Source organism: Amblyomma americanum, chromosome 9 (genome assembly GCF_052857255.1).
Source record: "Amblyomma americanum isolate KBUSLIRL-KWMA chromosome 9, ASM5285725v1, whole genome shotgun sequence".
NCBI lineage: Eukaryota > Metazoa > Arthropoda > Arachnida > Ixodida > Ixodidae > Amblyomma > Amblyomma americanum.
In genome coordinates, this window is record NC_135505.1 from 136,394,912 (window position 1) to 136,537,533 (window position 142,622).

Sequence of the window (142,622 nt, forward strand, 5' to 3'; positions counted from 1 at the left end):
ATCCTAAGTAGAATGATTAGTGTACGTGAGGATGTGGTCAGTGAAAAACAAAGTATAATATGTATGTATCCCCTCATCTGGTTGGCCACAAGTATTTCCTCAACTTTATCGAAACAGTGTAGTAACAGAGGAAGCTGCAGGTGCAAAGCAACAAGTGATGTCAAGGATAAAAAAACACGCACAGTAAGGCAAGTTAGAGAAACAGTAAATGCAGCAGGTTATAGAAATTTTTACAGATGCTGTACAGAAGGGATTGTTGTGAACAAAGGTCAATGCACTGCATTGTATGAGCCAGAAGTTGTATGTAATATAGCTTGGGCACTGGCTGCTGAAACAGTGCATTTTCTACATTGTTACCTGGCTGAACCTAGCCTCATTGTGCTGGCGGTTCTGTCTACAGTATTGCCCTTGCACAGTGATGTTGCTACTGCTTGTTTTGAACGGCAACTGCAGATTTCCTTTTTAAGTTTTGAATGAGCCGGTGCCTATCATCAGTTGATGGCAATCTCAGAGTTTGCAGTCGCCATTGGTGGTACTATGTAATTGCAATTTAATTTGTTAAAACTTAATTTCCCCACTCAGCACTTGTTGGCGTGGGGTGCTTAGCTTGTCACTAAGCATGATTCTTGCTTTGTGCATTGTAAGATGGCATTTGCCTTCCTGTCTGATAATTTGTCCACTCGGGCATTACAATCTAAACAAATCGCTCTGTTGTGGCACGTTTTTTATGACAATGCAGCGGTGCCAATGGCTTTGGTTTCTTAGAAGAATGAGTGCTAGCTGTTCTCAGTATTGAACACCTGCCGGTCTTAATGTGCATCTCTTGTAAATTTCAGGCCGAAGGGGATCTCAACGACCTGAAGCCTCTCCTTGAGATGACCCAGTCAATCGTGGTGAGGGCGTTCATTATTATTGCGCGTTCGCAGCGCGTGAGCAGAGCCAGTCTCGCGTTTGTTGCGCTGAGTAGCCTGGCATGGATCCGAAGGGGAGGGAGGAGAGACAGCTGGGGGGAGGCTGATTGTCTGGTGGCAATAATTGTGGCCTGGGCTGGCAAAGGAGAGGGCTAAGTGGAGATGAGTGGCAGAACATCATTGTCATTGTCAGTCTGAAACCATTCTTATGATATTTAGTGAAATGTCATCATTAGTGTGATGACATGATCACAATGAAGTGGTAGTGATGAGGACAGCTCGTGATTTTCTGTCAGTAATACCAAGACAGCGCATGTTGCGGAGGCTAAATATAGCTGCCACATTGTGCAGATACACTGTTGGGTTCACTGACGTGAAATGCTGGCACTTCTGATTGTTCATTTTGCTTTGCGTCAATCTCCTTCACATATTTTTGCCAAAAAGTTGCCCGGCAACCGCTTTTAACTGGCGCATTACCTGTAAGCCTGCTCCCACCAGGAGATAAAAAGAGGAAAAATCTTGAAAGTTTGATTTGTAGCTGCAGTCGTTCTATGTCAGTGTAGAAGCTCGGGTGAGCGCCGAATTAAGTCTGTGTCAGGGCTGCGTCTTGAACCTGGAAAAATGTACGCCCACCATCGGAAGTTCACCAAACACGAAGCGCAACTGGGTGGGGAAAAACGTTTTCTTTGCATGCAGTGCACAATGCTTGAAATTTGATGCATGCAGCGTAATGCACACACTTAAAATCAGGCCACATGTATTGATTCCGGGCTGTGTACAAAGGCAGTGATGACGTTCTTTACCGTGGCTGTTTCGGTCTATATGCTTTTGACTGCAGGCATAGCACGGTGTAATTTGGCCTCAGCACTACTTGCAGGAAAGGCCCTGTTAAAGATTTTCAGAACAACTCTGGAAATTAATGTGTTTGTGTAATTTCACGCGCGTTGGTTTTTGCACGAGTGTTTTGTGTCCTCTTTATCATCGTCATCAGGGGTAGCCTGCTGGGTCGATTAACCTGGCTAACATTTCCGGTGATTATTGATTGGCGCCTTCTATCCCTCTCCCATCTTCCACCACCACCAGGAGATGCAGTTCCTGCTGCAGGAACAGAAGTACCTCGAGCACCTGGAGGAAGGCCGGCTACTGGAGGCACTCCAGTGCCTCAGGCATGGGCTCACGCCCCTGCGGCACAAGACGGAGCGCGTCCACGAGCTCTCCAGGTCAGCAGCTCTGATGGGGACAGTGCCCATTTTCATTTGATAATCAAGAGGAGAATCATTCGCACGTACCTGTCATGTTTTTTTAAAAAAGGCTGAGGTTTTAAAAACGCTGTAATCACTGCTGTTGAGTACAGTTAAACCTGGATATAACGAAATTTAAAAAGTCCAGGATTTACTCATTACATCCAAGATTTCGTTACAAAAGGACAGTGCAGAACGGAAACCAAAATGTGAAATAAATGTAGGTGGAATCATCTTGAAAATGTTTACTGTAAACCCCCTTACTTGAAGTCATAAACACAGAGAAACATTTCACGTTTGTGTTGGTAGCGTGAATGCGGCAGCAGCTGCCACCACCTCCGCTGTGGCCCTAGCAACGCGGCTGCGAGTGGGGTGGGGACAGTGGGGGAAGGGGGGGCACTGCAGCTGAGCAAGAACTGCGCCCCGCCAGTGTTGCTAGACCGATCACAGAGGCACCTGCCTTTTTTTTTTTCCACATGTTTCCTCTCTCGGTCTGACTGCTGCTGTTGCCCCGCGAAACTGACTCTTTGCCTTGTGTCGCCCGCACTCTCCGCCATCCCTGCTTCCGATGCACGAGAGCCATTGGCTCTGGAACCACGCGAGCAACTGTGTGGCGGTGATGGGCACTCACACTGCTCGTGCCGTGTCTTTTTTTTGACATGTCCTGTTATTCTTCGCTGCTTTTCAGCGTGAACTGTTGTAATGCCATGTGTTATCACGTGCTGAACTGAAAGCTGGTGAGGGAGGGTCCAGATGCATTTTATGTCCATACTTGACGAGTCTGTTCTTGTTGGAGCTGCCAAAGTGCACAAGGCTTATAAAAGTAACGGGATATTATGCATGATGCAGTTGACCACAAAAGGTCGCACGAAGCAGGCTACAGATTTCATTTGCAGGAGCAGCCTTTTAATGACTGCCTCTTTAAATGGCTTCTCCTGAAGTGAACTTTTCAGTGTTTCAATGAATTCTTCTGCAGTGTAATTGACATGCAGTGCATTTTCCTGGTTGCTAGTTTGTGCAAACAAGAAGATGTGCGGAGAAAATGCTTTTGGCGGCACATTTTGTTTTGCTTTCTGTTCACGCCAGCTCGGGAGTAACATCTGCATGATGTGTGTGACGTGTGGTGCTAATGTATAGTACAGAGAAACGGCATCATGAGAGTTTCAGTGCACTAACTCGTTGAAAAAGACTTAGCGCAATAGCCTAAGCCCTGTTACACAGGACAAGTATTTTGGCAGAGGGGAAAAGCAAACTCAAGCCCTATGATGTTGGGCCATTCCCTTCATTTGTCATTGTCTGAGTTCATTTCGCGGTGACATGTCCATATAGAGCACTCGGATCCAGCCATATTTGTTTAGCCGTGAATCGCCCTTTGGAGTATAGTTTGTGGGCAGCCCATCTGGTTGAAGATAGGCATGCAGACTGGGAAACGAGAATACCAAGCATAAGTGTACTAAATAAAATCTTGATGACGTTGTGAACTAGATCGTTTATTGTGAGCAAGTCCTCTGTGTGGGAACTGAAACATCGTTATGCTTGCTTAATTGGCGGATTGATTGATTTATGGTTGGTTCTCGTATTTTTCATCTGTGGGATTCAGTTCTCTCTCTACCTCATCTTGAGTAATCGGCTTATGGCATTTTTTCTCTTTTCGGTTGCCCTGCCTGCCCTGCAGCTACATCATGTGTGGCAGCGCGGAAGAGCTGCGGTCCATGTCCCATTGGGATGGCAAGGGCCCCGCATCTCGGCTCAAGCTCATGGAGAAACTCCATGGTGAGTTGAAACAGCAGTGGCGCGATCGATGTCTGCTCCGGCTGGAGTCCGTCTAAAAACTAGTAGTCCATCAATGCATGCACAGTCAAGAGCAATTTGTATGATGATGATGGTAGTGATCGAGGCCCTTTTCTGCTTCATTTGTTGACTGGGGTTTGCCAGGCATTGTGTGCAGTTAGTAACATTCGAACATTTGGGCTGTGTAATTCGAACATGTAGGTGGAAATGTTTGAGGCAACTTTTGCTTAAAATAGATTGAGTTTGAGTGCTCTTCATTTGAGTGAGATGAATGAATTGAGGGAGTTTGAGTTGCTTGATTGGAGCATGGAGTTGGTTAGAAAATTGTTTTTGGCCACTGTCGCCCTGTGGCACCTTCGCTGGCACTGAATGAAGTGGGCTTGCATAATTGAAGCAAAGCACAGGCTGTGGTTTATCGCTTTCTCTCAAGAAACATACCGTGTAGGCAGGTTTCCAGTAATGAGACCTGTATAGAGTGAGGAAATAGCATTGCCTGGTAAGTGGACGGGGGTGGGTTTTCAAGTGCAGTGCTCTGTTTTGTTCTTGTTCACTTTCAGGTTTTGTTCTTTCAGCTACATATTTTTGTTGAGCGTTGCTGAGGAGGCCATTGTAGAGCCTAGAAGGTGGCAGAAAGTAAGAGCTGCCCGAGTTTATTGACGAGGAAGGCTAGTTTGTGGCTGAATTGCATGATTTTTATTTAATTTTAAATGCAGGGAACGAGGTCTGAGTGGTGGCTTTAGCTAGCTGGTATTATGACTGCATGATTTGAGGAGAGGATGAGGCCATCGTTGTCAGATATACTTTGGGGGGCGTTTTAATGAACAACACACATTTCACATTTGACTGTGTCAAAGAAAATAGTAGTTGTGCGGCGTTGCCAACTCTAATTTTTGTTCCTAGTAAAAACTGATTGATTGGCTCTTTGCAGTTGCGTTGATGTTTTTTTCGGCTGAGAAATTTGGTTTTTAAAATTGGGACATTTTTTTTCCCTGCTACTCAATTTGAACACGGGACATAAAATGTAGTGTAGCCGAACATCGGAGATCTGCGTGAAAAAAATAAAAGGGTCTTGACATCACTGCAGTTTGCTCGTGAAATCTACCGCTAATGGGGAACACCTGCGTTTCATTTTTTTTTCTTTTATAGCTTGTGAAACAACCTTTTCTGGTGAGAGTGGGCTCTCTGTCGTTAGAAAACCATAGCCTGTTGATGCAGCGTGTGTGGTGTCCTCCTCCTGTTGTTGTCCCATTTAGTTTGTGCCTTTTTTTTTTTTTTTTTCACCGTGAATATTTACCAACTAGCCCAAACTTCTGCTTTGCTGCTCATACAGGCCAACTTCAATTTTATCTCGGTGTCCCTTCAGGACTTGCCAGGTGGTGCACACAGACTTGCCAGGTGGTGTGCACAGATTTTGTTGTGAACTTTTTATCAGTTGCCAGCAAAGTAACTGAGCCCTAAGGATGCTCAGGAGTACAACAGTACCAGGAGCTGCCGTTTGTGGACGGGTTTTCTTCTACTTTCTGTTAAATTACTTGGCATCCAAATAATGATTAAGTTGCTGATTTTGCACTCTGTTCAACATCACTAATAATAAAAAAAAGACTTTCCCATATGCCATCCTTGGCTTTAGTCACTGTTGGCTTCTTTCATGCGTGCATTGTGAGGAGCTCCTCCATTTCTCTGCCCATAAATTCTCAAGCCCTAAGGAGTAGTACCTAGTTTGCTCCTTCAGCTATCCCTTTGCCTCCTGAACCCGAGATGTATATGTACCTAGTTTGCTCCTTCAGGTATCCCTTTGCCACCTGAACCCGAGTAGTATATGGGCTGGTATTCTTGCATGTGTGCTTTGTATTTTGCAGTTTTCTTTTTGCATTGTTTCCACATGTAGGCTTCCTGCCAGCCAATGTGATGCTTCCCCCTCGGCGGCTGCGGGTGCTGCTGGCGCAGGCGGTGGAGTTTCAGCACGACCGCTGCGCCTACCACAATGTCCCCCTGCGTCTGCGCGGCGACCCGCCTTTAACGCTGGATGACAGCATCACCCTCCTCTCCGACCATGTCTGCCCCCGAGAGCGCTTCCCCACCCGCACCATTCAGGTACGCTCTCTGGGATTCGTAGGAATCTGCGTTGATGTTGCGCCAGGGTGATGGTGTGGAATGCAGCTGGCTGGAGCTTTCTTTTTTCGGAAGTTTCAACCCATACGGGGTGGACAGCTGAGCAAGAGTGCTGTGCCCCAGCTCCCAATTGTGTTTTCTTACTGTGACCTTGTACTAACTTAATTGGTCAACTCTGAATCGCCGTCAAGATTCAGCATGGAATGCTTATCTCCCAGTGTTGCTGTGCCATCGCATTTTCTCATAAGCATGAACTGCGTTTAAGCGTCTTGAGCTGATTTGCAAACCAAGATCTCAAAGTGATGTGACCAGAAATGATTGGGCTTGTGCAAATAGCAGTTTTTTGGTTTGCAGTGAGTAATAATTTCCTTCGAATAAATTCAATTCAAAGTGAATAAATAGTTCAATTATTTCTGGTGCACACTCACTGATGTTATGTGGACCTTTTTCAGAAATAGCCATCCAAAATAGAGAGTCAACCTACAAACAGAGCCGACCCATTTGCGGGGTCTGGGTATGCTCAGCCGAGCTGCGAGTATTGCGCGCCTTGTGCCGGTGCCTATTCTTGCCATGATTTGTGGATTTTTCATGGGTGAAAAAAAATGGTCAATTCCTATACAAATGAGTGCCTGTAACGAAGACTCTCGCTGCGTGCCATATACCCAGATTGGCTGTGTTGACAGTTGCTTTCTCTGATGAGCAGTAGCTAGCACGAGAGCAAACTTTCGGTTCTTCCAGTAATCTATGGAGCGTGCGTCGCACCAGGATTCAAGAAATGCAGGACGGTTGGCAGTTTGGTTTGCCACTCTGATAGTCATCTTGGCTGCGCTCGAGTGCAAGGCATTGACGTTGTGCTGTCTTGTTGCCTTTGATCGCCACTTTCTTCCTACTGCTAGTCTTAATTTGCGATTGTGTTACCCAGCTGCTACATTTAGTTCTGTGTGTCATAATATCATCCTGCATGAAGCACACTGTAGTGAAAGCACACGAAGCGAGTGTTCCAAATACGTTTCTCACTTGTCGCGAATACTTCAGTATTTCAAATACAAAACACTTGGATTAAAGCTGCCGTAGTGGCTCAGTGCTTATGGCACTCGGCTGCTGACCCGAAAGACGCGGGTTCGATCCCGGCCGCGTCAGTCAAATTTCGATGGAGGCGAAATTTTAGAGGCCCGTGTTACTGTGCGATGTCAGTGCACGTTAGAAAACACCAGGTGGTTGAAATTTCTGGAACCCTTTCCTACGGCGTCCCTCATAGCCTGAGTCACTTTGGGACGTTAAACCTCCATAAACCAATCTAAACAGGTGCAGTTGTCACTTGGTGAGACAGCACTCTTAGGCATTGTGCAAGGGCACAGCTTCTGTGCACTTGCTATGATTCAGCGGTGTACTATATATCAAAGCAATGCCGGTTACTGCCCTTCGCAAAGCTGAAACCCTCCCCGGCAGAATACTGAAAGCACTGTTAAGGCAAACGTGCCAGTGCAGATTAGGCATTGGTAATGAGGGATCATGGGAAGGAAGTCGTGAATTGCTTTGCAGGGACTTTGCCGCGGTGTGTGGTAATGCTACCGTAAGTTTTGCAGTCTTCTGTTCATAAATGCACTGCTGAATGAAGTTTTTGGTCGCCTCACGAGTTCTACTGGGCCTACATTAGTTTGTTGGTTCTCGTGATTGACTCATGTTTGTGGTCTAGAATTCGTGCCACTGAGCATAGTTTTTATCTTCTTCCCTTCCTTTTGCTGGCAAAGTCTGAGCCACCGTGTGTTACTCAACTTGTTTTCTAGCAACTTACTGCCCACCTGCTGTTATAAGACGCTGCGTGGCCTTTTTTTTTGGCAGTCATGTTGGGAACATGAGCTGGGATAAAATGTTGGAACAGAGGAAAAGGAAATGAAAGAAATGTGAGACGAGCTGTATGCATTCAAAGCCACGCTCTCGTTTTTGGTTTTTGCAGATTCTCAATGATCACTGTGATGAGGTATGGTACTGTCGGTTCTCCAATAATGGTGAAATGCTTGCCACGGGCTCCAAGGACTCCACAGTCAAGATCTTTGAGGTGAACCCGGTGAGTTCATTTTATTCGCTTATTTCTTTTTTGAATGTGCTCACTGCACCAAACCATGAACAAGACGAAACACCGTGGCGCCCATGGCGGCCGAATTTCGATGGAGGCGAAATTCTAGACCTGCTTACTGCGTGATGTCAGTGCACGTTAAAGAACCCCAGGTGATCGAAATTTCCGGAGCCCTGATCACCTGAGTCGCTTTGGTACGTTAAACCTCCCCCCCCCCCCCATAAACCAAACCAAACAGTTGCATTCTTTATTTACTATTGAGGGGTATTGGTAACCTGCCATTCAGGATTCGAGAGTGCCTGCCAAATTCGTTCCACGTCATTTTTATTCTAGTTATTTCGCTCTCTATTAGGCCTAGCTAACCAGAGGGAGTGCAAGAGTTGAACATGTGCTTATCCTTGCCACTAGTGTGTAAATTTATTTGCCCACGTGCTGTACGGTGTCAGTGTGCGTTGAAAGAACCCCAGGTGGTCGGATTAATCATGATCCCTCCACTGCAGTATCCCTCATAGCTCTCATGCAGCTGTGGCACGTTCAACACTGTGCACGCACTACAGTCTGATCTTGCCTTTGTGTGCTGTGCATTGAAATTTTGCTGTGCTTTTCCATTGGCTGGTGCAGCCTGATAGTGGAGGTGAAGGCTTTGTTGGCACCAGACAGTGAAGGCGACACCGGGTGTTCATAGGCAAAGCTGGCTGCGTTAGAGACGCTGAACGCAAATGCATTGCTTGAGCCACCAATGCTGTTGCATTTATTGCCTCTTAGGCAGTAGCCAGAGAGCTTGGTAAGCTTGCAGCACCAATGCTGCGGTCTGGACAAGTTGGTTCGTGGATCAGTAATCATCGAAGTGGGGCTAAAACATAAAGACGAGGTTGCATAAGCCACAAACACAACATGCGTCTGACTGCATCTTATGTAACTGGCCCTTATTTTCCTTGCACTGCTTTCATACTTATAAAGGGCCACCCACAAGGAGCGTTTTTCGTGCAGAAAACTGGCAAACGGCCGCGGCCGGCGGCCGTTCGCTGCCAATCAAGCTGGGCTAGATATGTTCGCCCAGCGGTCAGCAGCTGGCCGGAAGCGGCCAACGTGGGCTTCCAGTGCGGACCAATCAGGGCGCGACCGCATCTGACTTCCGCCCGCTTCTACCACATGGCAGTGCCTGTCGAAGCGGGGAGCAGGGCCTCTCGCTTCACTGCAAACTCGTCGTTGCCGCTACACTGTGCCTCACGTTTACGGCAAACAAAAAGTCGCACAAAGCTTTCGCTTTGTCCGAAAATGTCCGCACCACAAAATTTTAGCGATGAAACGCTCCATATTTTCGGAATGCTTCTGGATTTTCAAGGCTGCTAGGCTTAGCCACTACGCGTCGGTTGACGTCAGGAAGTGCGGAAGGCTCGAACAGGCTGTTTTGGTTCGGAAAGGGGTCACAAAGAATAATTCGTCCTCTTTGTCGTCACTGAATAAATAATAGCTTCATTCTAAACGCAAAGCTGTTCTTTTCAGCATTTTGCTAAGCATATAGAATCCTGGCTGTGGCGGTCTGGCCACAGCCTGTTTCCTGAGCCAACATTGTTCATCCAGGTGCAATGTGTAGAGAAGTGGGATGTGGTTAATGCATCATACAGAGAGAGTGCCTGAAACTGCGCTAACATATCCAATAAAGGCAGTCTCTGTCGACACATGTTGGGCGACAACTCACCCTGTTATCAAGGTCTGTCGGCTGGCGTCCTTAATAAATGGTCTTGAAGGGAATTGCTTTCTCTTTTGCTGGACTGTAGTTGTGCTGTGCAAGTGAATTTTGTATGTTCTAGAGAAACATCCGCAGCGCCCTTCTGCATGGGCAACGAATAGTGCAAGTCTATACGTGAGCTGCACCTAGTCCGGTACGTGGATGAGAGTGGAAAGATCTCTCGCAGGAAAGCCAGTCTGACTTTATTTAAGGCGATAGCCTTTAATGGCTGATACTCGCGTCCGCCCGTTACATTTCAGATCACGTGATGTCATGTGATCTCTCTGCCACGCTCATGCCAGCTGCTCTTCTGCTTTGTCGTGAGATGGAATTCAAGCGCGGCAAATTCAAATCAGTGCGATGAGTCGCAAACGGCTTTCGTCTTCCCGCAGTCAAGAGATATCTGAGTGCCTCCAACGAATTTTTTCTCTGGTCTTCTGTGGCTCGATGGCGGAGGGATGGCTTCTTATCTGTGCCCCTGTGCAGGCAACCCTGACGTTGTCCCTGAAGCGAACTTTGGAGGGACATCCGTACGGCGCCTCGTACATTGCGTGGAGTCCCGACGACACGCAGATACTTGTCTGTGGGCCTGAGGACAGTGCTGATGTCTGGGTCTGGAACGTGCAGGTACGTGTGTCGTTAAGGTCATGTACTCTCTGTGTAAAAAGGTAGGAGATGAAAACGAGAGGAATGAACAAGGTAAAAGTGCTACTGCGATCCCAACTAAATTTTTTTTTTTTTTACAGAGACTGCTGTAAACGGCATGTTTTCTGAGTTCTGAGGCGTTGCAGGTGTAACACAAAAAACAAATGCAATTGGTCGCGGCGCTGCACAAGCGAATGATGGTGCCGCTCATGCATCTGTGTGCCGAGGGCGTTAAGTGAAGGCGCATGCGCTGTTTCAAGGTTTTTTTTTATTTTGTTTCTTTCAAAATACAAAACAGTCGCTGGACTCGTAGCCATTGGCTAGTAAAGGGTTCGGTGATGCGAATGTTTGTCTTTGAATCACACTACACTGGCGTGCTAATCGATGGCCAGTTATATTTTTTGAGAATTAACTGCTTACTAGATCTACAAAATCTTTGAATGTGAAAATAATCTTGTGTATGCAACCTACAGTGCTGCATTGCGCTCAAGATGTACCATGCTGTTGTTGACAGACTTGGATTCTGGAGCACCAAAGAAGAAATGCCATGTTGTTTCCGTGTGGCTTTCAGCTGAGGGACCCGGCACACTTGCATGAGCGTACTGAGCAAATTTTTCTTCGTTTATTTTTTTCCAACTGAAAACTAAGTTGTCAGATGTCATTAAAAGCCAGGTTTTGCTGTGGGCTTATTTCTATTTCATGGCATTGCAACAGCAGAAACTGTGGTTGTCACTCGGGCAGAAATTTTCTTTCTACTACACTGCGTTGTAGACACAGAAACTACAGGTAATTCACATAGTGGTTATACAGTTCAGTCATGCCGAATTATTGTTTTTCTTTGAGAAAGTGCAGGGCGAGCTGTTTGGTGCAGTATATTACGGATGCTTGTACACAAGGCATATAATCTGAGATGGTACAGTACTGTCAGCACTTACTCATCCGTTGTTCTACTTGCAACTTTTGCGGGCTATAGGGGTCGTCACTGGAAATCCAATATGGCTGCGTGAGAGATGATCGGGCAGTGTTTGTGTTGTGTGGTGCTACACTGCCTGAGATGGTGCATTAATATATATCCGTGCAGTTTACTCGTCTTCCAGCATTTGGTGCCTTGCTAAAGGTGAGGCAGCTCTCGATGCAGGCTACATAGTGTGCTGAGGTGTGAAGGCATGCACAACATCTATGAGCCCTCTGTGCGCTGACGCTGAACATATGATAGAAACCGCGTGACTTAGGTGCGGGCACGTCTGTTGTGCAAGACACTCTGCTGCCGAGAGTGTGATGCAGCAGGTGTGACACGTATACCGAGGCAGTGGAGACATGCGCAGAGAGCAACACAGGTGGCGAGAAAATTTTCAGCTCTTGTCCAGTTCTCTGGTACTCGCGGACGACAGCATTTCAAGACGTTCCAAAGTGCACTTTCATGCATATGGTATGGTGAGCTCGCAGCCAGTAGTCTTGTTCGGACGTCACATTTGGCTTCTTGGACAAGTGGCAATGCAAAGAATTGTCATCTGGGCACACCAACATAGCATGGATACAAAGTTGCAGCGACGGCATGTGCTCTGCATTTAGCATCACCTCTGGGCAGCGATTTTGATTGACGTAAATTGGGAACAAGCCATGATGAAAATATTTTTGAGCAGTGATCGCTTGAAACGCAAAGTACCCGTGGCTTCTCTGTGAAGCCGTAACTACTGCTGCCTCGGCGTCACGTATGCTAGCTTACTGGCGGTGCCTGCGGAGGTAGCTCCACGTCTCTCCAAAGTTCTGTGTGGCATTTCAGGTGTTGGATTTCAAATGTTTCATGCATTGGATTGCATTGGAAACAAAGCCTTTCTCTATTATGTATTTCTCTACTTGTATGGTCAAAATGTTTCCCTTGAGGCTGATTCACAGTTCACATCAGCTAAAATGATTGCTTACCAGCGGTGCTGCAGAAGAAAGCGTTGAGGCCAAAATGCGTACTGCAAAGCATAGTAGCCTTACTCACAGGCTTTTCAATGCGAGCCTTGGTTATCCTGAAAATTTGGAGCAGTGCGAAAAAATGAAGGTGGCAAAGAACACAGAAATGACAGGACAGCTACTGTGCTATTCTTGTTATTTTCATATTTCGTCGTTGCCCTCGTTGTGTCATGCTGCTTGGAGGTTACTTGATGAGTAACCGACTAGGTCACACCAAGGTTTTAACTTGATTATCCGCTCCTTCTTAAGCTTAGAATCTAGAGGGAATGTGTGCAGGTAGTGCCGGTGCAGATAGAAAATGTGATCGCTTTTACGTTTTTTGCCCGTACATATTGTGTTCTTTATGTGCACACATGGATATTAATGTATTACCGTGGCTGTGCGTGGGAAAACAACCCAAAATGCAAGAATGCGCCGAGTGCGCTACGGGACTGAACGGACAAAACAGAAGTTGGGCTTCCGGGCAGACGATGAAGCAAGCTGGACATCGCTCGCGGGTATCACCTCTTGGGTAGTACAGGGGGTGGCCGCGTGGTGGCAGCACCATCTGTGAAAGTTGTGAATCCTGAAGCAGGTCTGTTCTGAAAAGCGCCCGCAGTAGTGACTGTGAAGTAATGTCACTGTGCTGCTTGTCCTGAGACAGATGCACCTTGATGAAGGCGAAATGCGAAAGCGGTTGGAAACTGCTGTTTCAGTGCATGTTGAAGAATGTCCGGCCGTTGAAGGGGATTCAGAGCCCCCTGGTATGGTCTCCTTCATGGGACAGGCATATACATTTTACCTGAAAAACTGTTCAGTTTCGGTTCCCTCAAGTGGAACCATGGCTTGTCTTTTTGCAGACGGGAGAGCTGCGAGTGAAGATGACCAACACACCTGAAGACAGCATCACGTCCTGTGCATGGCATCGCGATGGGAAGAAGTTTGTCTCGGGTGGCATTCGCGGACAGTTTTACCAGTGTGTGAGTGCTCCCCCCACATCTGGATATAATCGCACGACAAACTTGAGAGAAATTGCTGTTTGTCGGGTGCTTTCTTTTTGCGCTGAAGGTAGTGCCGAGCCATTGAGAAAGGGCATGGCGAGTGAAACGACCAAATTCATCAAAATATTTGAAATTTTACTTTCTTTTTCTTGATGATTTTTTAGCTCCTGTCATGGTATTATAGCAAGTCATTTCTGTGTAAACTGAACGTAGCATGACAGGTTATTGATGAACAGGGGTTAACTGAAGGACGCAGTGGAATTGCATTGCTTGACTTCTTTACTCAGGTGGTATATTGGGGTAAGAGAGGCTGTGCAGTAGAAACTTGAAAAATTTCTCAGTCCAATTGGATGCCGGAACACATGGTACAGGCCGCAACTCAACAATTCGCCAATCTTCAGTCACCTGTGAACATTAGCTCGGCCAGTTGAGGTAATTGCATTTGTAGTTGAAGTTGTGGGTTTTGTCTCTTCGCGAAAAGGGCACTGCCGTTTTTCCAGCTTTGTGCAGATTCATCTTGTGTGCCCCTCTTTGCCTGTGTGTGCTGGTACGGGCTAGGATTGCGTGCGCCAGTTCGAAAACACAGTAAATTCGAATATTTTTTTGTGGTCCTGTGACTTCAAATTGACAATTATGAGCTGTGCTGCGTTTGGCACGTGTTAGGCAGCTTCTTCTTTTGTGGCATTAAACCCAGCGTAATGACAACAGCAGTGTTGCATTTACACGAGAAAGTTCGAATCTAACAACTGACAGAACTAGAATTCTCATTCAGGCCCAAGATTGCAAAAGTTGAAATGAACTTTCATGTTCACAATGCTGCATCTTTGCAGCAAAAACATGTTGAAAATGTGTAAAATATTCTCTTTCATTAGATTTATATACTTATGCACGAAATTGAAATCTTCAGTTGACCATATGCACTAGAATCTCTTTGATACGAATCTCACGGGGTATCGATTATTCGTATTAATCTAAAATCTTGTATAATTCAATATGAAATTCGTATGCAGGAGTGTGGATAATGCATTCACGCAGATCTGTTTGCAGCTGACAAGATTTACTATATTCAGCTGTGTGGACACAGTTCACTACTTCCGGTGCATACAGTGTGACTGGCAATTGCAACTTGAGTGATATGCGGGCCACGCTCCGCCCCTCACTGCTCGCGGTGCGTATCGCACAACTAGCGATTGCGGTGTTGGCGATGTGCAAGCAGCGCTTAGTGCTCGAGGGTGCGGTCGTGGATTTGCGCATTTGTATGTTGTCAGTGAGCAAAATTCATAGAATATGGCTGTTGGGGAAGAAATGAGTAGTTGCAGTTTTTTTTTTTACAGAAGCAGGAAAAAAAGAAATGAAAGTAAGGAAAATGCATTACTTTCTGTACTTTTGGCATGTGCTGTGAAAATTGTTAAGGTCCAGGCAATCTTATTCTCTCGGTTTTATTTGTTTACTTCTGAACCAACGTGTGCTTTCTCAAACTTTAAAAAACTTGTGAAGATATTGAGACGTTGCGGAAAAATTTGAGGATATTAAGACCGAATCAGATACAGCAGAATGGATGCTTTAATCATGTCAATAGCAAGTGTTATATAAAAAGGTATTTCTCAAAATTAAAAAAAAAATTTCGGTTCTGTCCCGTCTGCTGTATAGCATTGTTTGGTGGCTCGAAAAGCGTCAGTTCCACATCTCCTCTCTTCTCTGAGTCTGATCGACACACTTGTGGTTGTATGGTGCAGGATTTGGAGGGCAACGTGCTAGACTCGTGGGAAGGTGTACGAGTGCAAGGTCTGCACTGCCGAAAAGACGGCCGTACCGTGCTGGCTGCAGATTCCCACCACCGGGTCCGGGGATATGTCTTCGATGATCTCACAGATTTCAACGTGTATGCATTCCTCTCCCTCTTTCCTCGCCTCTCTCTTTCTTCCTGTGTGGAGAGGACTGGTGGCACTGTAGTCAGATACAACTCAAGAACACAGCGGCTTTTCCCTGTCAAAGGGCTCCCTCCAGCCAGTGGTGTCTGCCAGCTCTCATGACCTTGCTAGTGGGACGAACCGGGGAGTCGTAGATAAAAGGGGTTACCATGCAAACACATGTAAGGGCTGCACCCGTGTATGGGCCGCACCCTGTTTTCCCCCAAGAAAATATATAAAAAATAATATCCATGCAAGCGTAGCACCCAAACGTTCCACGACCCACGCGGGAATAGCCTTCGAACTGCACGCGCCGTGGCCTCTGCGATCAGCTCCGGCTGCGAGCAACGGCGTGCTTGATGGCGGACGCCACGCACGTGCACTGGAGCTTCCAGGTATGGCCCATGGATGGCGGCCAGAGGCCGCGGCTCATCATCGTCAACTTGTTCCTCAACCGCGAGCTCCCGCTATCCAATTGGCATCAGTATCACCAATCACCAGCTCCAGCTTTTTGTGGCTGTCAAAGGAACGGGAGTTGTGGTAGCTTGTTAGACCACCGTAGTTGTGACTTTCGCGGGCTGCCTCCGAGCGTTTCAGTTTTAGCACGATAGGCAAGCACCTTAATAGCTACACGACTGGGAGTTTGCTCTTGGAACACGGCAAGCATGTGGCAGGCAGGAAATTCGACGTGGCCGAGAAGTGCATCCAACGATGGTGAAACCAAAGAGGTGCATTGAGGAGCACAAGCCGCAAACAACGTGCTTTCCGAGGCAAGCTGTGGAAGTTTCCTGAACTGGGAGATGGGCTGCTCTGCTAAGTGATGGAAGTGCGGAACAACGGCTACGTGTTGACAGCGGACATGCTGTGCGACTCTTGTGGGATGAGTGACCACCAGAGCACAGCACCAGCTCGGAGTCGGAATACTCCGCAAGTGACGACTGAACGTAGAATGAATGCTGCACATTCCCTGATTGTTGTGCTTTTACTTAAAAACAATTTTTTTTTTACACGTCGCGTGTATGGGCCACACACCAAAAATTGGCCCTCAAATCTGGAAAAAAAAAAAGTGCGACCCTTACACGTGTTTATACGGTAATCTCTTCTTTTTATGGTTGGGGATAGACCCCACTCTTCATTGTGGCGCTGCTCCCTGCATTGTCATGCTATCAGGGTCATGAGAATCTGCCGACACCATTGGCTGGAAGGGGGAAAAGCCACTGCGTTCTTGAGTTGTATCTGATTATTACGGCACTTGAGCTTTTAACCCTCTAACAGACACACTTTTTTTTTTTAAACGGTACCATAATGGCCATTTAGTACCAGTGCTGCTATTTGTTGGCAAGCCATAAAAATGCTGTGGACGATCCCTACCTGCTTTAAAGTGAACTCAAGAGTGCCAGAAAACTTGCAACCAGCTGGGCTCATCAAGAGCCGAAAATGGCATTCGGCATGCTCAGCCAAGTCCTATAGGCGGTTAAACTAGGGGGTGTCTCCGGGGTTTTTTTGAGGCTGCCGTACTTTAATGGAACTTCTACAAAAAGGCTTTTCTGTCGTTCTTCATTACATTCATCAAGTGTGGCAGCCATGAGGCATTCCATTCCGGCCCAAATCTACTTTAAAGTTAGCCATTTTTGTGGCCTCAGTTCAGATGATTTCTACGGGCAGTGCTCGATTTTTGACAGCAACCATTCCATCCCACTTCTGTTAAGAAAAAAAAAAATGTATTAGGTCATCTCTGGTATTTTATGAAAGGATTAATAATTTTCAATCACTGCTTCAGCCATTCAGCATGCGTGCGAGTGTTTTCCTAGTTACGTTTGTGACTGCGTCGCTGCTTCACATGAAACATGGTCCCTGGCTATGGACCGAGTTTCGGTTTCGCTTTGCCGTTCTCGCAGTTAAAAAATGTTTCCACTCGGCATTTTGAAAAATAGTTTGTCATCGTGGAGAGAGGAGCTCTAAAGAATCTGAAGTGACTGTCTCTTCAGTGTTAAACTCCCGGAGTTGCCCTTCAAGTCCCTCATTTTAACGGAGGACTAACAACAACACAGTTTGAAAACTTGCCTTCTGAAATATGGTTTGTTTAAATTTTTGCAGCATCAAAATTTTGAGTCTTTTTGAATTTTTTTCCTTCCCTTCTGCAATGTTTTTTTTTAAAAAGAAAGCTGGTGGAATGTGTGTTTTTATATTTTGAATTTAAAGTAAAACAGTCTGCTCACTTTTATCGGCCATATTTTCCTCTGTGGCAATCGAAAGCTCCTTGCCCAAATAAGTGCATGCCTGGTGGCAGGGCTGAGAAGCATGGCAGAATTCAAAACAGAATCTCGATTTGGGAGTGTTCCGTATTTATCTATCCGGGTTGTAAAAAATTCTCTTGAACAGATCACAGCGTAGTGCTTTTCGATAAACAATTTAAACCTCAGAACTTGCCTAAATTGTCGGGAATCGGCGAAAAACTGCAGTCGTCTACGCGGAGAATTTTCGTCTAGTTGACCGGAGCAGTAAATTTGATAGGCTGCGCCATCTGGGGTACTGCAAGACCTACTCCAGCTCCAAGTAGGGATATTGCTTGCCTCACGGTTTGCTAGATGGCGCAGCCTCTCAAATCTGCTATCCCGCTCGCCTCGATGAAAATTCTCCGCGCAGACTACTGCAGTTTTTCACTGGTTCCGGGCAGTCCAGGGAAGTTCTGATGTTAAAATTATTTATCGAAAAACGCAGACTATCATAAGCTACCCCGTGGTCTGTGCTTGAGCAGAAATAGACGAGTGGTTAGCGCAGGAGAATTTTTTACAACCCGGACAGATAAATAAGAAACGCCCTGTAGACGTGACTATCCTACCGTCTAGGCGGTGGGCAGTGGCAGTCCGTGGTGGCTATAGTGAGCGTGACATTAACTGAAATGTGTAGTTTTAGTAAAACTACAGTTTAGAGCGCTAAGGTGGTTTTAAAAAAACTTTCAGGTAAGTTTTTTTTTTTTTTTTTGCTGGCAGTGCAACTGTCAGCATATAGTGGCTGTCCACGTTTTCAAAACAACTGAACATAAAATGGAAAAGCAAGGAACCTCGTAAGAAGCAGTAAATAGTTCGAAAAAAAAAATTTATCTTTCTGCATTAAATATAAATAAATAACCCTCCATGGGGCACAGAGCCCTATTCATAGAATGTAGCATGGAATCCACCCAATTCACAATCCACTCCATCTAACCGCATAGAGAGCTGCGAAGTCTGAACGCAGCATGGTCCAGCTTTATTTAGCAGTTTAAAATCTCACTGCAGCAGTGGCCTAGTGGTTCATCATCCGCCTCGCATGCGGGAGATGCGGGGTTCGATCCCCAGTGCCCCCGGGTACCCACCGGTGATACAATGGGTACAAACTTCCCCTGGGCTGGTGCTCGGCTTATTCAGGGTGAAATGCTTGGAAAATGGGTCTTTGATCTCACCTTGAGCAAATGAAAATACCTTGTGCCATGGCGCTCTTTGGCCACAGATGCCCTTGGGCCATAAAAGTCCACCGTCTTCATCATGAGTTTAAAATCTAAGTTCCTGCAAAAAAACGGGAGCTCTGTGTACATTACTGTCACCACAGGGAAAAATTTGCAAGAATATGCAATTATCATCGTACTCTGTTCCTGCAGTTGACTGTTTCTATTAAGTTCCAGAGCTCCACAACTTTTCCTTTACAGTTTTTGAATTTTTTGTTTTTGAGATTTTGAATGGCCACATGAGTGTGCTTGTGCAGATGTTGTGTCTGTTGCCTTTCTTTTAGGGAATTTGTTGCAAGGAGAGGTAGTATGTGACAAGCAGTCGCGCACTGAGGGACTTTGATTCAGCAGTGACTCACAGTGGCGTATTCCCTTATCGGTTTCTCTTTTTTTTTCTTCCCTGTGCGTGCAGGCTCCAGGAGGAATATTCCATTATTGCATTCACGGTGGACGACACAGGGCGGCTCGCCCTTCTTAACATTGCCCATCAGGTAGGCATTGCCCACCAGCGTCGACATTTTTCAGCGCTTTTAGAATTCTGCCCTGGACATGGTTCGGGAACTCTGCTCACAGGGATCTCGCTGTGATTCTAACTGCCATAACTGAAGAGCGATGTTGGTGTGCTTGTCGATGATTGCAGGCATGTGACTTGGTATTATCTGCGCTTTTGACTTAACCAGACTGCGAGATCATGTGAGGCTAGCCGACTGTGTTCGTGCTGCAGTGGAACCCCGATTATTCATCTGTCGTTTATGCGACGACCTGCATTTCACAACGAATTGGCATGGGTGCGGCGAACCCTGCATAGAGGTAATGCATTAAAGGCCTCGGTCATACGATGCAAAGCAATGACCGACGTGAACTGTCCAAAATGACAGAGGCTGGCGCAGCACTCTATTGGCAGATGTTGCGGCACACCAAGGTATTCCAAGCAGGAGTTAACGCGGAGATGTGCGCATAATAGTGCAGTCCGGTGCTTGACTACCCGCAATGACGGCTATGCTGGTGGCTCAAATTTTGCGCATGTGACCAGTGGCCGTCAGTGTGAGACGCTCTCACCTGGCCTGCTCTTTTGCTCCCTTTGCACGTGAAGGTATTAGAAAAATCAATTGTACATTCATTCCAGCCTTAAGTTATTGTGCTGGCAGCAACCGGTAATAAGATTAGGCCTTGTGTGATCAGTTGTGGCAAGTTGGAAAGCTGTGGCTTGGTGTAGCGGCTGCACTTCTGTGCTCTTTGAAGAACCTTGCATCTTGGTCGGAGTTAATTTGAGCCCTCCACTGTGGTGTCCCTGTAGTCAGGGCCGTAGCTTTGGAATCTCAATCTCTAGCTTTTGTTCAGTCTTTCCCAGTGCTGGGGTCTGTGCAGTGATCGACGTTTAGTTTAACACGAATGTATACTCTCCTTCTGTGTGAGTGTTCACGTCTTCCCAGTTTTTCTTGTTTTGTCTTTCGTGATCTTCAGTATGAGGTAAAGACCATTGGTGCATCTGTAACCATTGTTGCCAACTTCTGGCAATTAATGGGGAGGTTATGGGGGCAAGACCACTGGTGAATTTGAACTGGACTCCCCCACCCCACGTTCTTTGATTCAGTGAATGGAGAGGCAAACAGCATGTTGTTACGCTTACTCTGTTACTCTTACTGGAAAGCAGTGCCTTCATTGCGGAGGATTTGTTAGACCCTTTTTTAGCTACAGGAAATCGGTGTCCTTGGCTTTGTCTCATGCTTTACCTGTGGCCGATTGCAGCGTGATGACGCGGTCACGTTTAGATGCTCTCTTCCCCCCCTCCCGCTTCAAACCGTTTTCGGTGTGTGTTCGCAGGGTGTCCACTTGTGGGACCTGGACGACAAGGTGCTCATACGGAAATTCCAGGGTGTTGTGCAGGGCTACTACACTATTCGCTCTTGCTTTGGCGGCGTCAACAATGTTTACATTGCCAGCGGCAGTGAGGGTAGGTGCCGCCCTGCTGCAGCTGCAGAAGCTGTCTCTCTGTCCCTCTCTGTCTTTATTTGCGTGCGTGTCGACCAAATTTCACTTCTACGCAATAGCGTATACAGCTCGTTCGGTCGAAAAGCCATCGGTGTAGTAGTAGTCAGCACCGCGTGTCTGGAAATAATCGGGGGCTGGAAAAAAATCGTATCATGGTAATTTGTGATTGATGATTGATTGGTGTGTGATGGGCGATGACGAGTTAATAAAATTCTTGTAATTACTCGACTACTTAAAGAAATGAAAAATTGGAACAAAGGGGGTTCAAAGGTGTCTAAATGTTCTGAATGAAAAGCCAATGCTTGCTGTTGCTGATTAACAAGATTGCAAGTGTGTAATTGATCAATTAATTGAAACAATGGGGGAAAAAAAAAGAAAAAATGTGTTCAAAGGTATCGGACTGCTCATGGTGGAAAGCAGGTGATGACGAGTTAATGAAATGATTGTACTTAATCGATTACCGTATATACTCGCGTAATGAACCCACTTGCGTAATAACCCACTCCCCCACTTTTTTCGGCCAGAATTTATGTTTTTTTTTTTTCAGCCTTTAGCTTTTTGTAGCTGGTTCCTCAGTTTTTGCTCCCAGAATTTACGTATTTTTTTTTCAGCCTTTAGCTTTCTGTAGCTGGTTCCTCAGTTTTCGCTCCCAGAATTTACGTTTTTTTTTTTCAGCCTTTAGTTTTTTGTAGCTGGTTCCTCAGTTTTCGCTCCCAGAATTTACATATTTTTTTTTTCAGCCTTTAGCTTTTTGTAGCTGGTTCCTCAGTTTTCGCTCCCAGGGCAAACCTTGGCAGCATGCCAAGATGTGACTGGTTTATCTTTTGAGGAGAGCTTCTGCCAGAAGGGAGGAGGAGGAAGGTGGGAGCAGGCATGTGTGTGCACACCTTGGCAGTGGGCCAAGACGGCCAAGATGCTGCCGGCCTTCCATAACACCACCTCTTGTTTACCTTTTGAGGAGAGCTCCTGAGAGTGCGGCGCCCTCTGCGAACGTGGCAGAGTGCCAAGGCGTTATGTGCTGTGAGCTAAGGCATTGTGATTCGCATTACGCACTTGTCACTGTCCTGTGTGTGTTTTTTTAACCTCTCGTAAAAAAGGCGTTCCCTGACCTTCAGGGCCGGTGTTCAACATGTTCGCGTTATCTGATGCGGCCACTACCACGAAATTGCTGGACATTGACGATGCTCAACACCAGGGGCACTTACATTTTGTTGATGATCGAAAGGACTGATGGAGGTCTGATATGAAATATCATCCCTTCAAAAAAAATTTGTAGAATTTTTTTCCTGCGTAATGAACCCTGCCCCAAACGGATGTCGACTTTTCTGGGAAAAAAGTGGGTTCATTATGAGAGTATATATGGTAATTAAAGAAATGAAAGCAGATGACGAGTCAAAGAACCTAAACGGGCGCATCAGCATCAGATGATGCACCAAACGGCGTATGCTATCGCGTCAACTGATGAGTGCAACATAGGAGTCCCCCAACGTTTTTTCTTATGTTTGTGGATAGAGAAAAGTCTTCATTGTGCGGAAGAATGGAGAGGTTGGTTGGAGTAATACTCTCTAGCCTGCCACTGCACACTGGTGGGGGTTTGGGGGTAGAGAGGAATACAGTCAAACCCACGTATGTCGAACTCTATAACATTCTACAGTTAAACCTCGATGTAACGAACTTCAGTGTAACGAAATCCTCGATGTAACAAAGTATTTCAGTTTCTATAACTTCGCTTCCATAGAACACAATGTATTTTCAACCTCTGTATAACGAAGTAGTTCTGGCGCACTTTCAACGTAACGAAATTTTGTTGCTGGCTCGAGATGAACCAAAATAATTTAATAAAAGTATACTGCGAAGTTTAGTGGTTGAAAAGTGTGCGCGCACTAACCTGCGCCCCTAAAAACGGCTGCGGTGCAGCTGTACATGGCTGCAATCGCGATGATGATGACAAGGTGCCGTTTGCCGCGCCATCTGGGGTAGCACGGGTGACACTGCCGAACGTTGTGTCGAGTAAGTCCGCTAGAGGACACTAGCATCGACACATTCAGTCGCGCAGTTTTCTCGCCCACGCAGTCTAGGCCTTGCCACCGAAGCGTGCACGGCAAGTTTTCCGATGGTTTTGTGCTGCTCAAGTGTACGCTACGTTGTGTCTCGCGCTGTGTTTTTGTGCGCGCGCCTGACATCTCGGAAAGAATGAGTGGGAAACGCAAAGTCCTAGCTCTTGAAGAGAAGGCGAATGTGCTCAAAGCCGTGGAAAATGGTGAAAAGAAGAAGGATGTCGCCGTCCGGTTCGGCATACCGCAGAGCACCCTTTCGACGATTTTGAAAGCGAAAGACTCTATCCTCGAATCCCTGAAGAACGGAACAAACGCTCAACGAAAAAGGTTGAAGGTTCCCACTTTCGAAGATGTGGATAAGGCGGTCTTTGCATGGTTTGTGTCGGTTAGGGAACAGAACATTCCCATATGCGGCGCATTACTGCAAGAAAAGGCGAGGAATTTTGCCTGTCTGTTCGGCCACGACGATTTTCAGGCCAGCAGCGGGTGGCTGCACCGCTTCAAAGCCCGTCATGCTATCGTGGGCAAAATCTTAAGTGGTGAATCAACATCAGCTGACACGACAGGATCGGCTTCTTGGGTCGACACAGAAGTGCCGAAGATCTTGGCGCACTATGATCCAGCCGACGTCTACAACGTCGACGAAACGGCGTTGTTCTATCAGATGCTGCCGTGTCGTACGTTGGCATTAAAAGGTGAAAAGTGTCACGGTGGGAAACATCTCGGTCTTGCTTTGTGCCAACAGCAGCGACAAGCGTGTGCCGCTCGTGATAGGGCGCAGCAAGAAGCCGCGGTGCTTCAGCAATTCGCGCCAGCTGGAAATACAGTACGCATCCAACCAAAAAGCATGGATGACGCGTGATATTTTCCGTGGCTGGCTGCAAGCCTTCGACGCGGACATGAAAACCGCTGGACGCAAAGTGTGCGTCATCTTGGATAACTGCTCCGCACACCATATTGAAGATTTAGAACTGTCGCAAGTTGAGGTGAAGTTTCTGCCGCCGAACTGCACGTCACTAATTCAGCCCCTGGACCAGGGCATAATAAACAGCGTAAAGTGTGCATATCGCCGGCGGCTAATTGACAAGCTGCTGCTTGACCTCCGACTAGAACGCCCCACTAAAGTGGACTTGTTTCAGGCCCTTGAGATGTTGTCCGCGTCCTGGAACTCCACCTCAAAGGAGATTTTTGAGAATTGCTTCCGCAAAGCGGGCTTCAAGACAGCTGAAGCAGCTAGTTCTGAAGCGGACTTGCCCGCGCTGGAAGAAGAGGCGCTTGATTAGAGGTGGCAGCGTCTTCGCAGCGACGGTGCCATCCCGGAAGGAGTCGAGCTGGATGACTATCTTATTGGAGACTCCTGTGTCCTCGCGACGGAGGAGGTGACGGTGGAAACGATCGTGAACGACGTGTTGGGAAACTCTCAAGATGACAGCGAAGGCGAAGCCGACGATGAGTGCGACATCCCAACCACTCGCGAAGTGGCCGACGCGATCGACGTGCTCGGGCGGTTTGCTAGCTCAGAAGAAGACCAAGATGCCATCTAGTCACTCTGGGCCTACGAATGACGTGTGACGTCTTTGTTGACGAAGAAAAAAGCGCAGAAAAAGATAACAGTCTATTTTCACCATTAATAAAGCGTTTTGCCGTGCGTGCACCGCACTCACAACACGTTTTGGAAGTTCCTTTGCATGCTGGGAGGCGAATTTCGGCGTAACGAAATTTCAATTTAACGAAGTAAAGTGCCGATTTTTCCGACTTCGTTATATCGAGGTTTAACTGTATTTCGATATAAAAGTAACAACAAAATTTAACAATATACAAACACTGAGATGGAAAAAAAAATGTATTTCTATGGTGGTTACTTGCTGCATGCCAGTTGCCAAGCAAAATAATCGAAAATTTTTTGTTTCTTCACCTTCGTTGCCTCAGAGAGAACACATCTGTGTTTGTTAAAATCTGTTCTCGTTAAAATCTCGTTAAATCACGTTAAAATCTATGTTAAAACCAAGGCCGCAGCCTTCTATTGACGGGCAATAGCAATGAACCATGATGAGCACACGGAGCACCTCTGCACAGGTTCTGTCAAGTCCTCGACACAAGTCATCAGAGGTGTCCTGGTTATTCATGATGTCTGCAATGATGTCTTCATCCACAAGCACTCCCGTGGGCTCAATGTAGTCGTCCGCAGAAACAAAGTTGCCGATGGCTACCCCATCACAAATAGCACCAGGAAATTCGGACATCTGGTTTCACAAATCATCATGACCCGTGACTGCTTCATTGAGCTCACCCGACAAAGCGGTTGTTCCGTCTTCTCTGGCAAAATAGAACCCAGAATGACGGATGCAGTTCTGTTTAGTTTCGTTTTTATCATTCCACGACTTAATCGGCATAAACCTATTCTGAGTAGGTCATGGAACCTGTGAGGTCGATTTTTTTGTCTCTTCCGGTCCTCGGGCTCTACAGGAAGCGAAGTGCAATGTTCCTGGCCTACCAGGTTGTTGTTCCAAGACTTCAGCCACTTGGCAAAAAGTTTGCAGGTCATCCACACTTTTTCATTGTACCTGTAGGTCACTTTAACCAAAAACATGTTCTACAAGCATCTCAGAGTCTTGGTTTTTCTGCTGGGTTTCTTCTCCCCTTTGGCCCGAACATCAGGCTTGTTCTTCAAAATGGTGCTCAGCATGCTTCTCGGAATTTTGTATGCTGTGGCAACTTTGGATTTCTTCTCGCCTTGTTCAGTTGGATAAAGGGAGTGGAAAAGGAGACGTTCTGCTGTTTCGTGGCTGCCATCGTGTGCACACAGAGACAAAGGAAATCGTGCGAAATTGTCGATGGCAGCACAACGCACCATACGTGCGAACTGCATGACAGCGCGGGCACCACTGGCATCTGGCACAGCGTGCTAAAAATGCATATTCTGGCTGGCTGGGTGCACGCCGCCACCAATGTCATGGAAAATACGAGTTATTGTTGTGCTCATAGCACCGTAGCACCCGCATGTCTATGCAGGAAAGCTAACCTTCGGGGATGTGCTGAGGAAAAGCCAGCTTCTTGAGTTACCTGGTGCTGGCTGAAGTTCAATCTATCAGATATGACTGCTAATTGTTTTGTACGATTTAGGCGTAAATCTTCCTATATATTCACATTGTAGCTTTACAGTGCTCATAAATTATTTCATATAAAGGATAATTTGATCTAACAGGGTTCGATACAATCTGGTTCGACTGTAGGGACAAAGTGGATACGGGAGGTTATACAGTCAGCTGTACTGTGGGCCGCAAAAGTTTGCGGGATCTGCGATGCGTGGCGGAGTAAAGCAAAACTGCATTTAATCCAGGGTATGACGGAACGCCGTCTGGTCAGGTCTTGGGCCACTTACCAATTGTCTTGGGTCACTGACCAATAGTAAAAAAAACAGTTCGTTGACGTTTCGGAACTCCTACGGGTTCCTTGTTCACAGTGAAGAACCGGCCGAGTAAGAAGCAGCTTAAGAAACTTTGAAATGTTGACGTAATGATTTTTTGTAAGCCGTGTGAAGATTCCCCTTAGTCCTTTTGATAATGTTCGGCATTAACTGTATGATCAGTGATTTCAGGTGCAGCCGTGCTGGGAGGCTTCTTTCGGTAGCAACGGTTCCTACGTCATCCCAAGCGATGTCATGCCCTTCTTTTAGCCGCCTTGGCAAATTCCCACGTCTCACCGATGTAGACGAAGTCGCAGTCATCGCAAGGTATCTTATACACGATACCCGGAAACTTTGAACGGGGCAAAGCATCTTTCACATTAAAAAGAGCCCCGCGCAATTTGCTGATAGGCACGTGGGCAATACGCACATTGTGCTTCTTGAAGACACGTGCCAAGGCTTCGCTTATGCCTGGGATGTACAGAATGGCCGCGCGTTTTGGACGAGATGATGACGTTGCATTTTGTGCCGAATTGACGTATGCTTGTCGAACTGACGTCTGGACACCCTTTCAATAAACTTTTCCAGATATCCGTTCTTTTGCAAGTCCTTTCTTATTATTTCAAGTTCCTGATTGAGGGTGTGCTCATCGGAACACGTGTGGACTGCCTGGTTCACAAGTGACGCCACGACCGAGCTTTTGTGAGCTAATGGGTGCACCGATTTAAAATCAAGGCATCTTCCTGAGTGGGTGGGTTTCCTGTACACGCTAAACTTTAGGCCGGAGGGCGAACGTGTTACAAGGGCATCCAGAAACGGAATGCTTCCATTCTCTTCTTTCTCTACTGTAAATCTAATGGAGGCCTCTATACTGTTCAGGTGATCTAGGAAGCGTTGCACTTGACGTACCTCAAGAACACTTTCAGTCGAGACACGTGCCTTTGCACGTGTCTTCAAGAAGCACAATGTGCATATTGCCCACGTGCCTACCAGCAAATTGCGCGGGGCTCTTGTTAATGTGAAAGATGCTTTGCCCCGGTCAAAGTTTCCGGATATCGTGTATAGGATACTTTGTGATGACAATCAACTCCGCCTACATCAGTGAGACGGGGAATTTGCCAAGGCATCGCAGTGATGTTGCCAGAAACTGGACCGCGTGAAATGCTGTGGCAGAAAACTCGCAAAAAGAAGGGCATGAAATCGCTTGGGATGACATAGAAATCGTTGCTACCGAAAGAAGCCTCCCAGCACGACTGCACATGGAATCACTGATCATACAGTTAATGTTGGACACTATCAACAGGACTAAGGGGAATCTTCGCCCGGCTTAAGCAAAATCAATACGTTGACTTTTCAAAGCTTCTTAAGCTGCTTCTTACTTGGCCGGTTCATTATGAACAAGGAACCCGCACGGGTTTCGAAACGTCAACTGTTTTTTTGACAATTGGTCAGTGACCCAAGACTTGTTCAACCAAAACTGCATTGCTGTGCCATCTGCCGTCGCAGAGCATGGCGTCAAGGCTCACTCACAATACTGCCGCAGCAGGCGTGCCGTGAACCTCGACACCGCGCTTGTTGCCAGCAGATGGGGCAGCGGTGTAGTTTCATTTCGCGTCAGTACACGTCGTAAATCCCGCAAACTTTTGCAGCCGACCATTGTTGACGGTGTAATGTCAAGCTCCCTGCACAAGTCCGCTTGTTTTTTTCCAGCAGCTGCGACAGAATGTCCGCTTTTTCTTTAAGTGAAAACTGGCGTTGCTTCTTTTTAACGCGGGGGCCAGGAGAACTCATTGTCAGCAAAGCTAATGCACAACACAATCACAGCGCCGATAACTTTGCAGATCCTAACGTTCGCTGTCGACGTGGTGACACTGCGCTGAATAGGCTTAAGACTACTGCGCAGTATGTGACTACACGCTGGATGGATGAATGGCCTTACCCTTTGTATCGGGCGGCAGCTTGCGCCGCCTAGCCTATATTCATTCAACGCGACACTCGCGTGATGGCGATACCGCTGGGGCTGTATCCGTTGCAACGAGTTCCCCAGCGCATAGCTGATGCTTCGGATGATGATGACAGGCGTCAGCTTCAGGGATTTGGTACAGAACTTCGACGGAACTTCGTAATAACGAAGCGTCTTGCGACGAATGCGAGATTAAATTACATACGTTATTCTGAAATATTCGGTAATTTGAAATTCGTAGTACTGAAAGTTTTTTACATTGAAAGTATAGGCATTTTGGCGGGGATTTAAAAAAAATTCGTAAATCTGAAAATTTCGTTAATCTGATGTTCGTAGTAACGAGATTTTACTGTAGAAAGAGAGGATAGCAGACACTCTTTGCCCAAGTGACGACAGTGGTCCTTCTCTGTTCCCCCCCCCCCCCCCCCTTTTTTTGGTACAGACAACAAGGTGTACATCTGGCATGTCAAGTGGGAAAAGCCTATCGCTGTGCTGCAGGGCCACTCGCGATCTGTAAATTGTGTCTCTTGGAACCCGGCCTGCCCGGCAATGCTGGTGAGCGTGTCGGACGACTCCACCATCCGCGTCTGGGGCCCCGCCGCAGGTGCCGCTTCTTCCGCTCTTGGCAGTGCCTCGCCCAACTCCCAGCCTGGTGGGCCACCCCGTTTTCTTGTCTCTTTTACAGCGACGGCTGTTAACGGCAGGTTCCCACTTTTGCTGTGTCAGCGGCGTAACACAAAAAACAAACAAGGTGCAAATGGGGAATCTCACCCTCTGTGCACGGTGACACTAACTGATGTTTGCACCGCTCGCGCCTCTGCACGTAGAGGGCGCTATTAACTCATGATGTCACGAAGGGCACATTCACCACTGCAAACTGCTGTTGCTGAATCCTGCATTACATGGGCGTGGTATAAACTGGGCCATTTTTTCTTCTTTTACGGCATCAGCTGTGACATGACATGTCCGTACTTTCAGCGACCTCGTTACCACACCGTGTTTGAGGTTTTGCATAACAGCTTTGCAGGTCCCTGTAGGAGCTACCAGTGACAGCTGTCGGTACAGAAAGTGACATGAATGAACAAAAGGTGGCTAGCTTGTACATTGTGTGTGTGGGGCATATGTAACTGTTCTTTGTCTTTGCTTGTGGGTTTATCTTGCTCATTTCGAATAGTGTGTGCTCCATTGACGGCTGCGCCGGAGAGGCAGAATCATAAAATGCACATGCCATGTCAGGCCGCAAACAGGTGTTAGTATGCAGGGGTTATTGGTTTTGGGTTCTGTTGGTCACAGTCGTCCTTTTCCTAGTTCAGTGAGCAAATGCAAGGATCGTGCTTCTATGTGACACGAGCAATAACTACCTCAGTGGCCGCCGCGGTGGCTGAGTGGTTATGGCGCTCGGCTGCTGGCCCGAAAGACGCGGGTTTGATCCCAGCCGCGGCGGTCGAGTTTCGATGGAGGTGAAATTCTAGAGGCCCGTGTGCTGTGCGATGTCAGTGCACGTTAAAGAACCCCAGGTGGTCGAAATTTCCGGAGCCCTCCACTACGGCGTCCCTCATAGCCTGAGTCGCTTTGGGACTTTAAACCACCATAAACCAAACCAATAACTCCCTCATAATGGATGTTTAGGTGCAGTGCTGATGCAGTTTTGTCGGTTCTTCCATTTATTGCAACACACATCTACTTTAAGGGGGAACACTGCTTTCAGCAAAAACTGTTTGTTTCATGACATATTTACATGGTTTTTTTTACCACATTAGAAGTAATATGAATGACTACTGTCACGAAATTTCACTGTTTTGTCTCCAGAAAATTGTTCCCTAATGTATATATTTTTTCTGAACCTTTTAGTTAAATAAAAGTGGTAGAAGGCTGTCTCAACATTCATCGCATTTCTACTGGCATGCCACAAGTCAAGACATTCTTCCATTTTTATTTTTTTACAAAGCACAAATTTTTGTTTTGAATTTTTGCAATGCAGTGTTCATTGACATATGCAGAGTGAAGAAAATATCATAAATTTGAAAAAAAAAAAACAATGTCTTGACCTGCAGTATGGTCCTAGGAGTGCAATAAAACAAACGGTGTCAAAATAAAAAAAGTCTTGAAGAATTCTTTTCCGCAAGGTAAGCACCTAGTTGGAAAAACCGAAACGGAGACAAACGCCGATTGTTTGAGCATTTTCCCTCGATGCACAGCTGCTGTGGTTCATGAAACAATTTTTTTCACAGTACTTCCGTTCAATTAGCAGTGAAACAGCTTTAGTTTGGAGGAACGCCTTAGTGAAGGGCTCCGGAAATTTTGACCACCTGGGGCTCTTTATCTTTAATGTGCACTGACATCGCACAGTACACGGGCCTCTGGAATTTCACCTCCATTGAAATTCGACAGCCGCGGGCGGGATTAAACCCGCATCTTTCAGCTCGCTATTTATAGGCAACCTGCGCTTAAGCTTGCCACGTTGGTCGCAGCTTCCTATTACACAGCCTAGCAAGAGGAGCGGTGTGAAACAGGCGGATTATCATGGAAAATAAAGGACTATAGACACCAAATTTTTTCTCGTGTGTTTTCTTTCAAATGATTCGTTACACATTAATATACACATATCACTGCATGATATTTGTCTGCTGCCACTAAATAATTTATAATTGAATTTCTTTGTTTCAGCTTCATGAACTGAACGATGGCTGTGACGTGTAGTTGGCCTTTAGGTCGCGTGAAGCACAAAAAAAAATTGCAGTGTAACTGCTGATAGTGTTATGTCATTCCAGCTCTTAACACAAGCTGGTTTAAGTGTTGGAGCAAATTAAAATTTATATTACAGGTTTTTTTTTTTTTGCCTCAATGTGACCAAAAGGTCAACTACACGTCACAGCCATCACTCCGTTGATGAAACAGCGTCAAGAAGAAATTTAATTATAAATTACTTGACAGTCGTAAACGAATACCACACAATGATCCATCCATTCTAATGTCTAATGCTTCATTTGAAAGAAGAAAACACAAAACTAGAATTTGGAGTTTATAGTCTTCTAAGACCTTCAGCTTTTTTTTCTGCCGTTTTTTTTGTATGTTGTTGGAATCATTTGTGGCCTTTTATGCGACACAGTCCTGCATTGTACTTGCTGTGCTTTGGGGCAATGTGCCAATTATGCCGCCTTTGTATTTTCCTTCTGTTGCACAGCCGAGATGGGTGAAGGATCCCCTTACTCCAACGGCAGCAGCAACGGGGTGTGTGACGGTGACGGCAATTCAGTCGTCTAGCCCATGCAGCCTATCCCTATCTTCTTCAAAGGGACTGTAATACATGTTTCATCGAGTGTGCTCGGGATTGTGTGGAGAAAGGAAAGCTACAGAGAGAGAGAAATGACTGGCTGAAAAAAAAAAAATGCGGTGCTTTTGCACGTCATCAGTTTCGCGACTGTCAGCTGGGAAGGAGTGCATTGTGGGACGCTGAAGACATCCAGCCTGTGGATTTCAGAGACAAGCTTTTGGATATGGCACGCGTGAAGTATTTCAAGTTCGTCTGGGCTGCGGAAGTTGCCTAGGCAGCGAAACGCGTGTGATGGGCTTGAAGAAGTGACATGCTTGTGACATGCGTGTGACAGGCTTGTGATGTGCATGTGACAGGCTTGTGACAGTTTCGCGATGCAGATTCTTAGGCTTGGGCTGACAGAAGACGCTAGCGTGACTGTCCAGGCTATGGAATACATTTGATGGGCTTGAAGATGTGACATGCATGTGACAAGCTTGTGGCATGCATGTGACAGGCCTGTGACGGTCTTGCATTGCACTTTTACAGCCTTGGCCTGGCTAAACACGCACGGTTAATTGTGTATCGGTTGCCTGATGGCATGCTTGTGATCTTGTAAGGTTGGGAGACGGTATCCAGGCATTGGATTGCAAAGGGTGGCTGAGAAATGGTGTGTCAGCGACTTGGCTTTCCTTCAGTGTGAGTTTGGCATGCGAAGGGAGAATTTTCATCGCGTTTAGTAGGATCGATCTTTAATTGCTTCATCTATGATCATTGGATCTTATTGGAAGTGAAAAGCGGTTTGTTTCTTGGTGGTGCATGTTTTTTTTTTTTTGAGGCTGTCAGTCTAGACACTCACATTGGGCGCCAAAAATTTAATTTCATTGTTTTCATTTTTTTTTTTCCTCTCTGGCAGGCGGTGCGGTTTCTGGTAGTGTTGTTTGTTCTTGGTGTGCTAGGCAGCCATGTTTTGCTGCAGAGTTTAGATGTGTGGTCATATCTCGCAGATGATGTACGTTGTTGGTGTCGCGATATCATGTTGTGAAACCTGCACTGCCACCAGTTTTACTTGTGCTGCAACATTATGTTTTGTTGCTCAAGGCTTTAGCATCATTGACAGGCTGAGAACAACCGTGCTTATAATTGGCGCACTCGGTCTTCAAGTATTCGAAGGTGACGACACCCAGATAATTTTTACGTTAGGCGAATATGTTTGGCAGATTTGGAAGCTTGCAGATCTTCCGCAAACGTTGACAATTTGACAACGCAGACAGTTGACGCTAATGGTCATTCCTGGACTTAGTGCACGTAGCATGTATACACGAATGTTTAAGTTTGACGTTTGTTTCTTAGCTACTGATGAAAATTATGATCCAGCGAGTGATGTTATTACGACAATGAGGATGCCCAAAAAGTTTCGACACATTTCAAGCAAATAAAGTGCTTTGAAACAAGACTTGCATGCAGTTTGAGATATTTTGTTTTTGTGTTGGTGAGACAGATTGAGGCTGTTTCTGTCGGGAAGCAAGAGCTCAGAGTCTGCAATTATGAAGTGACCTGCTTGTCGCGTACAACACTTGTAAATACAGACTGCATGTGTGTTTTGAGAGCATGAATGCCTCGATTACTTAGAGAATGAAATGAAAGTGAAAACAGCAGCATTCGCGATCCAGACATGGGTCTGGAGAAAACGGGGGCCCTCTTAAGACATTGTATGCGTGACTTAGACACTAATACAGGAAAATGTAACAAATTAGGACATTCTTGTGTGTGTAAGTGTGTATGACGTGAGCATGCCAATAATACTTCCGACATTAATGTTTTTTTTTTCTCTTCTCATTGTTGCCAACATGGTAGAAGATGCGCATATTTGTTAGAACATAGTGACGGGCAGTTTTTTTTCCTTTTACTTCAGCCGTTTTTGTTGTTGTTGAAGTGTTTGCATTTCAGCTATCGCAGTTGTGCAGTTTCCAGCATGAAAGCCTTGAAAGTTTTTAGTTTCTTTTCGCTGTGTTATGGTTATGTTGAAAATGGCCCGAACCAGTTTCTTTTTATGTGTGCGCGTGTGTGTGTGCCGTTTCAGCTGCTTCGGTTGAGAAGTGTCATGCTTGCTACTAGCTGCCATTAACAAAATAAAAAGACGAATGCACCACCTTCAAGCTTGGGCTGCAAACCATCTTTGAGCTGGACTTGCAAACATGCTGACTTGCAAACCATCTGTGCGCTGGTCCGGCAAACAATTTTATGCTACGTTCAGGCTGCGGTGTTCAGCATCTAGAGTGCTTGTACTTCCCATGGTCAAAATGCTGTGGCGGTCACACTGATGTGCTGACGCCTCCTACAGAACCACTGGTTTGCACGAGATGCTGACTGGTCAAAAAAAAAAAGAACCTGTTTCTCTAATTTGCTTAACCACTTGCTTCAGCATGTACTGTGAAAGCTATATGCAAGGTTAACTACATCTCTTCACAGTCGTGTCAGGTTGGCTGGTGAGAAGCTACCGGTCTCTTTGCCGACGGAAATAAGTTTCATACCAGTCGTGCTTTCCACTGAAATACGAACCGTGGTGGCGAACTTGCTTGTTCTCGATGCTGAATGCCCTAGTGTTAATGTACCCTCAAAGCTTAACTTGCAAACCACGCCTGCATGCACGAGGCACGGGCACTATGTCGTTTTGGTGACCGGTTTTCAAAAAGCACAGGTTCTTCGTCTGAGATTTGTGTATTTTCTTCAGCTGTTCGATTGCAATAGCCTGCAACTATGTGCCTATCAGCTTATACTTGTCGACCAGTCCCGTTACAAATTTGTTCTCTCTTGCTTGCTTGGTCATTGTCGGCTCTCTGTGAGAGCAGTATGAATTTGACAGCTGGTTTTCTTGTTTGTGCAAATATATTTTAATGCTTTTAGAAAAGAAAAAAAACACGTGTCTCGTGTGCTTGGCTTCCTTGTGCTGCTGTGTTTCCGTGCACTGCACTCGGTGGGGGCGTGGATAGAAGTCGAGCATGCTCATGCAATGAGGAAAAGCGAGAGCGAGGAAGAACTTGCCATTTGATTCGCTCCTGCCAATTGTGTATGCTACAGAATGTATTTCACTTAGGCAAGGAAGGCACCAGTGGCTGTGGCGAGAGGTGATAATGGGCGAGGTGGTTGTGACAAATAGTCTAGTGGGACTTAAGTGCTCATTTTAATGCGATCGCGTTGAAGGCCTTATTGCCCAGAAAATCCGGCGTCGGCGTTACAAACGAAAATTCACGCGCATGGCTCTGGCAGGTGGGAGTAACCTAGGAGGCAGGTGGGCCACTTAGGTCATACGACCTTGCGACATCATCACAACCGGCCCACAGGATAATGAGCAAACTGCCCGCCGTGGCAGTTAAATTTATGATTGGTCACGCAGGAATAGCAACCTGTATCGCTGGAAGTATCTTCCACTGCAGGGCAGTGGCGCATCACAACTGCTGCACCACTGCACCAAGAGGGGTGTGAGGGCTTCCAGGGATCTATGAATGTTAAGTAGAGAGTGACCTTCTGCATATATGGGAATTAACCCATTACGCTCTCATGTCATACCCTTCAGGCGGAGCTTAAGCGTCCCCTCTTTCATATCTTGATTTGACTCTTCCACTTGTACAATCGTCCACGGCCCTTTCTAGAGTGCTCGGAACTCCGTGCCGTCTGTGCTTCGCAGCGTGCAGAGCGCTATCTAGTGGCAGCGCCTGGTTCGACATTGCCCATTTTTGAGTGTCGTCTGCGCATCAGACATGCGCTGTATCGAACCAGGCGCTGCCTCTAGACGTCGCGCTGCGAAGCACAGACGGCACGGAGTTCCGAGCACTCTAGAAAGGGCTGTGGACGACACTACATGGATTGCACAGGACAGGGCAAAGGAGTAAGAAAAGGATGCACATTCACAAGTGCAGGTAGCGACGGCTTTGTATCTGCATTCAACCAATGGTTAACGTATATGCACGGTTGAGGAGTACAGTACTCACGGATTGAAATAGGACATTCGGAGCGCTAGCCTTGCAGTGCCACGCAGGCATGTGGTAAACCACAGGCCGGCTCATTGGCTACTGGAAGGAACAATTCTGCTTTGTAGATGTTCTCCCTCTCGCGCCATACCACAATGCACCACCTTGGTTCCATGAGCGTCTACGGGCGGCGCTCCATGAAGCGACGGCCACGCGCTCCGAATGTCCTATTTCAATCCGTGAGTACTGTACATTTTTTCTTTTGCCCTAAATGTCGTATGCATGGATATATAATATCCATGAAAAATTATTTTCGACTCCACTGTAGAAATAACAGGATTCTTGTGTATGAACTGGCTGTTGCCACTGTTGTAACTAATAATAATAATAATAATTGGTTTTTGGGGAAAGGAAATGGGGCACTTTAAACACCTGAACCGTGCCATAAGGGAAGGGATAAAGGAGGGAGTGAAAGAAAGGAAGAATAGGTGCCGTAGTGGAGGGCTCCGGAATAATTTCGACCACCTGGGGATGTTTAATGTGCACTGACATCACATAGCACACGGGCGCCTTAGCGTTTTTCCTCCATAAAATTGTAACTGCCAGTATGCATTTTCTTGTGCTCTTCAGCGTAATTTGTACAATTGCAAGAATCTAGAGATGAGACCTACTAGCTTACACCCAGGCTCAACTTGGTGCATTTTTGCCATCACCCCCGTGCCCTAATTAGCCAATTGGAGTAGATTATGATGCGATTTAACTTTATGAAGGTGCCAATTTTGGCAGCCTATATGCATTCGCTATCATCATGAGGGCTTAGAAGTGTGGACACTGAGAATTATTTTGCTCAAAAATTTTAGTATAATTTTTCCAAACTCATTTAGTGCAATTATTCGCCTACTAACTACATCTTCAGCTAGTGATGAGACTGAGCTTTATAGATGTAATTTTGACCCTTTTATGGTGAATACAAATATCAGATTCAAAGCACTTTCAGATCAACTTTAACTGCTCTTTTCATAGCAAGGCCGTTTCAATGGCAGATTGGGAACAGTCACCGAGCCATGATGGCAGCTCCGTGCAGCAGTCCAGAATGCTCTGCCGAAATTGGCGGACTTGAGCGGAAGTCTGCTATTTTATAGCAAGCTTGAGCTATGAAGCTCAAGGCTGCTATTTCATAGCAGGCTTGAGCGGAAGTCTGCTATGAAATAGCTCAAATAGTGGACTTCCGCTCACTGTCCACCAATTTCAGCAGAGCATACTGGACTGCTCCACGGAGAATGACGCACATGAGAAATTGAAAAGAACACTGAGTATTTTTCTTTGTCATCGGTGCATAAGCACCCACGGCTTGCTCCGACAAGAGCACGAGTGTTCCAAACGCAGTTTTGGGGCAGATGCTCTCTGCCGGATTCAAGCACTCCGTCATGGAGCGGGTGGGCTGCTCCAGATCTGCGTTTGGAATTTACCATAAGTTTACCATAAGTTTGGAATTGGTAATTAGGACAGAGTTAATTGGGGATCATGGGAGATGTCTTTGTCCTGCAGTGGACGTAGTCAGGCTGCTGCTGCTGCTGCTGATGATTGTGGTGAAGTCAATTTATAAGTGCTTAAAGTTTTGTTTGGAATGTTTATTTTAAAGCTGCACATCGGAATTGCCCGCAGTGTTGCTCTGGGGGTGTAAAATTCTTTGCATTGTTCTTGCATTGCTTGTTACACTAGCTATTCGACAGCAAAACATGCACTTGTTTTTGTTCAAGAGCACACTCTCAAGTTGTTACTTAACACCCAGACTGAGCAGTCCTCCTGAAGCAACGCAAGGGCTATCGGGGACACTGTAGTGGAGGGCTCAGAATTATTTACACTATTAGAGATTCCTTAACATGCACGGATATCTCGCAGCATCCAGGCATTTTTGCATTTCACCCACAACAGAATAAGGCCACCATGGCCGGGATCAGACCCACGGCCTTGGGATCAGTAGTCAAATGCCAAAGCTACTGAGTGACTGTGGCAGTTCGTCTGCATAATGCCCCATGCACATTAACATGTTACTGTAATCACTCACATAATGAATGCATCTGTTACCTGGTTTGTAAAAGAAAATTTTCTGTTACTATATTCCTCTGCATAATGCATGCGGCATCCAAACTTCATTAATTTTTTGTGTAAAAAAAAAAGGGTTCGCTGCGCAAGTCAATATGGTACTTGTTTTTGTGCATCGGATCATGAGAGGGAAATAACTATACATAGAAGGATAAGAATGGGGTGGAGCACATATGGCAGGTTCTCTAAGATCATGAATGGCAGTTTACCAATGTTCCTCAAGAGAAAAGTGTACAACAGCATAATCTTACCGGTACTCACCTACGGGGCAGAAACGTGGAGGCTAACGAAAAGGGTTCAACTTCAGGACAACGCAGCGAGCCATAGAAAGAAAAATGATAGGTGTAACGTGAAGAGACCGGAAGCGGGCAGGGTGGGTGAGGGAACAAACGCGGGTTAATGACATCCTAGTCGAAATCAAGAGAAAGAAATGGGCTTGGGCAGGGCGTGTAATGCGAAGGCAAGATAACCGCTGGTCCTTAAGGGTAACGGAGTGGATTCCAAGAGAAGGAAAGCGTAGCAGGAGATGGCGGAAAGTTAGGTGTGCGGATGAGATTAAGAAGTTCGGGGGCATAAGTTTGGTGCAGCTGGCAAAGGACAGGGTTAATTGGAGAGACATGGGAGAGGCCTTTGCCCTGCAGTGGGCGTAGTCAGGCTGGCTGATGATGATGATGATCATCATCATCTGCTTTGAAATAAAACGACTGCAATTAAGGGGCAACAACATTTATTAAAGGTGTGACATTAGGCTAAAACATTCAAAACTTAACAACAAAGACTTTCGTCCGGTTAACAGGCAGGCACTCATCTAAACTGTTTGCAATATAGTGGGCTACATTTCATGCCCAGCACAAATTTATTGCTACTTAGCGTGCTTGACGCATATAATTCAATCATTTAATCCCCCCCCATTTTTTCCCTCCTGTATCTGCTGCAACGTAAGGTGGCCCTCTTTTTTTACAATTTTGTACATCGCGCTCTCATGTACAAGAAAGGTGTGAGATCGCAGGGGTTGTGTGGAATGCGTGCGGCACGTGTCCATCGTCACTCGAGCGTTCGCGGAACCGTTGAGAACGGCAGTATCGGCGTCGTCATCTCAAGTTGAATGGCCGTGTTGAGGCAGTCGGTGGCAGAGTCAAAGTCCCCAGTTTCCTGAAGCACCTTGCCCATGTTGAACCTGCAGGCACCCAGAACGCGATAAAAGGGAAGCTAATTAGAAGAATTCAGACCGTCACCGTATCATTATAAAATGTGCCGATGAGGCTGCATCAAAACAGCTGTACAGTTTAATAAAATTTTCATAAGTTTCCAATTTAATAAATTTAATAAACGAAGCAAGTGAAGACATAAAAAAAAAACCAAAGAAACTAGAGCAACTAACCAGGACTGGTGGCACATGGGATCTATGGCCACGGCGTCTCGCAGCGTCTTCTCGGCGAGCTGACTACTGCCCAAGTAGTGGTACACCAGACCCTGAAGGAGGTGCACAATGGCAATTCGTCACATGCAGTTACAAAACTGAAGTCGACATTTTTGTACTAGTATCAGCTACAAAAGGTTTAAGGAAGCTCAATCCCTGAAAATTGTGGATAGCTGTGCACCCTGGGCAAACATCCCGTATCTAATGAAGGGTGCACTGCGCAAGCCGCAAGAACACGCACGAACAGCACCATTCAATGCCAGGCTGCTTGCTCGGGATGCAAAAAGCTCAGAGTTTCGTAGATGCGAAATTAGAAAACTTTTGACATTTTTACTACTGCATTGGTGGGTCAGTGCCTAATGGGGCAGGATGAAATAAAGGGCTACCAGATCCGATAAATCTTCACCTTATACATAGCATAAAAACCTTTCATTTAGACTGTCTTCTGCTTTAGCCTGTTATAAATGCATCTAGATGAAGAGATTTGTCAATCCCATTGAGCACAGCCATTTGGGCAGGATTCCGAAAGGGCACGCAACACACTTACCTAACTGATCTGCGTTTTTTAATCGCGGAACAAATGCTCCAGAAACAGTGCCTGGAGCCTTCCCACAGTTCTGGTCATTCTACTGCAACTGCGCATGCAGTCTGTGCATTGGCATATGCCTTTACTTTCAAAGATGGCCCTCATTACCTCTGCAGAAATGGTTACTCATGTTCTGAAGCAACCCAGCAAGACAAGTAGAAACTACTTCCATTTTTCAGCCTCTTACATGCATTTACAACATTGCTTGCAAGCTTGCGGTTTGTAAGTATAATGCTTACTCGTAATCCGCGGCGAAAACAGCCTGCATCGAGCGTATCCCAAGTTGCACTACTTGCGTGCCTAGAGCTACGCTTCATCTGCTGCACTGCCTGTGCCGGTGATTCATTCATTAGCTGCATTGTCGCACACCAGTCAGTTAGCAAACTGCCTGCGAAGATGTAGCCGCCTCACCAGGTGCTGAAGGGCCGTGACATGGAGCGGGTTGATGGAGACCGCATTCTGGAAGCACGTCTTCGCATCGTAGTACTCCTTGCGGATTTCATGCAGGAGGCCCTTCTGCAGTGCGAGAGAGCAACACACAGCGCGACCTGTTCATTGTTTGCCAGAGCTTAGCCTCGCCAATGCCAATCAGTAGTCTGGTAGTGTCAGCAGACTCAAACGCATCAACGCATATGTCCACTGTAAGCTGTGATAGCCTTTCGAATTTCACTTTCCCTGCAGGCACACCTAAATGGTGAAGATTCGCTAAGTATGATCACAAAGATTGTAAGCACAGTTAAAGTACTAAATACCCATGTTCCCAGAAGACGAAGACTGCACTGCTAAATGAACTTCATCACACTGAGAAAGCATCTGCCTATTAGCTGATCTTTTGGGAGAACTGCAATCGTTCAATTGGGTAATTCAGTGAACACTGACGACAGGGATGCTGATGATGAAAGGTAGAGCTATGTACAGTTGATATTAGATGCTTGTACTGCACACAAATGTTTCCCACAGCCATAAAATGTCACTTTAAATTGGAGACTTGCAGTCTTTGATTTGACATGAAAACATGCAGTGCGCCTGTCGATTTCATGCTCAGCATGCCGAGGCCGAGATAATGTTTCAAATCTTTCGAGCTTACCATGACCATGAGCTGGTGGGAGAGTGGGTAGATGTTGGACGCCTCGAGGATGCAGGCCTCGGCTTCGGAAAGCTGCTCCATCTTGAGGTACAGCTCAGCTATCAGGAGCCACACCTGCAGCTGCAACAGCCAGAGGGTCTGCGAGCCGCGCTTTTCGCGGATGCCCGCTGAGCCCGCCGGCATGGCGTGGCTGGCCGTCGCCACGGGGCCCCCCGCGCTCGTCTGCAGGGCATCGGACAGTGCCTGCTCCACTCGGGCGGCCGCCGCGATCGACTGACCTGCGCACACGTTGTTCGATCCATCGATTTTCACAGTGCCAGCTCCCAAAATAAAGGGCTGTTGTATAGAGGTGCCGTTGTTCATACATGACTGAATCACGTGATGACGTCACTCTATCACGTGACCTGCGTCACATGATAAATGGGTCATGTAACCACACTCGCATTGGTCATGTGACCAATGCGTCATGGGCACGTCACGTGATCCACTGCTCATGTAACCAATGAGTCAAACGGCCCACTGAACCTCCTTACACAAAGACCCTCTTAAGATATGGCATCGCAACTCATGTCACATTACACAAATGCCCCTTCAACATTTTACATGCCAAAGCAACACTGGGCTATGTAGCACGCTGTAATCGATAGCTGCACTGATTATGACCACCTACTGCATACCCCAGTACCCAGGTGTTTTCGCATTTCTTGCCTCCACCAAAATGCAGTTCCTGTGGTCAGAAATTGAAGCCTCATTTTTGGGTTCAACAGCCGAGCGCCATAGGCAACCCGCAGTGTCCAGGTGGTGCAGCAATTGTTCCACTGCATGCCTAAGAACTGCTCCTGTCGGCTACTTGGGCCGCTGCAAACGAGAGACCACATTCTGAATGATCAGAGGTGCGCATTCACCTGATGACATTCCTCGTCGAGGTGCTCTCGACATAGCCCAGTGTGAAAGCTCATGCTGAAAAGCGCAGGCAGATAGAGTGAAAAAGCAATACGAGCGTGCTAAAAAAATGTTTCCTCTCCTCACTACAGTGTGTGTTTCAGGACTGCGATCCGCACAGCAAATTTCAGTGCAGGTTGCCTGTAGCCTCAGGGGCAATTAGTTACTTTCTCTCTAAGCCTGAATGTGTGAAAAGAAAGAACATCAGGTCTAAACTTACCAGACTCTCGGTCTGAGAAGTCACCTGACCGCACGTGGAACGAGCCACGATTGCAGCTAGTCACCCGCTGCAGGCCGGTCTGGGCATAGTCGCTGGAATGTACATAACACACCACTCAGTCATTCTGCACTTCATGTTGGCAATCTGCACTACACCGTATGACACACATTTATCGCATAACATGCAGAAAAAATCTTATTCATGTGCGTTCCGTTCAGGATTGTAAACAGCAATTTTCGATCCCAGACTCAATCCTGCTGGCTAACACAGTGCCGATTCACCAAAGGCAGCTAGCACCGAGGGTTCTAGCTTCATACTATAGTAGTATGTTCAAAAGGAAAAAAAAATGAGAGCAAAGACTCCAAGAAAGATGCTATCTGACGCAATATTTTTGTGTCCTAGAATCACTGACTTTGTTTAGGCTCACCTTTTAAGCTCGGACTCATAGAACGTCTTCCACTGCAGCAGCATCTGCTTGCTTGTGAGCAAAGCCTCTTCAGGCCCCAAGCAGTAGTCCTCGAGATGTGCCTTGGTGTACATCAGGCTGTTGAGGTCCCATGAACCAAGACAAAAATGAACATTAGTGAGTATGCCCGCCAAAGTACAACATGAAAAGAGGCTTAGTGGGTGGTGGTATAACGTCGTGCCTTTCACAGCAAACGATAATGCAATAAGTTACCGCAATATAAGAAAACTGCACTGAAGTGGTACACTTCCCAGCATGCATATAGTAGGCTCCCTTTAAAACAAACCTGAAGAGACCATGAAAATCTGTTCATCTTATCAGAAGTTCATCTTTATAGAAGGGCTCCCCATAAAAATATGTGAGCATGCTATAGGTGTGTCCAAATATATGTCACATAAAAACAATGAATAAAATGGCCTTGCAGTATGAAGACAATAGCAAACGGGACATTTATAGCACAATATGCATGATGTGACCTGAAGAATTAAGGCATGAAACAAGGTCACATTATCCTGCTTAACAACAGCACTGGTATAGTATTCTTTTTTTCACTCTCTCTTCTGCAGCAACTGCTATTTGTGTATCTTCTGATTTTCGAAGCTCAAAGTTTGTGGCTGAGATATTTGGAGTTCAAGCAACTGACACGCTACACAACCTGTCAGTGTTTTAACACGGCTGTAGCCTGCAGGCATCTTTCCACGCCCTGCAGGTCTGCAAGCCAAACATCTACTGAGCATTAATTGCCCCTTGCACAGAAACTGATAGTTTTGTTTTAACCCTACAACTTTTGAGGTGTGATAGTCCTTATCTACTCCTTTCTCACTTTTTGGGTTGCAGTGCCTAAACACCTTCTATAAAACGAGGCAAGATAAATAAGCTCGGAAGGAAGTGCAGCAGTGTTAGTGAGCTCGGGTATACAGGGTAGCGAGACTACCTTGTTTACTCATGTAATGAACACAATTTATTTTCTACAAAAGTTGAGATTAATTGACATTTCATTACGCGAGGAAAAAAAGTTTGACAGATTTTTTTTTGTAACAGTCGAAATTTCATGTACGTCCACTCGCCTGTCTGTCTCCAACAATCCGCCCGCCCATCCATTATCAACAAAAGCGCGTGGTTGACAAGCTGCGTCCACAAGAAACCAGTGTTCACGTCACCGCTGTTTAGCTTTGTTCACTTCAAAAGGTGCTTGCTGTATCACGGCGCGATCCAACGATTTTGTGATAGTCGACGGCATCAGCGCATCGCGGTGGTGCAAGTGAACATTCTGAACACTGGCCCTGAAGGACGGGCACGCATTTTTTGGCGAGGTACAAAAAAACGTGAATTCTCAATGACAAATATGGGGGCTGAGTTCATTACGCGAGTCAATACGGTATCATACCTTTTTTTGTTCAAGGAGAGAAGAAAAAGACCAGCAGTTTTGTGTTGGACAGCTCTGCTGTATGTTCTGACATAGCCAACAAGCTCTCGAGTTGAGTTGAGGTGTTGAATGCTACAGGTGGGATTAGCCTTGCTTATTGCAATTGCTCCACCGTCCAACAAGCTCTCCGCAGTTGTAGCACCGTTTCAGGAGCTGCCAATGCCCTCACAAAGAACGACACTGCAGCTCACTTGAGGTAGTTGGGGTACTCTTCGAGGGTGGCATTGACGAGCTGCAACGCTTCGCTGTGCTGTTTCTGCGCTGAGAGCAGAAGTGCCAGAAGGTGTAGCGTGTGCACATGCTCGGGGTTGAGCTCCAGGGCTCGCTTTGCGTGAGACACAGCCTTGCTCAGCTACAGCGGGGAAAAAAACAAAGCAAAACAATAAAGCAACAGTCTGCATTAACCCTGCAATGCTCCACACATCGCCTGTCGCACAGAGTGCGAATAAGCTTCATTTCTGTTTGCCGAACTACACAGAGTTGCTAACATACTCGAAGGAGCGGTCTCTTCGAATATGTTTACCAACGCAACGACAAAGCGTCAGCTGCAAGAGATGGAGCCGGCCTGCTGAAAGCATACAATGGCAGAACAGCACATCGCAATGCTGCACTGACAGGTGATGGACTAGTTTTGAATTTTGCTTATAATTTGCTCCATGTGCCTGTGCATTTGCACCCAATTTTGTCATCCTCAGGCATTCAGAATTCATCAAAATTAGCTCAATTAAATACTGATGTAAACCTCCCAGTGTTTTTAATTCCTGATTCCCGCATTGAAAAGACCATCATGATGAAATCCTGGAAGCTCATAACATTTATCCAATGTTTTCACTGTCTTCGCTGTTCAAGTGCTGTTAAAATTCAAAATCAACAGGCAGGCTATGTCCAACAGGCATCTGGCTATATTGCTGCAGACCTCTTCCTGCAAGCCACTGCACATTAATTTACATTCTTCTCACATAGAAAATGTTTTCTCATAACAGCTATACACTTTTGTTAAGTGTTATAGGATTAATAGCCTCCACACTCTTACTGACATGTGCTAGCATTTATCTGGTCACCTTTATGTCACCCTCGCCACGTAATTCTACTAATCATTTTAAATGACATATTCACTTCAAAATTAACTCTTTTTCTTGCTTTTGTGCAGTGCTGATTAAAAACGTTGCACTAAAGGAGTGGAAAGCAAAGACCCTATGATATAATTTTTTTTGGGAAACAGTTGTCACCGACTAAAACCAAGTGCTGCTTCTAAAAACCAAAATGCACCCGCGGAAAAAAGACGGGCTTAAATAACAGAAAGAAGGCTTACCTGCCGAGCCTCGGCATAGTGTAAGGCCAGGTGATATTCGGGAAGGTGGTAGTAAGGGTCAGCGCTCTGCGCCCTGCACAGAACAATGCAAACCTAAAGTTTGTTGAAGAAGGTTCGTCCTTAATGCAGCTCCATCAACTGCACACACAGGGAAGCTTTTGTCAGCACATTTATTAAAGGCATAAAACGACAACATTTTCAAAGCTTTGTAAACTTTTCGGAGCTCAATTTTAGACTCTGACTATAAACAGTAGAATATTTACTCGTACAACAAATGCACTCTTTTGTAAAAAAAAAAAAAATGGTGTTAACATGGGAGGTGTGTCAATTATGCAGGGCAAAATTGACACTGCTGTCAATTAAAATTTTCCGCATAATTTAATGTACAATGTACAGGGAATATTTATTACATGAATGCATTGCTATGCGGTTTTTTTATGCTGGCTCACTGAAGTGAGCCAGCGGTAACATTTACTAAAACAAGCCGTGCAAAGTGAAAAAAAAAAACCATCAGAAGTGTTGAAATCAGTGAAAACAAAACTGGGCTAAATTACTTCAAATGCATTTCAAACCGGGTAATGCCAGCATTGGCTAATTTCTCTGTTTTTGACGCCAAAGTGCATTGTGCCTGGTGACAATGGATGGATGTTTAAGACTTAGCGTAAGCTGTTTTACCACCAAGAGTTTTACCTGTTTTAAAGAGGCTCTGAAAGGGGCTCTAATAATTAAAGTTGCGGTATACCTTGGATGTTAAAGCACGCCGCTTCACGAACATTGTCCAGCAAGAATTCTTTTAATGTGCTTTGTATAGAAGCTGAGCTATATGTCAAAAGTCAAAATTTGAATTTCAGCGTCTTCTCGCCTTTCCCTCGCCACTTTTTGCAGCCCCACCTCCAGGGGTGGAACTTCCTGACCTGCCGGAGCTGCGCCGTTTGTTGGCCGCGGCCATGGTAGTTGCCTGAAATCTGAAAGAATCTAACCAATAGCCACCTGTCAACTTGTAAACGCACGTGTGAGCGATGAAGGAGGGTGCGTGCATGAAAGAGTCACCGGGAAGGGCTCACCAACTTTCACGCAAGATTGTGGCTCCTCTGCTGTGTGCAGAAGCGTATTATTTGGCTCAGGTTTTCATGACAACATAATGCAGTGATTGAGCAATTTGATGTGCTCTCCTCGGAAGGTGCTTCAGAGCCCCTTTAAAATAAGAGTTTTAGCGTCAGCTCAACAACTGCCACTTAAACTTGTTCCACACCGCGTAATGGCCCTCTTTAAAGTGAGAAAGCCTGCCAGGGGAGCAGGTGTCGAATAACGATACCGGAGGAAACACTGGAACGCAGACGCCTTGAATTCGGCCCGCTTGCTTTGGGGCCGTCGCTGCTCGGCCATGAGTGCAAAGCCCACACCCAGTACCAAGTGGCACTGTGCCAGGAGGGACTGCGGATTCCGCTTCTCACGGTTGAGTGCCTCCTCCGCAAACTCCACCCCTTGCTCAATGTTGCCCAGGTTCTCCAGGCACACCTGTGGGAGCCACGCAGAGCCACGGCCTCAACACAGAATAACAGATCTTGAAAGGAATTGAAGTTGGCCTACTCTGATTTGATTGATTACCTCGTTCCAATGACACAGAAGCTACCCTCACCGAAAACGAAGCTTCTGTGACATGAAAATAGATAAAAATGAAACACAGGTATTGCTGCCAAATGAAATTTTAGAGAGAAAACAAGGACATCAAGTGCTTTTTTTTTACGTTCTTAGATTTGTTGTTACTCGCTCCCACACTGTTACTCACGCCCAACTGGCAGTAGCAGAATCCCTAATGCATTCAACATAATCATTAATGTTAATAGTTAAAATCGAGCAGCAAAAAATTTTTTTATTCAACTTATAATTTCTTGGCAATACATGCGTCTTTCACTGACAAAAAGCAACAATATAACCACAAACAGTCCATTATTGTTTGGCTGCACATGGCCCGTATTTACACCACAAATTCATGCTCAACACAACCTCTCGGCTATCGCGGCGGTCGAATAAACAAGGCTGAAAGTTCAGTATGTTGCAAGCTTTTCAACTCGCTCTTTTCACTGGTTTATTATTTACTGCGCTTGTTATTGTACTGCTCTCTGTTTGACATGTTTTGTACCGGAGCACCCCCTGACGGTTTCTTAACCGTTGAATTCCCCCCCCCCCCCCCAAGTATTAATACATGCCATTAGATTCAAACAGGATGTATATGTCAAAGCCAAGACACAGAAAAGTAAAACCCCTTGTTGAAATGTTGGCACCAGTTCATGTTATAATCCTCTGTATGTACCACTATGCGGCAGAATGAGGTCAGACAGATTTTTTATTTATTTAAAATATGTTTTTCCACACAACTGGAACACCGCCTCACCTTGGCAGCTAGAAGGCAGGGAAAACTGTTGTGTGGTTGAAGCCGTGCGCACTCCTTGAGCATCAGGGTCGCCCTGAGGTGCTGCAAATTGAAAATCCTCGAAATCAGTGAACTGCCACTGGATAAAAACAAACAAAAGGTTCTAAGTTCTCACATATCTACCCACAAATGTTTATGCCAGTGCCTGTTCTTCTGAGACCCATTTAACAGCAAACAGTTTTCGGTGCTGATGTTTGATACAGTTACAACCGTGGGCAGGCTTGGTATATGATGACTCTGCTTCACCCGATAGCTCAATTAACACATCAGTCATTATCACAGGGCACATCTAACTTATGATTTTGAAAGCACCACGTCAGTATTTCATACAATGCCTCATCATGCCTTACTGTTACATGTTATTTGACACCTAGTCATTGCATCTCGAGCAGCATGGGCCAGTTTACAACCCAGATCTTTGTTACTTTACCCTGTATTTTTGTCTTGCAATCTGACTAAGATGTCTTTGTCCTTCCTGGAGCCTGCTGTGGTCTTCAGTATTAATAATGAGGTAAAACTTACTAACCAACCAAATGCCTAACTAGCTATCGAACAAATCAACTAACTCTACCTAGCTATCTATCTAGCTACCTAACCAAGTACACTGAAACCTTGTTAATTCGCCCCCATTCATTCAGAAATCGGGAAAATTCAGACTACCAGCGCAGTTCTGGCAGCGTTAATAAGGGCACAGCCGACCTCACACCGGTTAACTTGGATAGGCTACCGAACAAAGGCCATGTCGTCGTATGAACAGCACAGAGGGCAATCACAGAAACATCCCTTCCTCAAGCCTGAATTGAATGTTGCAGTGTTACCCACGCACCTCTGACATATGCATATTGGCAGGTATCACGACGTTCGTAGGGCCCCTGTCACCAAAAAAACTGGGTGGCCGCATAGTTTCAGTTTACTTTTCCTGAGTTTTGTTCCAAACTGCGGTGATAGTGAACCGGCTACACATTGGCAAGCCAGCCTAGAGCAGCTTTGAGCAGTTTCAAACGCCAACTGACACGTCGGTGGCATTTTTCGTTTTCTCACCAAGAGGCATCTTTCTTCTTAGACACCAAAAGTACGCTCGTTACGTGCTTTTCGCGGTTTGTGCAGCGCAGCCTCTTCACTCGTGACGATGCCACTTGTGAGGAACCCCTGCTTTGACTGCGTCACACTGTGAAGGTAGCCACGGAGGCCTTTATTGTTTTGGAGCAGGTCTGCGCTAACGTGCCTGACAGTGTGCACACATTAAAACATCTGATGGAACTGTGAAAAATCTTTGCTACTACGCATTTTTGTCTCAAAAACAGACGACCATAGCTCAGGTTTTTACCACATGAATTTAACATGATGCAAACAGTCTCGGGCAGTATTCTTGGGGCCATTTGTTAACACGCACCTTCGGATAATACGGATATCCTTTCGAGTCCCTTGAAGTATGAATTAATGGAGTTTTACTACTGACAATAGAGGCTTCTAGATATATGTCCTAGTGACGACAGCTTCTAGTCAGCCCTAGTCAACAGCTCGTGCTGTTTGCAAGCTCGGGAGCAGTGCTCACCTTCCCGGATGACAGCAGCGCCAGGGAGAACTGCATCCAGACATGGTACTCCTCAAACGAGAACTTCATAGCTCGCTCGAAAGACTGGCACATCATGCAGAAAAGAAAACATGGAAAAACTGAAATGAGCATGTGGGAAGTTCAGTACAAGACAGGCAGTTGCGTCAAATGTGGAAGAAAAAATAAAGGCTGAAACTAATATACATGTACGCAATGCGTACTGTGCATTACTCAAATGCTGTAGTACTTCCAACTTCAATTTCACACATACATCTAGTATATCCAAACTGTCCTGCTGCTGGCCAAGTGAAGGCCAAAGCCTCAACAAGCCATCTAGAGTAGCTTTTTCTATGCTTCATCCATCCATACATTGTGACAGATGTGAACAAATAATTTGGTTTGATCGACACGCAAGATGAGTGGTAGTTTCTGTACATATTCTCTGGAAGGCAGGGCCAGTATACATATTGTCACGTAGTGGTGACGGCAGTCGAAGCAGCGATGAAGACGGATGAAAGGGTCTTCTAAAAGAAAACTGTTTAGTGGGCTGACTTGCACCCAAAATGGACTGAATCACTCGGCGGCGGCGAAGCGACAAGCATGCTCGGCAGTCGTTGAACACAATGCCCGCCGCTGTCGGCCGTGCTCAATTTAAAGCTGATAGCGAACATTCGAGATAAAGCGTGCAAAGTTACAAGACCATTCCGGAACAACGTAGAATCAGCTCTGCCTGGCTGCGATCAATCGAGATAAATCTAGTCACGTCTTGCGTCGCAAACAAACGATAAAGTGGTGTGGCGGCAGATTTGAAAAACGAACAAACACTGCAAACATTCGTGGCAATATAATGGTTCCATCTTGATGGTATTCCATTTCCTTTTTTCCACTTGTGACTGGCTCATGTGATGCCATGCCTTGCGTTCACACTTTGTCATTAGCTGCAGCCCAACGATGGCAAGGGTGCGAAGTAGCTCCAGGCAACAAAAAAATTTAAAAAAAGAAAATATAACAAAATGGAATTACAGTAGACTCTCGATGATACAATCCCAGCTGATACGAATTTCAGGATGATACAAAATGGCAAAATGCCCTTGCCAGAGTGCATTGTGTGCTGCAGGCAGAAATTTGGATGTTATGAACAACCCTCCACCCCACTGAAGATGATACAAACGTGCGAGTTGCACCTGCACCTTCAAGCTCCAAGTACTTGCTGCCTGTACATTGCCGATGCCGCGATCACCAGCCGGGCGTTACACGGTGCGACCGGCACACGGCCGACATCACAAGTCAGTGGTGGCGTGCAGCCGTAATTAAACCCTACCAGCCAAAAACAAATCTGCGTAACGTCTGCGTATGAATTTTGTTCGTTTTGGATGACACGAATATTTTTCGTGACCCCATGAAATTCGTATGACAGAGATTCTACTGCACACCATTATGCCTGCCATGATCTAGACCTGCACACTGGTTGAAATACTACATGTGGCCACTGTACATGTGACGAACACGCATAAAAGAACTGACTCATTCGTCCTGTGCAAAAACGAGCTCACCTCACACAGCGTCTGGAACTGGCCCAGCCTAGCAAGCACAAACACAAGCAGATCATATACAGCGACGACATTGTTGTACGAATGGATGCGGGCGTCCTGGAATTCGGGGGACCGGTCAAGGACCGCGTTCCGCACAGCCTGCAAAGAATGTGCGTCACTGAAACCCTTGTTTGCATCATCATTTATGTCTAAAACACATGCCAACCACATATTATCACATCATGGCATAGAAATTGCAGTGGGATTCTCTACTCACACAATCAGCTTGTTTGCCAAAACAATGTTCATCAGCTGATAATATGGGCATAGAGAAACAACAAACTAAAGCAACTTAAGCTAACCTAACTTGCTTCAAAACAACCTGCATGAGGTTAGATAGAATGACAAAGTGACTAAAAGGCAACAACATTTAAGAGAGCTGCAGCTCATAATGATATTAAACAACACTCCTCAAGAAGTTGTCACAGGACTGTTAACAAACAATACAGAGATATGTTCCAAGCAGGTTTTTGGCGTAATAATCAGAGGCAACCATCTAAACAAAAAAATTTCCAAAATTGTGGGGTTTAATATCCCGAAACGGAACATGGGCTGTGAGGGACACCACAGTGGAGAGCTTTGTATGAATGTTTGACCACCTGGCGTTCTTTATTGTGCATTAACATTGCACAGCACATGGGTGCCTTTTGCATTTAGCCTTCATCGAAATGCAGCTGCCGCAGCTGGGAGTGAAACCAGCTCCACTGGCTCAGTAGCAGAGTGATCGAACTAACCTGTCATCAAATCTAATATTATTATTATGATGATCATGGATTTTTATGGCACAAGGGCATCTATGGTCAAAAAACGCCATGGCACAAGGTATTTTTCGGTTACTCGAGGTGGGATCGAAGACCCATTTTCCAAGCACTTAACCCCTTACTAGCCCAGCACCAGGCCAGGGGAAAGCTTGTACCAATTGTACCAACGGTGGGTACCCGGCAGCACTGGGGATCAAACCCCGCACCTCCAGTATGCGAGGCGGATGCTCAACCACTCGGCCACCGCTGCAGTCCTAATATTATCAGTAACCAGCTTGGTGCAAAGCTCGAAACACTTGGAAAGCTAAACCTGTTGACGCCCATCTAAAGATGTCCTAGATAAGATGAGATTATACAGCTAAGTGCTTACCATAGCTTCGCTAATGAAGAGTAACAAGAGAATTTCTTCGTATTCCGTCTTAGGCATGAATAACCTGCAACAGACATACAGCCATTAATACCCATCAGGACGCGAGTGCAACCAGTGCATCATGAAAATATCTTCCACTAGTAGGGTTTGGCATTTCATTTAGCTGAAGCCACAAGTAACACGAATACATTTTAATGTCTTAGCATTAGAACGCCCATTATTGCAAAAAGTGTCCGGCATTGGCGTGTGAGGCCTCGGCTGGCAGGAGGCAAATGGAGAGAAAGAAATCCCCCTCTCCACTTTCAGGGGGGAAGAAAAGGTAGAGGAAAGAGGGTGGAAGGTGATAGGTGGAAAGTGGGACACCGCAGTTGCCAATCAGCGTAGACGGGGTGGAATGAGTGGAGAAGGGGTACGGCATGTTGCACGGCGATTGACGGACTGGATAACGCCACCTGCTCACACTGTCTGAACCCATCAGCGGCAGCGATTGCTCCGTTCAGGAGGAACACTAATGATAACACATACTCTGTCACATGAACCATGCTGACCGTCTGCGTGCTTTTTATATAGCACTGTGGACAGCTGTTTGTTAATACCAAAGTGATAAAAGCTGCTTGCTGCTACCAAATGATGAAAGAAACAAGAGGGCAAGAATTTCAGCTCGAACATTTCTTATTGTGCAAATAGTTTGTGTATATTACCTCTCTCCCTGTTCCCTCACCTTTTTCATTTCATTTCTCCATTCTGCCTGCTATCCTTTATTTCCACTGACCCAGCTCAGGTGCTTCAGTATCGACGGCAGATTCCGAGGCTAGCAAAAATCTTATCCTTCCTTTTTATTACTATTTTAATAAACCACTACTACTACTACTACTACAAGTTTATTTTAAGTTCACAGTCATTAGTAATGTCCAGTTTTTGGCGCAAAAAAAAAAGAACTTCACACTATACTAGCAATGACGTGCACATACACTAAAAAACACTCAGACTCTGAGATTTTTTTTTTTACCGAGTGAAGTGCCTATGCTGCACACGAGACAGTCACATCCAACACTCACGATTGTCCCGAATATTTGCTGGGTCGCCAGTGCTTTCCTTGCTTCTTGATTTCGATACGAGGTTCATAGTCAACGTAGTTGGTCTCACAGACGCCACGCAGGAGAACCTCAGCCAGTTGCCGTGACATCGTCTGCGAGAGGAACACAGCGAATCAGCACAAACTGCAGTTGTGAATTTCAAGATTTGGAAGGCGGTGACTAATTGTTAGTGGAGGTTTACATGCAAAACATATGCTCCGAGCTATAGCCAAGTTGCGATTCAAGTAAGGCCAATTGGTTGATCTGAGGTGTACCTCCTGTATCACCGCTACCTTCACATCAACAGATGTTATTGTGCAAGTAGCATGTGGTGTTGCTAAGGTGGCACACCACAAGATGTTCTCCCATGGCAAGGTTCAGGTGTGCGCCCACAGTGAGACAGTCACCAATGTGCCTTCTCTTTATTCATAACTGCCTGCTCTTCATGCGTGCTAAAAGCATAAAACGGAATTTTAATGCAACCAACAAAGAGACTTTAAGCACTGACCTGACGCAACGATTGAGTAGAGCTCGTCTCTTCTGCGCGCAGGACGTTTCGGTACTGGTCGATGGCTTGCCGCAGTTTCCTGCAGCAGACACGCAGGGACACAATAAGAAAAGCAAGGAAACGAGAAAAAAAAAGAACTCAGGCATGACTGTAAGAAATACCAGTCAGTTGCCATATGAGCAGCCAGAAATCTGTAAAAGGGGGAGATAACACAGCAGAAAAACGTTTCTGCTTCCTTTTTATACGGAGATAACTTTCCATTGCAAACTTGTTCTTGCATGGTAATTTCCTTGATAACACTGCACTAAAAACACTGCACATTTTGAACAGCTTTTTCACTATGCAAGCCTCTTTTGTTCTTCTTATGCAAGCCTCTTATGTGTACTGGGGCTAAAACAGTAATGCCTGCCAGTGAATGATGCTCCCCATTCAGTACAAGTCTCTGGTTGTGTAGATTTCAGCACTGGCTGGTAGTACTAGAGCACCCAATACTGAGCAGTTTGATTAGCATTCATCTTGAAGTGGTAAGCCTCCCATTCGTAGATTATTGATTGTTTATTTCCTCTGCAGATACAATGCTTACAGCACATTTACAACACTTTGAAATACACAGTGAGTGAAATAAAGGAGTATAGACACCTAATTTTGGTAGCATGTTTTCTTCTCTACAATGATGTGGAAGATGCTGCTAAGCATGAATCACCATGTGGTATTCACCGACGACTGCTAAATAATTTATAATTGCATTTTTCTGTCATGTTGTTTCGGTTTCAGTTTATTTATTTATTTATTTAAAATACCTGCAGTGCCCGAAAGCATTATTGCAAGGGGGGAATACATATTGTTTGAGAGAGGCCGTTGGGCGAGAAAAAAAAAAAGTCGAGAAAATAACAGAATGGCGCCACAATAACAAACAAGAAAAAATTGAATAGAATGAACGAGCAAATTAAACGAAGGCACCGCGCAGGCAGCTACACATCTGACAACAAATCCCGAAACAATGTTTGACTGCGACATCCAGCAATTTTCTGAGGAAGTCGGTTCCATTCGCTGACAGTGTGTGGAAAAAATGAATAACGATAACTGCCGAATGATGAATAACAGCCGAATGATGGCTGTGACGTCAAAGAGTGGTTTTATGTCACGTGAGGCATGGAAAACTGTCGATATAATCGCTGCTTCATCATTTTAATTCACTGCAGTGCTGAAACCAGCCTTCCTCAAGAGCCAAAATGAAGAATCTGGAAGCAGCGATTACATTGCATTTCTTTCATGCCTCACATGACCCATAACCACACTTTGGCATCACAGTCCTCATTCGGCTGTTAAAAACTGAAACCGAAAGAGCACAAGAAAGAAATTCGATTATAAATTATTTAGGAGTCGTAGGAGAATACCAGGTGATAATTCATGTATAATAATGCCTTACACATCAATACAAGCAAGAAAACACACATTCGAAAGTTAGGTGTCTAGGGCTCTAGACTCCTATGAATAGCGCAGAGATGAAGCCATGTGAAAACAAAAAGGTCACTCAGTATTTTCACAAGAAGTAACAAGCAGCATTTCAGCAGGCAGTAATTCCCGACAAGCTATAACAGATGACACCGCAAAAGGAGTCTCACCCGCCCTTGATCATGAGCAGTGGCGCCCTCTGCAGCACGCTCTCGAGCACGGTTCCGATGCGATACTCCGTGTTGGGCGGGAGTGGTGATGACGACGCTGCTACGGCCGCCACGGTGCCCGCCGCCGTTGCTGTGGGGACCACCCCACCCACGGTGCCCTGTGTCTTCTCCACTTCCTGGAGGTACTTCAGTGCCAGGTCACTGGCCTGAAATGTGCGACAACAGACGCCACCAGCCGTCAGCAGCTCGGTTACAACGCTAGAAAAACTGTACGATTATTGCTGGAAGCAGCCAGAAAGGCCCTGAATTGCCTAAAGCTGCGAGAATCTCAGCAACAAAAAACTATAGTTTTCCAGTTAAAGAAAAAGACCAATCAGAACAGGTCAAAGCATAACCAAAGCCAAATTAAATCTGAATGGTTCCAAATAATTTCCTATTGATTCTGTGCTTTTTGCTTGTTTCAAATGGTCTTTTTTAACTGGGTTAAGTCATCACCAACAGTGCACTTAAGTCTAATTTGTTTAGTGCAGATTGATTAACCACTACAAATAACTAAACCATGTTATGTCCAATGTTACTAGAGTACCCTCGCCTTAAAAGCCCCTGCGCCTATACTTTTCAGCAGTAATTGAACCATGTAATGCCCAATGGCACTACCTAGTACCCTAGCCTTAACAGCTCCTGTGCCAATATTTTTCAGTAGCTCAACTGTCCAATGTGTAATAATTTCTACTACACAAAGGCACTGCCACGAAATGGCTGCTCACATCTCTTTTATGTTTCTGTCATGCTGTTGGGTAAGTCATAGAAGCAAGAGACCTTTGAGTTGTGGCTTAAAATTCACCAAGATTTTCCATACTTAGCTGGCGAAAAAACCAAACGCCACTTTCTCTGTTCTCCGGCTTGACACGTAGCCCAACCGTGGCGGCTGCGTTTTTATGGAGGAAAAACGCTAAGGCGCCCGTGTGCTGTGCGATGTCAGTGCACGTTAAAGATCCCCAGGTGGTCGAAATTATTCCGGAGCCCTCCACTACGGCACCTCTCTCTTCCTTTCTTCTTTCACTCCCTCCTTTACCCTTCCCTTACAGCGCGGTTCAGGTGTCCAACGATATATGAGACAGATACTGCGCCATTTCCTTTCCCCACAAAAACCAATTATTATTATTATTATTGACACGTAGCAAGACACATGAGACTTGCCTGTACGAAGTAAGCCGCGATCTGGTCCTCCCTGTTGGCAGCCTTGGTCTTGCTTGTCGTCTTGAGGGGCACCTTCTCAAGGCACAGGCCTGTCGAGGAAGGTCAACCACCAGGTCCGACATTATCCCACTGGCACTGCTACTGGAAAACACTCTGCAGTATTGAAAGCCATTTCTAGAGTTGTCTCCTTGGCTCCTTTTACCAGCTGCCACAAAATTCGGCACACATTTTAGAAGCCAGCATGGTGCAAATAAAAACTAGACAACACATGCTAAACGACTGTATGAGAACAATGGAGAAAAATCCACTGATGGCTGGCGGAGAGCGGATAACCGTGCCATCTCCAGTTTACTGGGAAGCAATGGCATTCGGCCAGAAAAAAAAAAAAACGGCTCGGACCATCTAGAAGGATCCTCCTCGCCTGACCAATGACGATGCGCACCCCGGCTAGAGGGTGAGAGGACATTTGGTTTGGTTTGGCTTGGTTTATCGGGTTTCACTTCCCAAAGCGACTCAGGCTATGAGGGACGCCGCAGTGAAGGGTTCCAGAAATTTTGACCACCTGTGGTTCTTTAACGTGCACTGACATCGCACAGTACACGGGCCTCTAGAATTTCGCCTCCATCGAAATTCGACCGCCATGGCCAGGATCGAACCCACGTCTTTTGGGTCAGCAGCCGAGCACCATAACAACTGAGCCACCGCAGCGGCGGCGGTGAGAGGACATCTGTTTTGTTGATGTGCGTTGTGTGTGCATGCCTGCCTTTGTGCAAAGTGATGAAGATATGCAATGCACTCTATAAATTAAGGACGTTTAGTGCCGGAAGCTAGCCTGTGCCGTACTAAGACTTTGAAGAAGCGCTCATAACAATGAGCGATTTCTAAGAAAAGGGGGCAGATGTGCAGAACAGTAAAAATAAATTGTGAAATTTTTTGTCACAAATTTTAGGGTTTCTCTAACTGCTACTTCTGTGCATTATGTGTGCCATGTTTCACTTGTGTAGGTTTGATTATACCATTGCTAGAGAATATTTTATTACTACCACTTCTAAAGTATCCTCCACCTTAAGCAATACGAGGAGGGTGGGGAAAACGTCAAAGATGAAGTCAAAGACACAGTCAAAGACAATGTGGAGCCGCGCCATTTCTTTGACTTCAGTTTGCTTGTGCAAGGAAACAAAGAGAAGGACCGGGGCTTGCGGAGCCCGTGCATACCTTTGATGGCAAATGACTCGGCGAGAATTTTGAGAATACGGCTGGACAGGGATTTCTCCTCAAGGCGGTCGATCCCACCGCTGTCCAGGTGCGAGATAGCCTCCTCGTAGAATCCTTGCGCATAGAGCAGCTTGGCGAGCAGGAAGTGGCCGTCGGTTGTGACACCCGCCTGCGCAAATGTCCTTTCTTGAACTCCTGCGACAGGTAACTAGTACTCTTTTGTTGCAAGACACTAACAAAGAAGCTATAAAAGGTAGGAGGATATAAGTGGAGTTCTAACGCGAGGTCCACGACACACAATGTATACTGAACTAGAAAGACACAGCCTCGGTCAAAAGATCCCTAGACCGAACGGCTTGTTTTAGAGGTGGTTGGGGTGGTTACGGCACTTGTACGTGAAGATTAAAGTCTCTAGCAACTCAGGAGGACAATGGTTTCATATCTCCAAATCTTCGGAACCAAGGGGCCGTCATACTATACAGCTCAAAAGCGAACTCTTATGACTGATTTTCCTTTGCCTGATGATGTGCATCGGCATGAGCATCAGTCTGACAAAGCTGAACTACCTGGTTTTACAGCATTACCAGCACATCTTGCCGTTCTCTTCTCTAAGCTTACTGCTTCCAACAGTTGAATGAAAACACCTGCCTAAACAAAGCATGGAGCTTTACTGGGTATCATCATCATCATCATCATCATAATCAGCCTTACTACACCCACTGCAGGGCAAAGGCCTCTCCCATGTCTCTCCAATTAACCCTATCCTTTGCCAGCTGCATCCACCCTTTGCCTGCAAACTTCTTAATCTCATCCGCCCACCTAACCTTCTGCCGCCCCCTGCTACGCTTACTTTCTCTTGGAACCCACTCCGTTACCCTTAAGGACCAGCGGTTATCTTGCCTTCGCATTACATGCCCTGCCCAAGCCCATTTCTTTCTCTTGATTTCGACTAGGATGTCATTAACCCGTGTTTGTTCCCTCACCCACTCTGCCCGCTTCCGATCTCTTAACGTTACACCTATCATTTTTCTTTCCATGGCTCGCTGCGTCGTCCTTAACCTAAGCTGAACTCTTTTCGTTAGCCTCCACGTTTCTGCCCCGTAGGTGAGTACCGGTAAGATTATGCTGTTGTACACTTTCTTCTTGAGGGAAATTGGTAAACTGCCACTCATGATCTGCGAGAATTTGCCATATGCGCTCCAGCCCATTCTTATCCTTCTAGTTATCTCCCTCTCATGATCTGGATCAGCTGTCACTACCTGCCCTAAGTAGACGTATTCCGGCACAATTTCTAGGCTCTCGCTGCCAATTGTGAACTGTTGTTCCCTTGCTAGGCTGTTGAACATTACCTTGGTTTTCTGCATGTTAATTTTTAGACCCATCGATCTGCTCTGCCTGTCTAACTCGTTGATCATGATTTGCAGTTCACCTCCTGAGTGACTCAGCAAGGCAATGTCATCAGCAAATCGCAGATTATTTAGGTATTCTCCATTTATTCTTATTCCCAACTGTTCCCAATTCAGGCTTCGAAATACCTCCTGCAAACATGCGGTGAACAGCATTGGCGAGATCGTGTCTCCTTGCCTGACGCCCTTCCTTATTGGAATTTTATTGCTGACTTTATGGAGGACTATAGTAGCTGTGCAGTTGCTATATATATCTTCCAGTATTTTGGCATAAGGCTCTTCTACCCCCTGATTACGCAATGCCTGTATGACTGCTGAGGTTTCCACTGAGTCGAATGCTTTCTCGTAATCAATGAAAGCTATATATAGAGGTTGGTTATATTCTGCGCATTTCTCTATCACCTGATTGATAGTGTGAATATGATCTATTGTGGAATATCCTTTACGAAAGCCTGCCTGATCATTTGGTTGATTAAAGTCTAACGTTGCCCTGACTCTATTAGCGATTACCTTAGTAAATACTTTGTAGGCAACGGATAGTAAGCTGATCGGCCTGTAATTTTTCAAGTCCTTGGCGTCTCCCTTCTTATGAATTAAGATAATGTTTGCATTCTTCCAAGCTTCTGGTACAGTTGAGGTCATAAGGCATTGCGTATACAGGGTGGCTAGTTTTTCTAGCACGATGTCCCCTCCATCCTTCAACAGATCTGCTGTTACCTGATCCTCCCCAGCTGCTTTCCCCCTTTTCATTGCTTCTAAGGCTTTCTTTACTTCATCTTTCGTTACTGGTGGGATGACGCATTGCTGTGCACTGCTGTCTTTCTCATTAGCGCTCTGATTACATTGACTACTGTACAGGTCTGTGTAGAACTCTTCGGCTACGTTAACTATCTTATCCATATTGCTAATGACATTGCCCTGCTTGTCTCTTAATGCATACATCTGGTTTTTACCTATGCCTAGTTTCCTCTTCACTGTTTTTAGGCTACCTCCGTTCTTTATAGCATGCTCGATTCTCTCCATATTAAACTTCCTTATGTCGGCTACCTTGCGCTTATTTATTAACTTTGATAGCTCCGTTAGTTCTATTCTATCGGTAGTGTTAGATGCCTTCATGTTTTGGCGCTTCTTAATCAGATCTTTCGTCACCTGAGATAGCTTCCCGGTATCTTTTCGAACTGTCCTACCGCCTATTTCTACTGCGCACTCTGTAATTATTGATGTCAGGTTATCGTGCATTGAATGAACATCAATATCATCTTCCTCAGTTAAAGCCGAATATCTGTTTTGCAGCGCTATCCTAAACTCCTGTGCTTTCCCTCTTACGGCTAACTCGTTAATGGTCTTCTTCTTCGCTAGCTTCTTCCGTTCCCTCTTCAAGTCTAAGCTAATTCTAGACCTTACCATTCTATGGTCGCTGCAACGCACCCTTCCGAGGACGGCCACATCCTGAATGATGCCAGGTTTAGCGCATAGTATGAAGTCGATTTCATTTTTAATCTCACCATTGGGGCTCTTCCAGGTCCACTTCCTGTTTTCTCGTTTGCGGAAGAAGGTATTCATGATCCGTAAATTATTTCTATCCGCGAATTCGACTAATAACTCTCCCCTGCTATTTCTAGAGCCTATCCCATAGTCACCTACCGCGTGGTCGTCTGCCTGCTTCTTGCCCACCTTCGCATTGAAGTCGCCCATCAGTACAGTGTACTGCGATTTTGCTTTATTCATTGCTGATTCTACGTCCTCATAGAAGCTTTCAACGGTCTGGTCATCATGGCTGGATGTGGGTGCGTAGGCCTGCACCACTTTCAGCTTGTACCTCCTATTCAGCCTAATTACTATAGCTGCTACCCTCTCGTTAATACTGTAGAACTCCTCTACGTTGCCAGCTATATCCTTATTAATCAGGAAACCCACACCTAGTTCTCGTCTATCCTCTAACCCGCGATAGCACAGTATGTGTCCGGCCTTTAGTACTGTATACGCCTCACCTGTCCTCCTAACTTCGCTAAGCCCTATCACATCCCATTTAATTCCCGCTAGTTCCTCAAACAGCACTGCTAGGCTAGCCTCACTAGCTAAAGTTCTAGCGTTAAACGTTGCCAGGTTCAGATTCCAATGGCGGCCTGTCCGGATATACTGGGTATAGTATCATATAAAAGAATATGATCACTCAGTGGTAGTGCTGATCACAAAGCTGCACGCAGTTGACAACACTGCTAAATGGACACACACTGGGCTGACCTGGGAGAGCGTTCGATTAGTTTAGCATCGCAAAGTTACCATAAGGCCTAGCACTTTCTCTGGCTGTAGGTATCGCCATGTCTCATGCTCTCAGTTGATGTTGCATGGTCTTATCTATTATGGATCATTTTGTGGAGTTTGAGGACTTGATTTCCACATACAAAAAACTGCTTCTGCCCTCCCCTTATAAAAGCAGGAAGTAAATAAATTGCACTCGTGAAGTCACAGAGAATCCGTTAGTTAAGCATTGTGATTCTGTCTACATGACGAAAATAGTGGTACTATTTCACATCTAAGGCTACGGCACTTACAACTGGAATGATGAAATCGCCACGGCGCTTTTGCTTCACAGTGAGCAGCCGAGTTCTGTACCACCGATACTTTGTGAACCCAACCTTTACGTAATGCGTCTCGGTAGTGTCCTTTCGAAAAGAAAAATAAAAACAGAGGGTATGGGGAACAAAAATGTGCCCCCATTAAAACTTGTCTTTTCTTTCTCTACAAGAACTGGCCTAGCCACTGGGTGTAACCACGACGTGCTTGAAACCATGCGGCGTTGAAGACGATTTTTTTCCCATCACCAAACCACCACCATGCTGAAGATGCTGTTGAGAAAAGAAGCATAGGTTTCGTGCAGCATGATTGGCTGTGCCATCCTGAGTCAACAGTCGACGTTCCGTCCTCTACCGTTGTTTCCATAAAGGCTTGCAAGCACTTAGCAGTTCTAATGGTTTCTACAGCTCTTCTACACCAGCTATCAGAACAGCTTGCAGATATGTTGCCCATGCTGCAATGTGCCAGTGTTCTTATTACCACTTGTAGATTAACAACCGCCCCACGTATGAAAAGGCAGGGAGATCAGGACAATCATCCCTCAAAGCGACTGGCAGTTTCATGCACAAAGACCCAACCAGACCCAACCAAAGTCTCTCACAGTTCTTGCATAAACATAACACCATTCGCTATAGGCCCCTATCGTGTGAGCCTGAAACAGGATGTTACTCCAATGTTACCCCTTGAGAATGGAGTTTCATGCTCGAAAACCCTCTTCGTGGAACATTTAACCACCTAGACAGAGTTAACTACCATGCATAACTGAAAAAAAGAAAAAACAGCGAATTAGAGGCAAAATTTACAGCAACTCCAGAGGGCTGATGCTTTCATAAGGAAACACAATAAGAACATTAGAAAAACCAAAGATTAAAAGTGAACAGGGCAAATGACACCCAAATTCAGGCTAACAGAGAATAAGAGTATTGCTACTATTTCATTCCAAACGTTAAAATTTCACAGAAGTAGACTGAAAACTGGACCACTCACTTAAGAATATTTTTATTTGAATTAAACCTGGCCTTATTTCAATACTTAGCCTGAATTTCATGGAACATGGTTTAAAACCTTAACACAAGTGATATAGCCAAGAAATGAAGAAAAAAAAAAACCTTTGGCACTAACCTTACGACAAGCTGTAACCAATGACGATTCCATTGTATACAATAATACAAGAGTAAGGTAAACCCATGTCTTTGATGCCAAGTGTATTTTGTCCATAAAACTCCCTACACATGTATTTTGCAGTGTTTACTATAAGCAGCCTGTACTGATTTCAATGACAATTGGGAAGAAAGTACAATGCCAGTGCCTTCACTTTGTTGAATGTGCTGCTTGTAGACTAACACATATGCAACACATAATACTACAATGCTTATGAAAAAAAAAAGTGCAAATTGTAAAAATGTGAATGGAATGCCCACTAAACATTCAACAAAGGCAACAGACATTCTCTAGCCAATTTTCAACTGCCATTGGCACAGAACAAAATGAAATCAATCAAAATTTTAAAATCAATGAAGTGACGGATTTCTTGCTGAAAACTGATGCACAATTACTTTTTATTGAGGAGCAAATGAAGTGTAAATTCAGGGTAATGTGTAATCAAGTAAAAGCAATCAAAGCAAGCTCGCTAGTCCATATATCCGCACCTTAGTAGCCTTCTGAATGTGCTGTTGAGGATGCTGTACATTAAGCAGCTGTCAAAAGTTATTAGGACATGACTAATAGCATAAATATTTAATACTTTTGCATCAAGAATACAAATGTTGAGAGTTAGTATTGCACTGCATTATTAACTCACTCAGAATTAGGCCGAATATATATACAAGGTCACATTTTTAAACTAATACTGTGTCTTATAAACCTATAATTGCAGGTGCATACCTCCCTGCTTCCCATGCACATGTTCATGTAACAGGCTCAGGTGAGACAGGAGAGGAACATTCTTGCCTTGGATCCATGCTCGGTGAAGCAGTTGTTGAGGTAGCGTTTGGCTTCTGTCAGGCCGGTCTTGGCCTTGTTGATGTTGGCCTCTGTGGGAGGGTGCTCCTCCAGGAACTGTTCCAACTTGCTCTCACCGATGAAGAAGCTAGCCATGGCCTCTGCACAGCAAGGTCCGCAGATTCATGAAACAAGGGCCGACAGTCGTGAATTCTCGCCTTGAACGATCATCTACGCAGACACAACATGTATGGCGATGAAAATAACAAGAAAATGCTCCCGCCTTCAACAAAAACAAGAAAGTGTGGTTGGGTCAAATGAAAGCTCTGAAATTCCAGCCTTTCATTGTTACTAAAGCCATTACTTGTAGAAATGTAAAAGAATGGTGAAGTTAATTGACAGGGATATTATAAATGTATAATTAAAATGAGCAAATTTTATCGACAGAATAAAGAAAAGTATAAAGACACACACAAGCGCATGTATAATAAACCATCATTAGCGACATTCAGTATCATTCCAGCACTTGCTGATGCAGCAGCACGCTTGTTGAAACTTTGGGTTGTTTTGCTGGCATTCTTAGCTTTTTTAACGAGCAGCCTTAGACCATGCCTTCTGCCTCTTTTAAAGCCACTCCGAGTTTCACAAAAATATTCTGGACCACACTTGTGTAATAAAATGAGAATTTAGTAAGTTTTTACGATCATGAACAAAAGCTATTTGGATTTGAACAGTCTGGAATGCACAGCATTTGTAGCCCTTAAAAGTGGCATAGAGGACAAGTTGACGTTGTTGGTGTAGTATCAACTGATTACTGCATTCTAATGATATTACTCTCACAAAGGTCAAAAAGTGAAATACATGTGTTGCCACTATAGGCCTCAAGAGAGCTCTTTTTAGTGCAGATTCCAGAGGTTAGACAACACCACTGCCCTTCAAAATGGTGACCTTTTTGGTGTATGTGTCACAAGTTTGAATCGAGTGGCATGAAAATATTTAAATATAATTTTTTCTGCCATAAGTTCTTAATTTTGCTGCCTGGCAGGTACAAACATACCTAGATAACACCACAGAATATATTTTCACTAAGAAAAAATTTTTATGGAGTTGGTGTCAAGTCCCTTTAAGGAGGTAACTTGGCCTTTAGAAAATTAAAATTTTAAAAATGTATTCACATGAAATTTTCGGACCACGTTAGAAATAATTTTATGACTACTCTCACAAAACTTTGCAGCTCTATCCCTTGAAAATTGTTTTCTGATATATATTTCCTCCGAATCTTGGGAAAAGGCTGCATAGTTAATAACATGTCGTATAAAGCTGCTCCAACATTCACTGCATTCCTACTGGCGTGCTGCAGGTCAAGACATTTTTAGAGTTTTTTTTGTACAAAGCACAAGTTTTGGTTTCAAATTTTTGTGATTGAGTGTTTCTTAACGTGTTTAGAGTGACAAAAAAATTTCACACGACATTTAAAATTTAAAAATGTGAAAACCAGAAAATGTCTTGACCTGTACTATGCTTCTAAAAGTGCAACAAAACAAGCGGGGCCAAAACAGATAAAACAGTCGGGAAGAAATCTGCTCCGCAAGGTATCTAAGCAGAACGCTGTAACGGAGAAAAACAGCTATTGTTTAAACATTTCCCTGCAATGCAGAGCCGCCACGGTTCACGGGAATTTTTTTAGATTACGTCCCAGTCAATTTCAGCAATGAAAATTTGGGGCAGCATAAAAAAAATGAGGCATACATACGGATGCAACAGTTCAAAAAATCTATTTTCTGACCATTTCTTTTTAGATTTCAAAGACGCGTCCTGCCAAGCAACCTGGATGGGATTTTCTCTGACGCCATTTCACAAAAATTACCGCTGAAGAGAGTATTATCTGTTTGTTCCAATGCTTTGCATAAACACATGCAATAAGAAAAGTAGGTCGGCAATAATTAAAAGAATTTAGCTTTAAGCAATCAAAAAGCTATGAAATATTTTTTTTAATGTTTCATGGTGTTACCAACCATTAAGCCTACATTGGATGGTGGTGACACATGCAGAAAATTTGTGCTCTCCATGAGATACTGCTAATTATTGAAGCTTCTCTACAAGCTTTTAGCTGGAACTAAAACTTCACTTCAGTCACGGTTCTTTTTATGATTTTCCTATCCTCACAGCACTACAAGTGTACCAGAAGGCATAGAGGCAGCGTGAAGTACAGCACCCAGTCATTAGCCAACGATGCTTCAACATGCAGGGCCTTCATCATTTTCATTTCTGTGGACAAGCTTATGGACGTGCTTTTTTCACTTGTCCACTTTAACTGGCCACTAAGGATCGTTTCACTTTCTGCAGCGACACACAAATGTTACACTAAAGCAATGGGAGCCCATGACAGTCACAATGTATGTATAAAACACAGGAGAGGCTGAGAAAGAATGTTACAGAAGCCCTTTAATTAAGTGTTTTTCCTCTCTTTAAGAAAAAAAATTGGAAATATTTTACTTATTCAAAGCAAAGTACAACAGGTGTGATAGTTGTTAATTTTTTTTCTTTTGGCAGAACTACTTACAATAAAGCATTGTTGAAAAGCTGCTTTAATGGATGTCATCAGCACTTTTTTTTTTTTTAATGCGAGAGCATTACTTGGCTCACTGCGCAAAAACCTCGCCGCCATCAGAAACCCCTGGCCAAAACGAGCACACAAATGACGTCATCAACCCTCCTGGAGCAATAGGCCGCCGGCCCCAAAGCGCGGATGAGGTGTCCACTAACTCAGGGAGCCAGCTATGCGCCTCTTTCCTCAAAATCAAAGGAGATGAGCAAAGGAAAGGCTCATAACTGGCTCAATTTGTAGGTAGACGCCACCGCCTACTCACAGCGCGATTGAGGTGTACTAATCCGGTGAGGTACTAATTGAGGTGTACTAATCCGGTACTAATCCAGTTACACTTGATCTCGCATTTTTACTCTGTCATGAACAGACTCGCCCTGTCGAAGGTAGTTCTTAGATCACTGACAGCATATGTGTATTTATGCATTTATCTGTGAGGAAAACAAGGCAGACATCAAGAAGCACTACAAGCGATTTTTTTTCTTTTTCGTATCGTAAAGGGAGGAAAACAAGAACATAAAGAGAAACCGCCGCCTTTAAGCATGCCAATTTCTCTAACCACATTACTAATTAATGAATTAAATCAGGAATGAGACGTCAATTAGACCCACTTTCCAAAGTATGAATGAAATTTCCTACCACTCGCACCTTTGTAATAGTTTTACGGCTCGGCGCAAACATGTTCGTTAAGTAAGAACGTAGCCATGAGAACGTCATAAACATTTCAATAGAGGGGAGGGGGCGTGGCCTTCAATTTGCGTAATTAAAAGAAAATGAACAGAACTTGATGCGACTGCCAGCAAATTAATTTCGAACACAGCTGGTTTGAATAAGTTACGCAGTCATGAAAAAAAAGGTGACTTTTTCTGCGCTGCCGGTGAGTTTATGACGGCAGTGTACCCGAGCTTGAAATGAGAGGTGACTACACTTAGCAGGAAAGTTGATCGGGTTTCGCTTTAGCATTGTCGGTGAAGAAATTATGAACGCTTCACTGATTACACAAAATTGCTGCGCAGTAATTGTTGATAGGTTTGTACGGGCTTTTCCTTCACATTGCATCTGTAACTAAGCATATACTCAAAAGAGAAGGCTACGATCGTCGTAAACATTGATGACATTTTTTTTTCCTCGGGTTCTCCAGCACACATACAAGTGGGGTGGACCGCACGATCGCGAGCTTTGGCGCTGATAGGAAGCGTTGGAAAACAGACCTGACTGAGGCCCGGTGCCCCTCTGCATAAGCTGCTCAGCGAGCTCCTGTATTTTCTTCCAGTTGGACTCATCTCGGCACTTGAAGATGTCATTTTCGAGCCTATTCGTTCCTTTCGCTGCCTTGCCGGCCATTTTGAGGCGCGGCTGTGCCTACACACGCAAGAGCATGACAGGAAAGTTGTTGAAAATGTTACGTAAAAGCTTCTTTACTTAATTATTATTTTCAATAATATTATCATTGCAGTTATTGTAATAAAATGTTTTGTGTATAACTTATTATATATTGATTATGCTGCTCACTTCGCGTTTTAAGTTGCCCCTGCGGTCACATTTTTGCGTCCCCGTGCGCAAATCAGTCTTTTCTCCTCAATGGCGGTGTGACGTAAAGGCGAACGCTGTAAGTGTCTCTGAACTTTTGCCCTAAATGTGTTAGTTTAAAGAATTTTAAACGCTCAGTGGTGATTGTAATTCGATTAGGAATTCAGGGGTAGTCATGAAGTATTTATTGCGGAGCTCTGTTTAGAACTTTTTTCACGAAACACGTCAAACTTTGACTGGAACGCTAGGACTAGTGCTCGCGCAAGCCTTGCCTCGTGCATCGCTTTGGTTTCGTAGGACGCATAAGCGTTAACAGTGATTGGCCTTGTGAGTTTTGTGTTCTCAGTAACGATTTGAAACGATTCTTACTTGCGGCGCTAGTTTTTTTGCGGAGTTTGAATGCCGTACTCTTCAGCAACGTGGTGTAGTGCCGGCTCCTTGAATGCCATGTGTGCATTCTCGATTATGGCACTCGTGTCAAAGCAGTCTGCTCTGTCTGTCTTATTTGGTTTTCTATTACACCTTGTTTGTGCGCTTCGGTTAATGCTATTCGAGAGTCGTGTTTGCTGCGTTTTTTGCGCCGCCTTTGCTGCCAAGTTTTTGGGACTCTGCTTACAAAACCGTAGCGTTCGCCTGCGGCCTCGGCCCCTGACACGACCGTATTGTAAAACCTGACACGGCGTTTTGACTTAATTGGTTTCCTCATAACTTGAAGCCGCGATTGGCTTGTGCCGGTTTCGGAGACAAGCGGGCGCGGCTTGGCTTGACCAGGGGCTTGTTTTGGACGCGCGGGGTCCTAACTCCTGGCAAAAGGGCGCGCGCCTGATATCCTAGCGTTAACGGTGGAAAGAGATTCTAAGGGAACGCCTGTTGTCCCTTCGCAGGTGACTGGATTTCGGGAACGCAGAGTCCCGCGCCCCTGGGGCACAAAAAAAACTTGGCAGCAAACGTTGCAGTAATCGTTAAAAGATTTCGTCTGCGGTGAGCAGACGACCGCCACAGCAGCAGCATGCCGCAGAACGAGCACATTGAGCTTCACCGGCGCCGTTACGGCTACCGGCTCGACCACCACGAGCGGCTACGCAAGCGGCTCGGCCGCAAGCCGCACGAAGATGCGGAGAAGGCCAAGACCACCCGGGGCCTCAAGGCCAAGATGCTGACCAAGAAGCGCTACTCGGAGAAGGTGCAGATGAAGAAGACGCTCAAGATGCACGAAGAGAAACTGACCAAGCAGCGAGGACCGGAGGCCGCTGCCCAGGGAGCTGTCCCCGTCTACCTGTTGGACCGTGAGAACCAGTCCAGGGCCAAGGTCCTGTCCAACATGATCAAGCAGAAGCGAAAAGAGAAGGCCGGCAAGTGGGACGTGCCCATTCCCAAGGTTCGGGGCATTGGAGACGCCGAGGCATTCAGGGTGATCAAGACGGGCAAGCGCAAGAAGAAAGCGTGGAAGAGGATGGTGACCAAAGTGACTTTCGTGGGTGAGGGCTTCACGCGCAAGCCGCCCAAGTTTGAGCGCTTCATCAGGCCGATGGCCCTGCGGTTCAAGAAGGCCCATGTGACGCACCCGGAGCTGAAGGCAACCTTCTGCCTGCCGATCATTGGTGTGAAGAAGAACCCGAGCTCACCGCTCTACTCTCAGCTGGGGGTGATCACGAAAGGCACGGTGATTGAGGTGAACGTTAGCGAACTGGGTCTGGTCACGCAGGGTGGCAAGGTGGTTTGGGGGAAGTATGCCCAAGTGACCAACAATCCGGAGAACGATGGGTGCATAAACGCTGTTCTGCTGGTGTAAATAAAGAGGAGTTTGTGCGTTTAACCCTGGTTGGTGACTTTTCTTTGTGAAAGCCCGCTGGTAGCCAGAGGGCATTCACATTTCATTGAACGCTTCCTCTCCCTGCAGTTCGATTCACTGTCTCACCACTTCTTTCCCTTTCATTGCAGGTCGCCATGCAGATCTTTGTGAAAACTCTCACTGGCAAGACCATCACATTAGAGGTGTGTATTCACCACTTGTGGCCGCTTAATTTTGTTTGTCCTTCTATGATGAATCATGTACCACTCATACGCATATCACTGGTGATAACCCTTACACACCGAATCACTATGCACATTTCTGATGGCAATGTAGGCAGTGTGCTACTGGCCTGTGATAACCTGAATGGTTTGTTTGACTTGGAGTTGTCTTGCTCCCCTCACAGGTCGAGCCAAGTGATACCATCGAAAATGTGAAGGCCAAGATCCAGGACAAGGAGGGTGAGTTCTGTGCTTGCGTCAAGTGTCCCATTTGTGTGCACGCATTTGGCTCCTGCTTACCTGGGACCTGTTAGCTTTGAGATGCTTGACGTCTTTCATTATTACGGAAGACTCCACGTGCAATGCATGGTGTGTTTACGTAGCTGTTACTTTTTATAATGCAGTTGTGGCAAAAGGAACTCAACTTCTGGGGAAGCTTGGCCTGTATTGTGTTGGGCGCAAATTTGCTGCTATAATTGAGCTTCTTTCTACTTGGGGCATGTTTCAAATAGCTTTCTTACGAATGAGTGGCAATAAAAGAGTAACTGGTTGCTTGACAATTACTGTCTTGTTGGCAGAGTCCACCTCCACTCAAAAGCATAAAAGCAGCTGTGCGTTTCCTTTCTATTCTGTGCAGTTGGCTATACCGAAACTGGAAGCTGTGGTGTATATCAACATGCCTGCTAAGGCATTTAGATGGGGGGGGGGGGGGGGGGGGGGTATCCCAGGAACAAAAGCCAGGAGCTCTGTTACTAACTAGGTGGTTGATTAATGCCAAACTTGTTGAAGCGACAGTTGAACTCTTTGCTCCACAGTCAGGCAGCGAAAGCAGAGGTTTGTTGGCAGGTGTGACAGCTATGGACCTAAATCGCTTTTCTTGCATCGTGGAGACTTTTGAAATAACGTTTCATAGCGAGGGGCTCATTGGAATCCACATTAGTGCAGCTGTATGGCTGCAAAGAATGGCTCTGCAGCATGCAACTTTGCAGGGGAAGAAAATTCAGCCTGGTCTGGGCTGACACTGCGACTGCACTTGGGTGAATGCTAATGAGAAGCTACTCCCTTGATGTGAAATCTGCTGCTTTGTAGGGTTTTCCTTCTTTGAATTCATAAATTTGGCCTCCTTTGCTTTGCTAGTCAGTGGTCGCAGGTCAGGGCAAATTTTGTTTCAACTTAGGAGTTTCCGCGAGAGTTTGTAGCTGCGTGATTGTGCTTGGGTGGATGCTAATGAGTAATTACTCTCTCATTACAAATCTACTCCACTTGAGGATTCCCCCCTAGCATTGGATAGCTGCTGTTAGAATATTCTGACGTCAAGCCCTGACACTGCATTTTTGCTTGTGGCAGGTTTGGGCTGACTTTTGTGTTGCATGTTTCCCATTGCAGGCATTCCTCCCGACCAGCAGCGTCTGATCTTCGCTGGCAAGCAGCTCGAGGATGGCCGCACGCTGTCCGACTACAACATTCAAAAGGAGTCGACCCTCCACCTAGTGCTGCGGCTGCGTGGTGGCGCCAAGAAGCGCAAGAAGAAGAACTACACCACCCCCAAGAAGAACAAGCACAAGAAGAAGAAAGTCAAGCTGGCAGTGCTCAAGTTCTACAAGGTGGGTTGCGTTCTAGGGCACCCCGTTGCGGAGAGAGCGCTTGTTACGGGTGCACTGGGGTGGTTGTGTTTGTGAACTGCGTGAGGCGATAACCACATGATGAGCTTTGGGCTGCTGTCGCTGAGGTTCTTGATTTGCAGAAAATTCCGCTGCCCATCAGCCGGAAGTGGCTCGTGAGTCTGGTGAAAGGCATTGCAGGTATACGACACCCGATCTATTTTACAAGCAAGTTAGTTTTTCTAGCACAGTTTCAGCAAAGAAGCGGTTATAGCTCGTTTCGTCATCACCCATGCATTCAGGGAAAGCCAGGGTATGAGTTGTGGAACAGAAAAAGATTCCCTCGCTGTTACTCCTCTCAGCTGTGCAAAAATGTAGTTAACCCTTGTGTGCCAAGTGTCCTACATGTAGGACACCGATTTTTCAAGCAGTAACTCTGTTTATTGTCCTAAAGCCTGAGACTGCTAGCGTAGGTTCAAGAGGCTCTGAACTTTTCCGTGCAAATGTTGAGAGGCTGTGTGCAAAGTTTCACCCAAATCTGACTTGTTGGAATTTGAAAGCTGTTGCACAAAATGTCAAAAATGCTGACTTACGAATGGAGCAAAGCTCATTTGAAACATCCATGCTTCAAAAACTACACAAATGTATGAAATTTGTTGACAGAATAGAGAAGTGTGTCCTGAGCACTGCCTAGTTTGTTAAAACTGTCTTGCGCCATATGTCCCCCTATGATCTTCACGAGGCGTGTCGGTAAGCTGAGTTCACTTCACCATGTTGTGTGTAGCGTTGGAGCATTGGCAGTCTGGTGGGTAGACATTTGCTTCACCAAATTAGTGAAGCAGGGCATTTGCTATTTACACAGTGCAGCTGAAGAAATTCTGAAGGGCGCATTTGTTTTCCGGCTGGTTTGCTTGTCGCAAAGGTACAGGTGTGGCACGGACAAGCAGCACCGCTTTCCAGTAACATAAGCGCTCCGATGTTGCATTCGAAGTTCACCGTGGCATTGACTTTGATGTAGTGGTAATTTCCCAGGCTAGGGCTAGCTAGTGTAGGGAAACTGCATTCCGCTGCAGTTTTGAGGTTTACGACCGCATCCTTGGTACGTGTTCTTCGTTCGATGCTAGTGAGCTTGAAAACCATTCTTGGAGTAATTTGGTGGAGTTGTCCCCAGTGGGGCCCAGCTGCAGTTTCTTGAGCACCGGTTAGGTGGCAGCAGAGATAGGTGGGTTTTCTCAATGACACATTCTGTGTATGATGTGTTAAGTGTAATCTCCAAGGTGGAGTTATTTGGAACAAGGGTAATGATTAGCATCCATCCATGCATACGGCTTCAATGGAAACTTCGTACATAGTTGAAGAAAAATATGTAATACATAAGAAGATTGTTCACTTGGGATGGCTACTTCAGTCTATGAAATGCTTAACATTTTGAGCTGTTGAATGTTTGATTCCTTGTTCAGATGCTATTGATGTTTCCTCAGCCTAGGATATTCAGTTGCATTGCCATTCACACCTAAGTGCCCTTGTGTGTAGTGTATGTGGGAAGATGCGTATACAAAGTAAAGGATTGTTGTGCTGACTGCTTTTACTTTTTGCCAGGTGGACGAAAATGGCAAGATCACTCGCTTGAGGCGAGAGTGCCCCAGCGAGGACTGTGGAGCGGGCGTCTTCATGGCCGCGCATTTCGACAGGCAGTACTGTGGCAAGTGCTGCCTCACCTACGTCTACAACAAGCCCGATGAGAAGTAGGCACCATGGCCACCCGCGCTGCAGCGTGTAAAAATAAAGGCGCACAGGAAAAAAAATGGACTTCTTGTTTCATGTGTCGCCTTAGTACTTACTACATGTAGCTAAACACCCAGCTCCGTAGTTAGGGCACTGTACTGCTGATCGCGAGGATGCAGGTTATATCCCAGCCGCGGCCGGCACATTTCGATGGAAGGTGCCTGCATGCGGTGTGATGTCGCTTTGGGACACACCTCATGAACTTCTGTTTGGTATGCAGTTTTTTAATGGCTGCCATCATGATTCTATGCAAGAATTTCCAAAGCTTCTGAATAGGTTGCCCTATGTAGACGAATCTCCGTTAGGGTGAGGCAGTAGTGGAACTGCTGCGCCAAATCAGAAATCCTGCTACAAAATAGATTTTTTGCCTACTTTTGCGCCACGTCTGCGCCAAAGCGCCGCTGAATAACTCTGCCGAGATCAAAACCGAAATTCACTGTCGCGGAACCCGACATCTACCGGCAACACTGTTCAAAACCTGTGCTGATTGGAAGAAAATGGCGCGAAGAAAGTGTCCATCTTCATCCATGCTGGTCATCGCAGCTCACGACGTCTCCGCCCTGATGGATGAGTTTAGTCTTTGTGTCTCAGAAGATATTAGCCAGATAACCCGAACGACTTGACTTCGGCAAAAATTTTTCGAACTCAAGCAAGACGATGGGGCTCGAAAATATCCCTTGTTGCCAGCACTCGTAAAAGCACTTCTGTGCCTCTCGCAGAGAGGGCGATCGTCCTTTTCAATACAAACTGTAAATGGGCTTAGGTCTGGAATGGCATATTCCCAGCGTTTGGGCCGAAATCCAGCTGCCATTCCTATGACACGACGATTAATCAGAGCGCTGAAAGTATCGTGGAAGTGAAGACTGCAGTGGTTTGAGGCAGATGCAGCAGAAGAGACACGTGCAAAACAAGTAAAAGAAGGCTGATGTGCTGGACAAAGACACCCAGAAAAGAGGTCAGAATGAAGAGAAGGTACTGGAAAAGATCAGGCTGGCCAGGAATATGATCACCAATGCTGAGCTGCTTTTCGCAAAAGGCGTCAAGTCTAAAAATTTTGCAGATGTTGCAAGCCCTTCTGAAGAATGGACAGGAAAGGCTCGCAGCGGCGCTGTCTGAGCTGGAGTCATCAAAGATAGAAAAGAAATAGTACCGTAAATTTGCAGTTCTAAGAATGGTATAATTTTTTTATAGCTTTGTTGCATATCTCGTTATGTCGTCCATCTGAATAAAAACGGCTTTATTTTTAGCAAAATCTCCTGTTTGCATATTTTTGCAGCTTTTTAAGGAAAGAACAGAATTTAGACTGAATTTGGGATTGAAGCTTGTTTTTGCATGGCTATGGTCGTCATAAACACCTGAGCAATTGAGTGTTCCAGAAATAAAACAAGCTTTCTTTATTTAAGTGCTTCGAGACATGAAATTTTGCTAAGAAACAGTTTTTTTTTCCTCCTACAAAAGCTCAAATATCTGCTACAACATGCCATTTTTCCTGCTACAAAACTTGAAATTGCTGCTACAAGAAGCCAGTTGTCAGTTCCACCACTGGGGTGAGGGTGTACCTCCAAAAATTAACTTGGTTGGAGTTGGTCATCTTTCTACTAAATTACATTTCCCAACCAGACAGACTTCCATCACGTTTTTTGAGCCTGTTAGGGTTCATTTTGCCCGATTCGTTTTGTTGCTCTTTGCGGAGTGGTATATAGGGAAATGTAACGTGTTCCGTGAAGTGCTCATGCTGGTACTGCGTTGGTTAGTAACCGCTGCCTTTGTGCTCCCTTCGTACAGTAGGTTAATCGGCTTTTTGATGTGAAAGAGGTGGTCTGCAATGATCAAATGGATTCACTATAAAGTAAATGTCGCGACACGCCATGGATGGATGGATGGATGGATACGGCTGAACCTTTTACATCGGGCGGTGGCTCAAGCCACCTAGCCATGTCTTGTGAAATTTTACTTCTATGCGACACGCACGCCACGCGGTGCTGTAGTCTTCCTGTGTGTTCAATTTACCGCTTTCCTTTTAAAGACGCGTGATGTACTCGCATGTGTGGCCGTTGTTCGGCACATTGTGCCTCGTGTTTATTTTTTTTTATAAACTCAACGGCCTTAACCAAGACAACAAATTGTGAATTTTTGAGTGCTGTGCGATGTCAGTGCACGTTAAAGATCCCCAGGTGATCGAAATTATTCCTCAGCCTTCCACTACGGCACCTCTTCTTTCACCCCCTCCTTTATTCCTCCACTTTCGGCGCGGTTCAGGTGTCCAACGATATATGAGGAAGATACTGCGCCATTTACTTTCCCACAAACCAATTATTATTATTATTATTATTCGATTGCAAACTAATCCTTGGTGTGTTCGAAATTTGCAAACGAGCGCTTCCGGTGCATCTCTTTGCGTCATCGAGCCGGACGCTGGGCTGGAGGGGCGTCGCAACCGAACGTGACACACATGGCAAACATGGCGACCTCCGTACTAATCGAGGTGTTTGCGAAGTCCGAACCACTCAAGCGCATTTCCAAGTCCTTCAACATTTCTACCGACGCAAAAGTACACCTGGCGCAACTCAGCAAAGCTGTCGCTGCCGCCCAGAAAGACGTGAATGCGTACCTAACTGAGTTAGTTGACGAACGCACGTCTGGCGCCGGCGATCTGGAGGCTGATAATGGTAAAAACCGACGAAAAATTATGATGAAAGTCGAGATTTTTGTGACATTGTTGTGGTCATTCCTTCCTCCCCGTTCTTTCCTAGATGACGAGGACGACACTGATGACGCACCAGTGAAGAAAAAAGCAAAGAAGTCCTGACAGTTGATAGTCAGCTCTGTGTTCGTTATTCTTCACCCTGTGTGTGTATGTATGTGCCATGTTTACTGAGGTGAAGAAGAAGAAGCTCTGCATGTGCACCTCTTCGCAAATTCGTACCTGCACATTATGTAAAAAAGTTCATCTTGTGTCAATTCCCCCAAAATAAAACTTCACATCATCACCATTTGTTTTGTGCCCGTTATCTTTTGTGATGGACTTTTAGCCGCGCCACTTCTGAAAACAGGCAGTTTAAATGTAGGACTTTGCACACTCGGCATAAAACGGTATCGTATGAATGATCACAGCCACGCGAGTTGTTCACAAGTGTAAGGCGAGAGCGTTGATGCGGCATTCCGAGGTCTCGTCATGCAGGTTCCGGGGGAAGTCCAACCCAACCCAGATGAGGAGGAAAGAATCCCGCTCACATATGCACACAAATAGCTTCACAGGCTAACTGGTAAAACACGCAATCGCGCGAAACTAACCCGTTAAGAAACCGCCAAATGGCGCCAGCTCCAAGCTAATTTTCCCAAGCCTCACGCTCGGGCCGATGCCCCTCCTGCAGAGTACACCCAAACTTTGACGACGCCACATGGTAATTCCCCAAACCCCACACTCGACCTTCACAGCACAGATCTGGATGACCAATGAAGGCTGATCAACCCAGCAATCTGGACTACAGCAGCCAATGTGGCATGGGCCTGGACTAAGGGCTGTCTTCTGTGGGGTTTAAATGATCAAAATATTAGAGTGCTAGCACTTGTAGTGGCCATTCTCCACTTTTGGTCGTTGTCTGAAGCCTGCTGCATGGCAGGCTGCTCACCTGCCCACCCCGTCAGGCGGCGGCTCAATCGTGAGAGGCTGCTCAGTATGAGGAACCTGGATCGCAACCCAACCCAAGTCCCACCGATGGCAGCACCTGCCATAGAAGGGCAGTGGCACATCACTTGACCACTGCACCAGGAGTGGTAAGAAGACTCCCAGGGATCTATGAATGGAAAGAATGACCAATTCGGCATATATGGATATCAATGCATTATCGCTATCTGAACAACTGCCATCCGTGGACACTGGATCTGAACACCGGAACCGAAGTGAAAACCGGGCTGCTTGCACACCTAATTTGCATTTGGCCAACTGCGCAAATCGACCATCAATTTTTCTACTACTTCATGAAGTTAATGCAATCTCAGACACACACACACAGTGGACAAAGAATGAGAACAAACACAGCACTATCAACTGGAGGATTTATTTCCACAACATCAGTTATACATGACTCGAAAATTTCGCATCCGTGTATTGATACCCATGTCAAGAAAATAAATCCTCCAGTTGATAGTCAGCTGTGTCTTCGTTCTCATTCTTCATCCTGGGTGTGTCTCGGATTGTGCTGTTAACTTCACGATGCTTCGTAGCCAACTAGGCCCCCTTACAACCCTCAACCACCTCTGTCGCAGAAACCGAGTTGCCCAAATTTTTGAGATCATCTTACACTTGCCGCATGCAATTTGCAATACAGGTAGTCACAGCCTGGTTATGGCCAATCCCCCTTGTGGGTATGTGCCATTTTATATGGCCAACCACAACTACTAGCCCACCAAGATGTCAATACAATTCATTTCTACTACTGCTTCCGACATGCCAGAACTTCTTGGCTATAGATCCACCGATTCTGGGCCATATTGCAAGCGGAGCCTCAGAACTTGTGCAGTTGAGGTAGGGCAAAGAGGGATTAAGAAAAAACACCCAAGGTTTGTAATTACATTAACTGAAAATTGCAGTGTATTGCCTTCCTACAGAAGAAATTTGGGCTCTGGATTACTTGAGACCACCTGGAGGAGTAATTTTAAATTGCGCCAACATCACATAGGCACCTTTTACGTTTCACCTTTATAGGCAGACTGCCACCATTCGGGATTGAATCAAATATCTGGGCAGCCAATGCTGGCGCTATTTGTTCTCAGAAGTTTGTTTTTCACAAATGAGCCGAAATATTTTATCATCATCATCCTGACTACGCCCACTGTAGGGCAAAAGCCTCTCCCATGTCTCTCCTATTAACCCTGTCCTTTGCCAGCAGCGCCAACCGTATGCCTGCAAATTTCTTATTCTCATCCACCCACCTAACTTTCTGCCGCCCCTGCTACGCTTGCCTTCTCTTGGAATCAGCTCTGTTACCCTTAAGGTTATCTTGCCTTCCCATTACATGCCCTGCCCAAGCCCATTTCTTCCTTTTGATTTTAACTAGGGTGTCATCAACCCACATTTGTTCCCTCACCTACTCTGCCCGCTTCCGGTCTCTTAACGTTACGCCTATCATTTTTCTTTCCATAGCTCGCTGCGTTGTCCTTAACTTGAGCTGAACCATTTTTCTTAGGCTCCACTTTCTGCCCTGTAGGTGAGTACCGGTAAGAGACAGCTGTTGTACACCTCTCTCTTGAGGGATATTGGTAAACTTCCATTCATTATCTGAGACAACCTGCCATATGCGCTCCACCCCATTCTTATTCTAGTTATTTCCCTCTCATGACCCGGATCAGCGGTCACTACCTGCCCTAAGTAGACATATTCCATTACCACTTCCAGCACCTCGCTATCAACTGTGAACTCTTTCCCCTTTCTAGACTGTTGAAAGGAGTATAGTCACCCAATTTTGGCGGCATGTTTTCCCCTCTACAATGATGCGGAAGACTCTACTACGCATGAATCACCATGTGATATTTGCCTACGATTGCTAAATAATCTATAATTGAATTTTTTCTGTAATGCTGTTTCGGTTTCAACAGCCGAACGATGGCGGTGAAGTCAGAGTACTTTTGTGTCACGTGAGGCATGGAAAAACGTCCATATAGTCGCTGCTTCATCGTTATAATTTACTGCAGTGCTGAAGACAGCCTTCCTCAAGAGCCCGAATGACAATGAATGTGGAAGCAGCAATTATATTGCAGTTTCATGCCTCATCTGACCTGTTAGCTCATGCTGACGTCGCAGTCCTCATTCGGCTGTTGAAACCGAAACAGCACGAGAAAGAAATGAGATTATAAATTATTTATTGATTGTGGGAGAATAGCAGGTGGTAATCCATGCATTTCTTGTGCATCATTACATACAAAACACGCACCCAAAAGCCAGGTGTCTATACTCCTTTGAATATTACTTTGGTTTTCTGCATATAAATTTTTCGACCCACTGTTCTGCTCTGCCCAACTCATTGATCATGATTTGCAGTTCACCTCATGAGTGACTCAGCAAGGCAATCGCAGATTATTTAGGTTTCTCCATTAACTCATCCCCAACTGTTTCTAGTTCAGGCCTCTGAATACCTCCTGTAAGCAGGCAGTGAATAGCATTGGCGAGATCATGTCTCCCTGCCTGATGCCCTTCCTTATTGGAATTTTATCCAGACTTTATGGAGAACTATGGTAGCTGTGCAGTTGCTATATATGTCGCGGTATTTTCCCGTAAGGCTCTTCTACAACCCGATTCCGCAATGCCTGCATGACTGCCGAGGCCTCCACCAAGTCAAATGCTTTCTCGTGATCAATAAAGGCTATACACAGGGGTTGGTTATATTCTGCACATTTCTCTATCACCTGAGTGACAGTGATCTATTTTGGAATATCGTTTACAAAAGGCTACCCGATCATTTGGTTGATTGAAGTATAAGGTTGCCCCAACTCCAATAGCGATCACCTCAGTAAATACATTGTAGGCAAAAGATAGTAAGCTGGCCGGTGTGTAATTTTTCCAAGTCCTTAGAGTCTCCTTTCATTTGAATTAAGATAATGGTAGCGTTTTTCCAAGCTTCTGGTACACTTCACATAGCTCGCTGCATTGTCCTTAACAACTGAGCTGAACCTTTTTCGTTAGCCTCCATGTTTCCGCCCCGTAGGCGAGTACTAGTAAGATACAGCTGTTGTATACTTTTCTCTTGAGGGATATTGGTAAACTGCCATTCATGATCCGAGAGAACCTGCCATATGTGCTCCACCCAATTCTTAAGAGTATTCAGTGGCAGAATACTCACCTGCCGAAATATCTGCTACCTGCCAACAGCCACCCCCTCTTCCTAGGAGACAGATAAAGTCTGGTTTAATGACTTACGTGATCAGAGCACTAACATACACACTTGCTTTTGAAGAACGAGACTACAAAGCAACCCTCCCTCCTTTCTACCAAAAAGAAGAAAGATTACTTTTGGTGGTGTGTGACAAATGTGCTTTATTGCATTTCCAGTAAAAAATATATTCATATATAAACAGTTTTTAACAGAGGGTAGTCACACACAACTTTCACAACACACAAACATGTACCGCCTGGCTGCGAGAAAGAACAGTAGCAAGGCAGTGAGTGATGAAGATGTGAGCCAGCGGTTTGATGAGATCATGGAGGTGACCCACATGCATGTAACAAGCATCACGGAGTGCCAGGTTGTCCCATGGCTTCACTGCACAGCTTGATGTATTTCATGATCTCTTCATCTGTAAAAGCAGGAAAAAAAAAAGGCATTGAAGTTGGGGTAAACCTGAAAAGCAGTTTAACAGGCTGAAGTCTCTGGAAAGCTTGAGAGGCGATCAATGTTTGCAGCAGGTGCGGCATTTGCCAAAGCTGGTCCATCCGAACAAAAATTGCTTTTGCTCTTGTTTTCAAGGCCTTTTCTACCAGTATAGTACGACTCAAAACAAAACATGCTCCCTGCAAAAACCTCTTTCGTTTTCCAGGATTATTCTTTCCTTAAAATCGTTCCATTTCTTGAGATTCCCTCAGAACCTACGACTTGTCTTCGAATCACGACACATTTTAACTAAGATGAAACTAACAAGAGGTTGTTGTAAACCTACAGCCTGTGCTATGCGACTGACCAACACAATGAACCACTCTGCTGAAAGTAGAACTGGCCCGTAAACCATACAGTCCTACCAAATTAGACAGATGTCTGCTGAAAATGTTTATCTTTAGGCATATGTTTCTGCAGCTTTAGTTCATGCGCACCTTGGTACTGGTTTTTCCCAAACAGTGCCTCATACTATCGTCTAATACAGCTTAAGTCTGCAGTGAAGCTCCGCCTAAATTTAGGACCGGCGCACAGAATCCCTCCATGACAAAAACATAGTCCATTATTAAAACTTCTTTTGTCACCTAAACAAGAAGCTAATCACAAGAAAAAAAGTTATAAATAAAGTCAAACATTAAAAAGATGATTTCATTTACGTTTGTGAATGGCTAGCGGAGTAATACAGAATGCCACGGACCGTGGCCCAGTGATAACAACTGCTGTTTTTTTTAAGTTGTATGCTACTATAAATACACAACCTGACAGGTCAGACATTTCAGATAATCTGAACTTTGACAAGCTGGAGAGGTCTTTTTTTATGGGTCCTGTCAGGGTGGGTCTTTACCTCGTCCCTTGCGCTGCCTCTTGGCATCATTGAAGTATCCGCGGGCAGTGCTGTAGTTCCCCATGTGGTAGTGTGCGAGCCCCTTGCGGAACAGGGCCTTGACATTGCCAGGCAGGATGCGCAGCGCATTGTCACAGTAAGTCACCACTCGGGTGTAGTCGCAGTTGGGCTGAAGTAACAGGCACGCTGGCAGAGAGAAGAGGAAGGTCAGAAAGAAAGTTGGCTTAAAAATTTGTCAAAAGTGCATTTTGGAAATAGGAGCAATCATGCCTTAGCCTCTACAGGCCATAACACAGTATGAACCAACAACTTTTAGAAGATTGCTACAATGCAGTAAAACTGGATAATTCAGAAGGAAATCACCCTGTAGGGCTAACAGGAACAAAGCTAAGGCAAAAGAAAAACAGGCTTTCATAACTTAATGTGCAGTGAAACACAACGAAGGATAACAAAAAGCACAGTTGTCATCTTATCTTGCGTCGCACTGCATGTCCAAGTATGAATGTTCACGGGCTAGCCCAGCCATTTTAATTAAGAACAGGCTTTCATCCGTATTCATCCTCATTTCCATGCCCAATAAATCTGAAACAAAATTTCACCACACAGACGCAAGGCTGAAGACGGCACAATGAACTGACCAGCAAGGTTGTTGTAGCAATCGGCCTTGAGCCTCTCCAGCTGTTCCTTGACCTCTGCGTTCACAGGGACCGGCGGGGGATGGACGGCGGTGTCGTACTTTGACTGGCAGGCACGAACATAGAGGAGGCACTGATGGTACTTCCGAATGGCCGGCTTGATCATCTGGCTTTTGTAAAGTTCATTGCCTTCCTGCAAGCAGCAGAGGTACGATGCCAGATAGTAAAGCTGATCATGCAGTATAAAACAAACTATTAACGGAACACCATTCTGGTCAACATTCCTGCCTTCCCTTTTCCTTCTGATCAGCTAGCCTACTGTTTAAAAACAGCCAGCCTCAGCATGTTGCAAAGGTCTGCTTTTGCCTCTGCTCCGAGGTTCACGAAATGAAACGTCTTCTATGTGGGGATACTCTACAAAGCTTCAGGCAAGGGGGGCTGCAGTTGCGAATGCACATTAAACCACAGAGAAAGCTGTCTGAAGTGAGCAGTACTCGTGCACGAATGCTTACTAGTTGTGAATGTTCACAAGTCATTGTTTCATGAAGACACCAGCGAAAACGGGCTATTTCTTCAAATCACGCACATAAATGACCTGCAGCAATACTGGCTGCAAAAATAACCTGCTGCATGCCCTTGAGACTGACAGCTGTCAACACGTGCACAGATGACGCAAGCTAAAAGTGCATCGTGCTCGAAAATCTAGTTCGGTCGTGTTTAAATTGTGAAATCTTTCAGTGCGGCTTCTGTTAAAAAAAAAAAAAGAACTCCACAGAGCAATTTATGCCTGTGCAAGGTAATAAAGGCCACTGCTGTCTTTAGGACAATGCTTGGATACCAGGCTTATTCCACAAGGAAGAATACGGCAAGCACTCAAACCAACTTTTCAAAGGATTCTGCACTTTGCTACCGTCTCTGGCGAGGCGCGTAAAACAAGCGTGGAACCGGTGCTACAGTTCGTCCATGTGCTTTGATAGGTGCTGAAGGCAGTTGCGGTCACGTCACTGTACTCGCGCACAAAGCTGACTCACCGAGACTCGAAGGCAGTTAAAAACATGAACCTAACATGAACCTAGCCAAACCAGCGATGTGTGAACCAAAATCGGCAGTGGCTTCGTCCTAAACGCGCGACATCGCAGAGATCAACATTGCTCAGCTCGCGGAGTAAGGGCCTTAAAAGCGGCAATAAAAACGCCGTAGCAAGAACGCACGACGCCCGCAGACTACCATGCAGACTACCACACGCGTTATCAACTTCTTCGAAGCAGTCTTGAAGAACGCAGGCACTCCTGGAATTTCACGAAGTCAGCTCAGGAACAGACGAACACTCACCTGTTTACACACTTTTGCGTGCTCGAAGTTCTGAATCGTATTACTGTAGCGCCTGGCGCTCGGCGTAGGCTGGCTTGTCTGGTCGTCGAGCGTTAGTTCGCCCATCGCTTTCGCGTCTGTCGCAGCCATGGTGATCGGGGCCAGCGTCGGGACGCGCTTATAACCTGTCGCGATTCCCCAGGCGTTCTATCAGCTGTCACTGCACGCGGCAGACGCAGGTAACTCTGCGCACGGCACGCACTCGAACGTGGTCAACACGCGTCAGCTACGCGGGACATGCGAGATAGCACAGCACGTTGTCACAGCTGTCAGCGTCCTTATGTACTACAGGCACCACAGGGTTCTTTGTTGTTTATGTCTGGTCATTTTCAGACGATATGATTGGTTGACCAATGTAAACCCGGAAAACGTTATCGCACTTCCGGCTTTACAATTGCATAAAACAGCTAAAGTCTATTAGTAATTAGCGTTCAAGCGGTGCCTTTTTTCGTAACCTATTTTAGGGAATATGGGAAACGCTGTGGGGAAAAGCGAACCCATGACCGGACATGTGATCGTTCGCGACTTTCGAAAATGGCCGCACGGTCTGTTTACGTTCCCGCAGCTGACGTCTGCGTGAACAAGTGGTGCGCGTAGGCGATCGACAGGGAAGCAGGAATTTGTGTCCACCGGTGTCTTGGTCAGTTCACACTCGCATGATGCATATTACGACTTTTCGATGTCCGGATCGCCGCAAAATCCTCTCCGCAAAGTCTCGGCTTGGAGAACGCTGATGTGAGCGTCGTCTGAACGCGAGCAAAACAGGATGAGCAACTCGGACGAAGATGCGACGAAATCGGCTTCTAGTCGCGAAATCGGACGCCTGACGCACTCTGTGGAAGAAAGCATCGTCACCAAAGTCAATGAACTGTCGTCGGCGCTCCTTGTGAGCATTACTTCGGAGTTTACTGTACTCGCGATTGTCGTGTGTGTGGGTGTGTTGTGGATGTGAAGAAAGGAAAAACGCAACAGCTGCCTCACAACCACATCATGGGGAGAGGGGCAAATGATGAGTGAAAGGAGAAATAGCCGTTGTAGTGGAGAATTAATTTCAACCCATTGGTCATTGAAACTCCCTTGGACGTTCGGGATGTCTGCAGGACGTCCAAAGAAGGTTCAGTGCCTTGTGGGAACCCAGGGTTCTTTAACCTGCGCTGAAATCGCACTGCAAACGGTCGTGTTTTGCGTTTCTCCTCCATCGAAACGTAGCCGCCGTGGTCGGGGTTCGATCCGGCGACCTGGTGCTTGGCAGGCGAGAGCCAAAGCCACCTCGGAGTCACCGTGGCTGGTGGTCATGACTGCTGTGCCGAAAAATGAGGCTTTTCTAAAAATTTCTTGCTAAATTTTTGCTTGATTTTTTCATGCATTGCAGGACACGAGTAATAACATCCACTGCTTGAACAGCAAAATTCAAGCCTACCGCCAGGAACAAAATGCTGCCGTCGAAGTGGTGAGCATTTTAACTGTTGTTGTTAGACACATTGAGCTAACACGAACCGTTGTTTCCTGTATTCAGCTCAAAGAAAATGTCGACGTTTGCCTCAGGCACATCAGCAGCAGAGAAGCTGCCACTGTAAGTGATCTGATCATGTGATTGTGATCACCAAAGGATGCAAACACTGATCCTCATTATCTTTTCGTCATGATAGCCCCTGCAGCTGTCCAGTGCTCGAGACTCCCCGACCAATCCATGGCGCATGGTCAGAGATAAGGAAACCACAATACTCGAACTGGAAAGGAGGAACGACCACTTAAAGTCAAAGCTGGAAAGTGCTCAACAAAAGTAAGTCTCTGCCTTGAGCACCTGTGTCGAAGGTGCATAATACTCTGGTCTTTTTCATCACTACACATAGAGCACCAGTGAATAGAAGTGCATCCAAAAACTTCCTAGATTTTTCACCCATTCTTGTCACCATTTTCTAAAGCTGGCGAAGGTATGGCAAAGAAAAGCAAAGGCTGAAGGTTGGTGACAGCAGAACTTTTATTCCATGGGGACGGAGGTTCTAATTTTATCTTGGAGCTGCTTGACTTGTACATGCTTGCACTGATGTATGTCATGGTGGCTGCCATGTTGGAAACAAATGTGGCAGAGACCTGTGCATTTCTTTTCAGTTATAACAACCTGTGCCAACCTGCACTGTGCAAGCTATTCTTGATGCTCCATCATGGCACCTGGTGCACCCTTAATGGACGCTCTTCAAGCATATAATGGAACTGAAACTGCACTGAATATAATGGACCACACTTGAGCCGATGAAGGGCCAGTGATATTATTATGGCACGTCCCCTGGATAAAAGCGCTTGTACCAGGCTTGTACCGGTCAGGCTTTCTGGCATCACATAAGGCCAAGGGAACTTTGGAAAGTTAAAAAATGACATGCGATGATGATGCCCTAAGCCCTAGAGAAGGCCCTATACACACAGAGAAGGTCCCACACGCATATGCAAAACTGTCTGCTGCAACGTAAACATGGCTGGTGCGGACTGTCAGACTGAAACAGAATGCCTCTAAGGAGATGTGGTGGAACCTAAGTTCACATTGTTAACCTGACACATAGAAAAATCTCGCATTAGATGGCAGGACTTTTCACTTGTTAAGTGCAGCCTGACATAGTGAATGTGTATTTATATCTTTGTGCCTATGGCTGGAAGTGTGGAGATTGGTTGTAGTACACTTTTATTTCATTTCGTTTATTTTTACTTTCTTTAGGACGAGTATTTAAATCCTCTTCTTTACAGTTCTGTCTCACATTTATTTGGGATTCTGTTTCTGATGAGCCCTCTGCACTTCACCCTGTTAGTATACCGGCGTCAGTGTATTATATATGTGTTTTGTGTTTGTACTTATGTGCGGTTGTCTTGTCTTAGCTTTGCTTTCCTATGGCATCATATTTGCTTGTCATCTTATAGTTATGGTATGCACAGCCTTCCTGCATAGTCATCTTGTATGACACATGCCATTGGGCTTGCATGAGTAGCCCTCCTGGCTTGGGTGTGACCCTCACAGCTCCTTAGTTGAACTGGGTGCTCACATCATCCTGGTGCTTTCTCGTAATAGTGGAAAAGATGCTAATGCCTTCTGTACGACAGTAAGGTCATTTATCTATGATGTCCGTCGTGACCACAAACAATGTGCAGCGCAAACTGTGGTATAACGGTATGCCAGGTTTGTATCATAGGATCACTTTCAAGGATACTGTTTTTGCACGTGCTAATTGGCCTTAGGAATTGACGAGACATTGCAAAATTAATCTTTAGGCGGGCGTAGTTTTATTCAGTGGCTGTTTGTTGCCGTGTAATTGTCCTGTAACCTGACAAGCATGGATGCTACAAAAGGAGGCTTCAGAGTTCCTTGTAAAATGCATGAGAGGTCCCACGCATTTGTGGACTGGTGTGATGGCATCACTGTTCTTTTGCTCAGATTCAGGTATCCTGAAGGAATGTTTAGGTTGAAATTACAACCTGACACTTTTGATAAAATGCACTCATAATAGAGATGAAGCATTCTGGAGCATGCAACGTGTCAGGGTGCTGTAGCAGAAATGTTACGATGTCTGTTTGCTTTGCGGTGCTGGGAGTCGTGTCGGGTGCAAATAAAAAAAAACAGAATGTGAGCCTTGGTCCCATGGACGAGCATGAGCCAGTGTGTGGTAAAAGCTGTGAACTGAGCTAGGTGGCCTTGTTGCTATGGCAGAGTGATGGCTAACGATAAAAGACAAATAAAAGAAAAGTCCACATGTGTGCAAAGAACTGTACGCTTGTTGCTGTTCTTTTTTTTTTTGCTGTCGCCTTTGTGTGGTTTTTTTGGTGCCATCTTTTCGAAATGGTGCTCTGTTTGTGTGCTTCAGTTTGATTTCTGGTTTCAAAGTGCAAGGTTACACGAGCACAGACCATTTGTTTGGTTAAGGTGAGATTGAAACTTCAACCTGGGGCTGTTGAGAGCAAGTCCTCATCTTTTGGAGTTTGCTTGACTCCTTCTTCAGCGGCGACTAAATGGGCAACAGTTCTCCTTTAATGTTGTTCCTTCATGTCCCCCTTTTCTTCCTATATTGGCGTGCTGCATCAATTATTATATGTTTATAAATAATAAATAAAGAATGTAAACAGCTGAGTTACTAGACGCTTTTTGTTTTTGTTTTGTATTGTAAATTTTAAGTGCACTGTGTTCGATCCTCACCATGCTTGCTTATTTGCTAAAAGGTGATCTAGTGGCTCAAGTGTTCACACTGCTCTGCGAAAGCACTGATCTCTGCATTCATCTTCCACATGTCCAGAAGGACTTCTGTTGAAGCTACAGTTGAATCTCGTTGATACAATCGCAGTTGATAGGAATTTCTAAAATTCCCTGGCCGACTGCATTGCTTACAGTGTGCAGAATTCGTAGTGTTTCGAATACTCTCTCCTTCCACTGTCGACCACTACATGCTGCTCGTGCATGGCGGACGCCATGATCACCAGTCGTGTGGTACACACTGGGAGCAGTCAGCGGCAGCTTGCGGTTCATAAATGAATCCAATTGACCGTGAACAGATCTGCTTCAATGCATTTCCTGTGCTGCTTCATACATACCTTGTTCATTGTAGATGATGCAAATTTTGGATGATCGACACCTGCCGGCAATGACTGCATTATGTGATCTTTCCTTCCGTACCCCCCCCTCCCAATAAGTAGGCCGCAGAGCAATCCTGACTAGAATAGAGAGGCTCGATAAATCAATTTTTCACTATTCCTTGCGATCCACATCGAGATCCTATTGTATTTCTGTTCCGGGTCTTCCTGTGCTTTATTTTTACTGCTAGATGGTCTGCCACCTAATAGGTGCCATTGGTTTGTTTTCTGTTTGACTTTGTTGCACGTTGTCTCTCACTGCAGGCTCAAGGAGAAGTCGGAGGAGTTGTTGAATTCATCCAGGGTCCTGTCGGAGAAGTCTCAAGAAGTGTCGCTGCTCCAGGACAACCTGGCGGTAGCTGAAAGAAGGCTCGCCGATAACCAGCGAGAAGTCGAGAGGGCTACGTTGCGGCTCCGACTCATTGAGGAGGTCAGTCTCTTCTCAAACCAGGATGGGAAGCAACATGGCACCGCTTTTAGCCATGTAATGCTTGGTCTTTACATAGTTAAATGACGGATAAGGGCTAAATAAAAATTACGTCAAATAACAGTTATGAACTTTCAGGATATCTTTATACTGGCTTGTGAATTGCAGATATGTAAAAGAGGGGTAGGTCTGTTGAGAAAAAAATGATTACTCTGGGATTAGTATTTGCAAATTAGGAGGATTTCTGACCATTTGAGAACAATAAAACTGTGCACACATGCTGCATGCAAGAAATCAGTAGCAAAATTCAAAATCATTCTGTCGCCCGCAGATGGCCACTGGAAGTTGAGGTTAATTTATAGGTGGAAAACTTTTGCAATTTCTGTCCTTACCTGTATCTCTGGCGACCGACACTTTTACTTTGCTATGAGAGATGTGTTGGAGAGTTGGAGAGTGCCGTTTATGCAGTGCCATGAGAGCTGAAATGAGAACTGCAGTTGACTCAATAATTCGAGCTTGAAGGGGAGCAAAATAGTTGGAACTGAGGGGAGTGTTCTTATTATTCACTAGTTGATAGGACCAAAGGACGAGTTCAAATAAACCGGATGTTTGAAGCTGGTGAGTTTGAATTAACGAGATTGCACTACATTGCATTTGTCTCTGTTGTATGTGATATGCTCGGCATTACTGCACTGAAGTGAATTTTGTGTAATTTTGAAATCCGTGTTTTATGCGCAGGATTCAGAAAAGAAGGCAATCCGAATGAAAAGTGAGCTTGGCCACATGGAGCAAGAACTTCTTGCCGAGAGAGAAAGACATTCCTCGGTGAGTTTTACAATGGCTAGTGGGAAAGCTTAGCACGATTGTGGATGGGAGACACTTGACGATTGTGTTTAGCCTTTTTTTTTCCTAGCCAGCATCTGTTACGGACTTTAGGTACTGGGTGCTATTCTTTTTTTTTTTATTGGCACTTTCATCTTCATGTTACACAATACTTTGCACAACTTGTTTGGTCCCATAGCTTGACTGGCTAGTAGCGGGACCAGTTGATCAGTTTACCAAAATAATTTTTCAAGCAGTAGCCTAGTGACAAAAAGAAAACAAAAACTATAATAGAGACATTAAAACATCTATGTTATGGTTAAAAGGTGGTATACTGATTTTCTACTCAAAAAAAGAGCTTCATGGACACATAAAAACTGAGTGCTGCTTTCACGTCTGTCGGTGTAGAGTTCCAAATAAGAATGCCATGAAACTCTATTAGTCTTCAAGTGTAAGCGTTTCTGGCAAATGGTAAGTTAAAGCAGTTGTTGGCTGCAGCCCTTGTATAGTGTGTTGGTAACGTAAAAAAAAGCTTAACGGTAGGGTGTCATCATGTATTGTTATTCTGTGTACCATGTCAGCTACACTTAATACATAAATAGAGTCTAGCGGAAGTACACGCATTGGGTGAAACAATGGTTTTGTAGTATCAGTTTCGTTTGAAATGGTAATTTAATTCTTATTGCCCTGTTTTGTAGGCTACTAATAGATTTTTAAAAAAGTTTTATATGTGCTGCCCCATAATACTGTATAAAATACAAAAAATTGTTGCGCCAAAACAGTCGCGGGCTTTTAGTAACATGTGGTAACAACCATAAGTTAGCTTGAACATGTCTTATTCATATGCGACTGCCAGTTCATATCTGAACCAAACTTGACCCCTAAATATTTAAACCAGGCTACTTACTCTATCAGCGCACCCTCTAAATATAAATTAAACCTATCAAAATTGAGCTGTTTTTTCCTGAAGTGAAAAATATTTGGTTTTGTCAGCATTATGGCTTGCTTCTAATTGTAAAATGGGTTGTCTGCCAATTTATGCAGTACCAAAATTCTCCATGGCTGTACCTGGAAAACTGCATTTTTATCATAACTTTGTTCTGGGTGGTCAGTGTCTTTTTTTGCCAGGTGTTTGGTTTTAAAATTTGGACAAAGCACTTGCTGCATGGACACATATCAAGCATTATTAAATATGGGCATTAAATTTCAAACATAGATGATTACACCATTAGTTCATAAATTTCACTACGAACTTCTTCAGTTGTGGTTCTTTCAGTCATCCGCGCATACTTTTGCTGCGTGTCACTCCGTTCGAACTAGATTGATTCCCCTGCAATTTTTATTGCGTTCTGCTGTGCTCTTCAGTTGCATATGAGAGTGTATCAATCTAGCCAACATTGTAGAATGCAGCAGGTATGTGGAGAACAAGATGTTTGGGATGTAGCACAACTTCAGTTGATTGGTTTCTTGGATGCTGTCTCATCACTTTCCAGGTATGGCCGAGTGTGACATCTTGCAAAATTCACTCACCATTTGCTTTATTCGCAGAGTCTACAAAGTCTTCAGCGGGAATTGAAGCAAGTGCACCTTGAATCGAGCTCATGGCAGGTGAGGAAATGTGCTGCAAATCCATGCTGGCTGTCTTTCCTTTGCTCATTTACTGATTCACTGGCTCACTTGCTCAGTCACTCCCTGACTCAGTTGCCTGCTCACTCACTCACACTCTCACTCACTCACACACTCACTCACTCACTCTCACCCTTACAATAACTCTCACAACATTTGCTTGCCCACTCGTTTTCTCCACACTCATACTCACCAACTCAAACTTACTTGCTCGCTCACTTACTATCATACTTGCTCACTCACTCACTCTCACAGTGATTCTCGCACTTGCTGGCCAACTCATTTACTCACTCACTGTCACTCTCACCAGCTCACACTCTCTGGTTCACTCACTAACTCTCTTTCACTCTTGCTTGCTCACTCACTCTCACAATAACTGTCGCACTTTCTTGTCCACTTATTTACTCTCATTCTCTTACTCACACTCGCTCACTCACTCACTCTTTAGTCAATCTCACACCTACTCGCACTTGCTGGCTCACTCATTCACTCTCACACTTGCTCGTTCGCTCACTTACCCTTAAAATAACTCTCACACTTGCTTGTTCGCTCATTCACTTGCTCACTCACATAGTCACACTGGCTTGCTCGCTCACTCTCACACTTAACTCACTTTCACACCTACTTGCACTTTCTTGCTTGCTTGCTCATTCACTCACTCTCCTACTACCAACTCAAACTCACTCACTGTCACATTAGCTCTCACCTTTGCTTGTCCACTCGTTTACTCGTTCACCCTCGTACTCACCAGCTCAAACTCGCTTACTCACTCACTGTCACATTAACTTGCACCCTTGCTTGTCCACTCGTTTACTCACTCACCGTTGTACTGACCAACTCAAACTCGCTTACTCTTTCTCTGTCACATTAACTCTCACCCTTGCTTGTCCACTCGTTTACTCACTCACACTCGCTTGCTCACTCACTCTCACTTACTCACTCACTCTCACAATAACTCTCACATTTGCTTGCTCAGTCATTTACTCGCTCACTCTGAAACTAACTCACACTCACTTTGTCTTACACTTGCTTGTCTACTCATTTACTCAATCACTCTCGTACTAACTCACACTCAGTCCCCCAATACCTCTCACACTCACCCATGCTCTCTTGCTTGCACCTTCTCACAACTAATGAACTAGCCAATAAAATAGCAGTTCATGTGCACGCTGGTTAAAAGCAGCCAACAGGCATTATTGTTCTTGTGGCTGCAGCAGCCACTTGGGAAGGAGCTTTGTTCGCACATCTTTTGTCAGCGGAGACCATTTAAAAAAAAGATGATAATGAAACGGGCATTGTGCAAACCTGCATTGTGGGAAGCAGATCAAGAAGGGGATCAAGGCACTGCTGAGTAGAAATACTGCTTCAAATTGGTGCAGTGTCCCAACAGGAGCTATCAATGAAGTATGGTAGGTGCCTACAATGATGTTTTTTTCATGTGCTGGCAGAAGACTCCCATTCACCAATTTTGCCGCTGTCTGTCTGGCAAGGCAGTTACCTCTGCCTGTCTAGTTACGTGGGCTACTCAGGAAGAGCAAACTGGGTCACACAAGCCCTCTGGTGGCAGCACCTGCCATCACAGGGCAGTGGCGTATCGCTTAACTGCAGCACCTTTGCATCAGGAGTGTTATGAGGACTCCCAGGGATCTGTGAATGTAGAGAATGACCAATTCTGCATATATGTGCATTAACCGATTAATGCTGCTGTGTCATATCCTTAAGCAGGTCTTCCCTTCCAAATGTCCCCTCCAGTTTTAGTGCACTATCACTGAGACCTACTCACCAGTTTCACCAATCTTTGCCTGAAGACTGCTTGACCTTGAAAATTGAGCCTCAAACCGAAACCAAAGTGAAAGCTGAAGTGCTAGCATACATAATTCGTATTTGGCCTAAGTACATTAAATCATCTGTAAACTTTTTTCTTTTGCAGCTTCAGTTGAGCAAGGGATTTCCTTCTGGTAAACAGCGTTGGTTTTTTTTAGTACGTTGTAAGTGAAAGGCCAGGTGGCTCATTATCATCAGCAGCCTATAACTTCACTCACAAAGGCCTCTCCCATATACCTCCAGTTCACCCTATCCTCTGCCAGCTGTGGCCACATCCTTGACTCGAGTTAACTCGTAATCTTTTCCGCCTACCTGATCTTTACTGGCCCCCGTTGTGTTCGCATTTTCGTGAAATCTAATTGGGGACCTTAAGAGACCATTGGGTATCTGCTGTACACGTTATTTATGCCCTACCTGTGCTCATTTTTGTTTTCTTGATTCAGCTAGGACATCGTTAACTCTCGTTTATTCCCTGACCCACTCTGCTCTCTTACTGTCTCCCCAATGTAACTTCTGTCTTCAGGTTGGCACGCTACTCTTTGGCACAAGGACTAGTTACAAAAAAGCAGGACAAGACAGGTACGTGCGCACATACCTGTCTTGTCCTGCTTTTTTTGTAACTAGTCCTTGTGCCAAAGTATAGCGTGCCAATCTGAAGATGAAAAACCAACTAGCCGCCATTACAGCATTGCTCGTAACCTCTGTCACTTTCCTTTCCGTAGCTCACTGTGTCGTCCTCATTTTAGTCTCAAGCCTGTCCACGTGTGCATGAAATATAAAGAATATGTTCAGGGAATTGATGATGATGACAGGTGCTCAGGAGAAATTGTCACCTCTGGTCATGTGATCTAGGTGGGCATTGAGAGTGGGTGCGCTCATTAGGAGGAACAGTGCGTATCTAGCCTTCACTTCTCTGCACTAAAAGGAGGTGAAAAGCCTAAGGAGTGCTTGTTAGCATTTCATACTCTGTTCAAACAGTAACAGATAGGGAAGTGTGTGCAGCATGCAGTAAGCGATTCTTCTGTTACAGGAGCGTTACATGCGAGAAAAGCAGAAGACGTCGCAACTGTCCGAAGAACTTGCACAGTCAGCCATCCAGCTCCAGAGGTAGGTGAAATGGTGCAGACGGTTAGTTCCACTTTTTTCTGCGACAACCTTAATTCTCAGGTGCAGTCTGTTAGTGCTCGTTTGACACTGAAGCTTTTTAGTCAACTTGGCTGATCTATTTGACAGGGAGGTTCTTTATTCACATAATGCAGCTAAGGTACTGGGTCCTGCAAGTGCTTCTAGTGAAGATTGTTCTGCTACTAGATATCATTCGTTGCTAGCCCTTCTTGCTGCACTTCCGATGCTTTTTGTAGTACCGCTAAGTTTTGCACGTTGGTGGGCTTGACAGTTCTGTATCCCTGTTTGTTTTGTGTTGATCTCTTTCGTTGTTTTTCATTGGTGCGGGCTGAGATAAAAGAGTACTGGATACTATACTGTTTTTTGAAGCGTTAAAACCTCACTGGCTGACATGTTTCGGAATTGCCTAATCTTTATTTGACTTCTGCTACTTATGAACCTGATGAAGCCGTGTTCAGCTTTTGAAACTGAAACCTTGCAACTACTGTTCGCATGTGTTTAGGGAATCTCATATCGGATGCTCAACATTAGCTTTACTGAAAGATGAGGTGACTGATTTTTTAGTGAGATGGGAGTGTTCCCAGTGCAGTAACTTTTGTGTGCTAGTAACAGTGCAGTGATCTCTTGACTGATGCTTATCATCGTCTGTCTTCTTCCAGGCATCAAAAATTAGAAAGCACTAGAAATGCAGATGACGCTGACACCTCTGATGGAAAGAACGGCTCAAAGGTGGGTGTGTAGTGTACTCCGTTTCAGTGGCTGTTTTGATAATCTTTATGCATCATATTGTAATGAAATATTACGCTGCTTGTTTTCTACACCTTTGGTCCTGGTGTCTAAATTTAGAGCTCGGAGTTGGAGGACATGAGGATGAAATATGACGCCTTGAAGAAGGAACTGATGCAGCTAAAGAAGAAAATAGCTCAGGTATGGATGTTGTTTCTCTGTATGGGGGCGATCTTGGTTATAAGTTGCACTTTTTTTCATCATTGAAAGGTGTACATCAGTGTGTTTTGCCGGGAATAGATTTAGCTGTGCACTAGTTGAAAATTGCTTTAATTTCATTCTTGTATCATCTCTGTCAAAAAGTTGCTGGACAACAGGATTTGGCTCTTAGCCATGGGGCAGAGCACTTATGGCGCCCGTTAGCTCTTGAGTCTATGTAAGGTAAGGATAACCGTTGTCCACACCTTTTGAGAACATCTGATCTTGAGGCTCCACTATGGTTGCCTGCTTACTTTTGGCAAAGACGGTACATGCCTCAGTGCAACTATTGTGAGAACTGGTGTGATCTTGGTAGCAGCACATTTATGTTGCTTGATCTCTGACGTTGTAATGAATTATGTACTATATATGGCGTCATGCTTTCAGAACAAGTAATCCGAGTTAGGAAAAAACTTGCAGAAAAAATAGATAAGCTAAGTCACAAGGTAGGCTATCAAGCATGTTGCTGACCATGACAGGACAGGAAGGGCAGTTACCATGTGGAAACAAATTCGACGTTAAAGGCACACCGCGATATCTTCTTCAGTGCCAATTAATCTGGTTAAATGGGTTTCTCGTGCATTCTAGAGACCAGTGCAAAAAGAATCACCGAAATCGGAGTGCGCAAGTGAAAGTTCAGTTTCAGAATTTCAAAGAAAATTCAAAATAAAAAGATAAGACCGACGCATGTTTCACTCACCCGGTGCTGAGATTGGGTGCTGTCGTTCAGAAATCGCCTTGCACATTGTTGCTTTGCCAGGCTAGGCCACAGCCATGCATTTTGACAGTGTTGTCCCTCTGCATATGCGCTGCAGATGGGGCAGGGATGATTAACTCAACGAAAGAAGCTCCCCGATGTTTATTGTTGGTCCCCCACCCCTTCAGCCTCACCTCCTGCCTGCTTTTCTCTTCACATGTCTGAGCAATTAAGGAGTGTCTGCTCTTTTTTTGCTGCCTTCTTGGTGCGGTGTGAACAGCGTTTGCATCCGCATAAACTTGAAGCAAAATGGAAAGTGTGTCGCCCCTAGTATTATTCTCATTAGTTTTTGTTCGCTTTCACTGCTTCTTTTTAGTTTTTGCCGCATGCAAAAAAGCTTCTAACACTCAGAGACATCATACTTTGGATCAGCTTCCCTAGTTTCTCTGAGTATAAAGGAACTAGATTCAAGCTGTACGCCCAGCCAGCCAGAAAAGCAGTGCCCATTCTGGCTGCCACCTTATTTAGGCTGCCGAAAATCTCCACTCTGTTTCGACAACATCGGCTTGAAACAGTAGTTTGTGGAGAAGATTAAAATATTAAATATTACAATTGTGGTGATCTTTGGGTATTCAAGTATCACAAGGTATCATACTTTGCATTCAAAGAATAAAGATGTTGTGCTTGATTACCGTTTGACTAACGGGGCAGGGCCCTTTTGAAGCTGGTGTGGTAGAAAGTACACACACAAGCAGTTTTGCAAAGGCCTTTCTTTGAGAATTACTCCGACATGTTTGAGACTGGCCATCTTTTGGCTACAGCATTTTGTTCTAAAACTGTACTGCTTAGTAGACGTTTTTCTTGCCAAAATTATCTGTCTAAAGCATTCTGTCAGGTGCTCTGTGCACTTGCCAGTTCTGCAGCGTAACTCTTTGCTGCCGTACATTATTTACCTGCAGAATACAAGAGTTCTTCCTTCACCTAAGGTCGACTGCACCGAGGAGCTGGACAGGTGATGTTTCCTTTTCTTTTTTTTCTTGTGCGTGTGCATTGCATTCTGTCAGCCATGGTACAGTTGTGCAATTTCACGAATGTCGTTTAGACAGCCCACTCCATTAAGTTCTTGCTAGGCTGTGGAAATGATTTTTTGTGATAGCCACATGCATTGAGTCACTACTTTTGGTATGAATGAGCATTAAAGGGACATTGAGGAGAAATATAAGTTGGCTTGTATTGATAGACTATGGCATTCTAATATCAGACAGTACCCTCACAAAAAACGAAGCTTTTATGAGTTAGAAAAAACCAAGAAACGAAATAGACGTGTATTCATCGCCGGCCAGTTTTACGAGTTAACTGTATGCGTCGTCTTTGAATTTTTTGGTGCAGATCGCAGAGGCTATGCTACACCAATATTCACTTCAAAATGGTGGCAACTCTTCCTTCTTGTGTGGATGTCACAAATAGGAATCCAGGAGTGGGAAAATTTTTTAAATTAAATTTTTCCAGCCAATGATGCATCTTTTGCTGCTACGCAAATGTTAACATACTCAGAAAAAGCCAGTGAATCGATTTTTACCTCACTGTCTCTACTTTGCCATGCAGTGATTGCAGGAGGATGCAGATTATGACCGTGGATCTAATGCTTTTTGCCACACTTACACTATTAGAGTTGCCTGGTTGGGCATTGTTATACTTAACTCAGTGTGGAGCTGGCCTAGTTGGTTAAATTTTTCTCACTGTAGACCCAAGAGCACCACTGGGATGGCAGTTGAACTAAGTTGCTGTTGGGCTAGTTAGTTATAGTTGTGGAAAACATGTTTTTGGGCACGAAACAGCAAGCACCCCTTCCTGCTTCAAAAATTTACCATGGACTTTCCTTGAAAATAAACCCTGGCTATGTTCCTGATCCAGAGACAGGATTTCGTGAGCTGCATGACAGAAGAGCTGAGGGAGGTTGAGAATGTCATTAAGGCGGTATAGGTTAACATATTTCAAGAGATTACAAACCGCAATAGTATATGTGAGTGAGAAACTTCAGTGAGAGTTTTGCTGTTAGCCAGAGTTTGACTTACTTCTTTTGTCTTAACAGATCCAGTCTGCATCGCTATAATGAATGAACCATGGGATTGAATTGAATTAAATTTGTTGCATTTCAGAGTAAATATTTAGATCCGGCTAGATACCTAGTAAAAGGAAAACTTCAGTTTACATAAACAATTCATTTGTCTCAGATCACACAGGGTCTAAAAATCTTACCTGTCACATTCAGAAGCTTGTACTTGTGTAGGGATAACTTGTATTAAAATGTCGGACATAGGAATATATATTAGTTGAGGTCTAATAAATGATGTCTAAACTGCAATTTCTTTCCAGTTTAAGTGCTGTAACACTGTAACATATCCCAGAATACCGGCCTTTATTTCTTATGGAGCTGCATTGTTAAAGCATGGCTCTTTTTAGTTTGAAATTTCAAATTACTGCTTTGTATAAAACATGTGATCTGCCTTGTACTGCTACCAGCGATTAAGTGTTTACCTTTTCAGTTATACACAGTAAAGATCTGTGCTGCAGTAATCATGTTGAAGAATTTCCCTGCTTCCATGCCTTCAGGAAATATTTGCGAATATTCCTTTTAACCACAATAAAAGAGCATAATGTCATGCTTCTCTGATCATTTGCTTTGCAGGCTGATCCTTGAGAAGCGAGACATTGAGGAGGTCTGCCTTAGCTTTGATCGCAAGTTTCAAAAGCAGGTGGGTTAAAGCATACACTTGTTAACCTTATAGCATCGTTTCATTCAGGCTGTGCATGTATGTTCATGGGAACGTGCACTGTTGGAGTGAGCTGTCTCGAAAGATTCAGAGTACAGCTTGGAGGGCTCGCAGGAATAGAGAACAAATAGTAGTTAAATACCAGCTGAGTGCCTGGGCCTCCAGTTTTACGCTGTAATGTTTCGTTTTGTTTTTTTTTTCAGACCCAAGTTGTGAAGAGCCTAGATCAAAAGTAAGTACCCCTCCACTGGTTGAAAATGCTTCATTATGGGATTGCAGTATGATCTCGCCCTTTTTCGTGCTTTTGGTGCAGTTGCTGTTGGCACCTGCGAGTTCATGAACAGCTTGTAATGAAGAGAATTTTCTATTTTATTTATTTTATTTATTTAAGTGTCATGACAATTTTTTGCTTGCATTTGCCAGTTATAGATTTGTTGTGAAGTTTGCTGTGTGCTTAACATGGTGAAATAAAAAAGCATATGTAGTTAATTTAATTTGGTGCGAATTCTAGCGTACTGTCTTGCCAGCCGCTGACCCAGAATTGAAACCTTTTTTGCTGTGCTAGTGAAAAGTTGTTAATTGAACCACTGTTAGTATTTGGTGGTCTTACGACTCCCTACTTGCTGTGCAATGCTGATTAGGCCACAGTGCTGTCACAGCTGTGTATACTTTTAATTGTCTTGTTTTGAGCTGATCAACATTCTGTACTGTGCTGTCCTCAGGCTGAAGGAATCGCAACTGAAAGTTGAGGAGCTGACTCAAGCAAAACTCGAAAAACAGAAAGGCTACCAGGTAAGCGCACGATATATATTACCATTTGCTTAGACCTTTCTGTGGCAACCTAGCTCACCCAGCAACATGGGATGTGTTCAGTTATAAGCGGTGCTATTTTGCAGCATTGTGTGCCTTGCGGACATGTGAAACTGCCTTGAAGTTATTGTCATTAGTGAGGATACTGCTAGCCAGTAGGGGGCATGCGCTTCCTAACGCTTTCATGTTCATGTGGAGATGAATGCACTCGTAGGCAGTCATGGCCAAAAAATTTAGGGGGTGCAGGCTTGCTGAACAAAAATTAATTTTGTGCTGTCAGGTGAGCCAGTGCACTGAAGAGCCTGGAAACGTGGGGGTGTTAACTTGGGTGGTTACAGATTAGTTACATGGCTATAACATGACAAGGGAGCTGATCTGGGTGTCATGTTGAGTGGATTCAACATCGTTCTTGGCACTCCAGTGTTAAGAGTGGCGTTTATTCAGTAAAAAAAAAAAAAGGTGTATAGGTGGCACTGCTGCTTACATAAGAGAAGAGACTTGCGTGCTCCATCCATGTGAATAAATACAAGCTGTCTAGTGAGTGTAGTCAGTAAAACTTCTTTTTGGGCTAGTTGGTGCATTTTTTTAACCAAGGGAACGGAGCAGCGCAAAAACATGCAATCACACAAGAAGGACAAGACACGACACGAGCGCGGACTGACAACAGGTGTCAGTCAGCGCTCGTGTCGTGTCTTGTCCTTCTTGTGTGATTGCATGTTTTTGCGCTGCTCCGTTCCCTTGGTTAAAAAGAGTGTAGTCAGTTATCACAGCAATAATTTTTTTTTTTCCATGCACCTGCATCTTTCAGCATTGTCTCCATGACCGAACCATGAGGACTTGCATGCATAGTTCTCCCCAAGAGTTTATGGGTGACTAGGTTTGGTTCTATCCCCTGCAGTGTGACTTCTAGAGGATCTTTAGCGCACCTGATTTCTGAAGTGTGAAAAGAACTGTTCCGCTTGTATTTTTTGAGCTTTGAAATACTGCTAGGCATACCACTAGACCTCCACCTCAAGGGCCAGTTGCGAATGCAGTTGTCTGGAAATTTTTTGAAAACGCGCTACGTGAGGAGCACTTCTATACAAGGGTTTGCTGTAGTGGCTTATTGTAGTTTGAATACGACGCAAAGCCTGTGAAGTTCATGTACTTGCCTCAGTGGTTAGTGTGCCGTCTCTCTAGTTGCTTTAGAACATGCTGTTGCAGTTTTTTTAATTTAAATTTCCCTCTTATAGCTATGCTTCCATCATAGTGAGTTCCGCAAGGAGGCAACTGTAACGGGGTGGCGGAGTCATGTGAGGAGATGAGATTAAGTAATCTGTGAGGGTAGGGTGGCTGGAATAAACATACCTAATCTGGCTAAAAAACATGAACACTTCCCTTAGAATCAGCAACTGTTGGTTTGTTTGTTTACTTATTCGCACGACAAGCCTTGTGAATAGTCGCTCCTAGAAAGGTCTGCGCAGCTCACTGTGTGGCTTCCTTTTTGTTCTCCTATTTTCACATTCTTACCCCAAAATACGGCTGTGTAGCGTTATTTTGTAGCCATATGGCTTTGTCCCAGTGGATGTTGATTATAACTGTTTTATTGTCTGCACAGGACCTGGTCAAATATGTCGGCGAAAAGCTTGATTTGGTTGTTGGGCTACTTTCAATTCGCTCTGCAGACACATTCCAGGTGAGTGGTGAGATTGAGAATGGTGTCTGGCGGTAGTTATAAATTGGATATATTATGCTGCATCTCTTGAGGCCATTGTGGAAATTCCGAGCACACTAGATTTTCTTAATGCTGAATTAACAGAAAGTGTACAGATTCTGTTGGGACTACTTGTTTGTGTTTTTTCCTTGTAGGCCTTGTTTGCATCTGAACTTGTCGAGAAGCGACCACTGACTTTTCAGGTTGCAGAAATTAAGGTAACGCATTTTTTTCAAGTCTTTTGGAGGAATAAATTTTGTAAAGCAAATTTGACAGATGTGTATAAGAATTAAATTTGATGAAAATCAGGTTCTGGTACTGTGAATACTTTGAACTCACCATTTATTCTTGAGTGCTTTTTTGAAACAGAGGTGTGTAATTTTTCTATACTAGTAGTGATAGAAAGAGCTTTCTACTTGCTCACACAGAACAATTGTGTATTTGCAATGACTGTAGTTTATTTCAATTATCTGTGAATTCGTCCTGTAGTTATCAGAGTCTTCATAGCAATTGAATTCCGGCTTTCTTTTAGCTGTCTGATGTGTCGGAGAATAGAAGGCTCACTATTATGCTACGAACTTTTCAGAGTAAGTTTCATTGGATATTGCAAGAGATTCGATCCCTGTGTCTTGGTGAACTGGAGTCAAAAGCGCAGTCTAGTTCGCACCATTCACACGTGTAAGTATGATCAAGGTTTTTAAATTTTCGAACCTGCTTGTGGGATATGAAGACAGGCATGGTTGATGTCTTGCCTGTATAGTTAGGTCGAGAGAGAGGGAATAAACTTTATTGAGAAACTGGCCTTGAGTGTTGCTTGACAATCAGATGGGTGAGGCCCTTATTCCAGAACTCCAGTGGCCCGAGCCAAAGTAATGCAATTCACCAGTTCATGTCAGTTCAAAGTCCAGGTGACATGAGGATTGAGCATTTTGGGGTGTCAGTACAAGGGTGCAATAATAAGGACAAGAAAAGAAAGAAGATATATATAGAGAGAGCCATTTTGTGCCCAATGACTGGCTATTATTTTTCTCGGTGCAGGGTTATGGCTTGTTTTGTAACATCCTCAACACGTGAAATGAGTTTTAGCCAATGACTTTCTAAAGGTACTCGTTATAACTGGTTTAGGCCGAGCACTGTTTATCTGTTGAAGCAAACTGGGCAAAGTTTAGTATGTGCAGGTTTTGTGCTTGGTTAAGGCACAGTCAGATTTCATCTGATCTAACCATTGCATTTTATTTCGTTGAAAGCCTTCATTGTGGCTTCTATGGTGGGCAACTCTTGGCGGCTGTTCCATAGTATACAAGCTTACAAATATATAGCCTACTATTCATATTTCAAGTAACGAAGTTGTGTAATTTGCATTTGAAGGACTTTTTGCATCAGGAAAGTTGTATCAGATGCCGTAACTCTCTTGTTTTCTTGCCATAAAGAAAGTAAGTTGCTTCGCATAGTTCTCTATATTTTTCCAGATATCAGCTGTGCTTTTTCATTGTTGTTAACTCTTGGTGAAAGTGGTCGAATGCATGTGCCCTTTTGACTGCATTTCGAAAGTCTTGTTGACCATACCGTGGCGCTGAGTGTACCTCATGCATTTTGACTTCGGTGCCTCTAACTTTTCCAGCTCCATTGCTTCTGACGCCAAAGGGAGGACCAGGAGGTCGTTACACTCTTGAAGCAACATCTTCCTTTTTTCTTTTGCATGTAACCCATGGTACACATGTGATTTGATCAGTTTGCAGGATGGCTATTTCTTAATAATGAGCTAGTATACTGGCAGCAACATTTCTTGCTTATCCTGAGCCTGATTTACAGGTTTCGCTGGCTGTTTTGTGACAGGTGCATGCTGTTGAAACAAGGCTGTTTACTAGTTTTCCTACTTTAAAAGCAAGGCAGGTATCAAAATGAGTTTTTTATGAACAGTGAATGGCAGTGGTTTGACATATTGCTTACGTTTTGGCTGCATTGCGGTTGCGCAGAATATTTTCAAAAAATGTGCTCTTCCTTTATGTTCAACTAAGTTTATATACTGTGATGTTTTCGAGACCATATCTATTCCTTGGTTAGTGTGCCCTTTTAGCCTGCCATCAAAGTCAATATTTGTTGTTTTTTATGAGTTGTCACTTTGTCCATGAACATCGATAACAGGGAGGCATTCCAGTTTATGTGTTTGGTTAAGGGTCACTGTATTCAAGGTGCCTGGGATTGGTGGAGTGGGAACGCATCCTGGAATTGCACATAGTAGATCAAAGTGTGTCTTTTAAAGTTCACACTTGTTACTCGAATTTCTGTGAGCACGTTTCCTCTTGAACTGTCTTCAGGCATTATATGCTGGCAAGTTTGTGGCAGGTGTTAGTGTGTGGCAGTTTTCCCAGTGTATTTTTTACTATGGAACATACTTTAAATTCAGATAGGCTTGCGTTCTGAGGAGTCACTCGAGCAAAGAAGTGTACAGGCGTCTGCTCTTTGAAGTAGGCTGATTTCACGATGTTTTTATCAGAGCTCTTAGATCATACCAGCTGGGAGAGAGACAGAGAGAGAATAAACTTTTATTGTATAAAAGGAGACGAGATCATAGCTGGGAAACTCTGCTTCTAAAAATATTTAGGCCCAGGGGCAACTCTTGGGTGCTTACAGATGGCGACACCATATGAAAGCGATCTGATAAGAGCTGTCACCATATGTTGCCATTATCTTCTGAAAAGTGTTTTTTTTTGCTTAGTTTGGCTTCTAATTTATCTATTGTATTTATATCTGTGAATTTTTATTAATGGATCTGTTTGAATTATCTCATTGCCAGGTGGTTGTACATTTACCACCAGCTTCTGGAGTTTGCTACTTGAACACAGTTTAGGTTATTGACCACAAGCGTCGGGGCAATCCATAAGTAGTCGAATATCTCTCAACTTGAACTGCCATTTTTTTGTGTTTCTTTTGCCCCACCAAAAACCGCTCCAATCACCTCCTTCCGGATCTAATGTTTTTCTTCTTATTCTATGGGAAGTTTTGCAGCTGGTAATGTATCGGAAAGCTCTGGTTTTTATATTATTTTTCACCACCCTTTGATGCGCCGTTGGAGAGGTCTTCAGGACACAGAAGGAAGCATCTGAGGTGCAAAGTTCTCATTACCACTGTTGTTAACTATGAGTTAGAAGAACCTGGGAACATATTGATGTTGATCTGTATTGATTGATTAATGTATTCTCATGACAAAAGGAAAAAAGGAGCTTTTATAAGCTAAGAAAGGTAAAAAAATAGATGGTTTAGCATGGCTAAGCACAGAATATGTGCTGTAACTCTAGTTAGGGTGGGCACTTAAGGTCCTTACGTGCGGAAGGCGTTTGACGTAAAGGCCTTTATTATAAGCCCTTTGCCCTAAAGGCCTTTGGGTAAAGACCTGGGAAAAGGTCTAAAGGCCTTCACTCAGGTCAAGGCCTGAGTGAGGGCCTCGCATGTTGCCCACAACTCGGTCGGCAGCTGGGTCGCCTGCCACAAAGCAGGCTTCAGGGACGTACGTATGCCTGAAATCAAAGTGCGCCTAGTAGTGTTGCCGCACTGAAATAATATACAGGAACTACCACCTTCGGCAATTTTCGCAAGCAGGCTGCGATGTCATCTAGACAGTTTGTTTGCAGATCTCTGAGGCTAGGTTACAGTGCTATTCACTTCCGAATGCCAATCACGGAGTCCATTTCTGTCTTGACGTCACGAATCTGAATTCAGGGGCTGGAAAAAGTTGTTCCACTTTGCAGTGAGCAACCTGTCATACCTGCTGGAAGACTGTAGTTCTAGTAGCGTTGAATGGGGAGGACCCAGTCGGTGTGGGCCTATATGTACCCCGCCATTAGAGGTGGTCGCGCAGGTGGCAAATGTTGGTGGTGATGTACCTACCTGCCTTGGTTGCCTTTGGTGTGTTCTGGAGTCTTTCACATGTGATTGCACAACTGTCCTGAAATGTTTATATGTATATGAAACACGGGAATTGCAGCACGAATTCTATTACCTCGTGAACAGGCATCATACGTTGTACAGAAAGTGCGCCGCACTGATACTCGATACACAGAAATGCATGAAGAGCGGCAGACAGACGAGTTGGGAGTATGCTTTTCATTTGTCTGCTGTCCATTGTGCGTGCCTTTGTGTTCCAAGCACAGAGGAAGGAAAGTTCAGAAGAGGCCCTCGGTGTCCAAGCTGCACGCCAAAAAGTGTGCTGGATGTTACGTGCTTTCGCAAGGACTACCGGGAGTCTTTGGCCGATGGCGCAGCCAGTAGTAACGTTGGGTGCAGTGGCGCCGTCTGCTTCATTGTTTGCTACGCATGCGCAAGCGTGCCGAGATGGCAGCCAATAGGACAGTGACCTCACGTCCGACTTCAATAAATGTGACGTAACGGCCTCTCCTGAATTCTTTCCTTCCTCCATGGGGAGTCAAAGTATCTGTGTGGCGTGGTTTCTGTACCATGACCTACCAACTAGGCCTCGTTACTGCTCTATTGCTCTGGTGCATATAACAGTTAAACCTCGATATAACGAACGCGGATATTACGAATTATTGGCTATATCGAACTCTTCTTAAATATTTTTGGCAGACGTATGCAGCTTCTACTTTATATATCGAACGCGGTTGGCCGTGAAACGGATATATAGAACTCACCAGCGCCATACTGTGCCGGTTCGGATGCAGGCGTCAGGCTTCGCCGCGCTACACAAGTGACTGGTGGTGATGCAGCAAGCTTTCGCCCAAATGTTTGCATTTTTATCTCGCACTCGCCAACAGCGGCGTGTAGGGTTGCAGTCCGGCAGTCAGCATGCGTCGATAGCGCCCTGGAAACAGCAGCGCAGGTGGTTGTAAGCTTGCAGTAACAATCCTGCGCTCATGTCTGCTGTCGCGGAGCTGGTGAAAACGGCGATAGCTTTCGCTTTGACATAGCGCTTTCCACGCGACACGGCTGTGATGCGGGGAAGCCACTGTAGCCGGCGTTCAATCTGCGCTTATGGTGCTGTGCGGGGAAGCTAACGCCTCCAAAACCTGGGAAAACGTCTCTTCGTTTCTCTAGTAAGGATCGCCACATTTGCTGTCTCTTCAGTGACTAAATTGCGCCGCTGTTGCGCGCGTTTCTGACGAAATTTTATATTACGAATTTCGGCTATTGCGAACTATTACGATTATTTACTTTTTCGCTATAACGAGGTTTCACTGTACAGTGGTTTTACAGAAAAGCGATCGCTGCATCTTTTAATTCTAGTATGTTTTGGCTGGTGGCGAGGAAGTTCTCGCAGCTCCAGTGGTTTGCAAATTTTTATGGCCGCTTATTTTATTGTGATGTGCCTGCACCTGTGCAGGGTGCTCGAACAAAAAGAAACTGAATCGACCGTGTATTGTGCATGTACAAATATTTTGGGGCAAAGAAGTAAAGGTGTGGCGTTGTTTCCATGATTTTTGTGTCATTCTGAATGTAGTCTACACTTGATTTTTCTTCACACATAATTTTGAAGCCTTGGTAACTATTTTCTGTGCAACAAAAAATCCAGATCATGTCACCAGATGTAAGAGCATGAGATGGAGATTATGGGGACACTGATAGCAAATTAAAGTTGGCCTGCACTCTAAACACTTGACACGGCGCATGCGTAGAGCTGTAGCAGCTCGGTTTCGCCGGTGCGCCGCGCCGCCAGCACCAGCAACTGCTCCGCACCACGTGATCAGCCGCCGCGGCGCTGGCAGCTGCTCCGCACCACGTGACAGCGGGGCGGCGCAGCCACGCTGAAGGCTCGAAATGCTACCGTAATGTAGCTATCGCTACAAAAGAGACTGTGTTAGAGGACAGCTTACTGCCTTTTTACTCCCATATAGGCGTATTCATGTTTAGAGCATGTGTCGATAGATTACCGCCTCCAGGCGGGAAATCCGCCACTTTTATTGAAAGCGGAGCTTTTATAATCTGGCAAAGGTAACAATGAAATACTAGTGTCGCCATCATTGGCCGTTTTTGTAAGCAGACTGAAGTGCGTCCAGGCAATATTTTTGGGCACGTATCACTGAGGCTAGGCTGCACTGCCAGTCACTTCCAAACGGTGATCACGGAGTTTTCTCAGGCTTGAAGTCATGGGTTTGAATCGCGTAGCGGAAAAATTTTTAATCGCCAATAAATGGAACTTTTATTGCCGAACAAGCATCGAAATGGCCAGGAGAAGACAACTGGTTTTTACCGAAAAGAAGGTTGAAGTCCTTCAGTGTCCTTCTGAAAGTTTGCACTTCACTGCTCAATCGAGCCCGGATATATCGAAGTATTGTTTATATCGAACAGTCGGAACTATAGATACGAATCTCAACAAGGTTGACGACTGTGCGAGTTGGTACTGATTCATCCTAAAACCAGCCGGAAGACGCGACATTGGCGAAGAGATGAGCACCGGACGAGGCTGTACTAACAACCGGGCGAGTGCTCCATTTTGTCCTTGGAGGGCCGAGTCCACCCGGCCGGGCGTCGGTGTCATCGTTAGGCTTAACGACAGCGCCCCCGCGATCGGTCGAAAAACGGCCCTAAATTTGGAGGAAATGGGCCCACCTGGACGAATCTGGTATCCAGTTCCGCTCGATGTTCCGGATCGATCGATGCCAGTTTTGTCGGGGTGGGACGATTTGGACCGCGGCCCCAGCCGAAAATCGGCGGAGCCGGAACAAGTCTGTACTAATCACACGTGCAACCTGTATACATTTCTTATTGTGCAAATAGTTTGTGTATATTAGCTCTCCCCCCCTATCCTCACTTCCTGTCCCCTCACCTCTTTCATTTCATTTCTCCATTCTGCCTGCTATCCTTTATTTCCGCTGCCCCAGCTGAGGTGCTTCCGTATCGATGACAGATTCCGGGGCTAGCAAAAATCTTATCCTTCCCCTTTTTTTTTAATGCACCCCCCCCCCCTGCCCCCAAAACAAGTCTGCTCACGTCGCGCGCTCAGACGCGGCCCGTGTGGCCCTTTGCGAAGCGATTCGGCAGATCTGGAACAACCTCGGCAGTGGTGTATATTCGCAGACTGAAAGCCTGCGCAACAAATTTTAAGACGTTTCCTACGCCTCACCGCCCACCGGTCTCTGGCACCAGACATCACTGAGATCCTTTCATCTGCTCAAGAAAATGGTCACCGCATATAGTGTTCCAGTGGATCCTTGGACATTGCGGGCTCGATGAAAATGACTGGGCCGATGCTGGCCTAAAGAGCGCCCTCAGCAGTGATCTCCATGCAGTTGTGCCTTCCTGTAGAAGGACACCACTTATTTCGAGCTTTATGAGGGTTGCGACGGCGAGATACTGGGATAAGCGTTGTTTGTGCTAGTGAGCGCCAATAAAACAAGAACCCGTTTTAAACTAGTAAACACCGCACCCTTATTTCGGACCACGGGTGCAGACTGGATGGTGAGCTATTTTGTGAGCAGCGCCCGTGGTATGAACATATTTAACTGTATGATCGCCTGACTCTCCACCCACTCGGGTATATTTTGCAAGCAGGCCTTTGACCTCAAGATTGTTTACCACCGGGCGGTAAGTACTTTTGATGTTCCATGCGATGGCCATTAATCACTTAGAGGGAAAGTAGGCGCTGAGGACCATTGTGGTGACGGGTTGCTCGTTTCAGAATTGCCATAAATTTCAGGGTTTCTCCATTTCGACATTGAAGAATGTGTCTGCGCCTACGCCTCTTCGTGAATGCTTTGATGTATTGCTTATGTCTGCAGACCACGGTCTGCTGACCGCAAAGCACTGGTACAGTACACTTCCGCGCCGAGAATTTCACGGTTGCGTTTCATGAGTGCTGTACGCGTTGTGCCACCCCCCCCCCCCCCCCCCCCCCGCCTACCCTCCTTCATCACCTACACCCCTTTGCTATTTTTATTCATTGTGCGCTGCTTTTTCAGTGGTCAAGAATAGATCATTTCTGCGAACGATTTTTCACAAATTTTGAAATGTAAAGCAGGAAGGTCTGTGATACAAATGTTGCCGTTTCAATAATCCTGCATAGGAACATAAACGCAGTGCGCACAGTCATCAGCCGTGATGCGCTAGCTGGCATATAACAATATATATAACGTTTACGGTTTTAATCTAGATGGAGTACAGTGTGCACAGTGAGATCACTGACATTTTTTTTCAAGTCTGTCAGGCGTGAGGTATCTGTTGATATGCTGCATGCATTGTACTTAGATCTGGACAGGGTGTTTATCATCTCACATTTCCGGCACAAGATTTCATGGTGCTTTTATGAGACTGTATGTTTTTCTTTTATTGAGACAGTGTGCCTGCTACCGGGGCACGAACAGAACTCTTTTGGATTTATGCTGTTGCTCACTTAGCATATTGTTTCGATGATTGATCGCCTTTCAGTGAGACACTCAGTATGAGTCGCAGATGTGAAATATGCTAGTGCGGAGTTCGTAGGGTATGGAAGATATGTAGAAATCCTCACGCTTTACACATGTTTCTCACGTGAGTTCCATATTCGCTCTGTGTAGTTTCAGTATGAATTTAATACTATGTGTGTGACGTTGCACTGACTATATACATGTGAGTTTCGATTGTTCCATTTGCATAATCCAGATAGACTCCGAACGTTCGATATGGTTTTCATACGACGTACACGCATAAATAATCGGAACTGTGGGGATCGTAATGTGAAATGTTTCACCAAGGCCTACGGCGTGCACTCATATTGCTATCAAGAATTAAAAAAAGGAAGTAAAATCTGCAAAATCTATGCAAACGTCGTGCGACTCAGAAGCTCTGTTGTACGTCAGATAATAGTACTACTGCCCATGCCTCGCACGATATCTACGTGGTGGAGGGAGAGAAAATTTATTTTTATTTTTAACGGCACTTTCGCCCATATTCTTACTTGTATATATACACGGAATGTCTTCGGCGAGAATTTTGTAGCCTTAAAAAATGGCGTCTCCACTCAGGGCAACTCCAGAAGATTTGGTTCAGTATAATGAGGAAAACAATGATAAGACAGCAAAAACCAGGAAACCAAAACTGGTTTCGTCCAACGTATGGCGTCACAATATACCAGAGTATGATGTCACCGATACTGTCACGAAACATGTCATGTGTATGTAGCTAAACTGGCGACTGTGACAGCTTCGATCATTGTTTCTGTGAAGCGACGAAAAAGAAGCTGAAAATATTTTTTCCCGCTTATAATAATAATAATAATAATAATAATAATTGGTTTTTGGTGGAAGAAAATGGCGCAGTATCTGTCTGATATATCATTGGACACCTGAACCGCGCCGTAAGGGAAGGGATAAAAAAGGGAGTGAATGAAGAAAGGAAGAGAGAGGTGCCGTAGTGGAGGGTTCCGGAATAAGTTCGACCACCTGGGGATCGTTAACGTGCACTGACATTAAACTGCACTGACATCGCACAGCACACGGGCGCCTTAGCGTTTTGCCTTCATAAAAACGCAGCCGCCGCGGTCGGGTTCGAATGCGGGAACTCTGGATCAGTAGCCGAGCGAGCTAATATCGACGGGCGTGCAGATCGTGACGTCAAACATGCAAGGCCGCCCGTAGAACTCGCTCCAATGGAGGCCACGAAACAGGAATATTTTAAATTCATTTGCGCCGAAACAAAAGCGCGTCAAGCTGCAAATTTGGCACAGAGGATTAGAAGACTACGAAGAAGCTACCGTGAAAGTTGCAGTAAAATGTGTGGAGGTCAAGGAAACTTCACGGCCTGGCGGTTGCGGGTTTCGTGTGTGGACGTGCGCCTAGATTGCCGCGGTTTCAGTAGTTGGTTAAGAGCCGAAGTAGTTTGACCCGCTGCCTCCATTCAGTCTGGTTCTAATCATTTAGCCGCCGTGGTGGCTCAGTAGCTGTGGTGCTCGGCTGATGCCTCGAAGGACGCGGGTTCGATCCTGGGCACGGCGGCCGCATCGAAATTGAAAATTGGTTTTGGGGAAAGGTAATGGCGCAGTATCTGTCTCGCATATCGGCGGACACCTGAACCGCGCCGTAAGGGAAGGGATAAAGGAGGGAGCTAAGAGAAGAAAGGAAGAAAGAGGTGCCGTAGTGGAGAACTCCGGAATAATTTCGACCTCCTGGGGATCTTTAACGTGCGCTGACATCGCACAGCACACGGGCGTTTTTGTGTTTCGCCCTCTATCGAAACGCGGCCGCCTCGGTCGGGTTCGAACCCGGGTACTCCGGATCAGGAGCCGAGCGCCCTAACCACTGAGCCACCGCGGCGGGCCGGCCGCATTTCTATGGAGGCGAAATGCAAGAGGCCCGTGTACTGTAGATGTCAGTGCACGTTAAAGAACCCAGAAGTGGTCGACATTAATTCCTTAAACTCCACATACCACACCATACCGCACCGTACGGTACTATACCATACCATACCATACTACATACCGTGCCGCACCATACCTAGCAACACCATATCGTGTCGTACCGCACAATACAATACACACCATACCGCACCGTACCATACTACACCATACCACATAACGTACCGTTCCACACAATACAATACACACCATACCATACCACATACCATACCGCACCATACCGCACCATACCGAGCCACACTATATCGTACTGTACCACGCCATATACCATAAGACAACACTGCGATACAGATTAGTTGTTTTCTGCCCACTGCTTTAATTGGGAAGACACGTCACACTGTGGAACGCATCGTGCGCATCTAGCACTCCGGTGCCTCAGACTTGCGGCCGGTCTGGATGAGCAGGAGGGAGTACGTCATCACGAGGGCCACATACTGCGCAGAGAGACGCAATGACAGGTGATGACCACATTCACTGCAAACGAGACCTTGTACGCGTTAGCGCATTTCAGACTTGCAGCATAGGTATGTATACTGTCCAGCTGCAAAGGACGGCGTGTCGTATCGGAAACCTTTGGCGGTTTGAATCCTGCTGTGATGGAACTAATTGTAGGGAACTGGGACGCTGCGAATATTAAATATTTTCCTCTATCGCGCACACGTTACTATGGGAAAGTCGACTTAAAATTTGTTGCTTAAGTTGACTGGTACATATCGCTTCAGTGTGGTACATGTCGAACTCTAGGAACGCGTAGTACTCTATCATAAAGAGCCATTTTCTCGGCTTCTTCTGTCGTATCGTTCCCTAAACCTGACAAAGAGAGCCGCGACTGTTTGGATAAGATAATAATAATTGTCTTTATGGGAAAGGAAATGGCGCAGTATCTGTCTCATATATTGTTGGACACCTGAACCGCGCCGTAAGGGAAGGGATAAAGGAGGGAGTGAAAGAAGAAAGGAAGAAAGAGGTGCCGTAGTGGAGGGCTCCGGAATATTTTCGACCACCTGGGGATCCTTAACGTGCACTGACATCGCACGACACACGGGCGCCTTAGCGTTTTTCCTCCATAAAAACGCAGCCGCCGCGGTTGGGTTCGAACCCGGGAACTCCGTATCAGTAGCCGAGCGCTCTAACCACTGAGCCACCGCGGCTGGTATTGGATAAGATAGAAGTCCTCATTTGACACGACTCGTCATCTTCGTCAATGTAGCACCTGGCTTCTTCTTCGTCCGGCAGGTCACGTATTCATGCGCAGTTACTTCGCAAAGAAACGGAACTTTGCCACTGGGCTTGAAATAAGTAATATGCGTCGAAATTTGCCTTTCTCTGTCCGGCTTCTTCACGCAGTAAATGTTTGCTCTTCATGAACGCTAAGTGTGGTGCAATATTTTTTTGCCCTTGTTGTTCGACGAGACCTACCGACGTCAGCATGGGCCTGTCGACAGTGAAGAATCCGGAACCAGTGAAGCAGAGCTGCTTCTCGTCGATAGTCATGTTGAACAGCTCCACCTGTGAAAAGTGTAACGGTTAGGATATGTTTAGAACACGAACCTTTTTAAACTTGGGCGAAACAACGGGGCCCATGACCAGTTGTTTGCATTATAGGTTTCAGACCTTAAATACAGCCACCACCCGCACCAACGCTACATTATCACGTTTTCTAACTCGTTAATCAGTCCGAAAGGAAGGGGTATGACCTGATTTTTAAAAATTAGAGAGGGCACTTAAGCTCCGCCTAAGGGTATAACGCGATAGCGTAGTGAGTTCCCATATATGCAGAAGGTCATTCTCTACATAGATCCCTGGGAGTCCTTATGCTCCTCCTGGCGCAGTTGTGCAGCGGTTAAGCGATGCGCCACTGCCCTACGATGGCAGGTGCTCCCAGCGGTGGGCCTTGTACGGCACAGGCTGCTCTTCCCGATCGACCAATAATTTAACTGCCACCTGCCAAGGTGGGCGGTTTGCTAAACATCCGGTAGGCAGGTTGCGGTTACGCCGCTAGGTTACTTAACCTATAGGTGGCCCACCTGCCTCTTAGGTTTCTCTCTGGGCACCACCTGCCAGAGTCATGCTCGCGATATTTTGGTAACAACGCCGACACCGGATTTTCTGGGCAACGGGACCTTTAATGCTGTCGCGTTAAAATTCTTTTCTGGCTCTCTTCTTATCTACAAGCAGTAATTATAAGCCCAACTGTCTTACCTGGCAAGACAGTCTCGGAGGTAGACGAAGCAGAGACGCCGATTCCAGGAGCTCCTTGAGGTTTTGTGCCTCGGTTTTGAGGTCACCAGTCGATACATCCACCATAACCATGAAGGTCAAGGCGGCGTAGAGCGCCGTAAGCGAGAACTTCTCCCGGCTAGCCTGCGAGTCAAACGCTGCGTAGGCGACCACGCATCCGATGAGCGCTGAGCAGAGGAAGTTTATGACTACGGCGTACCGTAGCCAGTTGTCCACATCCCTGACTATCATTGTCACGTCGTGGTAATTCGCCCTGAGCCTGTCGACGGCGTTCGCCACGTCTTCCGTGTGATGCACAAACGCTGGAAGCTTGAGGAGTTGGCCTTTGGTTCTAGCTACCAGGAACTTGACGTAGTGCGCCAGCACGACGCAGAAGTATTTCTCAATGATGGCGGCCATGGCAGTGATGAATCCGTAGTACAGGGAGAACACCATGGACAGCACTTTCAGCAACAATGCCATCGTCGGTGGGAGGTCTCTTGTGACGTCAGTCACCGTGACACCTCGCTGCCATGCACAGACTGTCAGAACCGTGACAAACAGGATGCCTCTCAAGTGACGCCTGAACCAGAAGTGTCCCCTCTTGTCCTGGTACGTGAAGCCGATGGAGCGTTCCAGCCTCTTGAGCGCACGCAAGGCTTCGACGAAAGTGCGCGTTCCGGCGATGAAAAAGATGAAATTGGTCAGAATTTTGACCCGCATGATCAGGTGAAGGGAAATGTATAGCTTCTCGAAGAAGTCCATCGCGTCGGCCGTGGACAAGAGGATGCGACGAGTGATTAGGAAGCTCTCGCAGGCGAAGACTGCTGTTGCCGCCAGAACCACATACAGGGTGTACCAGCCTGTGAAGCACGGCCTGTAGTCTTCGAATGAGCCTCGCCAGGCACCTGACGCGAAGAGACACCCGCACAGACGAGCGAGGCGTCCCGGGAGGAGAAATCTCTTCTCAGCGAAAGATATCCACATGCTTGTACCGTCACCTTTGAGCAGTAAAAGACTAATTTCGATTGGAAGCTGCTATGGCTTAAACGGAGCTCGAAAAGAAATAAAAAACGCCTTAGCAAACGTCGCTATATACTAATCCCATGCACACCAGTCGTCTGGAAGAAGTCGCTGAGTGACGTCCCCGCCAATGGCTACCAATCACCGGTGAAGCTAATCCAGGCTGTGGAGGTTACCATGGAGTCCCAGCCTAGGGGCACCACCCGGGATCAAACTTTTTTTTTGTAACTGAAACTTTGTTACTAGTACTACTTTGCAAACAAGCTATGTTTATAGGAACCAACTTGCGTTTCTCAACCAGCACTTGTGATCGAGCCTCTTTATACCCTCGTCCAAGGCCAGCAACAGTGACGTCACAGCCGTCTTCATTGAGCGGCCGTGGCGATGATATTTAACGAGACGGATATTGCGGAAGAAAATGTTTGATTCCCACTGCCTCTGATGATGTGTTCTTTTCTTTCTTGTTGCTCATCGTTTATTCGCTGGTTGCACAGTCTTGTTTTTCTATGCATAACTTTTATGGGAGGCCTGGTAACATTCTTATGCGATTGGCTGGAAAGTTTGTGCTATCACTCAGTGTCAGACACCCGCCTCGGCTTTCAGTCGGAAAAAAAGTTTGTCTTGATTTCTGCGCAGGATTGGCTTGCACATACCTATCCCCTATCACGGCTGCGCAAAAGCTTCATTTGCATATTCTCTGTGCGGTGCTATTGATCGTGTTGCGTTCTAGAAGCACTCTGCAAGACATCACGCTACTTGATGCATCACCTAGTGAAGAATGGCGTGCTGTACTTTTCTGCCTCATTCTGTATCCTACGACACGGCAGTGCGATTCATCTTTCTGCGTTTAGTTTTCCAGTGCCCCTATCATAAAGGGCTGTAAATATACAAGCGAAAAACAAGCCATTTTCTATAGGGTCTTGGACTTTTTGCTTTCATTATCATGTGGCTATTCCAGTACCGCAGAAAATCCAGTGAGGACGAGAGTCTAGCAGCAACAACAACAAATTCTGCTGATAGTAACTGGAAATTACGCAACGCGCACTGCAGCAAATAAATTTTAAAGCGCAATTCGGAATTTCGCAGTGGACTCCGCTCATGGTTTATGCACTAAATCCAGCTGATCAGTTATTAGATCACACATTTTTATAGATCCGCGTCCTTCGCTTCAGCTGAATGGAGTTTGTCTTTCTTGGAAGCGAATGGCACCGAAAACGAAAATAAACATAGTAAATTTTGTTGAATGAATTAAAAAAAAATACGGGGTCTTGACTATTTTTCTATTTTACATTAAAACAGGAGTGTTCAGGATAATTTTAAATTTGCATGCTTACGACAACAAAGACGAAATCACGATATGCTGGCTTAAAGTAAAAGGCTTCCTACTTTTGAATCCAAATTTTGCATGCTAAACTGTTTTACAGGAAGTTTAGGACTCTCCACATTAGCTGTTGAATGCACAGTCTCTGTAGCAAGGTCCAGAATGCTGTGCCTGCTGTGACTACCAACGGCCAGATGGTAGTCAGCGCCCATCCTGCCTTCGGTGTTACTTCTATGTTCAGTGTCTTTTTGCGCTGCCTTCTTATGACTAAAGTATGAACAAGTATGGACCAGTTTCACGCTCCCTTGTATATCCAGGCGCTCTACTAAAATTTCATGATTTTATTAGGGAACAACATGACGCCCGAGAAAGAGCAGACAGTTTCACAGCAGCGATACCGGTAGCGCCTTTTATTTTCGTCTGCAGAATGATTTAAATAGGCGATGCCAAACGAAGAGTGCTCCCCGACCACCGGAGGCGAGAGATGGCGCTGCCGGACAAGTTCTATGGAGCGCGCGCTTACGTTTTCGAAGAGGCAATGCCGCGTCTAGCCATGTCGTCGTCATCATCATCATCATCATCATCATCATAATCTGCGAAAGCGTATTGTTTGGTGCGGCACCGCCGTATACTTGAGTAGATGAAGCGCACAAAAACACAGCACACAGGAAAAGAAAGACACGAGACAGGCGCTTTCTTTCTTTTCCTGTGTGCTGTGTTTTTGTGCGCTTCATCTACTGAAGCTATGAACCAACTTGCCCAAGAACGTGTTCTACTGAAATACTGCCGAATACAATGACAACTTTCGATAATTGTCGCCGAATCATGCAAGTACTCTTCAGCAACGTTGTAGGGATGCGGCGGCAGTTTCAAAGGGCAGGGTTAATGGAGAGACATGGGAGAGGCCTTTGCCCTGTAGTGGGCGTAGTCAGACTGATGATGATTATGATGATGGTGGAGCCGTACCTGTACGTATTTTGTGCGCGAACAGGCGAGCGGTGTAGCTGAGAGCAGCATTGCTGGGGTGTCTGGCTAAGTGACCCAACAGCCCGCTCCAGGTCATAAGCAATATTTTTCGTCCTTAACCGAACCCGCTTCTAGCGCTTTCTCTGTGATTCAAGATAGCATTAACTCGCGCGCGGCACCTGCCACGTGACGGAGCCCGCAGAAAACGACGAGGAACTCGTAAGGCGGCTCCAGGGCGCCAGCAGCAGCCTTACAGGTCTCGAAATCGCTATGGGCACTCCAAGTGAGGCTGTTGATTACCAGAACAGTGCTTTGGCTAGCGGCGATCAGCTCCAGCCCACGACCAGCACGGGCAATGTCCCTGCCGCTAAGAGGCTGCAGCAGGAGCTCATGGCGCTGGTGACGAACGGACCAAAGGGCATCTCAGCGTTTCCAGACGGCGACAGCCTGTTCCGCTGGATCGCTACGATCCGCGGACCCGAGGGAACGGTGTTCGAAGGAACGGATTACCGCCTGAGCCTCGAGTTCTCGGGCCTCTACCCGTTCCAGCCACCCAAGGTGCGGTTCCAGACTCCTTGCTTCCACCCGAACGTTGGCCCCAATGGCGACATCTGCATTGACATCCTGCAGGACAAGTGGACACCGCTGCTGGACGTACGAAGCGTTCTCCTCTCGATTCAGTCCTTGCTCGCTGAGCCCAACATCTCAAGCGCACTCAACAGCGAAGCCGCGCAACTCTGGAACGACAAGGAACTCTACAAGAGCGCCCGGGAGTTGTTCGAGGCTGCCTCCAGCGAAGACAATGCTTCGTAGAAAATAAAGAAGTGGCGTTGGGCCTGCTTGTGTGTCGACTGAAAATGGCGTCATTCTTTCGGGCTTTGGTGTTTCTTTTGAAGCGAAACGCTTCACTATACGCTAGGTAAATCAGTCGTCGCGTAGGCCGGAGAATAACTTTGAACGATCTTCAGGCCAACCACTTTAGCCGTGTATGATCATATGGGGTGCAGTTACGGTGTCGAATCCTTGACCCCTGACCACCACCCGCGATCTTTAGTTCGCCTCTCATCTTTGACCTCTGATCTTTGGCATTGGGTGACCTTTGTGTTGGCCTTTGACCTTAAGAACATCCTTTGGGGTTATGTGAAGTCACGTGATAACATCCGATGAGAGTGTCGTAAGACCATGTGATACACGTCATAGCTACGTGGTCGTGTGGCTATATATAGAACTGCTGTTGCGAGCGTGTAGCGGAGCTGCAATGGACGGGCCTCAGACGCTTAGCAAGCTTTCTTGCTTTTAGCTGAATTCCAGGGTTAGCCAAGTTAAGCCACTGCCAAATTTTTTTATCAGTGGTATTGTTTAATGGTGTTCAACGTCTCAAAGCGACTCAAATTGTGAGAGAGGCCGTAGTGGAGGGCCCTGATAATTTCGACCTCCTGTGGTTCTGCGACGTGCACTGACATCCCTTACAAATATTTTTAGAACAGTCTATTGACTGTCCATAGATTTCTTTCTTTAAAGTCTATAGGCTCTCTATAGACAAACCGTAAAGAACAGCCTATAGGCAATACAGATCATATAGACAATCTATAGATTCTTGGCCATATAAGTTTAGTAGACCATAGATCTATATCTATAGATAGTCTATAGACTATGAATAGACGAAAAGAAATACTATCTATAGGAAGGCAATAGGGTCTATAAGAAGTCAATAGACTGTCTATAGAGCATTTTTTAAGGGATCGAACAGTACACGGGCCTCTAGAGCTTCTCCTCCGTCGAAATTCGACCGCCGAGGCCGGGATCGAACCCGCGCGTGTTTCCGGTCAGCAGCCTCGCACAATAACCACGGAGCCACTGCGGTGGCTGTCTTTTTATTAGCACTAGAACCGATGTGGTGTAATATTTGGAGCCATCGAATTTTTGTTTGAAAGGGGATGCGCAGCTCGTAGTAAATTGTGCAGAGATAGCGCCTAGCGAAGCTGTGTGCTGTGTGCTTCGGAGTTTAGAGTGTGACTTGTCTCATGCTCATCTTCGTCTGTTAGCAGTTTATAAAGCCTGAAATGCCAGCTGCTCGCGACAAACCGGTTGCGCGCACTGATCGCGGCCAAACTCTGGGTTCTGCTCAGTGGTGAAGGACCCCCCCTCGACACCATAGGTTGTGACATTCGTTAAGTGGTTTCACGCATGCTTGTATTCCCACGCACTAGATTGTAGCTAGTCCAGGCCGGTGGCGTACCAAAAGATGTGCCAGAAAAAAAAAAAAAGCTCATGGTAGCTTTAATTTCGTGGTTCTGGCTGACCAGGTTTCGTATTTTGCCATTTTGGGATTATATGATTAGACACATATGCAGTAAATTCTGTCATCTGCTTTGATGTCTGCAAATGTTAAGTTTTCGTTTCCAGTCAAGGAATAAAGCGGAAAAGTGGCTGGAAAAAGGTGAAGATAGTCTTATTAACGAGCATATTCGGTGCTATGCAAAGAGATATTAAAACAGCTAGTCCCCACTGCGCCGCGGCCATGGGACTTCGTGCTAACTAAAGCCGGTCCGTAACGCACTGTCCTTGAACCTGCACCATCTTCACAGCTTACTTCAGGACGGAAATCTTGAAACTAATTCGACTGGAAATCCACGCTCAACTATATAAATGTTGTATTGAACGCACATGTTTATTTTTCACCGCAGCGGTGGCCTAGTGGTCTTGAGCATCCGCTTCGCATGCGGGAGGTGCAGGGTTCGATCCCCAGTGCCGCCGGGTACCCACCGGTGATACAATAGGGTACAAGCTTCCCCTGGTCCGGTGCTCGGCTTATTCAGGGTGAAATGTTTGGGAAATGGGTCTCTGACCCCACCTTGTGTAGAAGAAAATACTCTGTGCCATAGAGCTCTTTGGCCCCAGACGCCCCTTGCGCCATAAAAATCCACTCTCATCATTATGTTTATTTTTGACTGTGCACTTACGGGGCTCGCACCATCACAAAGAGAAGTTTGGAGCCCTGTGGGCACTAAGAAATGCACTGCAGCATAGTTTAGATTCAGACTGGTTTGTGAAGTTCATGATATTGATGAAGAGTGTAAAACGACGACAGTCTAAAAGAGAAGTGTTCAAAAGGATTTCATTTAGCCACCCAGCTGGAGCTCATCTGCGCAATAACGGTTCACTGCACGGTAACTTCGGTTACTTATACGCAAAAGGACTTGCTTTGCAACCGTCAAAGACTCCGGCGCTCGTAAGAGCTATGGGTCAAAAAGAGAACAAGATCGATTAGGAGCGAGCAAGGAAGCAGTCGGCAGACGTTCTATCCCAATGGGCACTGAAACTCCCTAGGACGTCCCATGGACATCCCGGATGTCCACAGGACGTCTAATGGAGTTCCCGATGTCCATGGGACGTCCTAGAGAGTTTCAGTGCCCATTGGGATGCCAGCTCCATTAAGGCCCGCGTAAAATGGAGCAAAATCCACTACAAGGCCCGTCATATGTTGCGCACTAGAACCTAGAACGTGAGGTCAGACCTCTTTCCGAACGCCCGACAGAAAGAGGTAAATGAAAGTTTTCAATCGCACGTGTGATACGTATGCCGATGCCGATGACCTGCGTACAGATGTGGTGGAATTCGATATGGGCGGCCAGGCGCTTGCAATGACCCAGCCAGATCGTCTTCGGATGTTCCATTGTTCAAAACTGAACGACAAGAAGACATATTCTCGCTCGGTTCATTGTACTGGGACTCTCGGCGAAGAAAAACTCGCGAGAAACGGTGTGTGATAACGAGCGAAGATGCACTGTAGTTCAGTGTGTCGCCAACGGACGGTTCAACTCCAACGCGTCCTTTCTTTTCAGACACGGATCGATCACGGGTCCATGAACGACCGCAGTTTCGGGTGTCTTAAGAGAACGGGCCAAAGGCCCGCATTTCTCGCGTTTCGACACCGTATACTTCTTCTATGACAGTCAGTCATCTGATAAAGAGACGAGCGAATGAAAACAAAAATGGCAGGTAGCAAAAGTAAGCGGCTGAGATGTCGTTACTTAACTTGATCGTTGTTCTTCATGCAAAACAAGTTCTCGCAACCACCGCATTGGGGGACAATGCTCTGACAGTTCTGTTACGGTCAATATTGGCGGTGGGCACACCACAGCCGTCGATCTGTGCTGACCAGAGTGTATCGACGTATTTTCTTCTCTCGCTAAAATGTATCCCCCCCCCCACCCCCCCATTTTCTTTTCTCTATTGGAGCCCGATCTTCCAGAAGCCGGGAACGCTTGGATCTGTCATGCCATTGAACGAGTTTGACAGCGTATGTCCCGTACAGCCTTTGAAGCTTGCCCGCCACAACCACGGGCGCTCCGCAACTCGTTACCAGCGGTCTTTGCACTCGGGCGAAGTTAGAGAGCATTGGGTTCGTCTCTGACGCTACGCTTTTACGTGTTTTCGCTTTCTACTGGTCTTTTTATTTTAGTGCTTCGCATTTTCGTCGCCTCGTAAGTTACGATTATGTCCTAACCTCTGTGCCTGTGCGACAGCATTGAATGTATGTTCACCCCGAAAAAAAGTGGTTTCGGTTTCTGCTTGCTGAATCTTGCATTCGTCTCGGCTGTTGCGTCCCTTCCGGTGATGTCATCGAGGCGTCGGTCGGAGACGTCTCCATGCTGTCGTCGGCAATTTTTCTTTTGTTTTGTTTCTTCGGCGATTCGCTGGCAGGGTACTTAGCGTCCCGCGTTTCTCGAGTTACGTCATCCTCGAGTACAAAACTTTGCCCTCTCTCGGTCGTCACGGCGAAACGCGGTATAACTTTTTTGTTTTCTGTGAGCCTGATTCTGTGTTTACCTCTTGGAATCGTTGTTTTGCTTTCTCGGACCATTCCTGGGAGTTATTTCTGCCTTTCTTATGGGCGCGCTGATACTGTTTAGAGCCGAACACTTTGCAGGCGACGTGTTTGCATTCTTCGCAGACGACCCCATTTCTGAAAACGCCTTCGAGCAATGATAATCCCCTTTCACTGCACATTCTGTCCAAGGCAAGAAACGCATGTTGTGGTTGTTCTGTAGATAGACGACTTGCATAAACTTGCGTACATCCCTTACAAAAATGTCTTTAGACAGCCCATGGACTGTCCATAGACTTTTGTCTATAAATTCTACAGACTTTCTATAGACAAAGCCTAGATAACTCTGTAGGCAATGCAAATCCTATAGACAGTCTATAGACAATCTATAGATTTATGACCATACGCGTTTAATAGACTTTTGTCTATAGACACTCTATAGAGTATGAATAGACAAAAAGAAATACCTACAGGAAGGCAATAGAGTCTATAGGAAGTTATAGATTGTCTATAAACCATGTCAAATGTTTATGGAACGCAACTTCGCAGAACAAATATAGTTCCATTGCATCCAGAGCGCACTGCATGAGATCAATTGGTGTAATATGTAATCCGCTTGCTAAGAATTAAGCGGCCTATACTTATTACAGGCTGCGTTAGAAAACGGGGAAGATTGTTCTATTGTATTGCTTTCCACAAACTTTTCATTGCTGGTGTGCGTGTCTTGGCGCTGCTATTGCGAGCAAGGTTGTATGCCCATGCACTGAAGAGAAGCTTGAGTGCGATCCTATTACCGTTGCTCGAGGTAAAAGTCTTTGAGCACAGCAGTTACGAAATTTCCGGGTGAAAGCCTGCTCCTCACAGTTTGCGAAAATTACCGACACGGCAAGGAGGCGCCAATGTTAAAGCAAGATCTCTTCATTTCCCCCTGGAATGCCGGGAAGTGTAAAGCTCGTGTATTGCCTGACTAGTATTTTTGAAAAAACTTGGATTAAGCTGCATTAATATGACTTTGTCTCGATTGAGTTGCATAGGGTTGAAGTGCGAATGGTTATACAGTCGAACGTCGTTATAACGGAACTGCTTGTAACGAAATAATGGATATAACGAAGGAATGACGATTCCTCTTGGAAGCTCGGTCAACGCGGACTATAACGAAGCTACGGTTACAACGAAGTAATCGTCGGACCCCCTTCAACTTCATTATAACGAAGTTCAACTGCATATATTAACCACAATTTAATGAAAGGCAGGCATAGTACTCCTTCAATCGCCAGGCTTTCAAAATATTATTGCAGGTTTTAGGCGCTGAAGGAAAATCAAAGCTGTTCTTATAATCGTGTGCGAAATTAATTGTCTGGGAATTGAATTATAAGGTTTAACGTTCCGAACTGGCACACGGGCTGCGAAGGCAGCCTTAGTGGAGGGCTCCGTACTAATTTTGACCACCTGTGGTTCTTTGACGTGCGCTGACATCGTGCAGCACACTGGCGTTTTTGCATTTCGCCTCCATCGAAATGCGGCCGCAGCGGCCAGGATTCGATCCCGACACCTTCGCATCAGCAGCTGAACGCCAAAGCCACTGTGGCGGTTGAATTCAATTGTTTTTTGAAATCATATGTTTTCGTTCCGTGTTTTCTTGCCCGTAAACAGTTCACTCTAAACAGGAATACGCCTATATGGGTGTAAAAAAAGGAGTAAGCTGTCTTGTACCACTCTCTCTTTTGGGGGCATAGTATCCTGTCCAAAGTCCCGCAATAGATGTCGATCACTAAATATAAGGAATGTATGCTACTGGCAGTGGAGGCATATTCCTGATGCAAAGCATAGTAACTTGATGTAGTTACCAATCATCAGCAGCAGCAGCAGCCTGACTACGCCCACGGCAGGGCGAAGGACTCTCCCATGTCGCAGTTAGCAATGCGAGGAGTATAATAAACATGGTAGCGGAGGTCTTGGGGATAACAAATAGAGGAGATGGAAAACTCGGTTAAAATATTCGTAACTTATAGATCTTCGCATGTATTGAAAAGAGAGTTCGTTACAGTGGGCAGCCTTAAGTAGTCCGCATTTTTAGCGATAAAAATCTACACCACGGCTTGGGCAGCATACCTTGCTCCTAAAAGGGAGGGTGCTAAAAAACACCTCACTGCCATTTTACTCCTATACAGGCTTATTATTGGTTACGATTAGAGACAAGGGCGTGCAATGAAGCGTCTATGACTCTTTTGGCGGCTTGGAATTGATAACAAGTACTACTTCATCAGCCGAATAAACATTTTCCACCAAACACACGACAAGCTCATTCGAAGCTGCGCCACTACCGTGTTTCTGCGGTAGGTTCTACGCCTATACACGGGAGTACAAAGAGACCAAGTTGTCCTCTCCCTTTTATACACCTTACACCCCTTTTACTCCTTTTTGTGTCGAGTGTGGAGGAACAGAAGGGAGCATGGTGCCTTTTTTCCCTGCATGGAATACTGAGAAACCCTTTCGAAGAACGAACGCAGAGAGGCAACTGTATGAAACTCTTGTATCAAATAGCCCTGGTTCGAGGCTGTTCTCCGAGTCTGTTGCCGTCTGCACTGGGCTGTGTTTTCACATTGCAGGCGTCCGCGACGAATGTAGACGCGAAAGCACTTAGCACTTCGCGTTTCTAGAGTTACATCTCTTGCGCGTCGGAAGCTATACGGTTTCCCTCTCCGTGTTGTCACTACGCGGCGCGGCGTATTATTCCACCCCCTGACCCCCTGCCTGCGCGCTCCCGATTGTATATTTATCCAGTGCAATAACAGCTCCGTCTTCTTCCTTTAGTTGATTCCGAAGCTATTTCTGTCGTTATTGGCGGTCGGCCAATAACTGCCTTTAGCAAACACCCCCCCCCGACAAATCTTCCCTGGTCGCGAAGTGAAGAGGACGCAGTTGTTTGCAGACGACACAACTTCTGCGAACAGCCTGGAACAGCGTTACTCCGATTTCGCTTCGAAATTGTTTTCAATGCTAGAACCTAACATTCTCACGCGTAAGAGGCGACGAAAAACGTTTGCGTTGAGCATACAGACGAACGTGGAAGTGTGTATACGTTGATTAGCTGAGTGTGGCGAAGGGAAAACCCGAAATAGCAAGCAACGAAAGCGGTCGTTTCGCGGTGGACGTGACGCAATATGACCGGCAGAACTTCGTTACCGTTTGCTTTCCTTTTACTTTCCTTTCCTCCTTCTTTGTTTCTCCCTTTTTTCCCAACATCGCTTTGCGTTCGTTCACTCAACGCTTGCAGCTATCATGGCAGACTCGTGTCGTCTTTGTCACAGAAAAAAAAAAAGGCGCGAAATCTGGGTGTTGCGAAAGGACGTGATTTTGTAGCTATGTTGTATTTTTTTCGCGCGCTTGGAAGATTGCCTTCTCCACATGATTAAATTTTCGTTAGGCCTCTGCGAACGTATTCATGGTTTGGCGGTAGTGCAGTTGTAGGGTTGCGCAGGCAGAATATATGCGAGACGAAAAAGGCAAATATCATTATGAGTGCATTGCCCCAGTACGCGTGTTATAGGCGTAGACGCGATAGGCTTTCTTGAAGCAAGATAACAAGATAACATGATAGCCTCTCGGAAGATACGATTGAAAACTTTACTTTTATTGCATCGAGGCTGGGAAAACCAAATGCACGAAGAATGAAGCGGCGTTTACGCCTGTGTGTTTCCCCCTGCCAAACCCTCGACGTCGTATTTATACGGAAATGAAAATACCGATACGTACAGAAATAAGGGGGAAAGAAGAGCACAAAAGAAGACACAGAACAGATAAGGAAGAAGGGAAATACTAAAGGGAAAATTGAAAGAAGGCGCAGTGCTGTACTGACAACTGATAATTTGCTGAAAAGTTTCTGGTTTTAGGCACAAAATATAACTGGCCTTCAGTTACACTGTGATAAAACGCTATGGCGGACACTACCACAATGTGACAGAGCTGTAAAAAGCACAGTGACAACAGTGTTGTGCACCTGTGCTGTGTACCCAAGACCCGTGCAGATCCGGCAGACGTAGCGAATGCCCGATGAAAGGAAATGGTGAGTGAACTATCCTGATTACGTCCACTAGTTGCAGTTACTCCAGTTAGATGCAGTGCTTGCACCAGAAATCATTAAATTTAACTTATCTACTGTGCCATTCCACCTAAGAACCGTTACGTGCCAAGGCTATAACCACTGGGTTCTACTAGGGGACATTGAAGCTGATTAACTTGCATTTGGCCGTGTTTTCTCAAAACAATACTTGCAGGAAAAGAACGAACTGCCTAAAGAACCAACTGCACAGTAATGCTAGTGCTGCTACTTTAACCCAAGCAGCACCAACCATCGGCCCAATATTGGAAATGTGTCGACAGACCGGCCCTACAAAGGACCAGTATTTTCCAACATATTGCCAATATTGGGCCGATGTCCTGTGGTGGTAGCGTTGACAACGCCGTGAGCTTTGTCTCAAATAACTGAGGACTACTGTCACTACACTTGCGAGGGAATGTACTGGTGACAGCCGTGATGATGTTCTAGGCACCATCTTTATTAGAACGTGTTTAGTGCGAGTGTGTTAATTTGTCGGATAAAACAATAACGGAGAGCGCATTGAGGCATCCTGCGTAGTCTTCTACTTTCGAATATGTATACACCTAACATAAATACCCTCAGAAGTACAAGTGATCAATACGTATAGCAGCCCCTGCAGATCAGTTGGTACAGCGCTGCGTGCTTTGTAAGGAGTTCGTGATAATGCATAACATAGAGCTATCAGGCACGATATCAGGGCACAATATCAGGCTATCAGGGGTTCTTTAAGGGGTGCTAAAACACCGCTATTACGCGGTAGCGTAACAGTTCGTTCGGTCGAAAAAAGTTCGTTCGTTCGTTCGTTCGTTCGTTCGGAAAAAAATTGTATCATGGTAATTTATGGTTCTGGTGATTGTTGCTTGATTGATATGTGATAGGCGATGATTATTTAATGAAATCATTGTAGTTACTTGATTAAGTAAAAATAAAAAAAATAAAAACGGGTTCCAAGGTGTCAAAATGCTCAGAACGAAAAGCCAACGCCTAATTATGCTAATTAAGAAAATTTAGAGTGTGTAATTTATCAACTAATTAACCGAAACAATTAAAAATAACAAATGCTTTCAAAGGTGTCAAACTGCTCAGAATGGAAAGCCTATATAGCCTACTAAGCGATTGCGTCATACCCTTAAGGCGGAACTTAACTGTCCTCTCCTCTCCCATTTTTTTTTTCATTTCGCTTCTATCAAAATGCGGCTCGGCTTGGCCGGGAATCGAATCAGCGCCCTCTGGCTTAGCAGCCACGAACTATTTGTGATAAAAATCTTGCGTGAGCGCGGTGAGAGAAAGCGCCACTGTGCTGTTGTCATCGAATCGTACGGGAAACAAACTGTTTCAAACAATCGTGTTCACACTGAAGAAATCCCTTAAACAGGGGTTCTAACATGTATCAAACGACAGTGAATGTATTCGAACAGCCTTAATTGTACTCCAATTCTTTATCGGAACAGTAACTGGGCCTCTTGGATGACGCCATCAATGCGGGAGTATATTTCTAAGCCAGAAATGGATAAAACTGGACCAGTAGCACTGATTCTAGTCGTTAGTATTTCGGGGTTATTATCGTTACAGCGCAAAAGACGAGGACGCGAAGAGCACACAGACAGTGCAAATTCTAGGGTAAGACACAAAATAATCTGCACAGGTCTGGGTTGGCGCTTAATCCAGTCTGCGTATTCTGTGGTGAGCACGAAACCATAGACCATTTTTTGTTGTTTTGTCGCCGGTACACCATGATGCGAAGACGGTTTTTAGAGAAACGACTACAACAGCTTGGCCTTTGTTTGAGCAGCCAAGTCATATTGTCGATTGGAGCCACCATACTTGGGTACAGCCACAAGTCTGTTTTTGCCGCCGTGCAAAATTTTTTAATGGAATCAAGACGACTACCTTGTTATTTTTTAATTTTTCAATATTATTTATATTCTTACTATTATCATTATCACTTAACCACTCGGCTATAAACATCAGTCTCGATCTCCTGCGTGCGTTCTGCATTTCCCATTTCATTTCTTTGTTCCTTTTTGTTTACTTCTTCGTTTACTTCTTCCGTCCTTACCATTCATTTTAATTCGTCCAGGAATTATTTACCCGAAACACTCTCTGTGCTCCCCAATTCTTGGCCAATCCCCCTATGTGGGCATGTGCCATAGTATGAGGACGACAACAACAACAAGACACAACATTATCCGAACACTCCGCTCCTTGTCCATTAGTGCGTTTATTTCCGAAATGCACCCTGGCCAATCCCTCGCCGTATGAGGACATCATCATCATAATCATAATCACCACCATGGTGCTGAGCATACAACTGATCTTTATTTAGGGTTTGCCGCTGCTTGCATAATATAACGAACAATCAAGTGCCAAGTTACATGTACTGGAGAGGCAGCTTTGCCTGCAAGCTCTGCAGAAACAGCATTTCTGGTGGCCTGTAGGTTAGGTTAAGTTAGGTTAGGTTAGGTTAGGTTAGGTTAGGTTAGGTCAGGTCAGGTTAGGTTAGGTTAGGTTAGGTTGTGTGATCTCAGATGAAAATACACACACATGAAAAATGACAAGAATGACACTACAGGAGCTCTGCACGTGACACCAGTGACACGTGGCCAGCTGTGCGCATTTCCAGAACGATCTTCAAGAAAGCGTAGTTCTTTATCTTATGACTTCTTATGACAAGCTGGCTTGTTTGATGTAATGTGGCAGTAGTCCAATGTTCGAGCCTCAACCACCTCCATGGGACTACTGGCACATTACTTCAAACAAGCCAGCTTGTCATAAGAAGTCGGAGTTCCCCTCTCCGCCATTACCATCAACTTTTTCTACCCAACTTGATGACTGCATCCTTTACACAGATGTCGCCATAACCTCAACGGGGGGGGAGGGGGGGGGGTCAACTGTTTTTATAAGCCCGACACACCCTCAACTCTACAGCCGCCATACCTACTGTACTGAAAATTCATCACCTCTTCCCTTGGAGCTCCAAGCGATTTTAAATGCCATAGCAGTTTTACCGGACGACCCTCCTTATAACCAGGTACACCTATTCTCTCATTCCCAAGAAGCTCTCAAGTACCTAAAGAAAGTGCGTGGTACCCTTCGGGTTTCCCAGGACATACATGCTGCTTGCAAATCTTACCCGGTCCCTATACTCATACACTGGCTTCAAGCACGCACAGATGTCGATACCATCGCATCTGACATGTCATCTCGTTTAGCGGACGCACCGCAAACACCTCCTGCCTCTTTGCCACCAGATCCACTTCTGACACATTTAACAACTCCAGCCTCCCTCAGGCGGCGTACACGTGCTATTATTCCCCCGTGTACCCACCCCCTTCCTCCCAACCTATCACGGATGGAGGAGGTCTCTCTGAGGCGGCTGCGTGTCGGAGTGGCCGTTACGCCTGCAGTTCGCCACCAGTGGCAAAGTGAGAAGATTCCTGCGCCAGAAAAATGCCCTCACTGCGACACACCCGCTTCTGACACCACTGTTCACCACCTATTGGGGACTTGCCCAGGAACTTCGCTGGTGCGCGCTCGCGTTCTGCAAGAGGCAGCCTTGTCCTCAAACAATGACTCCGATTTCAACTTGTGGATAACGAAAAACATTTATGCCCGAGGATTATGTGACTTTTTACACCTTACTGGACTCCATGCCTTTTTGTGACTTATTAACGTAATAACGTTCATTAATGGCATCACGTTTTATGCCGCGCGGCACATTTAGCGTCCTAAATAATAATAATAGTTCTTTATCTGGCAGTGCTACTGAGACGCTGCTTACGCATTGGTCGTGACGTTTACAAATGTCCTAGGCTTCAATAATCTCTCTTGTGATTTTGATGTGGTTATCTGTCAAAAATTGCTTGTCTTTTGCACTGTAGCGATAATGACACCCCAACATGCACAAGATTCCATCTAGTCTTTCGGAAGACGATGATCGCTTGATGATCGCCTGATGATCACCTGCAGCAATTAGTTTATAAGGCAGTAATGATCGCTTTTTGAGGGACCGATGGTTTTGGCACTGTAGTTAGTTCCGATAGTAAGCGAGCCCCTTGTATAGCACTCATTCATTTGTAGCATTGAGTGAGCGGCGAATAACGCGATCGAAGATTTAATTTAATAATAATAGTCATGTTTATTTTCGCCACTGAGTACAGAGGAGCGAACATATAGGTGGCGGGAGAAAGAGCTGCTCTGTCGGCAACTTGACGGCGCTCCAGCCACCTTTACATCTGGAGCAATGGCGAGGCATACAGTACACATCTGAAACACCATTGTTTTTTTGTTTGTTTTTTCCACAGACCTTTCTTGCAGTGCAACAGCACTTGCACAACGAAATGGAAAACGAAAATAAAGTATTCATTGTTAAACATCTGCACAACACGGAGATGATGAAATAACACTGAAAGACTGAAACAGAAGGGGAAAACGGACATGAAAAACAAAATCAACATGGTTCACCCCACAAAAAGGTTGGCGATGTGTCTACGCGGGATCACTGGCTGGAGATTCGCATTTAAGAGGTTTGTTTATTTTGTTAAGCGGTGTTTATTGCCTGTTGGTATAAAAGGCGTATGGTTAGGCGAATGAAGTTTAGAAGAGAACAATAATGCGGCCCCTCCGTTCAGGCAGCATAGGACTTTTTGTGTTTTCATCGATTAATAAAAAAAATTTGAAAATTTGAAATTTGACTGAGAACCGTCCGGCTGGTTTCAACGCTGAGCAAACCCACAGTATTCACATTTCTTCTTTCCGCACCCCAAAACTCTAACAAGAGTAATTTTGAACGGCAAATAGTTTATGAGCGCAATGTCTTCATATATTGTAAGATTTCACCATAACATTCAACATAACATATCCGCAGATCTCTCGTCGGCAGGTTTGCATTTTTTTTTGCTATTAAAATTTTTGCTATCGTCAAAAGCGTCCCTCCTTGCCTTTCTGTGGCAGTCCTAACTGCTCGATGCGAGTGATTGAAAACATTAAAAGAAAGATTTTGCTGCATATCGGAATACTGGACCATTGTACCTTCAATATTTTGGTCCCAGCGCCTTACAGTTTTCCAATATTCAAAATAATGTCCAAGAATGTTGGACATGCAGTGTGCGCCGATACGGGAACAACGCGTTCTCTGGGCTTAAAACGCGCTGGCGGTCTGAAATAATCCCCCGTTATCGAGGATATGTCGGTTGCTCAAATGCGTATGCACCTGCCGCGGTGGCTCAGTGGTTACGGCGCTCGGCTGCTGACCCGAAAGACGCGGGTTCGATCCCGGCCGCGGCGGTCGAATTTCGATGGAGGCGAAGTTCTAGAGGCCCGTGTACTGTGCGATGTCAGTGCACGTTAAAGAACCCTAGGTGGTAGAAATTTCCGGAGCCCTCCACTACGGCGTCCCACATAGCCTTAGTTGCTCTGGGACGTAAAAACCCCATAAACCAAACCAAATACGTATACGCTCAGCTCAGTACCCAAAGTGCTGCTGAACTTATGCAGCTAGTATTGCACGAATAATTTTTTTTTGCCTGTTTCGAAATCGCAGGTGGTCGCAGAAGTCGACTGCATCGTCAAGTGGATAATTCCTATAGACTGAGCAGTTGAGACATGAGCTGGGTGATTTTTCTTTCTTTATACTCGTTTTTCGCATGTTTCGAATCCTGGCTTACATTGTCGATAATACGATCAAATGTTTTTCAAGGATATGTGCATCAAAGTCTATCACGTACAGTACTCACGGATTGAAATAGGACATTCGGAGCGCGTGGCCGTCGCTTCATGGAGCGCCGCCCGTAGACGCTCATGGAACCAAGGTGGTGCATTGTGGTATGGCGTGAGAGGGAGAACATCTACAAAGCAGAATTGTTCCTTCCAGTAGCCAATCAGCCGGCCTGTGGTTTACCACATGCCTGCGTGGCACTGCAAGGCTAGCGCTCCGAATGTCCTATTTCAATCCGTGAGTACTGTACATTCAAGAAAACGTAGAACGTTCTTCTGACGATTTCCACCGCTTGCAGTTCTGTACCCACCTAAAATCAATCTTTCTTTTGTTCTATTCACTATTTGTCCTTCTAATATGTCTGTCTGCTGGCCTGTACTCTCCTGAAGTGATTTCCCTGGCTTGGGCCAGCCCGGTGCTTCCAAGAAACGTAATTCCTCTGTCAGCTTCATATACTTGTCTTCTCGAACTATAGCGATATTTCAAAGCGGCCATATTCTGCCTATTATACCTTAAGCGTTTTTTTTTTCGATTGCCCAGCCTGGCTTCTCTATAAGGTCAGAGCACTTTGTGCAGACATTATTTCAAAGAACACCGAGCCTAATCTCAAGGCTTCCTCGCTCTCAAGTCCTCAGTTCTTCACATGCTTGAGACGAATGCCGTAAGGCTTAAACAAAGAACCTTACGCTCGCATCACTGCATTTTTGAAGCTCATGCTCTCTGAATGCAATAGGGTGCCTTGAAACGGGAGCCCTGCAACCATTAGCTTTCGTAAAAGCCGACCGAATTTTGTACCTTTTGACTCCGTCTGGTAATCTCATAAGATTGTACATATGGATCGATTGTTGAGTATCTTTCGCTTCCAGGAATACAGCTGCTCACCTTCTTTTATAAAGGCATTTTGTTACCGTTTCATGCTCTACGAAGTGTTCGAGCTTTAATCGTATGCGAGCGTACTGATATTTCTTGTCCGTCTGCTAAAATCCTGTCGTTCTTGACGTCCGTGGCTAGTGCGCACCCCTTGCCTTCTGCTTTGTACGCCTTAATGTAAGAGCATGAGCATGCTTCAGACTGCAGTTCTTGACGTCATAGGTCTTATCGAACGCTATTATTTTTGGCTGGCACCGAAACCCCTTGCGTTCACAGCACTCGAAGTCGTGTTGGCCTGGCCGCGTAGTTTGCAGTTAGAAAGACAATCGAATTGAGCTTTTTTTTTTTCAAGCCGGGTGTAAAAGCCGCTGTCTACACTGGAAAGATAGAGACGTTAGGCTGGAGGTTCTCTGCGCATTTTGTCGGGAACGCCGTCTGCGTTTACCGCCCACGGCTTTTACGGGGCTACTTGATGTAAACGAATTCGGTAGGCAGGCAGGAGAACTAGATTATACTAACAAGCACACCACATGAAAGCACCTAAAAACCAATCTAATCCTAGCGAGGAAAAGAGAAAACTCTTAGCCATCATCATCATAATCATCATCATCATCATGGCCCTGTCCGACTTTTCACAGTTCTCGTCTGCGTTTTTCCTTTCCTTTGTTTCCATTACGTTTACTCAAAGGGGCCATAGATTATACCTGGTGTTTAAGCAAACACTTTCAAAAATTTTCAGAAATAGGCTTTCTGTGCTACATATGTCTTTTGCGGCAACACTGGGGTCCGCCAGTGTTGGCGGACCCCAGTGTTGCCGCAAAAGACATATATGTAGCACAGAAAGCCTATTTCTGAAAATTTTTGAAAGTGTTTGCTTAAACACCAGGTATAATCTATGGCCCCTTTGAGTAAACGTAATGGAAACCGGTGAATCGTCTTAAGTAGTAAGCTGGTTAACTAATTTTTAATAATTAACTTTTTAACTAGTAGAGTTAGGTGCCTAGTTGCAATTATAGATTTGTAGTCGGTCATTGAAGAGGGCCTTTAGGGGTATTTTGAAATAAATAAATAAATATCCATATCAGTTTTTAGGATTTTGAGAACGTGATTACCCTTGGCACTGTGGCTCGACAAAATTTGGCTTTTTCGACTAGTTACGTGCACTGGAGGGGTTGCTTTGTCTGCATGCTTTCGAAAGCGCATGCATTTTCGCACGGTGCAGCCAAATTTTGTCGAGCCACAGCGGCGAGGGTAATCGGATTTTCGGAATTCTAAAAACTGATATGGCTATTACTAAAGACTGGCTGCAACTCTTTAAATGCAACTAGGTGCCTAACTGTACTAGTTAAAAATTTAATTATTAAAAATTAGTTAACCAGCTTACTACTTAAGACGATTCACCGGTTTTCTGGTGTCCGCCAACACTGGTAATACTATGCCGCAAAAGCCATCTTTTTACCCCAAAAAGCCTATTGCTGAAAAATTTTTGAAAGTGTTCGCTGAATATCCGGTATATTATCCGCATTGCGCACCCGCACCTAAATCCATTCTCACTTTTAGATTTCACCCAGAGCTTCTCTGACCCGGGCTTGTTCTTTAATCCATCCAGTCTTTCAACGTTAGCACTGCCATTTTCATAGCTCGGTGCTCTGTCCACAGTCTCGTTCAAAAACCACTTTCCTAGCCTCCAGGCTTCAGTATGCAAATGTTGGGCACTCTTGGTTTTCAGTGTTCGTGGCACCTCTTGTTGAATCCGACGAGAAACAAAACGTGAAACATGCCCATCCTTGCGAACACAACAGGATATTGTTTCTTCGTGTCTACACTAACATCCTTGAAAGGCCTGTGACACTGTTATGTATTTTAGTTGTAAAAAAACAACTTCAGTCGAACATTTCCGGCTACGTTACACTTAGCTACAAAGGCTTCGATTCAACTTTTTCAGCTGTAGCGTCTCACGTCGCATTCAGTCGTAAACAACACCCCTTTCTGATTTCGTCACATTGTATTGTGTCCGCCAGAAAGTACGTGTAGCGCTAGACGAACTATTTTAACTGTGAAAACTATATCTCACGTTATGTCGCGTTTGGGTGCGCACAGTGTGACAGTGTAGTCTTTCGTTCGGTGGGAACTGTTCACGCAAACTTGTCCGTCCAGTTGTTGGTTAGTACATTTCCCTGTTTCTCACATTAATACTTTGGTATGGTTGGGTTACCTGTTCAACGGCGTTTGACGACCTTGCATTGTTTATGTTCTCCACTGTTTAGACCCCTACTCTTACCATTTACTGTGCCTCTATTCTACAAACAAACAAACAAACAAACAAACAAACAAACAAACAAACAAACAAACAAACACACACACACACACACACACACACACACACACACACACACACACGCACACGCACGCACGCGCGCACACACACACACACACACACACACACACACACGCACACGCACACGCACACGCACACGCACACGCACACACACACACACACACACACACACACACACACACACACACACACACACACACACACACACACACACACACACACACACACACACACACACACACACAGCCGTTTCCTCCTGAACTGCGTGGCTTAATTCAGACTCTGCACATCTCTTCAGTGAAGTGCACCTTTTCACAAGGCGGTATACGACTGTGGCATTAAATATAGTAGATGCTTTCTCTGTGCACCTGAAAACTTTTAAAGCACTTTTTGTGGTGGCCCTGAAGTTCTGCATTCCTTTGTTAAAGAACTTGCAGTAAAAATACAGTAAAAATGCAGCGAAGTACAGTAAAAGGAAATGAACATACCGTCTTTCTTTTTTAGAAATAGGAGGTTCTTGTGGATAACAATGGCTCCTCTCCACGGTATCTTCCTGTACCTACATAATGGCGACTTCTGAAAACTCGTAAGGCACCAGACGCTGTTTCTTTCACCTTGTTGCTTTTTTGCTTTGTAAAAGCATGCCCACGGTATGCGTAGAATGGGTACGGGATGCTATGCAAAGCGCCCTGAAACTCCGTGGCGCATATATATAGCGTTCAGCGCTCAAAATATGTATACGACCTGCCGCAGAACCGTTCCTCCGCAAGCACTCGCAACGTTCACTCTAATCGAGTTACACAACGGCTCGAGCCCCGCGGCAGTCTGAGTTGCGCGTCGATACCATCGACGCCTTACAACTATACTACAACTACAAAAAACAGCAAAAGCAAACTGAACCACCAAAAAACAACATAAACAACTAAACGAGACTAACATTTACTGTTTTCCCATCCACTACGGTTTTGACCCCCACCCTCAAGCACCCTTATTTATTCAAGGACCCTGCGAAGCAGGGTTGTGGAGCCAAAGAAACAATAATAGAAATTTAAGCGAAGTTAAAGAAATGAACACACGTGCAAGGGTATATCGCTGCAGAATCTCCATCCCGGCCAAGGGCGGGACGAAACTACATCCGCATAAACAAGCCGTAAGAGGCAACCTTTTTCGACGCGGCTTCTTTATTGTCTTTCGGCATCGGCCGTTCTTTATTTAATTTTTTTTTTGCACGAGAAAGCGTTGCTGCCTCCGTCAGGCGTGGTCCCATTTAAACATTTCAGTGCAGCGAGGTGTGAGGCAGTGTGCAACAATGCTGTGTATTTGCAGTGCTCTCTCTGCTCAAGGAAAAAAAAATTGCTAGCGGTTTAGCATTGCTATAACAACGAAATGTTGTGCAAAAGCAGGTTTTTTCCTTTATTTGTTTCTTAGAACATGTCTAGGGGGGGGGGGTGAAGCTAAAGGCGTAATAACGCCTGACGGTGCCTCGGCCCCCCTATACAAATTCATCACAAAAATTTAATTACTACATTTCGGCAATTAAGCGGCATTGCACTTGTGAGCCAAACAAATATTTGCTCATCAGAAAAGGAATGTAAACAAACGCAATCACACGAAAAAAAAAACATGCAAATGCACTTCACTGTTAGAGTACTAATGTCGTACAAAACGAACATTTTTTAAAAGAAAGAAAAAAAAGAACACAACAACGGGAGTGAGCTATTGCACCGGGAACGGAAAAAAAAAATAAACCGTTGGATTTGACAGACAAAAAACAAAGGAATGCACAGAATATACATTTTTGTCTTGCTTTCTTTTTTGCTAGGAAACTACACGCACACGAAGTCACACAATGCATTCACAAAGCAAATAAAATAGTGCCTGAAAAGAAAACATTTTTGCACTCTTTTTGCAGGTCGACACCAACACCGCCCTGAAAGCGCGACTGAAAGCGCGTTTCTTTTCCTTTTGTGACTTGCGGAGAGATGGAAGTTGATGAAGACGACGACGTGCAATGCACAGCGCGAAAGTGTGTTGCAGTTTAACACGAAGTGTGATAGACTGCGGCGATAGCATAGTGCTCTCTTGCAGTGGCCAGAAAAGCCGATCTGGTAGCGTCGTCGCCTATGCGGAACCCAGTCACGGCAATATTTGTTTTATTTCTCGAGGTTGTGGCCAAGACCACCGTCATTCTAAGTCTCGTTTATTTCTCGCCATTTCCCGCATCACGTGACCAACTTCGAAGGTTTCACCACGCACCGGCATTTTCCAAGTTATAGGAGGCCCATAGCGCTTTCGCACTAAAACAGAAGTGTTTTCATAATTGAAACACCCGTATGACAGTCGTACCGCGTCCAACTTACCCTCACAAATCTGGTGTCAAGGTTGGTTTCAAAATATGGGAAAATGTCTGTGAAGTACTCTGAAGTACTCGAGACTATTTCGCATCTACTCACGCCAGCTGTAAACAGATGCATATAGGTAAGTTAGAATGCAAGGCAAAAAAAAGCAAAATATCGACAGGGCTTCACGAGCAAAACGTCATTAGCGTGGAATTCTGGAACGAAAATGCAGCTTAAATTGAAAAGAAAATCTCTTGATTTCGCAGTTGGCTCTCCAATCGTCGACGTGTTGCTTTTTGTCTGAGCTCAACGTCAACCACACTTCTTGCATCGCTGCCTTACATCGACATAATTTTCATTTTGCATATATGCTGTTTACTCCTCACACTTTCCAGACACGCTTCAAACAACACGCATAGGGCAAAGTCCTCCTCAATTCGGTGAATGGTTTTTCCGACCGAGTTCTCTGGCACTAAAGCGTTCATGTTGAAATAAGGAATTTGACTCTCAATGCAGCCAAAGCTAAGACAAACAAACAAACAAACAAACAACTAAAATGTTGATGTTGAAATAAAGTATCTGACTCCTCAGTGCAGCCAAAGCCCAAAACAAACAAACAAACAAACAATCAAAGAAACAAACAAACAAACAAACAAACAAACAAACAAACAAACAAACAAACAAACAAACCGCTTTGTTCGACACCGCGCTTCAACTTGGTCGTCACTGCAGCCAACTGTTTGCACTGCCTGGCTGTAAAGCGCAACAGAGTGAAAGCGCCGCATCGGCGTCTTAAAATAGCACCCAGGTGGCGCCACTCGACGAAGCGCCGGAGGCGAAATAGCGAGCCCCGATCTCCGCCAGCTCCCTCCTTTCCCGTCCTGAGGAGAAAGGAAAAGGCCGTTTTAAGGAGACACGGAGGGGGAGGAGGGATGCGGCGAGCGAGGCCCAAACTGAAGCGAGAGGGTGTAAAAGTGGCGCAAGCCACGGACATGCATAAAACGGGAAAGGGGAAGCGTTTCAAAGTAGGGATGGGGAAGAAAGGAGAGACAGGATTGTAGAGAGGGGGATCGTTTCGACGGTGCTGTTGCCACACAGAGAGGAGATGCTCATGGATATGTACCCGTGTATACACACACGTACACGCGAGGCACAGTAGAAAGAAGCTTTCTTTGGCTCCTCTTCAACGTTGTCTCCCGCTTCCCGAATAGGGAGAAGAAATTCAAGGTCAGCCGCCGGTCGCCCCTATCGACCACGATCTGTGGCCTTCAAAGCTGCTGCAGCGACGTCGTCTTCTTCGGCCCCCTGCTGCCGTCGGAAGAGCTCCCCGTCTTGCTGTCTCCGGTTTGGTACATCCGAGAGATATCCCCGTTTCTTCCCTAAAAGGGGAAAAGAAGAAAGAAGACACGCATAAAATGAAACAAGTATGGGGAAATAGGGAAGAAACTCCGTGAAGCAGGCCATCCAAAGGAAGAGATAGCTGCGTCGCCACCTAGACGCGGTGGCTCCGGCATTCTGTCAACAGATCTCTTTGCCCTCCTGTTGCGGAAACATGTTTTGTCCGTGCCACGAATAAAAGAAGAAATATAGAAAGGTAGAGAGGAGAGAACGATGACAGAAATAATGCAGGGAAGGAAGAAAGAAAGCCTTCGGCGAAGAGGCACGTGAAAGGCGCAGGGCGCGCCATCGTTGGCTCGGTTTTGCTTCCGAGCAAAAAGACGATGAAAACAGAAAAAAGGGAGAATAAGGAAAAGGAAAGGAGAGAGTCGGTCGGTTGGCCGTCTTGTATTCCATCTTGCACGTGTCGCGTCTTGTTCTGCTCGTTTAAGGCTTGGCACTCGGGCCGTTAGAGGGCGACAGAAGCCTCCGTGCTGCATGCTTCTTCCCAAGCGGAAGCAAGTTGGATGTTGACCGTTTCGCTTCTGGCTGGGCCGTCACGTAACGTCACGTGACGTATGATGGGCACTTTATTTTTCACCCTGGAAATAACGACGAACTTTTCTCATTTCAATGCGAGTCATGGTTCATACTTTGCTTGAATCGATGCTGCGTGGACTTGCCACACGGTGTGACCAATAAGACGTGATGGATGGCTTGGTTGTAGAGGGAGGTGTTTAATGATGCGTTATGGAAGTAACGCAATGTCGGACAAACGCCTGGCAGTTGTTGATGTTTAGGGAAGTGTATAGAAGTCACCGAACCAGACCAAACCACCAAAAATGTCCAACATAATTTCGATTCCGACGATTTTACACTGCGTTTTCAGCATGCGGGACAAAAACCATTTCAGAACCAAACCTAACCTAACCTAAGCGGACCTAGCTTAGCTTAACCTAAACTACATAACGTAACGTAACGGAATGTAAACATAAAAACCTATTATTTGGATGCTTTCCTTTCACCGCAAAGTTTTTTAGGCGGTAAATGACTGAAAACGCCACCATGTATGAAAAAGTAGCCAACGTGAAAGCGCTCAGAAAGATCCTGGTTAAAAATCTTTTGGAACAATGTTTTCTCGCGTGCTGTGGGAAAAATTACGGTTTCTGGTGGTTTTGATGCTTATTCGGTGTAGATATGTTCGTACCGCTAGGTACCCTTTCTTTAGTACACTGGAGTTTTTATTTAATTTGAACTCGCTTTATTTGAACTACCGGCTAACTCGAACTAACAATTTGCATTTCAAAGTCCGCATGTTTCTAAAAAAATTTCGATCCCATTTGTGTTTCAAGGTTCGACTATATTTTAATTCCGAGAAAGAACAGCAACCTTGAGATTGAACTTGCGTTCTAACGTACAACATTTGTCCCTAAAGTTTCGAGACTGGTTTATTTTCTTCTCTAGAAATTATTCCCCAAAACAAATGTTGGTGCTTAGGTAAAGCGCCATCCTTTCGGGCTAACCTGATCTATTTATGTTAATTGTTGTGGCAGCCGCTAGATGGCACTACATGTAGAAAAATACGTTGTCACTAGTCGTCTCTGCATTCTACTGTGAGTGAATGTGGAGAGATGGACGTCCACATCCAACAGCGTGTAAACATAAAATTCTGTGTGAAGCTTGGCAAAACAGCCACACAGATGTATGAGCTCTTTCGTGACGCTTACGGCAACGAGACATTATCGCGGGCGCGAGTTTTCTTCGAGTGGCACAAGAGGTTGGTTTCGGGGAGTCATCATCATCATCATCATCAGCCTTACTACACCCACTGCAGGGCAAAGGCCTCTCCCATGTCTCTCCAATTAACCCGGGGAGTACGGGGAGTACGTCGGTGGAAAACGACACAAGGCAGGGGCGCCCTTCAACCTCACGGAATGAAAGCAACGCTTCTCGGATCAGGGAAATCGTACAGGAAGAGCGCACCATTACAGTCCGCATGCTATGAGATGCTCTGGACATTAGTAAAACAACATTCCACCAAATTGTGTGTGAGAACTTGGGGAAACGAAAGCTTAATGCCAGACTTGTGGCAAGCGCTCCCACTCCACCCCCGCCCCCCCCCCCCCCCCCAACCCTCCGCCGAGATGTCGTGATCATTGCCAGCATTAAATGACGTCACAATAGCAAGGTCGTACGACCTATTGTCGTCGGTCACATGATCTATTAATTTTCAATAGGTCCTCTGACGCATGCGACTCATTGTAAGTCCTCATGACTGTCTCGCACATGCATAGCTACCATGCTTCCCCTTAACAAAAGACGCTACAGCTTGGGATACATTACCTCTAAGCCTCCATAATTTTTTTTTCAGCGACAGCTGTTAGTGGATCATTCCTATATGGCGCATCCGGCGTAGTTGAGATCGGCGTTGTAGAAGCCTATCACGTGGTCGGCTTCGGCCATGTGATCAGATCTGGTCACGCGATCGTGCTCCGTGCCTGCCGTTATTGCGAGCATGGAGTCATTAGAATGCGCTACCCGCTCATAGATCACATGACTAGTCGACCTTTGATTAGTTCAAGTACGAGCGCCAAAGTTGGCCGCGTTGATTATGAAAGAAAAGAAACAGATGTCAAGGTTCAAGGATGTCAAGAGAAAAAAGGTTCGTAGGGCGCAACAGACTACAGGGTGATGCAACACCCGCCACAGCTGCACCGATCAAATGCATTAATGAGAAAGCGTAACTGTAAAGTTTTCTTTTTTTTTTTCTGACGCTTGAGAAGTATGCACCAGTGCCCACAACTACGACCAACCAAAGGATTGTGTTGTAACCTTGCGTCACGTGTTTGTATACATTTAAGAATGAGTTGAAATTATCGTTGCTTCTTCCAAACTTCTTTCTTTCCCACTGTTTTTTTTTTTTTTGCTCTTGAGGCTTACACCGCAGCCCAGGACCGTCGTCGAGAACAGAGTCTTGGCTCAACCCGCGCCATGGTGAAGGCACCATAGCATTAGCCGGTAAAAAAAAAAGTCGGTTGATGGCGTTATAATGTATTGCAGACTGGGGCAACCGGCGTCGTCTGTCATCTTTCAAACCCTTCCTTCTGGTACGCCGCGCCCTCTGCGACGCCCGCCCAAGCAAAGATCGCACGTGGGAGCCGAGGTTTGGAGGCTCCATAAAGAAGGCTTCCACATCAAAAGCGGGTTAAGGAGCCAGTCTCGAAACCATCGCGGGGACCGCCTTTCGATTTCGTAAAGTTTGTCGACACCGTAAACAAGGCTGGAATCTGTTGTCGCTACACTGGCGGGCAAGAAAAATGAACAGAAGGCAACAAAGAAAGGGTCGAAGAAAGAAAGGAATAAGAAAAGGAAGGAAGAAGGAAAGAAAGAAGAAATGAAGGAAAGAAGGAAAGAAAGAAGGAATGAAGGAAAGAAGGAAAGAAAGAAAGGAAGGAAGGAAGGAAGGAAGGAAGGAAGGAAGGAAGAAAGAAAGAGAGAAAAAGAACGAAAGAAAGAAATAAATAAGGAAAGAAAGAAAGACATCAAATGTTTTGTTTCCACACACTAGAGTAAACGAGACAGTGGAGAAAAGTTAGTCAAAAACAAAAAGGTGGAAGCTTAGTGACCATGGAAGGAACGAAAGATAGAAATAAAGAAAGAAAAAAGAAAAGAAGAAAAGCAGGCAAGGAAGAAAGAGCGAAAGAAAGACGAAAAATGACTCAAAAAGTGTAAACTCAGGCCAAAGTGGAGAAAAATCGAAACCCGTCTTCAGTGGTTCCGTTGACGGCGGTTTCGAAACCTCCCCTCCTCCTGCACTGTGACCAACGGCACCCATCTTTTGAAGACGAGTAGAAAACTCACTGAATTAGTTAAACGAAAACCTGCACCAAGCGTAGAGCGAAAATGTTTTGACTCGTTCGTGAGACCTCATGGGATATCTTGTTCGATTCTGCTTGTGAGGTCTCCCCACTGTTTTTTTTTTCTTCTTGGAATGAGGAAAGATAAAGCTGACGCCTTTCTCGTCCGCCTACGCATCTTTGATCTATTTCGCCCATTTCATCTTCCTGTGCTGTTGTATATACATCGCACACCCGCTCTGAATCGGTTATGTTGGCGGACTCGGAGTGGCGCGTTTTTTCGTTGGCTTTTAGACACGGGCCCGGCGCGAATTCGCTGTCTCCTGTCCCGACCAAAAGCGTCCCGGAAACTCTCCTTTCTACTTGCTTTCAGGTCACGGCGGTCTCTGGAAAACCTTTACCGCTTTGCGGTTCGTTCTTTCGGACAAACGGTTATCCTGTGTATTGCCGCCTGTTTAAATGTCGGCGACTGCCACTTCCTTTCCTTGTATCCAGTGCACGATGTGCTGCATTGATTTCAGATCTTTTTTTTCTGCTAGTTTTGTTGACTTCTACGTTTGCTGCGACTTTTTGAAACTTATAGTTTGTAGTTATGTTAAAAGTATTCCTCAAACGATAACGATTATCACTGATATACTATGTTTTGAGAGAAAACTATTAACTGCAACCGGAGACTATCTTAGCCTACGTAGATAAATAGGGCGAGTGTCGGGCTAGTATTAACAGTGACGTCCGCAGGCAGACGCTTCTTGTTTGCAGTTGACTTTCTATTGCCTGATTGCTATTAAGCCTCTCGTTTCTTCAGCGCAGATTATCTTAAAACGTGTTAGTTCTGTTCGGTTTAATGGAGTAGAGAAGATTAAGGCC

The 142,622-nt window shown here is 45.4% G+C and overlaps 7 protein-coding genes across 10 annotated transcripts in view; 5 read left to right on the forward strand and 2 right to left on the reverse strand.

The window, feature by feature from the left end:
• Window positions 1-33,675, forward strand: part of LOC144104499 (WD repeat-containing protein 26) — a 42,615-nt gene extending 8,940 nt beyond the window's left edge. For 2 of the 4 annotated variants that reach the window (XM_077637566.1, XM_077637564.1), the window contains exons 4-15: window positions 837-890; window positions 1,995-2,131; window positions 3,828-3,925; window positions 5,832-6,037; window positions 8,013-8,123; window positions 10,351-10,491; window positions 13,311-13,430; window positions 15,188-15,333; window positions 19,258-19,336; window positions 20,670-20,799; window positions 28,706-28,915; window positions 31,448-33,675. In XM_077637566.1, the coding sequence (XP_077493692.1) occupies window positions 837-890; window positions 1,995-2,131; window positions 3,828-3,925; window positions 5,832-6,037; window positions 8,013-8,123; window positions 10,351-10,491; window positions 13,311-13,430; window positions 15,188-15,333; window positions 19,258-19,336; window positions 20,670-20,799; window positions 28,706-28,915; window positions 31,448-31,527 (1,512 nt within the window). In that variant the 3' untranslated portion in view covers window positions 31,528-33,675. Of the gene's footprint in view, window positions 1-836; window positions 894-1,994; window positions 2,132-3,827; window positions 3,926-5,831; window positions 6,038-8,012; window positions 8,124-10,350; window positions 10,492-13,310; window positions 13,431-15,187; window positions 15,334-19,257; window positions 19,337-20,669; window positions 20,800-28,705; window positions 28,916-31,447 lie in introns of all 4 variants that reach the window. The other 2 variants (XM_077637563.1, XM_077637562.1) reach the window with 1 other exon arrangement.
• A 4,630-nt stretch (window positions 33,676-38,305) lies between these two features.
• On the reverse strand, window positions 38,306-67,286 carry Ttc7 (tetratricopeptide repeat domain 7). The gene is made up of 20 exons (XM_077637572.1): window positions 67,129-67,286; window positions 63,322-63,473; window positions 57,389-57,557; window positions 56,174-56,262; window positions 54,974-55,179; window positions 53,349-53,427; window positions 52,823-52,953; window positions 51,765-51,828; window positions 50,595-50,732; window positions 49,042-49,125; window positions 47,448-47,528; window positions 46,368-46,570; window positions 45,053-45,125; window positions 43,932-44,092; window positions 42,276-42,392; window positions 41,849-41,940; window positions 40,687-40,964; window positions 40,011-40,115; window positions 38,975-39,066; window positions 38,306-38,770 (listed from the first exon to the last, which is right to left on the reverse strand). Exons 1-20 carry the CDS (start codon window positions 67,259-67,261, stop codon window positions 38,638-38,640), a joined length of 2,580 nt encoding a protein of 859 aa, XP_077493698.1. The 5' UTR covers window positions 67,262-67,286; the 3' UTR covers window positions 38,306-38,637.
• A 1,046-nt stretch (window positions 67,287-68,332) lies between these two features.
• On the forward strand, window positions 68,333-72,870 carry Ip259 (NSA2 ribosome biogenesis factor-like IP259). The gene is given in 5 exon segments (XM_077637573.1): window positions 68,333-69,285; window positions 69,348-69,442; window positions 69,646-69,700; window positions 70,847-71,064; window positions 72,661-72,870. Coding segments are annotated over 5 exon segments (1,347 nt in total). The 5' UTR covers window positions 68,333-68,456; the 3' UTR covers window positions 72,811-72,870.
• A 2,407-nt stretch (window positions 72,871-75,277) lies between these two features.
• LOC144105590 (uncharacterized) lies at window positions 75,278-75,839 on the forward strand. Its single transcript, XM_077638710.1, has 2 exons — window positions 75,278-75,515; window positions 75,600-75,839. The coding sequence occupies exons 1-2, from the start codon at window positions 75,299-75,301 to the stop codon at window positions 75,653-75,655; spliced, it is 273 nt and encodes a 90-aa protein (XP_077494836.1). The 5' UTR covers window positions 75,278-75,298; the 3' UTR covers window positions 75,656-75,839.
• Window positions 75,840-79,925: 4,086 nt separating this feature from the next.
• LOC144104509 (tetratricopeptide repeat protein 9C-like) lies at window positions 79,926-83,287 on the reverse strand. The gene is made up of 4 exons (XM_077637582.1): window positions 83,025-83,287; window positions 81,696-81,885; window positions 81,058-81,243; window positions 79,926-80,139 (listed from the first exon to the last, which is right to left on the reverse strand). The coding sequence occupies exons 1-4, from the start codon at window positions 83,151-83,153 to the stop codon at window positions 80,075-80,077; spliced, it is 570 nt and encodes a 189-aa protein (XP_077493708.1). The 5' UTR covers window positions 83,154-83,287; the 3' UTR covers window positions 79,926-80,074.
• Window positions 83,288-83,584: 297 nt separating this feature from the next.
• LOC144104508 (uncharacterized) lies at window positions 83,585-105,880 on the forward strand. Its single transcript, XM_077637581.1, has 18 exons — window positions 83,585-83,949; window positions 84,436-84,513; window positions 84,580-84,636; window positions 84,713-84,846; window positions 87,936-88,101; window positions 88,837-88,923; window positions 90,469-90,528; window positions 93,401-93,477; window positions 94,155-94,224; window positions 94,342-94,422; window positions 96,136-96,188; window positions 97,866-97,932; window positions 98,154-98,182; window positions 98,673-98,742; window positions 100,358-100,435; window positions 100,609-100,671; window positions 101,040-101,131; window positions 102,075-105,880. Exons 1-18 carry the CDS (start codon window positions 83,830-83,832, stop codon window positions 102,124-102,126), a joined length of 1,434 nt encoding a protein of 477 aa, XP_077493707.1. The 5' UTR covers window positions 83,585-83,829; the 3' UTR covers window positions 102,127-105,880.
• Window positions 105,881-116,476: 10,596 nt separating this feature from the next.
• LOC144105592 (uncharacterized) lies at window positions 116,477-117,157 on the forward strand. The gene is made up of 2 exons (XM_077638712.1): window positions 116,477-116,883; window positions 116,956-117,157. The coding sequence occupies exons 1-2, from the start codon at window positions 116,596-116,598 to the stop codon at window positions 117,136-117,138; spliced, it is 471 nt and encodes a 156-aa protein (XP_077494838.1). The 5' UTR covers window positions 116,477-116,595; the 3' UTR covers window positions 117,139-117,157.
• Window positions 117,158-142,622: the final 25,465 nt, after the last annotated feature.

Excerpts from the sequence above, each read along its gene's own strand:
- Ttc7 (XM_077637572.1), bottom strand. The coding sequence starts at position 67,261 with ATGGCCGGCAAGGCAGCGAAAGGAACGAATAGGCTCGAAAATGACATC. Across the intron at positions 52,954-53,348 it reads CTACTCAATCGTTGCGTCAG|ACGATGTCACGGCAACTGGC; the intron begins GTCAGTGCTTAA and ends TTCCTCTCGCAG. Across the intron at positions 46,571-47,447 it reads CCTGCCTTCTAGCTGCCAAG|GTGTGCCTGGAGAACCTGGG; the intron begins GTGAGGCGGTGT and ends TGGCTCCCACAG.
- LOC144104509 (XM_077637582.1), bottom strand. The coding sequence starts at position 83,153 with ATGGCTGCGACAGACGCGAAAGCGATGGGCGAACTAACGCTCGACGAC. Across the intron at positions 81,244-81,695 it reads TTGCTACAACAACCTTGCTG|CGTGCCTGTTACTTCAGCCC; the intron begins GTCAGTTCATTG and ends TCTCTCTGCCAG. Across the intron at positions 80,140-81,057 it reads GAGGCAGCGCAAGGGACGAG|ATGAAGAGATCATGAAATAC; the intron begins GTAAAGACCCAC and ends CTGCTTTTACAG.
- LOC144105590 (XM_077638710.1), top strand. The coding sequence starts at position 75,299 with ATGGCAAACATGGCGACCTCCGTACTAATCGAGGTGTTTGCGAAGTCC. Across the intron at positions 75,516-75,599 it reads CGATCTGGAGGCTGATAATG|ATGACGAGGACGACACTGAT; the intron begins GTAAAAACCGAC and ends GTTCTTTCCTAG.
- LOC144105592 (XM_077638712.1), top strand. The coding sequence starts at position 116,596 with ATGGGCACTCCAAGTGAGGCTGTTGATTACCAGAACAGTGCTTTGGCT. Across the intron at positions 116,884-116,955 it reads ACCCGTTCCAGCCACCCAAG|GACAAGTGGACACCGCTGCT; the intron begins GTGCGGTTCCAG and ends GACATCCTGCAG.
- LOC144104508 (XM_077637581.1), top strand. The coding sequence starts at position 83,830 with ATGAGCAACTCGGACGAAGATGCGACGAAATCGGCTTCTAGTCGCGAA. Across the intron at positions 88,102-88,836 it reads GGCTCCGACTCATTGAGGAG|GATTCAGAAAAGAAGGCAAT; the intron begins GTCAGTCTCTTC and ends TTTTATGCGCAG. Across the intron at positions 100,672-101,039 it reads TTCAGGTTGCAGAAATTAAG|AGTAAGTTTCATTGGATATT; the intron begins GTAACGCATTTT and ends CGAACTTTTCAG.